At 40.8% G+C, this 144,179-nt stretch overlaps 3 protein-coding genes across 3 annotated transcripts; 2 read left to right on the forward strand and 1 right to left on the reverse strand.

Moving 5' to 3' along the window:
- Positions 1-9,146: 9,146 nt before the first annotated feature.
- RAG1 (recombination activating 1) lies at positions 9,147-12,278 on the forward strand. The gene has a single exon (XM_047072365.1). The coding sequence runs from the start codon at positions 9,147-9,149 to the stop codon at positions 12,276-12,278; it is 3,132 nt and encodes a 1,043-aa protein (XP_046928321.1).
- An 11,195-nt stretch (positions 12,279-23,473) lies between these two features.
- On the reverse strand, positions 23,474-25,057 carry RAG2 (recombination activating 2). The gene has a single exon (XM_047070189.1). It carries the CDS (start codon positions 25,055-25,057, stop codon positions 23,474-23,476), a length of 1,584 nt encoding a protein of 527 aa, XP_046926145.1.
- Positions 25,058-25,461: 404 nt separating this feature from the next.
- On the forward strand, positions 25,462-91,977 carry IFTAP (intraflagellar transport associated protein). Its single transcript, XM_047072329.1, has 7 exons — positions 25,462-25,551; positions 43,188-43,343; positions 69,043-69,116; positions 70,653-70,724; positions 72,116-72,179; positions 83,076-83,215; positions 91,743-91,977. Exons 2-7 carry the CDS (start codon positions 43,211-43,213, stop codon positions 91,905-91,907), a joined length of 648 nt encoding a protein of 215 aa, XP_046928285.1. The 5' UTR covers positions 25,462-25,551; positions 43,188-43,210; the 3' UTR covers positions 91,908-91,977.
- The last annotated feature ends 52,202 nt before the right edge of the window (positions 91,978-144,179 follow it).

The following is a 144,179-nucleotide window of genomic DNA, read 5'->3' on the forward strand; positions in this document are numbered from 1 at the left end:
TATAGAAATTGTGGGGGGTCCACACAGAGATAGAGGGGAAGGTGGGGGGGGGAGGATGGAAGTTGGGATAAAGGGAGGGGAGAAGAGAACCAAACTATGACTCCTGAAAACCAGTTCACGGATTCGACTTCAGGAGACTTTTTTCTGATAGACTTTTTTTGCCCACACGATGGCACTAGCCGTTTAGAAACAGCCTCGCTAACATCAGCGAGCCCGCTGCGGCACTCCTGAATTTGTGGAGAAGGAGCAGCAGCTGACGTTTAGAGCAATTAATAACACATTAGAAAATTTACTAACAGGGATAATCCACATTGAGTTAATTAGAAAGCAATTTCAAGACTGGGGAAGTGGGGGAGGAGTGAGCGTGTAGAGATGCTGCCTGTCTGCTACCAGAGCCGTGGCAAGTTTGCATTATCACGGAAGGCTCTAATCTAGCAGTGACCTATTAAGGTCCTGCTTCTTTGCCAACTCAAGTTCCTTTCCAGGCTAAGGGGAGCCAGATGGCATGGGAGTGGGAGAGGCAGGGATGCTCCCTTTCCAGTGAAGTGGAAAGAATCTTGTCCCGGGAGCCTCGAGAGCTGGTTTGCAATGCTTTTTCTGCGACTGATTCCCTCCTGTGACATTGAGCAGGACACTGCCCTTCGGGGACTGTTTCTCACCTATAGGATGTGTTCGTTGGGTCAGATAACCTCTGAGTTCCCTTTCAGCTCTGGCATTTGAGTTGGCGATGTTAGGAGGCAAGAGTTTTGTGAGCTGGAGATATATAGATACAAGCTTATATATGTAATCACGATGTCAGTAAATAGCATCTGCTGGATTATGATAAGAGCACAAAATGCCGCGTTCACATACTCAGACCACAGCTGCAGGAGGAGATTTTGATTGATATCAGCCACTAGAGCTCACGGCTGCCTGGGAAGAAATTGAATTTGAAAAGTTCTCTTAAAAGGGCCTGCAGGAAGCCAAGGGGAGTAAGTGTAGGCAACTTGCTAAGGAGGGTTGGGGGCTCAGATGGAGAGGCCAGGGAAAGGAGTGACGGCCTGGGAGGTGCACGTGGCCAGAGGGAGCCAGGCCAGAGCAGGGCCTGTCGACACTTCCAGGATTAACCATAGCTAATCACTCAGCTGGGAGTGCTGTGCTCAAGGCTGGAAACTGGCATCCAGTCGTCCAAACGCCACTTTGCCCTTTTCATTCTTTTCCTCTTGCTAAATTTGGCCGAGATCTGTCAGCAGTGTTTTATTTTTAATTTGCTTGGAACAACGTAGTATCCTAGGCAGCTCTGACTTTGCTGATTTATGACGGAAGTCCAAGTTTGCTCCAGGTGGGGTATGTCACGTGGAAAAGATCTGGAGCAAGAAGAGTGGGTAGAATTTTAGTGGCCAGAAAAAGGGACAAGAATTCATGGCTGAGCTCGTTTCTCCTGATGATCCGATGGAGGTCTTAATTCTCGGCAGAGGACCAGGTGACCGTGACGTATTTTCAACATGGATGGGAGAAAGGCCCCAGGGGTCATGGGGAAGAACAAGGAAATACTGGAAATCCTGCCCTTGAAGAATCCGATATATATAAATCCAGACTTTTATTTAAAAAAAATTAGAAGAGTATATCTTCATATGCACCCAATATTATATTTTGCCTCATTTAAAATTCATTATAGTACTGTTACTTATTCGTAAATCTTATGTGGTTTTTTCTAGTTTAAAGGTAACATAACTGATAAGATTAGACAATACAAAACTCTATGGTGAATATGGTAAAAGAAAAAAAAAAAAGATAAAGCTCTCTGATGGCTAACTGGTCTGACTTTCATGCCCCTGTCCCCTATGGCCTGCTGCATATTCTTTGATGAGTCTCTGTGAACACCTAACTTCCCTAAGAAAAATTGGAAAGGATTCCATGTATGAATTTTGAGCTTAGATGAACTTTCCAACTCTGGTTTGGGCTTGAAGCGTGACCAACTGACCCTGTTTGCCTCAGACTTTCAGGTCTAAACTCAGGAAAGTTCCAGGCAAGTGGGATGGTTGGTCACTTCAGTTTCACTTAACTTCTAAGTGAGTCTTGAGAACTGAAGCCCGATCCTTGGAAGCTGGGACTCGCTGCTTTGTTCTAATTCTGTGAGATATTTCCCGTTCGCTTCAAGGCGAAGCAAGAACGTCTGGCTCTCTCTCCTTGAGACATGAGTCCATGAAGACAAGGGTTTGGGAGCACAGGAGGATGGATGGGAAAAGCATCTTCTCCCTTATCAGTTATGTTGTGCCTCCTCTCTTCCTGACCCAACTGAATAAAGAGGACTTCAAAGCCGTAAAGCCCACACACCCTGGAGGCCCTACTTCCTGCTGAGTTGAACAGTTGAACGTGGACATGGAACGTCTCAGCTCCCACCTGCCCAGTCTCACAGTGTCATATGAATCTCAGGCGATGAGTCCATCCCCTTGGGCACAAACACACTGAAGTGCCTAGAAGCCACAGGCCATCCCTCCCAATAATATTACAATGGCTTCTGCTCTGTCTTTAGCTTAGTGAGCAGAAGCTGTGTCCCCAGGACTGTTGTGCAGTTAGATAGACCCAAGTGCAAAATAGTGGGGATATAAGAGGAGTGTCTTAGGCGGACAGCATAGCACAGAAAAATCTGCGCACCTGCCTCTCTGACAGTTTTTGCTAAGAATCAGATGAAAACAGGGGCACCTGGGTGGCTCAGTCAGTTAAGTGTCCGACTTTGGCTCAGGTCATGATCTTGCCATTCTGGAGTTCGAGCCCTGCGTCCGGCTCTGTACTGACAGCTCAGAGCCCGGATCCTGTTTCAGATTCTTTGTCTCCCTCTCTCTCTGCCCCTCTCCCAGTCGCACTCACTCTCTCTCCCTCTCTCTCTCTCAAAAATAAACAAACATTAAAAAAAAAACACGAATCAAATGAAAACAAGACAATCCCTCACATGTTAGCTGGACAGAGGGGGTACTTTGGGAATAAAGCTGGCCTAAGAACTATGAATGGTATTTGAAACAGATGGTGCCAGGTATTCTCCTCACACTATTACAAAGCACCTTTCAATAGTCTTTCACAGTGGAGTGGAGTGGAGTGGAGTGGTTAAGGGGCCCACGTTCACTAGTTAGGGCTGTGTGATCTTGCACAAGTTCTCCATTGCTCTAAACTTCTGTTGCTTCTCTTTAGAGATAACAATGTCAAATGTATGAGATTGTTGGGACAGTTAAATAATAGGTAAAGCACTTACAAACCTGGCCTACTGCTTGGGGTGAAAATGACCCATCCTATTTGTAGATGAGGGGATTATGGCTCCCAAAGTTTAAGTAACGTATCAAAGACCTGAGGCAAGATTCAGATCTAGGTCTGTTGACTTCAAAACACTGATAGTCAAGTTTAAACTCAGTGTTGGTGCTAGGAGCACAATGTTCTCTGACTGAGAATTGACCAGGTACGAGGCTTATGGGATGGTTTGGATACTGTTTTAAAATAACAACGAGAAATTTTCACCAAGCTAGTATTTGATGAGTATCTACGGAGGGCAGACACTGTCCCAAGTATTTTCCTGTCCTAACTTTCACTGTATAACCTCACTGACTCTGAGGTATATGCTATTAGTATTGGATGAGATAACTGAGGCACAGAGCCCTAGAATCTTGGTAGAAGCCAGAGCTTATGTTGACAAGTTCATTTCCAACCCAAACAGTCTTGGGGAGTGAACTGGCAGCTCTGGCAATGTTCCAGCACACACCCGTGACACCTGGGTCCCCCAGCTAAGCTTCCTGAAGGGCCAGGTGCCAGCTGGAGCTGGGGGCTCCTGGCCTGTGATTGGCCGCCATCATGTGTGGTTAGCTGTCCCTGGTGGGGGAGGCTGGGAAGGACAGTGGAGGCTGATAAATAATGCAGCAGTCTGTTCTGAGGGACGAGAAGGCAAAGAGGAGGAGGAGAACACACTTTGCCTTCTCTTTGGCATCAAGTGATATCAGACGAATTACAGACATCCCAACAATTTGGCCAGGCAGCCTGCTGAGCAAGGTAACACTCATGATTTTCATGCCTTGAGCCACAACATTTATTACACTTTTTTATGTTTCTAATCAGAAGGACTTAGGCTTTTCTTCCTTGCAGGGATTGAGGGGAGGGATCAAGGGAAGCTGACAACAATTTGATTTTTCTTTCTAACGTATAAAAATTGGAAAGGAGTAAGAAGCCGAGTTTAGGAAGACACTATAGGTTCATAGAGAAGGCACAGATATCCAAATTACTGGAAATGAATATTGTGGGCAGAGAAAGGCTTAAAGGAGCGCTTCCTGAATGAATGAGTAAATAAATCAGCAGAAGGAAAGCTGTGACTCTTGGAAAGGAATACTGTGCTTGTCTAGGCATGATCATCAGCAAACGGAGTCCAGGGTGGGAGGAAATGTGTAGTTTCCCAGGTATTTCCAGGTATTGCCAGGAATTTCCTGAACTAGATTGGATGAAGTAGCAGTCCAGTTTTTCTCAAAGTGTGACCCATGGACTCCTCATAGCAGGATCACCGAAATGCTTAACAAATGCATTTTCTGGACTCCATCCCAGATAAACTGAATCAGAATCTCTGGAACCTGAAGATCTGCATAAAATTTTAAAAGCAAGCTCCCCAGTGATTCTAATACCCAATAATTTTGGGAATTGCCACTGTAGAGACCCTACATAGAGGTTATGTTCTTGAACCAGGATTCCTGACCAGGGGGTTATGACAGTGCCCTTCTCTTTCTAAAGTGGTTCAAGCAAGCAGTTGCCTGGAAGAAGGGCAAGAATCTTAGGGTCATGTTGTGGATGCCTAAGACTTATAAAAAGGCTGTGGACGTTGTCAACTTTTTGATGATGGTGTTTGGCAAAAAGCAGGAAATAGTATTTGTGGAGTGAACGAACGGATGAATGAGTGGGGTGGGTGTGACAATGAGGGGTCACACTTGGGCACGCAGTGGTCACTTGGACATTGTGTAGAGACTAAGTTGAAGATGGGAAGAGGGGAGACTGTGAGTCAAGTGCTAGGATGTAGGTGTGTGCAGGGTAGGGGTTGGGCGGGGAGTCGGGGGCGGGGCTGCTGCTGTGACCCAGCCTCCTGAAGTCGCTAATCACACACTCACCAAACCTTAGCTTCTGCCCTGGTTTGTCAAAATGAATCTGTGCCCTGTGTTGACAAAGCCCCCACAGCTGTGATGGCAGGTGATGGCAACACTGAGGTGGGAACGGGGCCGGGCCACCGACAGTCACTTTGCCTTTTAGATTCTAAGGTTGGTCTGCCACTGAGACCTTTTTTTAGAAGAGAGATCAAGCGTTTGCAAGATTCCTGAGTGTCAAACAATGACTACACGATAACTCGTTCATCATGCTAACTTCATGCTGTCTATAGGTCCATATTTTAGTTCCCTTTCTATATGTTTACCAGGAAAAAAAAAAAAAAGGAAAGGATGCTGGTCAGATTTGAGGCTTAGCCAGGTCTTAAAATTCGGTGAGGAGAGGGGAGAATTTAGGAAGAAATTAAAATGACTATGGGTACATATAAATCTAGTCATTAAAACATTTTTCCCTAAAGTGAACTGATCACAAAATTAAAAAAATAATACACGTCTGTTGTGAAAAACTAAAATGGTGTAAGAATGAATAAAATGGAAAATTAAAGATACCTTCTCGCTAGTGTCATTCCATTTTTAGAGTAGATGTTGTTAAGATTTTAGTGCATATCCTCCCAGAATGTTTGCACTTCCAAGTCTGAGCAAATGTGCCTACATGGAATCTTACTATACTTGTTCTTGTTGTCCGTTCTCTGCTTTGTTGTGTGGGTATCCTTCTGTATCGTTGAGGCATATAGAAATCACACATATGCACTAATGCATATGGAAATGTTAGACGTCTGTGTTGTTTTCCATTGTATATCTGGACCATAGTTTACTTAATAATGCCCTAGCGGTGATTATTTATGCTGCTGCCTCTTTTCTAAGGTAACATTTTTTTTAAATTTTTTTTTTCAACGTTTATTTATTTTTGGGACAGAGAGAGACAGAGCATGAACGGGGGAGGGGCAGAGAGAGAGGGAGACACAGAATCGGAAACAGGCTCCAGGCTCTGAGCCATGAGCCCAGAGCCCGACGCGGGGCTCGAACTCACGGACCGCGAGATCGTGACCTGGCTGAAGTCGGACGCTTAACCGACTGCGCCACCCAGGCGCCCCGGTAACATTTTTTTTTAAAACAAATCTCTTTCTGTCGCTCTGTCTTTCTCCATGTAATACTCACTGTGGGAATAACCTGTGGAATGTTTATTCCCACACAAGGAATAGCCTGTGGGAATATATCTATAGAATAACTTCCTGAAAGCAAATTTATTGCACCAAAGATCAAATATATTTAAACTTTTTTTTCTTTTGAGAGAGAGAGGATACAAGTGAGCGAGGGGCAGAGAGATAAGGGGGGGGGAGCGTGGCTCATCCAGGGCTTACGCTCACCCTAAATTGGGCTCGTGCTCACCCGATGTGGGACTCGAACTCACAGACTGTGAGGTGGTGACCTGAGCTGAAGTCAAATGCTTAACAACTGAGTCACCCAGGAGCCCACTATATTAAACTTTTAAAAAACATTGCTAAATTGTCCACTAGGGGTATTATACCAATTTATACTTCTCCAAAGAATGTATGAAGATATTTGCATTTCCCCACACCTTCATTAATGCTGAGTAATGATAGTTTTAATCTTTGCTAACCATATAGATTAAAAAAAATACCTCATTAGGTCTAGTTATTAAAAGTTCTATCTTCTTGTAAAAGTAATAAATGTTTATTTCAGAAAAAGTAGAGATCATAGGCATGCATGAAAAATATGAAACATTTACAGCTCCCACAGATCGCCACGATTAGCATCTTGATGTATATTCCCTGAAAACAAAAAGCATAACACATCCCTTCCATCCTCGTCTTGCTTTTTGTTTGGATAAAGTTTTAGCAGTTGAGTTGAAAGACAAAATAGCAAATACATTTGATTCGAATGTCAATGGCTAATAATTGGTTGGGATAGTACTCTTTCTCTGGGAGTATTTAAAGGAATTTATTTAGGCAGATCACATTTCCAGCCAGTGGGTGTCAGGGGAGGAGTGGGCAGGGAGGGGAGATAGTTCTAAGGATCGTTCCAACAAGCCTTGTGGTTGACTTACTCATTGTGGAAGCTCATTATTTAGCTCCAGAGATGGTGATGCGGTTGTTTTTTTTTTTTAATTTTTTTTAATGTTTTTATTTATTTTTGAGACAGAGAGAGAGAGAGAGAGAGAGCATGAGCAGGGGAGGGGCAGAGAGAGAGGGAGACACAGAATCTAAAGCAGGCTCCAGGCTCTGAGCTGTCAGCACAGAGCCTGATACGGGGCTCAAACTCACGGACTGTGAGATCATGACCTGAGCCGAAGTCAGATGCTTAACTGACTGAGCCACCCAGACAACAAGCATGTTAGAGAAAGACTGGGTAGGAAAAGGCTAATGGAATGAAAAGGCATTTGGGAAAGAGTTCCAGCCAATGGGACAGGGGAGACCTGGAAGGCCTTCACACCTGACATAGGACAGAATTTAGAAACATAACTGAACCATAAGCAATGTTGAGGTGTTTGTTGGGCTGCAGTTGAGATACGTCTGAGGTTAATGAGACTTTTGAGATGGTTGAAATTGTACAGATCTCACACAGTCCTGCAATTTCACAGGATTTCCTTTTTGATCATGTTTTCATGAAAAACATCAATCTCCGAAGCCTAGTGCATGCCAGATGGAATAAACTTCAGTAGTTTAAAGGGATGACTCAAGAAGAAACTTTGTTAGCGGCAGTTAGGATTAGCACTTGTCCCTCCTTCCCCACAGATCCCACCCCAGCTCTTTCCTCTGAGGATTAGTCTCCATGACCACATGATTATATAAAAATATCATCAATTTTGTTAGCTAATTAACTGAGAAGTCGGGGGGGAATGTGTTGCTTGATATAATTGATGGGTCAAGAGTGTTAAGCTAGGCAAATTTGGGAGAGAGATGATAGGTTGAAATATAGTTGCTATTTTCCCAGTGATGTGTACCAAGGAATTTTGAGAATAGTAGGCTGTTTGGATCTGGAGAGGACTCAAATGACATTTTCAGATTTTTATCTACAGCATGATTGGTGTCTACACTGACACCAATCGGTAGGGTTTCCTGGCATATGCAATTGCTAATATTTTTTCATCAGAAGAAAAATCTTATTCCCACCTCTTCTTATTACAAACTATAAAGCTAATGTCCATTGTCCAGTAATTACTTCCAGGATGGCCTATGTGATTTTTATCTGAAACTACTTGAATTTTTCATCTTAAAAGCCCTTTGGAATGTTTGTACGTGCACCCTATGGTTTGTTGCAGGTTTAAAGTTCTGTGGTTTTTTGTTTCTAATAGAGACACAGCCCTTATAATTTACAGCAGTGTTCACTAATTAAAATTGTAAGCATAATTACTATCCATGATACTTATTATTAGCTAGCATTCATAACGCTTCAAAATTCACTTCATTCTTTCAAGTAGTGAGTAATTAGTTTCTTTGGGTTTGTAGCTTTATCATCCCTTTATGGCCTGTTTAGAAGAAATAAACAACCAACCTCCTGGGAGACTGCTTTAAAAAGCTGGAAATATATCGTCCAGCTAGTGCAATGAGGCTAATACAATGCAGAAAATATGGCTTTTCTGTGGTTTCACTATCCAGTTTTTCCTTGTATTTCTTCAGCAAATAACTATTCAACCCTAATACTAGGAATTGCACTAGGAAGTGTACTAGGAATGTTGGAGAGACAGAAATGAATTACTCAGAGATTCTGTCCTCAAAGACCTTAAGGTTTTGGTGGAAAGAAGTAAGAGTGTACATATCTATGTAACACAGACCATGTGGTGCACGGTGGTGTAAACGACCACGTGCACTGTCAAGGCAGGGAATGACTGTCCTCTGCTGTGTGCTCAGCACCTAACATAGTGTATTAAAATGGGAGGTTGGAGAAGTAACTTTTTGCATCAGTGAATGAATGAACAATTGAATGTATTCATTCCTATCTCTTGCAAGATGCATCAGTGGGATATTGAATTTTTTGTCTTAATCTGACTTATTTCCATTGTTCTCAGGTAACTCAGCCATCATGGCTGTCTCTTTGCCACCCGCCCTGGGACTCAGTTCCGCCCCAGATGAAATTCAGCACCCGCATATGAAATTTTCAGAATGGAAATTTAAGCTCTTCAGGGTGAGATCTTTTGAAAAGGCACCTGAAGAAGCTCAAATAGAAAAGAAAATTTCCTCCGAGGGGAAACCCTCTCTGGAGCAATCTCCAGCAATCCTGGATGAGGCTGATGGTCAGAAGCCAGCCCTGAGTCAACCGGCATTAAAAGCTCACCCTACGTTTTCAAAGAAATCCCATGATGATGGGAAAGCAGGAGACAAAGCAATCCACCAAGCCAACCTTCGCCATCTCTGCCGTATCTGTGGGAATTCTTTTAAAACTCATGGGCACAATAGGAGCTATCCAGTCCATGGGCCAGTGGATGGTAAAACCCAAGTCCTTTTACGAAAGAAGGAAAAGAGAGCCACTTCCTGGCCAGACCTCATTGCCAAGGTTTTCCGGATTGATGTGAAAGCAGACGTTGACTCGATCCACCCCACTGAATTCTGCCACAGCTGCTGGAACATCATGTACAGGAAGTTTAGCAGTGCCCCGTGTGAAGTCAACTTCCCAAGGAATGCACCCATGGAGTGGCATCCCCACACGCCATCCTGTGACATCTGCCGCGCTGCCCGCCGGGGACTCAAAAGGAAGAGCCATCAGCCAAACGTGCAGCTCAGCAAAAAACTCAAAACCGTGGTTGACCGAGCGAGAAGAGCCCGTCGGCACAAGAAAAGAGCTCGGGCAAGGATCAGCAGCAAGGAAGTGATGAAGAAGATCTCCAAGTGCAGTGACATTCATCTTAGTACCAAGCTTCTTGCGGTGGACTTCCCGGCACACTTTGTGAAATCTATCTCCTGCCAGATTTGTGAACACATCCTGGCTGACCCCGTGGAGACCAGCTGTAAGCACGTATTTTGCAGGATTTGCATTCTCAGGTGCCTCAAAGTCATGGGCAGCTATTGTCCCTGTTGCCAATATCCCTGCTTCCCTACCGACCTGGAGAGTCCAGTGAAGTCCTTTGTGAGCATCTTGAACTCCCTGATGGTGAGATGTCCAGCAAAAGAGTGCAATGAAGAGGTCAGCTTGGAAAAATATAACCATCATGTCTCAAGCCACAAGGAGTCAAAAGAGACTTTTGTGCATATTAATAAAGGGGGTCGGCCCCGCCAGCATCTCCTGTCTTTGACGCGAAGGGCTCAGAAGCATCGCCTGAGGGAGCTCAAGCTGCAAGTGAAGGCTTTCGCCGACAAGGAAGAAGGTGGAGATGTGAAGTCTGTGTGTCTGACCTTGTTCCTGCTGGCACTGAGGGCGAGGAATGAGCACAGACAAGCCGACGAGCTGGAGGCCATCATGCAGGGACGGGGCTCTGGCCTGCAGCCAGCTGTGTGCTTGGCCATCCGTGTCAACACCTTCCTCAGCTGCAGTCAGTACCACAAGATGTACAGGACTGTGAAAGCCATCACGGGGAGGCAGATTTTTCAGCCTTTGCACGCCCTTCGGAATGCTGAGAAGGTCCTCCTGCCAGGCTACTACCCCTTTGAGTGGCAGCCACCTCTGAAGAACGTGTCTTCCAGCACTGACGTCGGCATTATTGATGGCCTGTCTGGACTGTCCTCCTCTGTGGACGATTACCCGGTGGACACCATTGCCAAGCGGTTCCGCTACGACTCGGCTTTGGTGTCTGCTTTGATGGACATGGAAGAAGATATCCTGGAAGGCATGAGAGCCCAAGACCTGGATGACTACCTGAATGGCCCCTTCACCGTCGTGGTGAAGGAGTCTTGTGACGGCATGGGAGATGTGAGTGAGAAGCATGGGAGTGGGCCAGCAGTTCCAGAAAAGGCGGTTCGCTTTTCGTTCACAGTCATGAAGATTACCGTAGCACACGGCTCAGAAAACGTGAAGGTATTTGAGGAGGTCAAACCTAACTCTGAACTGTGTTGCAAGCCCTTGTGCCTCATGCTGGCAGACGAGTCTGACCACGAGACGCTGACGGCCATCTTGAGCCCTCTCATTGCCGAGAGGGAGGCCATGAAGGCCAGCAACTTAGTGCTGGAGATGGGAGGCATCCTTCGGACTTTCAAGTTCATCTTCAGGGGCACTGGGTACGATGAGAAGCTTGTCCGGGAAGTTGAAGGCCTCGAGGCTTCTGGCTCAGTCTACATTTGTACCCTTTGTGATGCCACCCGCCTGGAGGCCTCTCAAAATCTTGTCTTCCACTCCATAACCAGAAGCCACTCTGAGAACCTGGAGCGCTACGAAGTCTGGCGTTCCAACCCGTACCACGAGTCTGTGGAAGAACTGCGGGATCGCGTGAAAGGAGTCTCATCGAAACCTTTCATTGAGACCGTCCCTTCCATAGATGCACTCCACTGTGACATTGGCAATGCGGCTGAGTTCTACAAGATTTTCCAGCTAGAGATAGGGGAGGTGTACAAGAATCCCAATGCCTCCAAAGAGGAAAGGAAAAGGTGGCAGGCTACGCTGGACAAGCATCTCCGGAAGAAGATGAACCTGAAGCCAATCATGAGGATGAATGGCAACTTTGCCAGGAGGCTCATGACCAAAGAAACAGTTGAAGCAGTCTGTGAATTAATCCCCTCCGAGGAAAGGCATGAAGCTCTCAGGGAGCTGATGGACCTTTACCTGAAGATGAAACCCGTGTGGCGATCGACATGTCCTGCTAAAGAGTGCCCAGAATCCCTCTGCCAGTATAGTTTCAATTCACAGCGTTTTGCTGAGCTCCTCTCTACCAAGTTCAAGTATAGATATGAGGGCAAAATCACCAATTACTTTCACAAAACCTTGGCACATGTGCCTGAAATTATTGAGAGAGACGGCTCCATTGGGGCATGGGCAAGCGAGGGAAATGAATCTGGCAACAAACTGTTCAGGCGCTTCCGAAAAATGAATGCCAGACAGTCCAAGTGCTATGAGATGGAAGATGTCTTGAAACATCACTGGTTGTATACCTCCAAATATCTGCAGAAGTTTATGAACGCTCATAACGCGTATAGAAACTCTGGGTTTACCTTAAACTCGCAGTCAGGCGTGGGGGACCCAATAGGCCTAGAGGACTCTCTGGAAACTCAAGATTCGATGGATTTTTAAGCAGGGCAGCCGCCTTTGTGTTGGTTTTGCAAATAAGTTTTCTTCTGGGTTGCACTGAGACCTTCTCCTGGCACCCTTCACTTCTGTGTGTGGGGCTTCACCACCCGAGCAGTGGTAGATCGGAGAGGCCAGAGGTGCCGAATCCATGTCAGCAATGGATAACTGATGAGCTGAGTGCTTGAGCCATTTAGGGAGTTCAGGAAAGCAACAGGAGAAATCAGTTATTTGGAAGCTCAATAACTCAGAACAGGAGTAACTGCAGGGGCCCAGAGATGAACAAAGATGTGCGTGTGTGACTGAGTGCTGTGGAAAATCAAAGCTAAGGTTGTCAAAGAAATAGCCAGGGAAGTCAGGAAAGGGATTTGTCTTGTGGTTTGCATTCCCCACCCCCTCAATTTATTATTCTTTGTATTGCGATATAAGTGTTTTTTTTAACTACCATTTCTGTAGAATTCTTTATTTTATAAATTTCACAGATCTTGGCTTATTCCACAGGATTCAAAAATCTTTAAAAGCTTTTCAGATTTCTCTGATAATAACATCTTACACTTGTATGGCATGGTGACCTTTACAAAGTGCTCAGTGCATTTTCTCATTTGGTATCTTTATGCAGAAATACCCTACATCCAGAAAAATTTTGGAAAATCAGCCTTCTTCTGAGTCTCAATGATGTCGATGTCGAGTGACCTTAAGGGGCTTAGGGGGTCATCTGCCACCATGAATTTTTCAATAATAAAGTTGAAAGAATAAAACTGTTAGCTACAGTTAGTCATGAAATCTTCTGATAATACATTTTTCTTATCTATCAGTAGCCAAATATGATTTTTATTTTTACTTTTTAATTTCAATTAGAGTCTCCAATGTTTTCCTATATAATCTTGAAGACTTTTAAAATCTGGGTTTACTTACTGTATAAAAACAGATTTAATGTTTTACTGAAAAATTTCTGCCAGATTTTCTCCATGTGAAACCGGGGTCAATTTTACTAAATCCAGATTTCATGGAGTCTTTCCCTCTGCAATGTGTTACTCTTTCTATTAAGACCAGTTTACTTTTTTATCATTTACTTTTGTTTTTATTTTTTGAGAGACAGCACAAACAGTGGAGCGGCAGAGAGAGAGAGAGAGAGAGAGAGAGAGAGAGACCCAAGCAAGCTTCACGCCCAGTGCAGAGCCTGACATGAGGCTTGATCTTGCCACTGGGAGATCATAACCGGAGCCAAAATCAAGAGTTGGATGCTTAACTGACTGAGCCACCCAGATACCCCAAGATCAGTTTACTTTTAGTGTATTCAGATTTTCATAGCAGGATACCTTTGTACTTTTCACACCTGCTCTGTTTAGATGAATCCTGCTCGTAGTGAAGAGGAAGAGTTAACATTTGTAGAGTGGGTTTTTTGAGTTTTTTTGTGGGTTTTTTTTTTGGCCACTTTTGAATATTTTCACATTCATTTTGCCTCATTTTTCCTCACAACAACCCTGTGTGGATGGATATTGTTATTATTCCCATTTGATGGAGGGTTAAACGATCTGCCTGAAGTTACTGTGATAGTAAATATCTGATCTGGAATTTGAACTCAGGCATTTTGTTTCCAAATTCCATGTTCCTTCCACCACAAAAATTAACCACCATCTTTTTTTTCTTTTTATAAGGCGGTATCATTATTTGTTTAGGATCCAGAACTAATCGCACTACAGTTTATAATTCTTAGGAGCAGAGATGAGTGGGTTTTACAAGTCATTATTGTGCTTTGAGCTCTTTGATAGAAGGGAATGCTAATGCCCCCAAGAGGCCCCCAAATCTCTGGTGGCTCCGGTTATTTGGAAACTATTGTCTTCATCCTTAGGAATTTGAGAATTGCCAATTGCTGGCAATTTAGAGCAGGCATGGGATTTTATATGCTAGTGAGTCATAATGATATGTTAGTGTTAATTAGGTTTTTTCCCTTTCTTTGATTTTATTGGCCATAATTGCCACTCTTCATACACAGTATATCAAAGAGCTGTGTAATTTAGTTGTCAAACGTGTGTCAGTGACATTATCCTAAATGACGTGCATTTAGTGCTTTTGCAGGGTTTGAGCCCTGAATTTTCCACTAAAAAATACAACAGTCTTCCTTGCTTTTTATATATAGCATATATATAAATTGCAAAGATATTCGTAATTTAGTTGTCAAAAATATATACAGATTTTAATTGTTTTTGTTTTTCTGGAGAATGTTGAGTTTTGTATTTTGTAAACTAATGGGCTTCTGAGCCACCCCTACCCTTCATCCCATTTAATCCTTACAGCATGTCTCTGCGCTAATAAACAGCTAAATTTATGTAATCATTCATTTCCTGAGGCATGCTGGTGCTGGTTATTTGCAGATTTTTCCCCCCATTTCCACTGTTACTTGATTGGTGGCACTGTAAATACTTTCTGATATTAAATTCTCCTTTCTAGCATTGCAGGATCTATTTTGAATGCATGTGACTAACAGCATGATTTGTAGCACAACCTTCCCAATAATCTCTTAATCAGATCACATTTTGATAAACCCCAGGAACATCTGGCCGCAGGAGTTTCAATATGTAGAAATGCTGCCTCTGGTTGTTTGAGCCCTCAGTGTTGAGACTGCAATATCGAAGACCTGGTTTTATACTGGAGTTTTGTTTTTGACAATGCCCATTGTAAATGCACGCACATTCTCCAGGGAAATTCACCACACTGAACAGAGCATTTTGTTTTGTTTTTTTTTTTGGTTTTTTTTTGTTTTTTTTTTTTTTGGAGTGTAGACTGGGACTTCAGAAGTGCAATGCATTTTTCTCCAGTGAAACCTGATTCTACAAGTTTTCCTGCCAACCCACGGAGGCGCACTGCAGGGACCAGTGGTAATGGCTGATGAAAACTGATGAGTGGTTAGGGTGAGGTCAAAAAGTGCTCTGGGATTAATAAACACGCACTGAGAAGCAAGAGCAGGAGAAAAGATGTGTTTTCCTTCCAGGTGAGCTGGAGTTTAGTTTTGCCTCAATTTGTTTTCACAATATAGAGACGAAGATAAAGATTTTGTTGGTTGAGTATGTAGGTCTCGCATTACATCAAACAGAATTCAAATTCCGGGGACTAGTAGGGTTTGTAAGCCAGTGGTGTTTGAGAGGAACAAATCACCATTTGGATGCAAATGATTTTTCACTGCAGATGTGTATGTGTCTTCAGTCGTTGACTGGGAGATGGTCTGTTCTTTCGTTGTTAAGAAGTAAGGGTGTTTTAAGTAAGTTTACTTTCATTGTTTTAAGTAAGGGTGGATATTTTATTCTATTTCATTTTTTCTCTTTAACTATAGTAATCTACATAAATATACCTCAGAAATCATTTTTGGTAAGATTTTTGTATGAATGGCACTTCACTTTATTTTCTTGACAAATAATCATAAAGTCTGCTTAATGGCTTCCAAGAGCTTTCCTTTTTGTGTTTTAGGGAAAGTTCAGGTGCCAGGATGCAATGGAATTTTATCTGATGCAGCTTACCTGTGTTTCCCTATCAAATGTTTTCAAATTAAACAAACTATGTATTGCAATACTTACTTTTGGATTTTAATATTTTTACTCCTTATTAATATGAATATTGTTTTTGTGAACAATTTTATGTTTAAGTATTTGAAATAAAGTTTAAAATTTGAAAACAGTGTATTGTGATTTATATTCAAATAATAATATTGAGGGTGACATTTGAAACAATGAAGTAACACATTTTTTCTTGAGGAAAATACAAAATAAATTTGGTGAACTTTAGAATAAAGGGCAACAGAGTAGTGATAACAAGTATGATTTATCCTAATATAGGCTGAGACCATTTGTTTCTAGATATTTGAAGTGAATAGTAAGCCTTTTGAAAATATAGAATTTGAAAATCAGTGGTTTTTGACTCTTTTTGAGAATCAAATAAAATATGGGCCTGTTTCTCAGAAAATTCACATTTTCATACCCTGAAAACTTTGGTCAGAGTGGTCGACTTGTCCAGAGCCACACGGGTAATGGCAGGAATGAGCTAGACCCCGCGTTCTTTTGTCCAGTGTTTTTTCTAATGGTGATATTGATGGTGATGATGATGATGATGATGATGATGATACAAACATCAACAACGTCTGCCACTTAGCAAACAGGGTGTGGTAAGCAATGGCACATGGTTTTCTCATTGGATTCTTTCAGAGCGAGTACTGTTACCTCCACGTTGCACATGAGGTCACTGAAGCTTAGCTCAGCCAGAAAAGGGCAGGCCTGCAGCTCCACAAGTTCCCCTCCACCTCTGTCCAGCTTACCTGTACACTACTCAGTCATCTCTTCATCATCCATGGATTTTCAAGCATCTCAGCACATCTTTGCTAGAGACCTCTGAGCTCCCTTCTGCTTAGAACAGAGATTCAGCCTGTCTGCTTCTGTGCAACCGTACCAGCTTTTTAAAAAAATATTTTTAAGGGTATTTATTTATTTTAGAGAGAAAGGGAGAATGAGTGGGGGAGGGGCACAGAGAGAGAGAAAGAATCCCAAGCAGGTTCTACACTGTCAGCATAGAGCCCAGTGCAGGGCTCAGCCCCACGAACCATGAGATCATGACCTGAGCTGAAATCAAGAGTTGGACCATTAGCCAACTGATTCACCCAGGTGCCCTGTACCAGTTTTTAAAATATTGAAATCTGTTTGTACTTGTAGGCAAACAGCCTGTGTCCCCAAGGCCCCAGTACCCTTCCAACTCTGGCAGCCCTGTCTCATCCTCAAGGAACCCAGATCCAGCAAGTAACGGGTTAATACTAGCACATCAGGGGGCCTTAACAACTGCCTCAGCGCCATTTTCTTCCATTGATTTTTTAAAACTCTGCTATCCTTGCTTTGCTTTGTTTTTCCAGTTTTGTTGAAATATAATTGACAAACAAAATTGTATATCAAGTGTACAACATAATAGTTTAATACACATTGCAAAATATTTACCATAATCAAACTAATTAATGCATCTATCATTTCACATTGTTACCTTTTATTTTGGCGTGGTGAGGGTGCTTAAGATCTATTCTCAGAAATTTCAAGTGTACAATATGGTATCATTAACTGCCGTCACCATGCTGTTCACTAGATCTTCAGGACTTACTCATCACAAAATTAAAAGTTTGTACCTTCTGACCAAGTATTTGAATATTACTCTTGCCTTTGAGAATGAAGCATCTCCTTACCCCTTAAGGCCCGGCTAAGTTCTGTATTGTTCCTGATACCCTTTCTAACTACTTCAGCCTATATTTTAAAGAAATATGTACAGGATACCTTCTATGCACATGCAGTGTGTGCCTGGCACTGGAGATACAGTGATGAACAGCGCAGTTTTTGCTCACAAAAAGCTAGGTGGAAGCAGACATGAAGACAAGAGTAAGCCTAATAAATGCATCACCGCACACTCTAGTAGATGCTATGAAGAAAAAGCACTAAGTTCAGTTTGAGTATAGTAAGACAATGGAATTTAAATTGGGGGGTCACAAAAAGCAACTAGGAAGAAGGAACCTTTAAGGAGAGATGGGTAGAATGGGTGATGTGGGGGCAAGTGTGGAGGGTTAGACCAAGAGCAGACTTCACCCGTGGGAAGATTCTGAGGTGGAGAGCAGTTGGTAGAGTCTAGGAACAGAAGAAAGGTCTCTCTGACAGGAGCAGATAGAGTGAATGTGAGGAAGGGGTTGTGTGTATTTGGAGAATCAGGCAGAAGCCTTATTATGCAGGACATGGCGGGTGGGGTAAAGACTTGACTACTACCCCGGTGCAAATGGAAACCTTTGAAGAGTTTTAGGCGGGCAATGGATGCCATCCAAGCCACGCCAGGAGTGGGGCATGACTGAAATGTTTTCAGAAGGTATACATGGGAGGGGATTCATCCAAGATTAAGAAGGGTCACGCATAAATATTTCAATGACGGAGTAGCGATTTCAAACATTTTTTTATGTCAATTATACATGACCTGCTGATTCATATGTCTCACTACCTCACACAACTGTGTCTAACCCTAGGCAGGAGGATGTGAGGGAGGTTCTGCAGCAGCAACATCTTCTCATGAATTTAGCGTTTCTTTCCATGACAGTTTTCCTTCTTTCTTGTGGAAAGTTCTTTTCTCCTTGGCTTCTCTATGATTGTTTTTCCTCTCTTCATGGTGACAATGTATCTCCGCCTTCACAAAATACACAGTGAGTTACTTGTAGGGCAAGTATGTGCATTTAAATTTATTTATTTATTTGAGACACAGAGAGAGAGAGAGAGAGAGAGAGCACGAGGAGGGGAAGGGCAGAGCGAGAGGGAGAGAGAATCCTAAGCAGGCTCCACACTGTCAGTGCAGAGCACTATGTGGGGCTTGAACCCATGAACCGTGAGATCATGACCTGAGTCGAAGCCAGACACTTAACCGACTGAGCCACCCCGATGCCCCCAAAGTTTGAAGCTTCTAATCAAGGCTTGCTCTCTTAGGTGACCAGCCCCCATGCTGAAGTCATCCAGGGCTGTCTCAATAGAACAAAAGACTCTCCTAGCACCCTTATCACTCAAGAAATGCCAGGAGTTTTAGGAGTTCTATGCCAGAACCAGGGACAAAGACCAAATATCTTCCTATGACACCACATTCATATTTTTTAATGGTTAAAAATTGATGATTTGGTCATCTTTAATATGTACACCCACACCCCTCCTCTTTTGGTTATCACCATACATTTTGGATGGCACTTCGAGCAGTCTTTTCCACATTTTAGAGTTGTCTTGGACACAACATCTCTTCAGCTAAGGCCAATACAACAAAGGAGACTTAGAGATATTTTAGTCCAATTTTTAAATTTTACCACTATATTCCAGGTTAAAAAAAAGAAAACTGTTATTGCAAGGATAGCTTGCACTATACAATTTCAAATTTGTCACCAACTGCTTCCAGTATACGATTTCAATTTCTGTAACTCTCCTGTCCTGCCCCTTGCCCCGTTCTACAGTAGGACAATAAGTTCCCTAAAGATGGGGCTCTTCTTTTGTTCTTTTTCAGGTCCCATAATATTTATTGTGGATCTTGGATTTTATTTTCTTTTTTGTTTTTTAATTTGAGAGAGAAAGTGCATTTGAGTGGGGAGAGCGGAAGAGAGAGAGAGAGAGAGAGAGAGAGAAAGAGAAAATCCCAAGCTGGTTCCACACCGAGCATGGAGCCTGATGCATGGCTTGATCCCACAACCCTGGGACCATGACCTGAGCCAAAATCAAAAGTCAGACATTCAACCAACCGAGTCACCCAGGGACTGCCAAGGATGTTGGATTTTCAATAAACACTTACTGATGGGTCCCCTGAAATAGCCTATTAATAGAGGAATTAAGCCAGAGATTCAAGGGATCTTTACCCTTAAGCTATACATACTCACAAGCCTTTTTTTCCCCATGTTTATTTATTTTTGAGTAAGAGAGCATGCATGGGGGAGGGGCAGAGAGAGAGGGACAGAGGATCCAAAGCCACCTCTGCACTGACAGCAGCAAGCTTCATCTAGGGCTCGAACTCATGAACTGTGAGATCATGACTTGAGCCCAAGTCAGACACTCAAGCAACTGAGCCACCGAGGAGCCCCATATCTGCCAGCCTTTTTAAAGGGGTGTTGTTGATAACTTTTCTTTCCTATTCTAAAAATAATAATTTAAATGAATATACATTTACTGGATTGATATCTAGAGACAGAATGAGGTATTGGTTCTCTTAGTAATAAACGTGCTGTATTAGATGTTTCTTGACAGAACTAGGTTTGGGAAAATGTAATATCATTTATGGCAAATTCCAAGTCAAAAGGCAATGTTCTATGGTAGAGTAGAATTTGGTGGTGTATAAATCATTTGGAATTCTTGTGACTGTGGGTTAGAATGGCTGCCTATTCAAGCTAAGTTTACCAAGAAATGCCCAAGAGTGGTACAGAAATAGACAAGTCCTAGGTGGTCTCACAGAGAGAACTGTGATCATGCTGAGAGAGGAAGGGCAAAATGATCTCCTCCATCATATGAGCCCAGTAGGGACCCAGGAAGCAGCTGAGAGAAAGCTAGATATAATGATGTCTGGTGGTTAAGGCTGAGATACAACTCAGGAGTCATCATGAAGCTGATAACCTTGGCCCTGTGGGGGTGTGGGTATTGTAGCAGAAGCCAGTGACAAGGGATGGCCACCCTTAAGGACCAAATGCTTCAACCCTACTCATTCCCACTTCTGGAAACCCAGTATTATGTTTCTCCCTGGAACCTGGATAAAAAGCTGGGTAAAGAGGGTAGACCCTAAATTTATTGAAATTTAATTTCCAACACACAGTAAAGGGGATGCATAATACAATGTGAGTTATAGAAAAATACAGATGGTTTTGTCTCTTGTACTGCTGAGTATATAAGCAGAGATTTGTAAGTGCTATGGCCATCAAGGAGGTAATGGGGTTCAGAACAGCCTTCCTGAGGGAGAAGGTATCTGAACTGAGATGTAGAGTGGATAGGAATGGGCCAGATAGCCTAGGATATTAGCAGGAGTTATAAAGCACCAGAGGAAAGGCATGCCCAGCAGAAGGGATGGGTTACTCAAAAGCTCAGTTTAGCATTTTTGGAGATTGAATACAAAATGCAAAGAGTAGTGAAACAGGAGGGGGAGGGGACAGGGCAAACAGTATGAATGCAGTTGTATGTGACTTTATTTTACCGATGGAAACCTCAGGGAGCCGGCCCCTTGCTTTAGGGTCATGCCATTCCATACTCCCTTTGTTTACTATGTTTTAACCAGACTGACCTTTCAGTTCCTCAAACGTGATAAGCTTCATCTCACCCCAAGGACTTCAGACTAACTATTCCTTTTCCTTATGCTTCCTCTCTTTCTAAGACATTCAGCCCCTTAAAATGGTCACCCTGGAAAGCCAAATGCTTATTTATTGATATTATTCTATGTAAGCAGTTTCCAGACTTATCTTTAGGACATATTTATGAGCCATATCAGAAAGACCATTTGTACTCAGACTTTCTTTTTTCTTTTTCTTTTTAACCTAAAGTGGTAATACTGAGAGTTATACCCTACTAGGGCTTTGGATGACATTTGTTTCCAGAGATGTTTCCTACTCCATCTCTAATGGTGGAAGAGGGACAGTTGTTAAGTGTCTTCAAAGGAATGAACCATAGGACCCGAAGGTGACTGAAGTGTGAGTTCTAGTAAATGTTTTAAGCAAAGGCAGTATATCATTAGAATAAGTGAATCCTCTTCTAATGTGGTCCATTTGAATGTTTGCATGTGCTTACTTCATCATCTTTAATGTTAGCTGCTGAGTTCACTTAGGACTTAAAAAGACATAATTCTACTAAAAAATATGGTAGTAAAACCAAAGTACTTGCTTTTGTGACACATACTCATATAACACACACACACACACACACACACACACATACACACACACACACACACTCTAAAAGTAGCTATGCTGTTGGCATCTGAGTTTAACTATAGAACCCAGTGAGTTCAGAATTAAATCATTTAGATTATCATTGACTAAAAAATAAATATGGTAATAATTCTTCAGCTACTCAGTCACTATAGATGAGTTAAGGGAATGTATCTACCTCTTGAAGAAATAACCCTTTTGAACCCTGTAAAGGATATTTCAGTTCTAACTTATGACACTTCCTATGAACAACAGAAAAAAGAAATCAAAGTAGAGTGATCCTGAGAAAATTAAATAGTATAATTTTGTCCTTAATTGGGTAACTATGCATATTAATAATGAGAAATCAATATAAACAAAAGACATTTTAATGCTTTATTGGTTTTACATAGATGACAAAAACAACAAAAAATCAAAGCAAAGGTATAGCAAATGGTTCAAAAGGAGTATTCATTAAGCAACATTACTGAAACAAACAACAGGATTTAATTCATCCAAGTTAGTTTTAGTAGCTAAGACATGGAACTGGTAGCAGATGACCTTGTATTCCAAGGATTTATCTCCTGTATGGTCATGTGCCCCCTAAATCTGGCAATAGAACTTCACACACTGTGGACTTTCAATGAATACTGATGAATAGGAAGCTGTGGCTTAAGCTCTTAGGATAAAGTAAGATGCTTTTCTAGAAAAATACTCCAAAAGGAAAGACATTTATTTCTAAGGTCATCTAATTATCAGTTGATGTCTTAAAGCCTCAAAGTGAACAGTCTTTTTTAACTCTCTTTCTAGAAAGTATCTAATTGAACCATAGCAAGTTCATTGATTTTGCAATTTTCATTGGCATCCAACTCCACATGTAAACTAGACACATATACACACAAATTTATTTTTCCCCACTTAAAATCTTATACCTATTAACTTTAGAAAATTCTTTAACTTCTTTTATTTGGGGGAAATAATACTATTGTTCTTTATGAGATTTTAACTGGTGGTCTTTTCTTAGCGTGCTCTGACTCATTCCCTTTTCCCAGACTGCTAAGTAGCAGTGGACTTCAGTTTTCATTAAATCTCTCAAAGAATTGGTTCAAGAAATTGGCCTTGGTCCATCGTCTGTGCACCAGACAGGGCAGAGAGGGGGAATCTTCTGAAGAAAGTCATGCAGGTAACTTGATAAAATATAACAAACTTGATGTAGAGTCCTTTTCTCCTCCTTCATGTCAATGGAGACTATGTTACAGCTTAAATAAGCTTTATGGAACTTTTTCTGTTCATAGACATAATCAAGAGACCAGTTTAGAGTTAGAGACATATAAAGAGTACTAGCATGGGATACAGGTGATCTTGGTTTTAATTTTTGGCCAACCACCAAATTATTATATTGTGCAAAATAATTCATTTAATTCCTTTGGGTGTTAGTTTCTTTACTGGCTTAATTTTGTCTTAACTACTCTATAGCTTATTTGTTATGAAAAATTATATGAGGCATATAAACATATCTTGATTATTACTACCGTCTTTGTATTGAAGATTGCTTGAATGAAAAAATTCAGGTCAGAAATTCTCATTTAAGATACCTTTGACTAAAATTTTTTCAAGCATTTAGCATTGTATTATGAGCACTTTCCCCTGGCACTTGATTCATAAGACTAAAAGAAAACACGGACATTTTCAATAAACAAAAATAGAAATATAATTTTCATCATCATTATGATTCTTTAAAACAAGTTTAAAAATTTGATGCACTTGAATTTGGAAGACATTTGTGAAACTAATCAAACAGCCTTCTAAGAAAAGATTTCTTGGCAGGAGTAAAAATTTTCCCAGAACCTTTTTTGTGGAGGGATTTCAGTGGAGGCTTTTTTAAGGGTAGGACTCTTTTGGGGGTTTGTAGTGCTCTTGCTATCTTCACATGCTCATTGCAGTAATACTTGTTGCTTCCTTCCGATAGATGGATGAGTGTGCGTTCTGCCAGATCCATGCACTGGGCATGGACCCAGTGCCCATCTCCATGAGAGCAGTAGATCATGGCAGGTTTGTTGAGCTCAGTTGAATAAAATGGTACCCAAGTGTTGATATCCACATCACAAGTAGCGCAGCATGTAATCCAGTAGCCTGTCTCAGACTCATCTTCTTCATCGTCTTCGTTATAGGTGTCAAATTCATCATCGCCATCAAAACTATTTGCTTCTGCACTGAAACAAAATTCTTCTGAGTCTTCAAAGGGAGTGGAGTCCCCTGGGTCTTCTGTTGATGTCTGACTATTTGTGAGTGTTTTCTGATCTTCATTCACATCATCTTCAGCACATTTCAACATATAAAAATAGAATGCCTCTGAAGAAGCCTGTTTATTGTCTCCTGGTATGCCAAGGAAAACATTTCCATTTCCCATGTTGCTCCCAAACCAGATCTTGCTGTGCTTAATATCTGGGGTCCAATCTGGGGTCTCCATCTCACGAATTTCTATCTTGTTGTCCACAAAAGAGACAATGTTGCAGACCATTCTCTTTTGATTTTCAAGCTGATAGCCACCAACAATAACAAATTCATCACTGTTTGTTTGAGTCAGGATTGCACTGGAGACAGAGATTCCTCCTGGCAATACTGTGCAATTCACAGCTGGGCTACCCAGTGGGAGATCAACCTTTATGCTGTATAGGTTGGCAGGGCGGATGTTATTGGCAAGTGAGTGTCCTCCTAAAATATAAATGGTATCATTTCTGGCAATGGAGACATGAAAAGATAACCCATCCTGAAGTTCTGGCAGAATGTATGACGTAGAGCACCCAAATTCAAAATCTACCAGGAAAACATGGGGCAGACAGTCAGCTACACTATTCCATTTTTCTGTGATTCTTTGGGCAGAAGGCATGTATGACCGTCCTCCAAAGAGAACACCCATACTTCTCCCTCTACTATACACCACATCAATGGAATGACCATATCTGGCTTCAGGAACATCTCCTACCAAGTCTTTCTCCGTGCAGCAAAAAGTAACTTTTTTGTTGTTCTTGCCAACAACAGACATGACATAAATCTTATCTGAAAGCTCATTATTTGGTGTTTTCCCTCCATGGATGATATATTGATGCTTTTCAGACTCTAAGCTGCCTCTGAAGATGCAAGTGGCTGGGTAACGAAGAGGAGGAAGGTAGCAGGAATCCTTAGAGAAAACTGCAGGCTTCAGTTTGAGATGGTTATGCTTTACATCAAAGTGGAAAACTCCAGTGGGGCAGGATCTCTTGGGCCAGCCTTTTTGGCCAAAGAAGAAAACTTGCCCATCAAAATTCATCAGTGAGAAGCCTGGTTGTATTAAGGCTGTATTATTACTGACTGTTATCATCTGTAGTGACATATTTTCTGATAGTGGATGGATCTTTTATCTGAAAGAATTACACACACAAAATTACTGTATCTCTTCATATAAATCATTATGTTTGCATCACCTTACATGTAAAACGCTTATTTAAAAAAAGTTCTTCCACAAGCTTGTAGAGGGACTGAATTAGCAAAATCCAGGCAGCTAGGTAAGTAATAAAGAGCCACAGAACCTTCCTTCCTAATAGGATCCAAGCAGTTGGGACATGTTTTCGACATGGACCATCCTCCCTTAGATTTCTGGGAATTGTAGTCCTATTCCCCCCCCCCCCCCCCCCCCCCTTCACAGATTCACCGCTTGTCGGCCGAAAGAACTACATTTCCCAGGAATCCGTTCTCTATGGGATGCGTGGTTGGAGACCGTTTCTGTTGCTCCAGGAGAAGCGACTCCTGGGATGCCCCTCTGAATAAAGACGCTCAAAGTGCGGAGTGACTAGAAGGGAGCCAAGGCGGAAAACTAGGGAACGGGAGGTGAGCGCGGCTGACGCAGACCCAACATCCGGGTTACGGGAAGGCTGCAGCACCAGGAGGGGCGTCAGGCCGACTGCTGCCGAGTGTTCCCGGTGCCTCTCCGGGGACTCTTAAACAAGTGACCCTGTAGGAAGCACAGTTGTTTCTGGCCCTAGTGGGGTTGCCTGGAAACCGCAGCCTAGAAGGAAGCCCCGGATGAGGCGTCCTAGCGGACTCCTGCCTGGATGCTTTCGAGGACTCGAGTCAGTTACACCCCTGAACGTCCTTAGGTTGCTGGGTCGGGGTGGGAGTGTGGGGGACCTGAGGTCACAGAAGCTGTGACTGTTTTACGGAAGCCAAAGACCAGGCTTTGAATACCTGGAGCGCGGGGGAGAAATTACCTGATAATGATTTCGTAGTGGAAACACTAATTAGATTTCAGCGAGTGTCTTGTCAAAAGCCCCTGGTTTTTCCTCAATTGCTCTTGCTCCTGCATTTAGGGTTCTTTCAGGGAAGCAAAGAAGGTTCCTAAATACCCCCCTGCCTCCATTCTCTCTTCCTCTTACCTCTAGGAAAATACAGTTAGTGGCCGTTATTTCAGATCGCTCTTTCCTGCACAAAACATTTGACATAAGTCTTTAGAAACGCTGTCGTAAGCAGGTACTAAGCAAAGAGGTGCCAGAATTATTCAGGATTTAATATTAGTCATAATATTTTTTAAAAATCTATTTATTAGATGAACTCAGCTGGATACATTTTTATTTTATTATTATCACTTACCTTAGGGAGATGCCAGGAGCCTTAATGAGAAATATACTCTGTTTGCAGAGTGAGGTCCTAGGCACCAAAGGTTAAAGGAATCAAAAGGGTACAGATTCCCGCCTGTTCAGAGTAAATTATTACTATGCTTCAAAAACAGGATGAAACAGTGTCTCTGAATATGGCTCTCAGTAGAGTATGGACTCTGAAGGCCGTTGGCTATAATCAAATCCTTTGTCTGTTGCCTATTAACTATATGAACTTGGGCAAGTAATTTAACATCGCTCTGTCTCAGTTTCCTCATCTGTAAAATGAGATAATTTACCTACCTCCTTGGTTGATGTAAATTATCATTAGTAAATTACTGCATGTAAATTATTTACAGTAGGGCTTTGCACACTGTGTTAGTTATAATTATGCTTGAACTTATCAAAAGTAGGGTTGTTAGTACACAATTACCTACAAGTCATGGCAGATGATACTTAATGTTGGAGATGGTTAAAAGGAATTTAGGATCTGGGATCTGGTCAGTGGGTATAGATTGATGAATTTTTTAGACTAATAAGAATTGGATAAGCATACACAATGGAGGTGCGGGTGGTGAGTTCAATTTAAATAACAGGAAATCATTCAGTCATTCTTCTGTTACCCTTTCTCTAACCTCTCCTTAAAAATGCAGACTTTGGGGGTGCCTGGGTGACTCAGTTGGCTAAGTGTCCGACTTCTGCTCAGGTCATGATCTCACGGTTTGTGGGTTCGAGCCCTGCATTGGGCTCTGTGCTGACAGCTTGGAGCCTGGAGCCTGCTTTGGATTCTGTGTCTCCCTCTCTCTGCCCCTCCCTTGCTCATGCCCTGTCTCTCTCTATCTCTCAAACATAAATAAATGTTAAAACATTTAAAAAAAATGCAGACTTTGCAGCCTGAGTCCAAATCTTGGTCAAGTTATTTTTTTCTCTGTTCTTTCTTTTCTGTAAAATGGGAATAGTATTCGTATGTATTCATTGGGTTGTTTTGAAGGATAAATGGGATAACACGTGTAAATCACATAGCACAGTGCCTGGCACATAATAAGCATTTGATAAATGTTGGTCGATACTATAGTTTTTATTTTGCCTGCAAAGATTCCTTGGCCCATTTAGAATCTATGTGTTCAGTGTAGTGAGATTTTGGTAAGGCTTTTTGCCTTGAAGCACTTCTGTAGATCAGATGTAATTAACCACTAAATGTGCTCTTCTATTTAGTTTTAGTTTACTTGGGAGATTCCTCAAGGTGTGATATTTTAAGAATCACATCTTGTGGGTTATGAAACCAAGTGAGGACATGGTGAATAAGAAGGGTTATTGTTGAAGTCATGAAAGCAAGCCCGCCTCTTCTTCATGATGGTTTGTAGGTTCAGCAACTTGCCCTGCTTATGAAATCACATGGGTGTCTTTTTTATTCATGGCCCATCCAAGTATGCATGAGAGAAGGCCTGGTGCAACTAAGAACATGCTCGCCATAGGGATTAAAAGGAAGTATCGTTCCCTCAATTCAGTAAATGAAAACTGTAAGTGACTCAGCGTGATACATGTTTGTCAGACAGTTGTCCGCTTCTGGGTAGGGGGAGCACTGAAGCCAAAGCCAGTTTGTTTTAAGTATCTCTGAAGACTGTTATTGGGATAAAAAGCAAGCTCTACGGGGGTCATGGAGTCCATATCCCAAGGGGTGAACATATACCAAGAACACTAGCTTTTAAACAGCAGACATTAAAAAAAAAATTAATGTTTGTTTTTTTTTTTTCAACTTTTTTTTTTGTTTTTGTTTTTGTTTTTATTTATTTTGGGGACAGAGAGAGACAGAGCATGAACGGGGGAGAGGCAGAGAAAGAGGGAGACACAGAATCGGAAACAGGCTCCAGGCTCCGAGCCATCAGCCCAGAGCCCGACGCGGGCTCGAACTCACGGACCGCGAGATCGTGACCTGGCTGATGTCGGACGCTTAACCGACTGCGCCACCCAGGCGCCCCGATGTTTATTTATTTTTGAGAGAGACAGAGACAGAATGTGAGTGGGTTAGGGGCAGAGAGAGAGGGAGACACAGAATTGGAAGCAGGCTCCAGGCTCCGAGCTGTCAGCACAGAGCCCAGTGCGGGTCTTGGACCCACGAATCCTGAGATCATGACCTGAGCTGAAGTCGGATGCTCAACCGCTCAACCAACTGAGCCACCCAGGTGCCCCAACAGCAGGCTTTTTTAAAAATAAGGTCTCATTGTGGCCTTTTGGCTTCATTTTAAGGTTGTCTTAGGGAATTTGGCTTCTCATAAGTGAAAACATGACTACTACAGATGAAACGGATACATTTTCTTAGCCAAGACATAAGGAATACTACCCATTTTTTTACAGCTTAGTTTGGTTCCCTAAAGATTTCTGACCTGTTCTCCTTTTGATGCCCTGCTCTTGATGCACCTCATAATTTCAGGGCCCTAAAAAACAGCAGAGGTTTATTACTGTTAAGGTGAATTTCCTCCTCTTGTAATGCAGTTCAAGTATCTGTGTATTTAATGTTTAGATTACCCATTTAAAACCATGACCAGATGGCACACTTATTTAAAGAATAAACAGGAACACTGAAAGTGTTTTCACATTAATTTGCCATATTTTTTTAGTTTTTGAAATTTGCTTTATTCACTTAAATATGCCCTCACTGGAGTGGACTATTGTATATTTTCCATAGTTTTAACATGACTATATTAGTCACATCTTGGTTTTTAAGAGTTTTTAAAAGGTAATACTAGAACTAAAATAATCTACTTTCTTTAAATAGTCTAGATAAAAAAGGAAGATTTGGAAAAAAAAAAGATACTGTTCTTCAACTGAAGGAAGTTTCAAAGTCCATGCATTAAAGATTCTTTTTAAAAGACAGAAATAGAGGACCAATAAATTTATACAATTTTCCCAACCCCATGCTAACATTCCTCAGCAGGGAGGTTTTCATTTATTCACTGTGAAGCTAGGGCACAGTTGAAAATCAAAAGAGGACTAATGGTGTGAGGTCTGGGTTTGTAGTTTCCTGTGTCTGAACTGACTCTTTTTTTCCTTCCAAAGAAAGGTACTGTACTCAGAGGCATTAAATCTTACTGATCAGTGTTGCCCGTGTTTTCTTGATTGCTCCGAAAGAGTAGGTAACCTCATGTAACCACAGTCATTTCGGGCATGAATTAACACTATCTTGCACAGCTAATTGGGTCTGAGATATACGTTATTTGCTTTTTTTTGCTGGCACTGAAGTCAGGATTAGGTCTTTTTTTTTTTTTCCTGACACTTATGCCAGAGAAGCATTTATGTACTAAGATGAACACATGGGCTCTGATGCCACAGGAATTGAATCCTTGCAGCAGCCTGACAGCAGAAAGCCCCATAGTTTCCAAATTTTACAGCATCCCTTCCCCATCTGGACACCCAATGCATCTGTAACTCACCCGCTGCTAAAGCGGGGCATCGTCTTTCCCTTCAAGCTGACAAACCTAGGTGCCCGTCTTTTAGCTTTGATAGAAATGAAGGTATCGGACCTACCTGAAGGCCAGAGAGGCTGCTCACCCCTCTCTGAATCTTTGCCGCTAAACCAGGTATTAAATGTCAGCACTTGGGGAAGATTCATTGACTGCCCACTCTGACCGTGGCAAGAGGAAGGCTCACAGTAAAGAGAATGTGTATATGTGCCTGCAGATGTTCCAGTGAACGCTGATCTAACGGGAGTAACTGACTGTGACCTTTTTTTTTTTTTTCTTTTCTTTAGATGGTCGAGGGAGATACCCACCGGGGTACATGCTCAAGATTTAACTATTTCCTTACTGGCAAACAATGGAAACACAGTCAGCTATTTGTAAAGACCAAAACAAAACAAAACCTGGCTGAAACCTGACTTATATTTTTATTAAAAACATTTTAGAAAAATATAGAAGAAAATGAATATAATTGCTATGATTTATTTTATTTTTTTATTTTTTTTTTATAATTGCTATGATTTAAATAACACTATTAAGAATCAAATGATAAATTATTTCCTAAAGCAGAGACCACTGATACCAATGTCAGTTATTTTGATCTGAATTGCTCTTCAACAGTCTCGTTTTCTTTAGTGCAAAGCTCAGAAGTCATTCTAATTATTGGAGGCCTACTGCCAACTTCATATCATATATCAGGAGCTGCTGTGTAATATTACCCAGCAGAATGATTAAGTAAATGGGCTTTGGAGTCAAACTGACCTGGTTTTCTTTACCAGCTCTGCCATTTTCCACTGGAGTCATCCTAACCTCTAAGCCTCTGATTGTCTGTGTCTATAGTGGGAATAATAGAAATAGTCACCCCAAAAGATAGTTGCAAAAAGATTAAATAAGATAATGTCTTTATTTTTTTTTAATTACAATTTTAAAAAAAATGTTTATTATTTTGAGAGAGAGACAGACAGACAGATAGACAGAGTGCCAGCAGGGGAGGGGTAGAGAGATACAGAACTCGAAGCAGGTCCCAGGCTCTGAGCTGTCAGCACAGAGCCTGATGGGGAGCTCAAACTTGCAGACTGCGAGATTGTGACCTGAGCCAAAGTCAGATACTTAGCCGACTGAGCCACCCAGGTGCCCCTCAGTATCTTTAAAGTGCTCAGTGCCCAGTAGCAACAAATGAGCGTTCCTATAGCTGCACATCCTCACCAGCATTTGGTGTTGTCAGTGTTCTGGATTCTGGTCATTCTAATAGCTGTGTAGTAGGATTTCATTGTTGTTTTAGTTTGTATTTCCCAGATCACATATGATGTGGAGCATCTCTTCAGGTTTTTTGTTTGTTTGTTTGTTTTTGTCATCTGTATGTCTTTGTCAGGTATCTCTGAGCTTTTTTTTTTTTAGCCAGGTTGTTTGTTTTCTTATTGTTGACTTTAAGAGTTCTTTGTATATTTTGGATAACAGTCCTTTGTCAGATGTGTTTCTGGCAAATATCTTCTCCCAGTCTGTGGCTTTTCTTTCTATTCTCTTGTCAGTGTCTTTAGCATAGCAGAAGTTTTTAACTTTAATAAGTTATTATCAATTATTTCTTTCCTAGATTGTACCTTTGGTATTATATCTAAAAAGTGGTTGCCAGACCCATGAGCTATGAACTTTATGGTTTTGCATTTTTTTTGTTTAGGTCTGTGATCCATTTGAGTTAATTCTTGTGAAGGGTGTAAGGTCTGTGGCTAGATTAATTTTTCACATGTGGAGATGCAGTTCTAGAATCTTTGTTGAAAAGACTGTGTGTATGTCTACTCTATTGCCTTTGTTTCTTTGTTAAAGATCAGTTGATTGTGTTTATGTGGGTCTATTTCAGTGCTCTCGGCTCTGTTTGATTGATCTGTTTGTTTCACCAATACCACACTGTCTTGATTACTATAGCTGACTTAATTTTAAAGCAACTCATTAAAAACAGTTCCATCAGGAGAAATATATACCACTCATTAGCTTATTGCCTAATCATAAAATTTTTTATTTGTGCTCTATTACAATGTTTATCCAAATGTATATACATTTTACCTGATTATAAGAATGCATTTAAATTTTATTTTCTCTTTTTAATATAACATTATTTCATATACACTATGAAATGTATATTTTATTTCCACCTTTATGATTTTTAATAACTTTCTAAAATTCCATTCAGTAAATGTAAGATAATTTTTCTGACTAACCACCCTTGTTGGTTATTTAATCAGTTTCTGTGTGGCTTAGATGATAGAATGCATGATCAGAAGTAGACAGATCTGGATTTGAGTCTCAGTTTTGCCACTTACTAGCTAAATTCTCCTTTTGAGCTTCAGTTTCCTTGTCTCTAAAACAGGAATGATCCCTGCCTTGTTGTAAGAATTAATGGATACAAAGTGTCTGATATAAAAGAGTGTACTAGTAAATCTTGTCTGATGATGTTGACGATGCTATAAATATATTTGTACAAGTGACTGAGTTTTTGCAAAATTTTAGTATATATATGTTCAGGGTTGATTTTTTTAAAAAACTAATGAGTAGCTCAGTTGTTTGGCTGATTTTCATCATTTGAAGTGTTGGTCCATCCTTTAAAAAGGCATCATCATCTCTTCTAGTTACTTCCATGATGATTTTTTTCTTTGTCTGCAAAAGAGTATTGGATTATTTCCCTAATCTGTTTATGGTGTTATATGATGATTATAGTACTTGAAATTCCAGCATCAATGACAGCTCTCATAAAGTTGATGTATTGGGTATCTCCACAGTAAATACAAAATAAGAAATGCAACATAGAAACCATGGGTAGGTTTAGGCAAATATTTTAGCCTTTCTGTGTTACTAACATCAGAAAACAGACAGTTTGTTGCTGAATGGGTTAGTTGTTTTCTGAAGCAGCTGGAATTAGCAATACATTTGGAAATGGATTTTAAAACCTTTAGCCTTTGCCACACCATTAGGAGAGCATTAGATTTGCAGTGATCTCAGTCAAGATCCCAATCTACTGAAGTGCTCAGCATAGAAACTAAATGTGAAATAGTAAACTGTATTTATTGTGCATCCACTATGTATAGGGGCATGTGGAGAATTAGAAAAATTATCACAGACACAAATCTTGTCTTTAAGAGACATACATAGTAATAGGACGAAGCAACTTTACATCCTTCCTTACACTTACCCTTAGAAGGTCTTAAAAGTTCACCAGGAAATTGTAATTATAGGTTACTCAGCCCATTCTTAAACCCCTTTGGCACAATCAAATTCAAACTTCTGCTGAGGGGCACCTGCATGGCTCAGTCGGTTAAGCATCTGATTTTGGCTCAGGTCATGATCTCCCGGTTTGTGGGTTCGAGCCCTGCATCGGGTTCTGTGCTGACAGCTCAGAGCCTATAAAGCCTGCTTCGGATTCTGTGTCTCCCTCTCTCTCTGCCCCTCCCCCACTCACTCTCTGTCTCAAAAATAAACATTTTTTAAAAATTTAAAACAAAACTGCTGAAATATATTAATTTCTCCTACCTTAATCCAAAACACAGTGGATAATTAAAGAATGAGAGTCAGTACAATTACAGGATAAAATAATTTTTCTTTCACAGTGGGGAGATAAAAGTAAGAGGATATACTGACATAGTAATTGAACAATTAGGAAGCATAATTGGAGAAAAATAGAATGCCAGAGATGGAGGACAGCTTCAAGTCCAGTGCCTTTATTTTCACATTCAAACTACTTTAAGGTCAGAGAAGTTAAATAACAGAACAAGGGTAGCAGAGTTGCAGGGGTGTGCATCCATGGTGGGTTGAGGGGAGGCAGGGGAGGGGCACTCTTCTGTGAACTCATGATTGGTTTTCAAGAAGTACAGAGTGCCTCTCAAGCATTTCCATCCCCATTTTGCAAATGGAGAAAAAATTACATTGCTGCTCAACGAATTAATAAGTTTGAGTCAAGGACGACTTTTCATAGCATTCGGATAGGAATAGACAATTTTTACTTTTTAAATAAGTGGCTGATGTTTAAGGAGATAATATAAACAGCCTAGGAAAAGGAGATAGTTGACTTGTTGAGTGAATCCCGTAATGGGAGCCACAGTGGAAACTGGCAGAGAGGAGAAAAGAGGCAGGAAAAGGAAGTCTATGGAAGGAAGCAAACTACAGTTAGTATGATGGATTGTCAAAAGAAGGACGTGACAAGTGACCTGTCACTTTTTATTTAGGACAATTAATTAAATATGGCCACCTGACTGGAATGACTGGTATTTTCCTCTTCATTGTTCTGTGATTTAAGGTGGACTCTGCTGTAAAATAAAATGGAGAAAAATTGCAGAGGTGATTTACAATGTTGTACTAAAAAAAAAAAAATTCACTTCAAAATTTTATTTTTAGAGAAGGAGGGATTTTGTGTTTCTTAGTTACTGTCTTTGGATATAGAAACCACATTTGTGTATGTGTGTTACGTTGTGTACATTGAGGCAAAATTGCAATTAAAATGCTGAGATTAATTGGAAGCTGGGGAAGTACTGTACTCCCTGTTAAAGCTCATTTATTATTCCACAGTCATAGTCATAGGAATTTAGAATAAAAAATAGTTGGGAAATGCATCTTTAAAATCTTATTTCTTTCAAGAAATGTCAAATGAAAAGGTCGATTTTATTTGCAAGATCTGGCATTTTGAAGCACTTAGAAATGAATTTCTGCAAGCAGAGTTGGTTTAGTTGGGTTTGTCTACACCTGCTTCTAACTGGCTGTGTGGATTTTGCTTTAAAGCAGGGTTTCTGGTATTGTAACAGTACTGTGCACTGTGCAGGTGGCTTACAGGCTCAGGACGCTGGAGAGAAGGGGATAGCTTTAATTAAGAGTGGATACCTTTGTGCTACAATTATTATGCAATACAGGTAACATAAGCATTAATGGGGCATTGCATCCCCTGTGAAGGTGGGATTACAACTGAGCTAAAAAAAATTCTCTTATGATTGAAATATTATTGCATGGTTTTAGAGCTATAAAGTTGACTCAGAAACTCTACTGCCTCTACTGGATTCACAGCTTTATCAGGCACCTTGAAAAAATGTTCGATGAAAGACTTGTCACCATTCATAACACACTGATGTAGTTGATCACATTTCTGAAGATAGGAGATCAGTTTTGAAAGTGGTTGAAGGACATGTGTGGCACAGTTTTCTTGATAAATGGACTAGCCTAGAGTTAATGTACTTGTTGGAGTTTTACTAGGGGGTGAAGATAGGGTATTTACTTGTGATTACCCATAATGAAATTTTTCAACAAAGCAAATAATCAAAAGTGGTAGTGAAAAAGTAGTCTTTCTGATTTCCCAAACAGTGGATTTTCTGAAATTTGTCTTATGGGTATATCCTTCAGATTCCATATCCACTGGTAATCTGCTTTTTAAAAAAATTATAGGAAACGAGTGGGGGGAGGAAGTTTGAATGCTTAACTGTGTGCATTTTTCTTTGCTTAATGGAATTAATAACTGTGTAATTGAAAACAGTCTAATACTCAGTTGACCTGCCTCAGTGAGTCAATGCAGACATTTCTGGATTGACTTAAACAGCTTGAAGGAAGAGTAAATTTTGGGGACATAAAATTGATTTTATACAATCTGCTGATGAACAGTAAGGCTTAATGAATGATAGCCTCAAGAAACCTCATTACAGTAGCTTGGATGGATGAGTAGGAAAGGGAAGCAAATTTTTCAACAGGAAAGTTTCTGCTTAAACATGTAATTTTATAGATTAGTGTTATTCCCATTCCCCCAGAGCTTTCTGCAGGGGAAAAACAATCAACATGCATAATTTTATTTTCTTGAATCTTTTCTTTTACCTTACTTGCCTTAGCCTTCTTCTCTTGCTCCCCTTTTCCCCTTTTAAACTTTTAACTTTGAAATAATTACAGATCACGGAACGGATTCATGTGAGGTTGCAAAAAAATGTATAGGGAGGGAGATTTTGCGCACTCTTGTTGCAGCCTTTTGCAATGTTAACATCTTGTGTATCTGTGTACATTATAAAAGTCAGGAAATTGATATTGGTACAATCCATAGAACATATCCCGGTTTTACCAGTTACATATGCACAATTTGTGTCTGTAGCTCAGCTGTCTGACATGTGTAGCCACATGTCAAGATACGACAGTCAAGATACCCAGCTCTATCACCACTGCCAGACTAATGTTACCCCACTTATATCCACAACACAAAATTGGTGTTCTCACAATTTTTCTGATGATTTGTCTCACCCATTCTGATGAGTGTGTAGGGGTATCTCATTGTGGCTTTAATTTACATTCCTTTAATGGCTAATGATATTAACATCTTTTCATTAGATTATTTACAATTTATATATCCTCTTTGGCGAAATGTCTGTGCATGTCTTTAGTTTTTTTTTTTTTTTAATTGGACTTTTCTTTAATGTTGGGTTTTGAGAGTTCTTTATATGTTCTGTGTGCTAGTCCTGTGTTGGATGTGTAATTTATAAATGTTTTCTCCCAGCCTGTGATTCTTTTTTATCTTCTTTTTTTAAATTTTTTTTTTTCAACGTTTATTTATTTTTGGGACAGAGAGAGACAGAGCATGAACGGGGGAGGGGCAGAGACAGAGGGAGACACAGAATCGGAAGCAGGCTCCAGGCTCTGAGCCATCAGCCCAGAGCCCGACGCGGGGCTCGAACTCACGGACCGCGAGATCGTGACCTGGCTGAAGTCGGACGCTTAACCGACTGCGCCACCCAGGCGCCCCTTCTTTTTTATCTTCTTAACAGGATCTTTCCCAGGGCAAAGTTTTGAATTTTGATGAGGTTTAACTTATCACGTTTTCTTCTTTTTTTTATTTCAAGTTTTTATTTAAATTCTTTTTTTTTTTATTTTTAATTAATTAATTAATTATTTATTTATTTATTTTGAGACAGAGAGAAACAGCGTTAGCCGGGGAGGGGCAGAGAGATAGGGAGACACAGAAGCAGGCTCCAGGCTCTGAGCTGTCAGCACAGAGCCCGATGCGGGGCTCGAACTCACAAACCGTGAGATCATGACCTGAGCCGAGGTCGGACGCTCAACCGACTGAGCCACCCAGGCACCCTGTTAAATTCTACTTAACATATATTGTAAAATTGGTTTCAGGTGTAGAATTTAGTGATTCATCACTTATATATAACACCCAGTGCTCAGCACAAGTGACCTCCTTAATACCCATTACCCATTTAGCCCATCCCCCACCCACCTTCCTCCATCAACCTTCAGTTTGTTCTCTACAGTTAAAAGTCTCTTATGGATTGCTTCTCTCTTTTTTTCCCTCCTTCCCCTATGTTCACCTGTATACATCACCTGTATACACACACACACACACACACACACACACACATACACACATACATATACACCACATCTTTATTTGTTCCTTAGTCAATGGACATTTGGGCCCTTTCCATAATTTGACTATTGTTGATACTGCTGCTATAAACGTTGAGGTGCATGTGCCCCTTTGGATCTGTATTTTTGTATCCTTTGGGTAAATACCTAGTAGTGCAGTTGCTGGTTATAGGGTATATCACTTTTTCTTCTTAGAGACATGCTTTTGGTGTCAGTTCTAAGAACTCTTTGCCTAGTCCTATGTCCTAAAGATTGTCTATATATTTTTTTCCTGCTTCTTTTATAAAATCCACTGTTTTGTCTTGATATGTTTTTATTGTTCTTACTATTACAGCCTTCATTAAAAAATACTTTCACTCCATTCCATATTGCTCTAATTTAAAAATAATCACCAAAAATACAAAAAATAAAAATAATCACCATACATATGGATCATCAGAGTCATTCTTGTTACAAAAATGGAGTCCTGTATAGAGTGCATAGATTATAATCCTCTTTAGGAAAGGAACTAGATCTGTTTCTCTTAAGGCACCTCTTGTATCTGTGTTCATGGTGAGCATGTACTTAGCTTGCATGTTTTATTAGATGCAGCTTTTAGTATGGGTGTCTCTTTTTTCTCTTTTCCTCATGGTGAGATTTTTGTCAAGGAAAAAATAAGCTGCGAAATTCCTATTACTAAGACCTTTGCATGGATGACAATACAACTTCTCTCTTCTGAAGCTCTGTAGTCGGCAGTAATCCCCAAGCTTTTTTCACCTCCCTCTAAGTGCTGCCCTTAAAGCTCAATGCAGAAGTGTGCCTAGGGAAGTCTTTATATAGACATGTAGATGCTTATGCCATCAACATTTTGGTGATAATGAAGAATTCCGTGCCTTTAAGTATTAGGAAAGTCTCATTGGGAGAAGCTTATAACTTGATGTGCAGTGTATTCTTTGATGCTAGAATTGTATGTTTTTATCTCATTCTGATAAAACACAGCAGAGGAGTTACTGTGCACACACGTATACACATATGCTTTGCCTTGCTTTGCCTCAAGGTTTTTGTATGTTGTTGAGGTACAGGATGTAGTTGGGGGCATGGTTATAACAATCCTGATGAGATTGCTGCCTTTTCCTTAATTTCCTGCTGCCTTCATGTTTGCCTTGAAATTCATAGTCATAAGCATGTTGTCATTACTGTTTTGATATGCAAACCATAGTACTGCTCCTCATCAGTAGTCCTTACTTGACAAAAACCCTACCTAAAGTTTCTTTGCCAGATTTATTCATTTAGTCTCTGTCATTGGACTAGACCTCCAGGTTTCTCTCAACCCTGAGAATCTGTGACAATTTCAATCACTGGATTTCTTTCTCTCTTTAATGTGATCTAAAAGACGTAAAAAATATTAGAGGATGCAAAATAGGTGTAGTTCAGTCAAGGCAGAAGAAATCAGTTCATACCAGGTCTCTTCTATCATCTAAATAAGTCAGTACACTTGCAATGTAATTTTGGTCTTTTTGAAATTTGCCCATTTTCCAAAAAATAAAAGAAGACCCATCCTGTGAAGTACCAAGGTTGATAGTTTCATCTCTGTAGGCAAGGTGAATTCTTTTGATAATATTCCATCTTACCATTCGGCACAGCAGGAGATTCTTGTTGAGCAGAACTATGAACATTTGAGAAAGTGGATTTTGACAGCCTCTGCACAACTCTTTAAAAATGTGTTGTTATTTATTATTTTAAAATATCAGCAGTAAACCTCACAGTTTAAAAAAGACAACCCCATTTTTGTCAACGTACAATTCTTTATGCTGTTAAAAGCAGGTTATACACTTTGAGGGGAGACCAGCTCATGGTGACTTGTTTCCGAAGACTTACACTCTTGCCTCTGAAGGTTGCAATTTGTTTAGGTAGGTTGCATTAGGCAGAGGTCTGCAGATAAACATCAAAGATGTGTTAAGTCAATGGTGATAATTCCACATGCCATGTTTCATAATTATGCTTTTCAGAGACCACAGAGCACTAATTGGCTTGGGTGGTTGTTAGTTTCATTATTTGGTAGTAGAAAACAGGACCCCAGGAAGGTTCTGTGATTTTCTCTCCATCTCTCAGTGACTGGATAGGAAGAGAACCAAGCCTGTGGTCTTCCTGTGAAATTTAGTAGTCCAAGCAGAGCAAAATATCCTCCCTGTGTTTCCCTCTGGAGGCTGTGATTGTGAAAGTGTTGTGTGTGATTTTCCAGTCAATATTTCTACACATTTACTTATCATCACAAAAGTTCTGGGTCTTTCATGTGGAGCTCTAAGCCTTAAAATATAAAATCCATGCCAAAATAAAGGATCCTATTATAGGCAAGTCGCTCTCGCTCTCGCTCTCTCTCCCCCTTTTTCCTTTTTAGAAATAATACTTCACGATAAAAACAAATAAACGTGAATGGCAACTGAAAAAGCATTGCTTCCTTCTAGAAAACCACTAGGATTTGCATAAACCACTTGACTGTCTGGTAAATGATTACCTGCTCCGTCAGTCCCTGGGGACTTTTAACATTAGGCTATTTGCATTTTTAGAGATAAGGAAAGTTCTAAATTTGAAGGTGGGTATTTGTTACACTCTTCAGATGATGACAGTTTACAAAACTCTTTATAAAGTCAGTAAAAACATTACCTCTTCTGTATTGGGATAACCACATGAATTAAATTAAAGGCCTTGAAGGAGTTTGAATGTGTCCTGTGCATAGCCTGTTAATTATGTCCTTTTGGTAAAACTGAAATGTGTTAAGGCTAAAATCTCAGAATATTACCACTTTGAGAATTGGAAAGGAAGTTTAAAAGATTTTCTATTGTTACTCTTAAAGCATCCACAAGGAGACATTTACAGCAATGTAAAACAGCCTGGCCGTCTCTGTTCGGTATTTATCGGCTGAAATAGATTTGAGGAAGAGATTGATGTCATACGGAGCTGGAATTTCACTGGGGTTCCATTCTGGAAAAGCAGATTGACGTTAACATTCTTGTAACTAAGTCCATGTCCTACTGACAGTGAAATAATAGCCACCTTTGAATTTATTATTTTTTATCTGGCAACTGCAAGCATAGTTTATTAAACTTCGAATTGCTGAAGCCTGGCAGTGTTACGGGTGAATTTGCATAAACTCTAACTGATACTTTTTCCTGTATTTAATTTTCAGGTTACAAATAGTTTGAAACAGTTTCTTTCATTTTGAGTTCATATATAGTTACATTAAAATTTTTCCTTTTCGGGGCGCCTGGGTGGCGCAGTCGGTTAAGCGTCCGACTTCAGCCAGGTCACGATCTCGCGGTCCGTGAGTTCGAGCCCCGCGTCGGGCTCTGGGCTGATGGCTCAGAGCCTGGAGCCTGCTTCCGATTCTGTGTCTCCCTCTGTCTCTGCCCCTCCCCCGTTCATGCTCTGTCTCTCCCTGTCCCAAAAATAAATAAACGTTGAAAAAAAAATAAAAAAAAATTTTTTTTCCTTTTATTTTTATTTTATTTTTTGTGGTTTTCAGACTTCGATAGCACCATATTTTGTCTAGGGTTGTAAAGCATGCGGTCTTATCTTGATTTATCTTGAGGTGACATCAATGCCTTCAAAGTCAGAGGGGGCCACACACAGTCAAGGCAGGTCTTTGTGGAGGCAATGGACGGAATACCAAGGCTGATCCATTATCATCATGATCATCATGGCTAACATTGTTTGAGGGTTCATTTATATCCATTTAATTCTCACTGCAATCCTGTGGAGTATGTGAAACTTAACAATTCCTTATTTAAAACCCTTAGGGTCAGATGTGTTTCAGAATTTAGAGTTTTTTGGAGTTCAGAAAGGTAATCAGGGGTAATACCATGTGTTACACAAAATCTTCAGTGGGGTCCGGGAAAACACCTCAAAAGCATCCCCCTTAGAATTTCTTCAGGGAAACGTCTGAGTGGTCACACTGAGTAGAATTAATAAAAACCATAGATACTTTCATGTTAATTCAGATCAGGTCTTGCCACCAAATGAGGTTGGCCATCATCTTATGAAAACATTTCTGTGTCTTTCTGAACTTCTGGTAGATACCAAATAAATTTAATAACATAACAAAATTTTGTGCTTGTTTTGGAAAACTAGAAGAAGCTTGGTGCTTTCTCTCCCTCCTGTACACTATCAGAGAACACCCTCCTTTTTATTATCCCCCACGAATTATACTTCTTAGGCAGTAATTACTCTTCTGCTTTCTGTAGATAGTAAATTTCTCAAAGCTATGATATTTCATACCGAATGAATGGAATTTAACAAGGTGAAATATCACAAGGAAAAACAAAGTTAGACTGCAAGGATTGAGGCATTGTGTCCTAGCCGACAGGCGTTTAGCAGTATGTTAAGTAACTGACAATGTGAAGAGGCCACCAGCAATGTGAACACACTTCAGCGTATAGTAGGAGTGCAGTATTCAGAACGTGGGAGTTAGTCAGACCTCACTGGATCCAGAGCATATCGGGAGTCTTGTCTTCATTTCTGGTTGGCATACTTTAAAGGGATGCAGGCAGTGTGAAATCCCTTCCGGGTAGACTGCTCAGGAGAGCGGAACCGCTTGAAGCTGTGTCGTGTTAAGGCACAGGTGAAATAATTGGGCAAGTTTAGTTGAGTTTTGCCAGTTTCTAGCAGTATTTGACTACGCTACCTGCTCAAATGAGTAATGTTAGCTTCATATTGATGGGTGCCAGCTGTATGCCATGTCCTAAGCTATTTAACACTTGGGATACAAAGAAGGAAAGACATGGGCCCTGCCTGTCACAGGCTTCATGTCTAATGGGACACAGAAATCTATACAACTATTTCCAATACAGTATGTTAAGTGTAACCATAGACACAGGATGAGGCCGCACAGAGAAATTGTGATTAGCTCTCTGTGGTGATGGGGTTGGAAGGCTAAAGCCTCCGGAGAGAAACTGAATTCTTTTTTTTTTTTTTTTTTTCGTCGAGAGAGAGTGGGGGTGGGGGAGAGGGAGAGAAACTTTTTTGTAATTTTAAATGTTTATTTTGAGACGGAGAGAGGGAGAGTGTACACGTGCAAGTGGGGGAGGGGCAGAGAGAGAGAGGGAGGGAGAAAATCCCAAGCAGACTCTGAGCTGTCAGCATAGAGCCTGACATGGGGCTTGAACTCACTAACCATGAGATCATGATGACCTGAGCCGAAATCAAGAGTCAGACAAGTGTCTGACTGAACCACTCAGGTGTCCTGAAAGAGACAGACAGACAGACAGTGACAGAGAGAATCTTCAGCAGTCTCCACACTCAGCATGGGGCTTGACGCAGGGCTCAATCCCACGACCCCGGGATCCTGACCTGAGCTGAAATCAAGAGTTGGATACTCAACTGACTGAGCCACCCAGGCACCCTGAGAAACTGAATTCTGAGCTTGGTTTTGAAAAAAAAAAAATTGAGTGAGATAAAATTGAGAAAGGACAGCATAGGCTTGTTCAAATATTTGGAAGGATGTTATTTATAAGAAGGATTGAAATTGTGCAATATGATCCCCAGGGGCTCAGGGCCCCGTTGGGGAAATGTGCAGGGAGAGAGATTTTGAAGGAGTCTTTGATAGTGCGGTCCAAAGGCTTCTTTGGAATGTTCGGAGTTCCCAGTCCTTGGATGTGTTAAAGCACAGACGAGTCAGTTGTTTGGTGGCAACAGTACAGTAGCACGTGGTGGGGGCAGGGGTATCACACAATGGCTAGAGGTGAAGCACAGTGAAGTGCTTAAGGGCATGGGTTCTAGATCTGACTCCTGCAACTGGTCCTTCTAACTACTGGCTCTGTGACCTGAGCTAGGATTTTTCGGAAGTTAACAATCGAAGGGCTCAGAACTGCACCCGGTACACAGTAAGTGCTAAATAAGTAGCTAATGAATATTAGCTGTTATTGTTGTCGTTGGATGGGTGGTTGACATACCCTTTGAAGTACCTCTCACGTTGAAAGACTGAATTTCTGCAAATTTCTACAACATTTTCAAGAGAGGCTGGTACCCCAACTCTCTCTAGCTCATGCTTTTCTTTGTCCCATAGATAAAGTGGCCTCGTGAATAGGAATGCCTGCCCGAATATCAGAATTGGAGATCATGGATGAAGATCGATTAACCGAAGAAGTCTTGGATAAGTTTGTTAATTGTCATGAACAAACATATGAAGAATTTCTGAGCACTTTTACTCATCTTTCAAAAGGTAAAATGGGGAAGTCAACTCTCTAGAGCAGTAGAGATAAAGAATTTTATTATAATTTTATGTCTTTGCTGTTTTTTCAAAAAGACTATTTAATAAGCATTCATTCATTCCTTTCCTTTGATCAGCTAATGCATATCAGGGATTTGAGACTGATGCATGCAAATTCCAACATTTTTCTACAACCAAGAGTTGTATTATGGAGTCAGAGCCATCGAATTTGAGAACTAAAAGGGACCCGAGAAATCATTTCGTATAATTCATTTGCTTTTGAAGAGATATAAGCATAAAGAGTAGAGGTTTTTAAAAGCGTGTTTAAAATGTTTAAGAAATATAGCGTAATATAGGCTATGGAGTTACACTGTATCCCTTTGGGTCCTGGCATTGCCACTTTCTAGGTATGTGACCTTGGGAGAGGCGGTTGAGTAAGGGGGGTGGGTAATAATGGTGCCTTAAAGGTTTATGAAGGTTAATTGAGAGACTCCAAGTAAAACCCTGAGCAGAGTGGCTAACACAAGAAATACTCAATGCTAGGCATTGTTGGTTGTTGTCACTGGGATGATAATGATGCTATGGTCACTGGAGAATGGAAACACCCCTCCAGACTGGAAGTGATAAACCGAAGCCTAAAGTCCAAGCCCATGTTGTGTATTTCATTACGTGTCTTGCTCACCTCATACAGTGGTGTTGTGTTTTTTTCGATTGAGTCAACCTTTAAAAGTTGGGAAATGTTACATAGAAAATCTTTATTTATGGTCTTCTTCTCTGATCAAGAGGGAAGACCTGTTACCTCTGATTTCCCTGATGGCAAGATCAGCTAGAGCTGGGGAGCCCTTGCCCTGTGAACGCCCTGTTTGTCATACCCTCTGGCATTCGCACGTTGTGAAGAAGTGTGTATGCATTGCCTGCTTCATTCACCAAAGTGGCTCCTGTAGGCATTTGAGTTTGTAGTCTTTGTTCTGGGTTCTGCCTCAGATGAGGCAGAGCCTGCCATTGGCTCAGTCTCAACTTTGGTCCTTTCTGGGTCCCTGATCCACATTTGTGAGACAATTGGTTCTCCCCCTTGCTGCACATCGGACTCACCTGAGGGGTTTTTTAGAGCATGGTGATACCAGGGCCCACTCTAAATCTTAGCTGGGGCCCAGGAATTGGTATTTTGTAAAAATTCCCCTGGTGATTCCAATGTGTACCTGATTGAGAATAGGGAGTTTCATAATCTCCGGGGTGATCACACTTTCAAGATACTTCATGATTTTAAGTCATGATTCATGTGCCCTTAACAAATGTAAAAGAGGGGTATTTATAATGAAGAAAAGGAAAAGTGATTCTAACTGGTTACTTTGTGCAAGATAGTTGGAATATTGATATTTGTTTTGTTTACGCTTGAAAACTGTGGGCGATGTGTTTATTTACACTTAATGGAGAAATTAGGAAATATCTTGTTTACTTTGAGGCTGTGAACGATCTGTTTTGACATGATATGTCGATCAAATTAATCTTGCTTAAGGCCAAATCATCTTTTGGTCTATAAACTTGGGTTTGGGAAGATGTTTGCTTTCTCAGAGCCTAATGATTTAGTTCCATCCTTTCTGTACCTAACAAAGCAGTAGGAATGGTTGGGGTGGGGTGTGGAAACAAGGGCAAAACTAGCAGAATTAATATATTTTGTATGACAATTGCATTTTGTGTGTGTTTTTTTTGTTTTTTTTGGAAAGAGTGTGTATGCAAGTGGGGGTGGAGTGAGGTGGGGGGAGAAGTCTGGAGGGAGAGAGAATCTTAAACAGGCTCCATGCTCAGTTAGAGCCCAATGAGGGGCTCGATCCCACAACGGTGAGATCATGACCTGAGCCAAAATCAAGAGTCGAATACTTAACTGACTGAGCCACCCAGGCACCCCACCAATGGCATTTTGATAATCCAAATTATTTTGGAAGTTGCAAAGCTGACTTTATTTTCATACTCTGGAAAAGTAAGAACTTCTTGCAAGGACTTGAATGTTTTAAAGGAGTTATGATGTTTTTTGTTTTGGGGGTAAGGGGCATATTGTGTTTTCAGATTTCTGTAAGATCATTGCATGCTGAGAAAGAAATTGTTGCAGATGTGGTGACTTCATTCTGAGTTCAGTTTTGTGCCCCAAATTGAGCTGAAATAAATGATGATGCAAGTTACATTAACTGCATCTCCAAGCACACTCTTTTTTTTTTCCCTTTCAAAATATCCCTAGGCACCAGTTCACATTATAAACTAATGACCTGAAAAAATTCCTCTTAAAGCACAAAGAATTGTGAGTGCAAAAATGTGTCTTAAATCAGTAAGCATCCTTCCCCTCCTCACCCCCGAAACATTTAAGTACCTTCTGAAAAACCAAATAGTACTCAGGGACAGGCCTAGGAGTCCGCAGAATTGATCGAACTGAATGCGGTTAGTTTTGTTTTAAGGAAGAGATGAAAGCTGTTTGTTCAAAGTTTTCCCGTTCTTTCCAGCCCTTCATTTGTCTTGGTGTGCTCGCTTGTTTTGCTGGTGTGTAGAATCTTCTTTCTGTGAAAGTGGTAATCACCACACAGGCTCATGTACATTTCTTGAGTAAGTTTGGTTTCTCAAGTCTATTACAATTTCCTCTGATTGACTGTTCTATTTATTTTTATAATAGTTATATGCCAGAATGCTTATAAGATTCATTTTCTTTCCAAGACTGTTAAAAGGGTCAGTAATCCTATTAAAAATATTTCCCTGGAAAAAGATTAAACTATAGCCTGATTGAAAGAAATTCACATCACTGTTTCAGACTGTTGGAAAATCATTGGAAACTGTGAATATTGTAGCAAAAGTCTCACTCCAATACATTGATGTTGATCCTATTTTGCAAGGGTTTTGTTTTGTTTTTTAAAGCAACTCTGTTTTTTTTTTAACTATGGTACATACTTGACAATAAATACAATGTTCTATCAAAATGTTTATAGAGACACATTAATTATGTGTTTCAAACAGACAGTTGTAATTGAATTCTCAATAGTATCATCAGTTCAAGAGAGTAAGACAAAATTGTGAGATTTGTATTAGAAAATCAGTGTGCAGACTTTGGTTTCATTCATTATTGTTGAGATGTTTATTATATTGTTGATATTATTGAGGGTAAAGATAAGAGGCTAAGTTTCAATCCTTGGCATCTCAATTTCTTTGTGAATGTAATTCTTTTATCCATATAAAGGAAAAAAGCGCCTTTTCCTTCTTGTCTGTCATATTTCTATCATTTGCTTAGGTTAGGAAAACATAGATGTGAAAACTTATATTTGATTTTCTGCTAATGCATTTATTCATTTATTCATTCATTAATTCTGTACCTCCTAATGGTCTAGGTATTGTTTTAGGTGCTAAGGATCCCAAAATAAATTAAGATATACTTTGTGTTTTCAAGCATACATAGTCCAGGATGAGAGATACATAAGTAAACAAAAAAATTACACTATTGTATGATAAATACCATAATAGAGAAAAGCAGGAAGTTCCGTGAGAGCTCACAGGAAGGCCATCCAGCCCCTGCCTGGGTGGGGAGGGCAGTAAAATCTACTCATTGGAGACAATGTCCACGGTGAGCCTGCGGTAACCACTGAACCAGTGGTTCAGTGCAGGAGGTTTTGACAGATAAGAGCCAAATTGAACGATGTTAAAAATGCCTCCATTGTTGGTTGTCCTTTGGATCATATTTCCCTTTGTGTTGGTACTAATATATATATTTTTTTAAATAATAGGTTTTTAAGGTAGAGATGTAGCCTTATCTTAATGAGGGTGAGATTTGTTTCTAATTTCCTTCCACACCAAGATCAACCACCACACGAGCTGATAGGGGAGGCATTTGCTCCCTTTTTTTTTTAATTTTATTTTTTTTTTAATTTACATCCAAATTAGTTAGCATATAGTGCAACAATGATTTCAGCAGTAGATTCCTTAATGCCCCTTACCCATTTAGCCCATCCCCCCTCCCATACCCCCTCCAGTAACCCTCTGTTTGTTCTCCATATTTATGAGTCTCTTCTGTTTTGTCCCCTTCGCCGTTTTTATATTATTTTTGTTTCCCTTCCCTTATGTTCATCTGTTTTGTCTCTTAAAGTCCTTGTTTGAGTGAAGTCATATGATATTTGTCTTTCTCTGACTAATTTCACTTAGCATAATACCTTCCAGTTCCATCCACGTAGTTGCAAATGGCAAGATTTCATTCTTTTTGATTGCCGAGTAATACTCCATTGTATATACATACCGCATCTTCTTTATCCATTCATCCATCGATGGACATTTGGGCTCCTTCCATACTTTGGCTATTGTTGATAGTGCTGTTATAAACATTGGGGTGCATGTGTCCCTTCGAAACAGCACACCTGTATCCCTTGGATAAATACCTAGTAGTGCAATTGCTGGGTCGTAGGGTGGTTCTATTTTTAGTTTTTTGAGGAACCTCCATACTGTTTTCCAGAGTGGCTGCACCAGCTTGTTTCCCACCAACAATGCAAAAGAGATCCTCTTTCTCTGCATCCTCGCCAACATCTGTTGTTATCCGAGTTGTTAATGTTAGCCATTCTGACAGGTGTGAAGTGGTATCTCATTGTGGTGTTGATTTGTATTTCCCTGATGATGAGTGATGTTGAGCATTTTTTCATGTGTCTGTTAGCCATCTGGATGTCTTCTTTGCAGAAGTGTCTATTCATATCTTTTGCTCATTTCTTCACTGGATTATTTGTTTTTTGTATGTTGACTTTGATAAGCTCTTTATAGATTTTGGATACTAACCCTTTATCTGATATGTCATTTGCAAATATCTTCTCCCATTCTGTCGGTTGCCTTTTAGTTTTGCTGCTTGTTTCCTTTGCTGTGCAGAAGCTTTTTATTTTGATGAGGTCCCAGTAGTTCATTTTTGCTTTTGTTTCCCTTGCCTCTGGAGACATGTTGAGTAAGAAGTTGCTGTGGCCAAGATCAGAGAGGTTTTTGCCTGCTTTCTCCTCGAGGATTTTGATGGCTTCCTGTTTTACTTTTAGGTCTTTCATCCATTTTGAGTTTATTTCTGTGTATGGTGTAAGAAAGTGGTCCAGGTTCATTGTTTTGCATGTCGCTGTCCAGTTTTCCCAGCACCACGTGCTGAAGAGACTGTCTTTATTCCATTGGATATTCTTTCCTGCTTTGTCAAAGATTGGTTGGCCATATGTTTGTGGGTCCATTTCTGGGTTCTCTATTCTGTTCCGTTGATCTGAGCATCTGTTTTTGTGCACTCTCATTTTTTAAAGTTAGTTACTACTCATATTGCGGTCACACAGAAATTATATATGTAGGAAGCCAGCGACTTAGAAATTGACATTCAGTCTTTTCAACTCCATTTTGTTACATATGGTAGTAACTTTGGTGGGGGGAGGGTTATAGTGGTTACATCCAGTTCTCAATCTCTCTCTATCATACACATACCCCGTCATTGTTCTGGTTTTGTTCTTCAGGCTGCATGATTAGTTTTCATTAAAATTATGTACTTTACCAACTGTTTAACTTAAAATAGTTTGGAAGTTGAAATGAATACACTGTGATTTTATTAAAACAATTTTTTTAACATTATTTATTTTTTGAGAGACAGAGACAGAGCGTGAGTGGGGGAGGGGCAGAGAGAGAGGGAGTCAAAGAATCTGAAGCAGGCTCCAGACTCTGAGCTGTCAGCACAGACCCTGATGTGGGGCTCGAACTCATGAACCGCAAGATCATGACCTTAGTCGAAGTTGGACACTTAACTGACTAGCCACCCAGGCACCCCTATAGTGTGATTTTATGATTAACTCTTAAATAAGTCTTTGGTTTTCATTCTCTCCTTTCAATCTTAAAACACATAGGATCCAGTTCCCAAGTGATTTTACCAGTTTTTATGATTACCATATAACAGCTTTCTATTCACTGCTATATTTATCTAGTTTAGCTTGTTTTCTTATGTCTAGATCAAAGATTTTATTTCTGATTTTGATGTGTAATTTCGTTTCTAGTTTTCCTTATGCTACTCTCATTTTACTAATAATACTTTGTGCTTTCAGCATTTTATTATTCTTTCAATATATCTTTGAAAAAACGCCCATCAACTCAACTGCCCTTCTCCCTTCATACTTGTTAATATTTGATTTCCATTCCCCCTGAGGTAGAACATTCAGTACAAATGGCCATCCATGTGGCTTTATAAGCTGGTGGTGTTCTGGCCTTTGTTCCAAACTCTTAAGAGTTTCAAAACCTCTGAATAGGTTTCAAGTTTTCTTAGATTTTAGTAATCTTATATAATCATAAGAGAGCTTATTCTATATTTTTCACTTTATTCACATTTAGTTCTTTAAGGAGCTGTGCCAGTGCTCTGTCACCATTACAAATTTCAGGAATGTACAGTTACCATAAGATTTGTGATCATTCGGCCTGCAGTGTCCAGCACGAGAAACACATATGGTGGTTGAGCACTTGAAACGTGGCTAGTGCTGCCTACTTGAGTTTTAAATTTCACTTAATTTTAATTAGTTTAAGTTTAAATAAAAATGCTCATATTCAGCTCAGTTACTGGAAAACTTTTAAATATGTTTAGGACAACTTGGGTATGTGAATTAATTTTTTCAAATGTAAATTTTATGAAATATTGAGGAGTCCCCTTCTGTGGTTTCAATTACCTGTGGTCAACGAGGATCTGCAAGAAGATGGTCCTCCTTCTGAATTATCGTTAGAAGGTCATAGTAGCCTAATACTACATCATAGTGCCTGCCTCATTCACATCATTCCATCTCATCAGATAGGCATTTTATTGTCTCATCATCACAAGAAGAAGTGAATATGGTATAGTAAGATATTTTAAAGAGAGAGTGACCGACAATTCACACTTTTATTATAGTTACTGTTGTAATTATTCTACTTTATTATTATTGTTGTTAATCTCTTACTGTACCTAATTTATAAATCAAAGTTTGCCATAGGTATGTATGTACTGGAAAAAACAGTTTATATAGGGTTTGGTACTGATTGGGGTTTCAGGCATCCATTGGGGGTCTTGGAACAAATTCTTCATGGAAAAGCGGGGAACTACTATAAACACAGATCAAGTATTTCTGATGAAAAATTTTCACCTGGGGGCACCTGGGTGGCTCAGTCAGTTGAGTGTCCGACTTTGGCTCAGGTCATGATCTCTCGGTTTGTGAGTTCGAGGCCCACATCGGGCTCTGTGCTGACAGGTTAGAGCCTGGAGCGTGCTTCAGATTCTGTGTCTCCCTCTCTCTCTGCCCCTCCCCTGCTCATGCTCTGTCTGTCTCTGTCTCTCAAAACTAAGTAAACATTAAAAAATTTTTTAAAAAGTTAAAAAAAATTTTTCTTCATCTGAATTGAGATAAGGTATAAATGCAAAATATGCAAGGTTTTTGAAGAATTTGTATAAAAATAGAATATAAAATATCTCAGTAATATTTTCATTTTAACTGCATTTAAAATGACAATATTTTAGAAAATTGACTTAAATAAGATATGTTATTAAAATTAACTTCACTTTCTAAAACTTTAAAAAATGTGGTTGCTTGAAAATTTAAAACCACGTATGTGGCTTACATTATATTTCTACTGAGCATCACTGCTCTAGATCAGTAGTTCTCAAACTTGGCTAAATATCAGAAAAACTTTTATAATGTCAAACTTGTATAAGAATAAAGATTTCCAGGACCACCTGGGTCACTCAGTCAGTTAAGTATCCGACTCTTCATTTTGGCTCAGGTCATGATCTCACAGATCAAGCTCCACGTCGGGCTCTGTGCTGACAGCCCAGAGCCTGCTTGGGATTCTCTCCATCTCTCTCTGCCCCTACTCCACTCACACACTCTCTCTCACAAAATAAATAAATAAATAAATAAATAAATAAATAAATAAATAAGCTTAGAAAAAAAAAAAGAATAAAGATTTCCAGATGCTTTCTGGGCTTATTAAATTAGAGGCTCTATAGTGAAGGGTCCAGGAATTTTTACATTCCTAACCCTAACCCTAACCCTAACCCTAACCTCTGGTTTAGACTACAATTCTGATAATGCAGTCCCTTAAAAGGCAGGACTATCTAAATATCTTTTTTAAGGTATTTAGATTTTTTAAACAATACTTATTTAAGTAATCTTTATAGCCAACGTGGGACTCGAATTCACGATCCCAAGATCTAGAGTCACATGCTCTTATGACTGAGCCAGCCAGGCACCCCCTTGTTTCTGTTTAAGCTATAATGTTAGAAGAGACATTCCAGTGCTCTTAATTTTAGCTTAATTCACTGATGTATTCACTAAGCATTTGTCTTGAGTAACTTTAATTGTGACAATGATGCAAAGAAAAGCCATTACTTACCCTTTTTATAGCTCAGATAACTGAAAGCCATTGTAAATTAACACCTTGCCTGAGGACCAGTTAGGGGTTCAGACTCCAGACATCTGACCCTCCTCTGTATCGCTATACTCCCACAGAAACATCTGGGAAGGTGAGATTGTAGGAAAACTAGTCTAATATTATTATTGATAAGCAGCTAGCATTTAGTAGGCACTAGATATTGTGCTAAGCACTTTACCTGGGTCATCTCATTTCTTACAATAGCCTAGTGAATTTTTTCTTATGTTTTGATTTTTACGATTGCCAACTTTTAAACAGGTGAGGACATGAAGGCTTAAGGTTAATAAACACCTTACTATTGTGGACTGAACTGTGTCCCGCCAAAATTTATACAATGAAAACTGAACCACCAACGTGAGTGTATTTAGAGATAGGGTCTATAACGAGGAGATTGAGGCTAAGGGTGGAGTCCTAACCCAATATGATGTGTGTCCTTATGAGAGAGACACCTCATGGATGTGCACACACAGAGAAAGGCCCCAGGAGGACTCAGCAAGAAGGTGGCCATCTGCAAGCCAAGGAGAGAGGCTCAGGAGAAACTGAACCTTGCTAACACCTTGATCTTGGACTTCTAGTCTCCTGAATTGTGAGAAAATATATTTGCGTTGTTTAAGCCACCCAGTCTGTGATATTTTGTTATGGCATCCCTAACAGACTTTCCAAGGTTATGTAGCTAGTTATTGGTGGAATTAGATTATGGACCGAGTCAGTGTAGCTCCAAAGCCCATAATCAACCACTTTGCTTTTTCTGTCTTCCTCGTAGCATCGGGCAGTTCTTCTCAAGATCTGGGAGTCACTGGCATGCAGATACTGTGGACCACGGGAATAGTTGCACTTCCTCAAAAGATAATTATTTCAATGTTCTTTAGAGTGTAAGCTTCATGAAGGCTGGATTTTGTTCACCGATGTTATTCTAGTGCCTGAAGCAATGCCTGGCAATATAGAATAAATAGATGCTTAATAATATTTGTTGAAGGTCACCTGGGTGGTGGCTCAATCAGTTAAGTGTCTGACTCTTGATCTCAGCTCAGGTCTTGATCTTAGGGTATGAGTTCAAACCTTGCCTTGGGCTCTGCACTGGGTGTGAAGCCTACTTGAAAACAAATATTTGTTGAATAGATGAAAAAAAAAATGTAGAATGCCAAACAGGAGGGCCTCTGAGATCCAAAGAACATCCACATTTAATGGACGGGTACAAGAAGAAGAAGAAGCCCATGAAGAAGACCCTGTCAGATGCCCCCTGTTTGGATTCAGTATACTAGCTAACTGGGAGCCATAGTAGAATTCACACACACGTAGACACACACACATACACAGGGAGAGAGACAGAAACAGAGACAGAGAGACAGACATTGCAAGTGATTTTGAAAGGCAGAAGCAAAGAAGGAGAGAAACAGTTGGAGTCAGGGAGACCAGCAAGGACCCTGAGCAGAAATACGTCCTTGGAGGTACGGAGGAGGGCAGTGGAGGGGGATACGGGAAGCGGGGAAGCCTATAATGAGACCCTGACAGCACCTGGCACAAGGTGAGTGCCAGAGGAATAGGGAGAGGCGTCAAAGATGAGTCACAAGTGTCTTGCCTGGAGAGGCTAAGGCCCACGGAGGCCGAGTGACTGGTTTGAAGGCACACAAGTCTCATTTCAGGAGGCTTTTGTTTCTTTCCTTTGGGCGTCTGCTCTGTCAAGAGCCTAGAATCTTGGGCTGGGATTTGCTTTACGCTTCCGGACTGATAAGTTTTGAGCTGTCAGTTCAGCCAAAGGAATATCACTACTCATACTTGACAACTTCTAAAAACTGTAATTAAAGAGGAAAGTGGTGACAGCGCGTAAAACAACACGTTTCCAAAGTTGACACATCATTTTGGTCCCCAAAGCTGTTTTGAATTTGAACGCTAGAAATGCATCTTTCAACTTCCATAGGGTTCCAAAGAGTCTCTTCCCAGTCTGAAGAATGAATTTAAAATCTGCGATAGAAAAATACCACAGAGAAAAATAGAGAAAGCAGCTGGCACTCTTACCCACTTCAGAGCAGGAAAGGAATTTCAGCGGAGCATGAAAACAGCTTTCTCTCATGAAAGAAAACACAACAACAAAAAATAATCCCTGCTGTGTAGGCTTTTGCAGTTGTTTCCTGTCGAGTATTAGACAGAGACCGGCGGGCTTAACATTGTTTTGATACCCCTGCAACCCGCAGACAGCGGAGGAAGTTGGAAACGAACCGCCCAGCTTCATGCTTCCAGGTGGCACGTTCGCCACATTTTCTGCGCTGTTGTTATCAGTCACTTAATTCCCTACTGAATATTGAGTGGTGTTTTTAGTTCACAGGCCATTTGCAGTGTCTTTCTGTTTCTCCTTTTTTTCTGTTAGCCACGTGAGAAAAAAAAAAGGCAGCTTGGGAGGCGCTTTTGCGTGAAGTGCACGATGGAAAACAGCACAGCAAATAGCAGTAAACTTGCCTTGACCTAAGACATAGGCCACTGGGATGTTAACCTCAAGAGGAAGTTGTAGGAAGCATAGTATGAGGACTTGCTAATAAAAGCCACTAGGCAATTAAAAATCCCTGCTAATTAGTCTGGCATCCCCAGGGAGAGAATAAGGAAGCGGTGTTATTTTTGAAGATTTCTATTGATTTTTTGTTTGTTTGCTTTTTGGTATTGCTGAAAGAATTTTTTTAAAAAGTTCATGATTTTATATTGACTTATATTAGTTTTATATCAGTAGTTATATGTATGTGACCTCTTTATCAAAACATAGTACCGAGCAGGGGGAAGGGGGACACCCGGGTAGCTAAATCGGTTAGGCGTGTGACTCTTGATCTCAGCTCAGGTCTTGGATCTCAGGGTCATGAGTTCCAGCCCCGCATTGGGGTCCATGCTGGGCATCAACAAAACAAAAGAGAAAAACATAGTACCAAGCATCACATAGAACCCTCAAGGAGGAAGAAAGTGTTGAATAAAGGGAACTCATTTGTAGCAGAGCCCCATGGAAGAAACAGCACCAGCAGCATTAACCTATTCTTTCTCTTTGAGGGAACATCTGCAAACTGTAATTAAGCAATTTTCATTTTTTTCTCTATTTCTTTTGTCATCACTAAATCACTACATTTAGGGAGCAAATTGACAAATTAGATAACACAAAATGGCTGGTTCAGTGGTGGAAGGAAATCTCCCCTCCCTCAAATTATGATGCATTTTGAACTGATTAAGCCATTTTGTTTTAGATACATTAGCGTAAATCTTCAGCTGTGGTTGTTACAATTCATTTTCTACACATGAATATTTGGTCCATAGATAATCATTTGTTTTCTGTGTCTGCTATAAACTCAGGTGCAATTGGGTAAGGAAAGAAAATGTATTGGAGTATTTACAATGTTTTGAATTATAATCATTAAACTTATTTTTGGCAATGTTGTTAACACATAGTATTTTGTTGCAATAAATTTCTAGTGTGTTTTCTCAGTGAAGTAAGATATTATGAGCTTTTAAATTGGGTTTGTGTGTAAATAAAGGATCATTTTCTTTGATTCTCCTTATATGTTTTTAGTGTATGTATTTTGTGTGTGTATATAAATGAGAGAGGTGAATTTTCTTCAGCAAACGGAATCTTGAACTTTTACAAACTAAAGCAGAAAATTGCTAGTGGCCAAATAAACTTTTAAGATGGTCACAGTCAGCCTTTAAGTGGCTGATTAAAACAGTATTAAGTGAGTGCGCAGTTGTTTTGTATGTGTTTGTCTTTAACTTGAGACGTTATTTTTACTTATCGTTGTTAAATGTATTATTATACTTGAAGAGAAAGAGTAAATTACTTAACTTGAAACCGAGTTGGTTTTAAGACTGTGTCCTTTGATTCAGTTGAACGGGCCCGTATTCAAATGTGAGTGGTTTTCAAATCTGGAATCTTTCAGCTGTAGAACAATAATATTTTCTTTGAAATGGTCAGCTAAACCCAACGGGATACAAACAGGAAACTTTATGGTAACCAAACTCATATCTTCTTTGTATGAAAATCAAACCACAGTCTGTCTAGTTTGAGATTGTTAGTGTCTTTTTTCTCCTCTACTTGGATTGCCTCCAGATGAGATGGATTTATGTGACACCACTTAGCTCAGTGTTCTTGGAGCCCATTGTTTTTTTAGCACAGAGAAGAATCATTGTACCATTTTTGTGAGTTTTCTGGATTTAACCTGCCTTTGCATTAGCTATTACAGCGTACGGGTTGCTGATTAGAAAAAAGGGATTGTGAATCAAGTACCCTATTTCCTGCCTCTTCTCTATAAATTATACTTTGTGTGACTTGCAGCCCATCATCTAATTTCAGGGTATAAGGCTTAGTCCCCAATTAAAGTGTCAATGCAGTTCTTGCAAATGTTGAGATCATTTCAGTATTGACTGTATTCCTGCTATGTTTAGGCATTGAGCTAAAATCTGGGAATAGAAGATGAATGAGACACAGTCCCTATTCTGATATATCGTTCTTCCTTATTTCTGTGTGCCCTGTGCTCCACACGCTCTAGATGTGTGAAGGCACATTAGCAGTCACAGGCTGCATGGTTAGGGGCTGATTGGTAAGGTAATACTAACTATTCTTTACATAGTGCTGATAAAACACTACCCAGAATATTGCGCTTGGTCTGGGGGACTCAGTTTTAGATTGAATAAACACTCTATCTGAGTTTTAAAAAGAGCAATTAGAATGATTAGAACAGTGGATTCTTCAGAATTTTTCTCCTTTTTTTTCTTTCAAGCTTTTAAAATTTAATTTTATTTTTTATGAAAGATGCCCTGAATTACCCTGAAAAATGAGGGAATGTGAGAGACATGTATAATTTAAGTGTATTCTTGCATTGCCCTAATGCTGTATGCCAATGAATGGGTCTTGGATTATTACAGATTTGTGCAGAAGATGTTATTCCACCTCATAAAGTTTGAAAACTCCTAAAAAGCATTTATTTGTAAAAGAGATGGAAAAAAATTACTTTCTCTAAGTTTCTCCAACCTGTGTGAATAAAAGAGGTTGTTCTTAAGTTGATACATCGTTGTGCAGGTAGGCAGAAGGGCATGATCTCAGGGTGAAGGAAAGTTTTTTCGGTCGATGGGATTTTGTTTTATGAAGAGTTGGGTATACTGCCCTTGTATTTCTCATTTTGTTGCAGGCAGGGCCAGTGTATGGAAAGGATTCTATTCCAGCTTAGGATTCAGAAGACCTGGTCTAGGCATTTATTACTTCTTTGACACTACAGGCCTACCACTTAATCTCTCTGAATTGGTAAATCAGGGATAATTCTGCCTTCTCAGTGTGTCTCATATGGTTGTGATATGAATCAGCTGAAATATACATGAAGGTACTTGGTAGGTTTTAAAGATGTACACCAGTGTAGTTTTATTTATGGGGCCTATTTAGGATTTCAAAGAGAAACATCAAGGTTAAATATTAAAGAAATCTTGAATCTACAATACAGAAAAAAGAAAATATTGTTTACAGTGTTAGTGGTCCACATCCCATTCCTTGATGGAGTCACAACCAATTCTGTATAGTATATATTGTGTAGAGTCTATGTACAGTGTCTATTGTGTAGTGTAAGACTATACAATTCAGGGAATAATCCTACACTGGCCTCTGGTGGATAGAATAAATAGTATGTTTACACATAACCTTCAGGCAAAGGTATTTATCTCCTTTGACAAAGATATCAGATACTACATCTTTATGTGATTTTTTTTTAATTTTTATTTTGAGAGACAGAGACTGAGTGTGAACAGGGGAGGGGCAGAGAGAGAGGGAGACACAGAATCCAAAGCAGGCTCCAGGCTCTGAGCAGTTGGCACAAAGCCCGACACTGGGCTCGGACTCAGGGGCCACGAGATCATGACCTGAGCTGAAGTCGGACGCTCAACTGACTGAGCCATCCAGGTGCCCCTTTAATTGAAGTATAATTGACACACAATGTTACATGAGCTTCAGGTAGACAACATAGTGATTCAACAAGTGTGCATTATCGTGTGCTCACCACAAGTGTAGCTACCATCTGTCACCATACAACACGATTAAAATTCCTTTGACTATGTTCCTTGTGCTGTACCTTCCATCCATGTGACTTATTCATTCTATAACTAGAAGCCTGTACCACCCTCTGTTTTTAATTCTCAATTTTTACATCCTACTCCCAAGGAATCTTTACTTGGGAGTCTTAAGTATCACCTGGGAGATGCTTATTAAAATGCAGATTCTTGGGGAATCACTCCCCAAATTTTGGTTCAGCAGTGCTAGTGCACAGACTTTTGGATCAGCTTTCAGAAATATGCCCTATATGAGATCAGGGAGAGATATAGGAAGATGTGTTCATTCCATAAAATTCTCTGCTTTTGTATATTGTGTTTTCCTGGGGATAATAAGATCCACAGCTTTCATGAATCTGTACGGTTATTTCACTTTAACCATTTTTTTTTTTGTGCTTAATGTTACCCTATTTATATTATTTAAAAGGAACTTGGACAGTAAAAAGTGTGATGGGTTACAGGAGCAATTTTACTGTGATCTTGCTAATTGTTAGGACATACTCACTCACAGGATTTTAGGGTGGGCTTTGGTTTGGCATACGTTCTGTCCCAGGTCTGAGGGATTATAGAGCATGTGCACACAGGGTTACTCTAGCACAGGGAAATCTCCTGGATATTTGTGTTGCCAGAAGAACTGTGTTCCCTATGAGCATTTTTCCATTCGAAGTGTGCAGGCAAGAGTCTTGGGAGACCACAGGGATATAGAGGCATCTTTCGTGTACTTTAAGGAGATGCTCCTCCAATAATTTTGGTGCTTTTGGTACATTTTTTGCTGTGTATTTTACACATGAAGGTACTTTTAAAGACTCACTCAGGTATAAAATTTTATGATTAGGTAACTATGATTTAAAAGAGGGACATCAAAATTGAATATTAAAAGAATCTTGGACCTATAATATAAAAAATGTAATTGTGAAATATTATGTATGTATATGTATTTTTTTCTTCAGTATTTCCAGGAAGGGCTTAAAAATATTTTTTAATGTTTATTTATTTTTGAGAGAGAGAGAGAGAGAGACAGAGTGTGAGCAGGGGAGGGGCAGAGAGAGAGGGAGACACAGAATCTGAAGCAGGCTCCAGGCTCTGAGCTGTCAGCACAGAGCCCAGCATGGTGCTCAAACTCATGAACCATGAGATCATGACCTGAGCTGAAGTCAGATGCCCAACCGATTGAGTCAGTCAGATGCTCCTTCAGGAAGGACTTTTTAAGAAGGAAGGAAATCTATATAGGTATCCTCCCTAGAAGAAGAGACTTGGTTAGGTAAAATGCTTTTCGCCTATAAATAGGTTTATTTTTTTGTTCATGGTAGGAAAGTTAGAAAATACGGAGGTATGAACACACACATACTCTCTCTCTCTCTCTCTCTCTCTCACACACACACACACACACACACATACAAGAAAATAGAAAACATATCCTTTCTATAGCAATAACATTTTTAGCTGCTCCACAGTCACTCAGAATAAAAATGACGTCTCATTCTCCCTGCAGCTGGGTATAGCTGTTTGACTAAGTTTGTGCCATTAAAAAGTGAGGGGAACTGATACGTGTAACTTCTGGGTGATACCCTTAAGACACGTGCCCAAGTCTCTTCTAATCCTTTCCCCCTGTCTGGAAATAGGCAATCGTGGAGCATCCTTAGACACAGAGGTGGAAGCCATGTGCTGAGGATGGCAGGGCATCCTGCCAGCCCAGCTCCCTGGACCATCTCATGGAACAGGGCCTGCCCACTTGTCTAAACTGTTACATAACAAAGAAATAAAATTATGGGGCTCGAACTCACAAACTGTGAGATCATGACCTGAGCTAAAGTCAGACACTTAACTGACTGAGCCACCCAGGCTCCCCTATGAATACCTAAATTATAGTAAGGGCTCAACTTACTATATATATATATATATATATATATATATATATATATATACACACACACACACACATATATATGTATATATATGTGTTATATATTTTTTCATTCATTTATATATTCAAATTTATTATGATTATTTTATAAAAGTGATACCATACTATACATACTTTTGTAACTTGCTTTTTCACATAATAAACTTCCCAATTAATAAATATTATTTAACAGAATTTTTAAAGACTGCATAGTATTCAATTGTGTGCCCTAATTTACTTAACCATTCTCTTTTTTGTTGGACACGTAGTTATTTCCAATTTTTGGCTATTAAAAACGATGCTACATTGCACATCCTCATTCATTCAGTAAATGTTTATTGAACATCTGTGTGCCAAGTACTGCTCACATAACTGACCAAAAGAGACAAAGGTCATTACTTTCAGGGAATTTGCATCCTAGAAGGGAGAGAGAGCAATGAATGGTAAACATAATGAGTAAGAAAAATATTTGTGTTAGAAGATAGTAACTGCTCTGGTAAAGAAAAAAATATACAGAGCAAGAGGTGGGATCATGAGTGCCGGTAGGGGGTAGAGGGTTGCATTTTTATGTAGAGTGATCTGGTTAGGCCTCCTTGGGAAAGTGAAATGTGAATGAAGTTTGGTAGGAAGCGATGGAGTAAAGCCTATGCATTCTTGAAGAAAAGGCATTTGAGCCCAAGGGAACAACCAGTGTGGAGGCCTGGGGACAACAGCGCCCCTGCCTGGTTGAAGAGCAATGAAGAGGTCACTGTGGCCAGAATGGCATGAGCAAAGTTGAGCAAGGGAGCTGAGACCACAGGGTATGGAGGTGGTGGGGCACGGACAGCCTTGTTGGCCCTAATAATGCCTCGCTCCTTATTTATCTTTTTGGTAGCTCCAGCTTTGCACCCTTCTTTTTTATTTTATTTTTTAAATTTTTTTACGTTTGTTTATTTTTGAGACAGAGAGAGACAGAGCATGAACGGGGGAGGGGCAGAGAGAGAGGGAGACACAGAATCGGAAGCAGGCTCCAGGCTCCGAGCCATCAGCCCAGAGCCCGACGCGGGGCTTGAACCCACGGACCGGGAGATCTTGACCTGAGCTGAAGTGGATGCTCAACCGACTGAGCCACCCAGGCGCCCCAGCTTTGCACCCTTCTTATTCATGGCCTCTGGATAAATTTTTACACATGGAAATGCTGGTTCAAAGACATGCAAAAATTTAAGGCCTTGATTAAGTAAAAATTTTCAAGGGAATGGATTAGATATTTTCTTGTGGATAAATTCTTAGACATGGAAATGCTGGCTGAAAGATATGCAAAATGTTATGTCTTTGAGTGAGTAGAAGTTTTGTTTTGTTTTTTTTTAATGTTTATTTATTATTGAGAGACAGAGACAGAGTGTGAGCAGGGGAGGGGCAGAGAGAGAAGGACACAGAATCTGAATGAAGCAGGCTCCAGGCTCCGAGCTGTCAGCACAGAGCCCGACACGGAGCTTGAACTTACAACTCACAAACCATGAGATCGTGACCTGAGTCGAAGTCTGATGCTTAACGGACTGAGCCACCCAGGCTCCCCGAGTGAGTAGAAGTTTTAAGAGAATAATTATATGTGTCTCACAGGCAGAGGCCAAGTCTTAATAACTTTCTTATCTCCTCCTCCAGTCTTTCAGCTTAGCACTCAGTGAACTCACTGGTTGAAGGGTTGAGTATCAATCTACATTCAGTCTTAAATGTTACATGTCCTTTGGACTGGAGAATGAATGTTTTCCCTTTTAAGAACTGTAAGTACTTTCCTGACAGAGAGGTTCCTGCTTTCTTTAGGCTTACATTTTAGTGGGAAGAGATAGGCCATGAAGACTTAAGAAAGGTAATTTGAGATGATTTCAGATACATTTGAAGAAAATGGGAACATATACTAGAGTGGCCTCATGCTAAGTCTAGACCATGTGAGGAGATAAGATGATCAGAGTTTTAGCTCCAATGACTACTGCATTCCTTCCATTGTCTGGGTGTGGAGGGAAGTTGAAACTATAGTTGTCTTCTGTTTTGGTTTCATCATGTTGTGGCACTGCATGGAACTGGGTTAGCAATGGCGTTCCTGGGATCAAACTCAACATCAGAATCAAGGGGGAGCAAAATGTGGAAACTACCCAAATGTCCATTCACTGGTGAATGGAAAAAACAAAATGTGATCTATCCATACAATAGATAAAAAGAAGCAAAGTGCTAATACATGCTGAACCTCAAAGATGTTATGCTGAGTAAAGAAGTCAGGCACAAAGACCACATATTGTTTGATTACATTTATGTTGTCTAGAAAAGGCAAATCCATAGCTATAAAAAAGTAGATTAGTGGGGCACCTGGGTGGCGCAGTCGGTTAAGCGTCCGACTTCAGCCAGGTCACGATCTCGCGGTCCGTGAGTTCGAGCCCCGCGTCGGGCTCTGGGCTGATGGCTCAGAGCCTGGAGCCTGCTTCCGATTCTGTGTCTCCCTCTCTCTCTGCCCCTCCCCCGTTCATGCTCTGTCTCTCTCTGTCCCAAAAATAAATAAACGTTGAAAAAAAAATTGTTTAAAAAAAAAAAAGTAGATTAGTGGTTGCCTGCCGTTGGAAGTAGGAACAGAGGGGGACTCCAGATGAGCACCAGAGACCTTTTTGGGGTGATGGAAAAGACGTAAAATTTAATTGTGGTGATGGTTGCACAACCCTGTGTTTACTAAAAATCATTGAATTATATATTTAAAATAAGGAATTTTGTAAATTATACCTCAATAAAGCTATGGAGAGGTGGAGCTACTATTCATGGGTACTTAGATCCTTACTGTGAGTTCTTCACTGGATGACTATATGACCTTGTGACTCTGGATTTGGCTCGAGAAGAGGAGCATCCCATTTGTCTGTAAATATTTCCGATTAAGAAAATGAGTTGTTTGTGCACAGACTTGAAAGTTCTAAGTAGATAAACTTGTGATACAAAAAGAAAGGAACTTTTGGATGCAGCAAGATCCTGCCTTGTGTAGGCAATGTCAGCAGCAACTGTCACCCTGTTATGGACTCTGGGAGGTAAGGGAGGCTGTGCTCACGCATGAGGTATCTGCTACTAAGGCAGGCCACCTCCCTTCTGTGGCCTTGGCTAAATCAGTTGGGAAGGTGAGCTTATCTTATGGGATGATATGTGTAGCCTTTTTGCACCAAAGTGTAATCCATTTCACAGGTTGCAAGCATGCCGTATTATCTACTTCCATCATCACAGAGCTTGTTAAGAAAAAAGAAGTTACTTAGGGTGTACCAAATTAAATTAAAAGAATAGTACAGGTTGCAGTGGAGAGATAAGGTGAATATTTGGAGATATCTAGAGGGAGGAAATATAACCACCTGGAGATAGTGTCTTCATTTCTGTTTTGGAGACAAAAAATAAAAATAAATAAATAAAACAAAAGAACTCCCTTTGTGAGCTCTTTTTTTCCTTTCTGAAATCCTTTGCTGAGGGTCCCTTTAGCTCTTACCTGGATTACTTCCTGTACTTTCTACTTTTCGCTCCAGTGTCTGATCTCCTCTGCTCCATTCTCTCCATCATCAGCACAGCTCTGATTGTGACTCCCAAGGGCCTAGGTTAAACTACAGAGTTTTTGTTTGGCCCTCCGAGTATCACCCCTTCCACCTGTCACTGAAGGTGTGCTCCCACCTTCCTGGAATACTCTGTGATTCTTCCTCAGGCCCCCTGTTTTCCCACCTTGGGAGCTCTGCTCATGCAGTTTTCCCTTTTTGTGGGATAACCTCAGCAGCGCTCCGCTGTTGAAATTGTAGCTGTAGTCTTCCAAAGCCCAGCTCAGATGCTCCACGCCTGTGTGAAGCCTTTTGTGATTCTTCCAAACCTGTTGTGATTTCGCCATTCTCTTACTTTGTACTCCCTTACATCGTCCGCCGTAGTTGTGTTCTGTTTTGGTCGTTGACATATCCAGCTTAACTTCTCTGGAGACTCTGTAAGCGTGGGGACGGGGGTCTTGCCCATTTTTGTCACCTTGCATATAGCCGATGCCCACAATATAACTTTCAGATCGAATGGATTGCACGGCTCAGCTGCCACTCGGATTTTCTTCCTGTAAATCACCTTTTGGCTACTTTACACTCCCTTCACAGTTTTCTCTCTGTAAGTACCTAATGCTGGACATTTCAAAAATTTCAACTTATTCCTGTTGTGTCCTGCATCTTGGTCTTTTGACACATGTTTTTCCAGGCCAGGGTTGTACATTTGTGTCTTGGCAGCTTGAGAGCTGACTGTGAATAATGAGTCAATTATCATCCAGCCTCAGGGAAAGCACAATTATTCCTGACTGGCCTGGCTGAGGTAATCCTCTCCTCCCTGTGCCCTTTCAAATGAAGAACATAAAGCAGTTGGAATTCAGAGCACTGCAAACGGAATTTAGACAAAACCTTTGTCTGCTGAATTTAGCTTCTTTGGATTTATTCTGATTTATGATTGATTGGTTTTTAAATTGCTTATTTAATCCTAACGACTATCGCTCCCGGGGAGGCCGGATACGAAGGAGCATGTGACCAAGAAGCAGTGGAGTGAAGTAGTTTGGCTGGACAAATCAAGACCAAATATTATTGTCCAGAGAAACATTGCTCTAGGCTAGGAATATAAAGTGAAAATCACCCCCTGACTTTCAAAGTACCCAACCTTGTTATAAGCATGATTGCTTATCCCCTATTCTTTTTGCAGAAGGCTTTTTGCAACTGCCCAGTGTTGCACAGAATTTCCCCCCATGTATTTTTCTTTCCTTCCAGCAACATAGCCAATATCTCTTCGTGACTGAGCACACGCTCTTGATTTATATTGCCGTTGATCGTGGGGCAGAAGGACAGACTCTCGAGGTTGCCGTCAGGAATCAATGGGTCATGAATTCTGATGTCGGTTGTGTTGATCTGTGAAAACTCTCCCACGAGCGTGGTGATGCTGTTCTCAGCACATGGGGTCTAGTCTAGTCTGGCTTTTGTATGGGCAGAATTTGAATTTTTAAAAAGCTTTTTTACAAAATTGAGTTCTCTGAAAGCGATCACTTTCATCTGGAAGATACATAACCAATATGTGGTTAATGTTTAACTTATCAAGGCATCTGTGGTTTCCACCTTTTCAAAGAGTGAAATCTTTTTCCTTGGCCTGAAATTAGACATGGTAGGTATAGTTGGTGGTCTTGTAAAGGACATCTGTTAGAAGCTTATCTGTTTGGTACCAAAAGAAAATTGAAATTCCATTGCTGCAGAATAATGAAACCTTAAAAAACCTTTAGGAAAAAACAAACAAACAGACAAACAAACGAAAAAACCCTTTGTTTCATCCATATTGAAGTTTTGACCCAGAAACACCGCAAGAAACTGTCTTTCAGGTCTCAATAACCTACTTGCATTCTGAAATATTGCTGCTAGATTTCTAAAGTGTATTATATCTGATACTTATTTCTTTTTTTTAAATTTTTTTTTCAACGTTTTATTTATTTTTGGGACAGAGAGAGACAGAGCATGAACGGGGGAGGGGCAGAGAGAGAGGGACACACAGAATCGGAAACAGGCTCCAGGCTCTGAGCCATCAGCCCAGAGCCTGACGCGGGGCTTGAACTCACGGACCGCGAGATCGTGACCTGGCTGAAGTCCGATGCTTAACCGACTGCGCCACCCAGGCGCCCCACTGATACTTATTTCAAAGCAAGAAACATTACGGGTGAGATGAAAGGGGTAAAAGGACCCCGATGGAGCACAGAAGCAGATGAGACGGGCGCTTGGGTGGCACGTTTGGATTGCCACCAGGATAACTCTAGGAAGCAGCAGCTGGCTCTCTGATCAGGCTTTAGGCCACTTTGGATTCTGGGCTGTGCCAACATCTGCCAATTTGACATTATCATATCGAAAAAGAACTTTTTTTCCTATCTTACTCTGCCAAGAGATATATTATTTGCTGTTTTTTTCAAAAAATGATAAAAGCTTTCATAAGAAGCATTCTGGGTCTTTGGAGTGATAGAATATACATTCTTATGAAACTACTTTCAAGGTTCAGGAAGGAGGCTTAAAACTGTAGGTTCCGTCAGAGAGAGAACAAGTTCTTTTCTGAATCTTCTGGTATTTTTTCTTTCTTTTTCTTTTCCCTTTTCCCTTTTCTTTTTCTTTTTCTTTTTTTCTTTTCTTTTTCTTTTCTTTCTCTTTTCTTTTCTTTTTTTATTCTTAAGTTTATTTATTTATTTTAAAAGGAGGGGGGCTCAGAGAGAGAGGAAGATAGAGAATCCCAAGCAGGCTTGGTGCTGTCAGCACAGAGCCCAACGCAGGGCTCGAACCGACAAACCATGAGATTAAGAGATGATGTTTAAATGACTGAGCCACCAGGCATTCCTCTTCTGGTATTGTTTTTAGTGAAAGCTTTATGTTTACAAAAGGAAGTTTTAAAAGAATGAAGAAGATGTTTTGTTAGATCTGAGATCCCTGCAATAGCTCAACATCAGCATCAGACGATGGGACTTTGTTATGTATTGCTCATTATTTTGAAGGAGTCTCATTTGGTTATCTGTCAAATAACCTGAGCGTTTCATTGGAAATGGCAGAGGAGTGCATTGAGTGATTATGGGAACAATCAGAACTTGTCCTTACAGAGCATCTGTTCTTCTCAGACATCACTGCTTCTCAGGTATTTAAGTCAATAGACTATTACATCAGTGTGCTGGGACGTAGTATGTTCTTAGTAAATACTAGCTTTAGGTTGTGCTGGATTTAAAGGAAAAGCAGGGAGAAGAGAAACTATTCCACCTCCTATTAGGACAGGGCACTGAAGGGGGTGCCTGGGTGGCTTAGCTGGTTAGGCGTCCGACTTCGGCTCAGCTCATGATCTCATAGTTCGTGGGTTTGAGCCCATGTCAGGCTCTGTGCTGACAGCTCAGAGCCTGGATCCTGCTTCAGAGTCTGTGTCTCCCTCTCTCTCTGCCCCTTCCCCACTTGCACTCTGTCTCTCTGTCTCTCTCTCTCTCTCAAAAATAAGTAAACATTAAAAAAATAAAAACAAAAACAGTGCGCTTAGGAATGACCGGTAGCCACAGGAAGTCTTCTTGTCTCTAACTTTGATGAAGTTTGAGGAGCCCTTCCGTTCCTCAGGTGAATCCTCCTGTCTCTAGGCATTTCTGTTCAGATCTTGCTCTACCCTGCTACCTTTGCTTATCTTTCCCCCAGGACCGATTTAGGACAGCTCTGGTTGTAAAAGGGGAAGAAATCGGGGAGGTAAGTCCTAAGACCATCACTTCCTCACCTATCTGATCTTTTCTAGTGCTGGTTGCTTACTCCAGCAGTATTATTGGCAACATTCCCATTACCTTACTCACTCAGCACTCCACCCCCTGACCCCCACTCCTCCATGCCAGCTGCCAAGGCTAGTGCTTCCCATCAGAATTTCTGCCTTCCCAGTGGAAGCTACTTAGGAGTCGTGGATGCTGGTGTAGGAGTAAGGAGAGAGAACTGACCTCAGCTTGTGTTATTTATTAATACAGACTTTTTAAGGAAAAAATGATGCATTCAGTATTTGCATTTTCCCTCTCTTGTTTATTGAGTGTTAATAACGTATTACAGACTAGGTTACCTTACCTCTGTGCCCCAACAGTATTCCAGCGTTAATGTCCTGTAGATACCCCTGCAAGTCTTAATTCTGCCAATGATGGGGTAGACGGAAGCCAACAAAGGACTCTGACTGAACTTGCACTAGGCTGTAAACAACAAGAATCTCACTGCTTTTGATGCCATGCAAGTCACAGCTCCAGAGAAACAAACATGGCCACTCTGCTGGGTTAGGCTGTCTCCTACCGCTTTGGTTAGATACACGCCTAGGAAGCACACAGATCAAAGTTCTCCTGGCTCTACGACTACCATTGGTTCTTCTTGTGCTGTTGTAAACTTTTCTTTGTCTGCTTTCTGGGATTTTTTTTTTTTTCTGTTTCATTCTTCTGTACTCTAAACACCCTTTCCCTTCATTTGCTATATCACTCTAAGTGGCATAGCACTGTGATTGGGAGTGTGGATTCTGAGTCAAAAGGCCTGGGTTCAAATCCCCACTCTGTGATTTGCCAGCTGTGTGACTTTGAACGGGTTACTTGATCTCTCTAGTAGGTCTTGGTTTCCTTGTCTGTAAAATGGGGATAACAGATAGTACCTACCTCTAGGGTTTCTGTGTGCCTTAAATGAGATGCATGAGGCCCTCGTACAAGAGGATTTGACACTCAATCCATGTTAACCCTCATTATTAGTTCCTATATTGAAAATAATTTTATGGCTTAAACCCCTATCCCAGTGTAATTTTGACCAGATATTTACCTCTAGCTATGATACAGCCTATGCCTATGCTGCCTCTGGGATGTTTCCCTCACTATTTCTACTGGCACCTCAAATGAGCATGATCAAAGCTTAATTCATTACCTCTCATCCAAATTTATCCCCCACATTTCTGTTGATGGCATCATGTTATCATAATCTTTTCAGTCTCTTAATTTAGGATTACTCTTAGACCCTTTCCTTATCCTAAGAAGATAATCACAAATGTGAACAGATTTAGCACAAAGATACTATAATTATAAATAGTCAAGAATGGTCAAACATTGCTCTTTAGAATTACATACGTGGACGCACAGATAAAATATGAGAAAAATAGCCATTGGGAGAAAATTTTGTTACAGCTTTTCTGTTTTGTAAGATTAGGAGTGATTTTCTAATTTTAATTTTTTTCTCTTGCAAATTTTCCAAAATCATCCATACATTGTTTCCACATAAGGAAAACCTAACCTCAATTTTAGAAAAAAAAAAAAAGAGAAATATAATATCTAAGAGTTTTGCAAATACTGTACTTTACTGACCTTGTAATGGTGGCTGAGAACAGTGTTGGATATATAGTAAGCACTTAATAAGTATTTATTGAAAAGTGAATGAAATAGTGTTATCTTTCTATGCATTTTTAGAAATAATTTTATAAGTTTTTTTTTTAAATAAAAGTTTATTTATTTCTTTTTGAGTGGGGGAAAGGCAGAGAGAGAGGGAGAGAGACAGAATCCCAAGCAGGCTCCATGTTCAGCATGGAGCTCAATGTGGGGCTCGATCCCATGACTGTGAGATCATGACTGGAGCTGAAATCAAGAGTCAGGTGCTCAACCAACTGAGCCACCCAGGCACCCCAGAAATAATTTTGTAAAGTTAAGAGTGCTCAATCCCTCAAGCATTCAGCTTGTAGATTTCTTTGAAAAACATTTTTTTTTTTTGGTTGTTGTTTGGAAGAAAGATTCTCAATAAATGTAAAATTAACTAGACTCCGTGTGGTGGATGTTTTATAATATCATTTCAGAGGATAACGTGACCAAAAGAGGAGCATTTGGAACTGATTCTTCAGAAAACGTATTTCCTTCAGAAGAGGAACAGGTAATACCCCACATTTATAGAAACAGGAAAAAAAAACATTTTTTATGAATTAGAAGAAGAGAGAAAGAGAGTGTAAGAACATAAGAAACATTGGACAGTACTGGATCAGTAACTCAGACTCTTAATTCTAGGCATGGCATTGGGATGCTTCATTGAAAATCATTACATTTCATGATTTCAGCAGCCAAAGTTTATGATGGTAACATAGTTATCCCCCAATTTTTAAGTTCCCTTAAGGAACTGCCATCTAAAAATTCTTATCATTGTTTACATATTTTAGCTTGTCCTCTACTTGGAAAAAAAAAAAGAGTTCCTTTTTATAATTATCTGTGTAAAATAGGAATTTCTTTTACCTGCTCTGGATTCATCTTTTTTTTATTGATTTTTTTTTTTTTTAATGTCTAGTTTTGAGAGAGAGAGAGACAGACAGACAGATGGCAAGCAGGGGCGGGCAGAGAGAGAGAGGGAGACACAGAATCCAAAGCAGGCTCCAGGCTCTGAGCTGTCAGCATAGATCCTGAAGCGGGGCTTGAACTCACAAACCACGAGATCGTGACTTGAGCTGAAGTTGGACGCTTAACCAACTGAGCCACCTAGGTGCCCTTGGGTTCATCTCTTAAAGTGAAATGTATTATCCTGGTTTTTCCAAGATTTGGTCAATAAATATTGGATGCTCTCTTCCCAATTTTAAAGACTTGATAGACTATATTCATATTCTCCTTGGCTATGGTTCTTAACTATCAAGGAATCCTAGTGGAAGCTAGTGTACTTTTTACACCATTTGAGTTTCTACTTTCTAGTTCATGTCTTCCTTGTGGTATTGTGGACAAAAGTGTAACTATCAAGGAATCCTAGTGGAAGCTAGTGTACTTTTTACACCATTTGAGTTTCTACTTTCTAGTTCATGTCTTCCTTGTGGTATTGTGGACAAAAGTGTACATGAGATTTCTACAAGGGAACAAAGGTCTCTGTGTTATTAAAGTGTTTATACATAGCAGAGTCCTACAATTCTTTAATTCCAGAACTTGCTCCCAATGAGATGGTTATGGGACCTAACCATTTTTTTTCCCCTGTAAAGGATTCACTTTCTACTGGCAATCACTGGCAATTGGTATATTTTCTATTGAGTCTTTAACCAGCACGTGAGAGGCAAAGAATTGTCCAATGATATTGTTTCCTAATAACTTGAAAATGTTGTACTAGCATTCTCTGGTTTGTCCTTCAGAGGTTCAATGGGATGGAATGGGAGGTGGGGTAATGAGGTGGGGAGTGTTCCTACTTTACACATGAGAAAACTGAGGTTAAGTAATTTACTCTAGGTTATACTGTGGATGAGTGTAGAAGCAGAAGTAGAAGTCAGACCTCCTGAAAACTATTCCCTGACCACTACTATGACTTAGTGGATCTGGTCCATCATGCATAGCTAATTAACAAAAACTGGAAGGGGAGTTTTATTGCCCAAGGGGCTACAATGTCAGCTCCTTTATTTTTGGTTGTTTCATTTTCCCATCAATGTGTCCTCACTGTTTTTTTCAGATAGTGATAGATGAAGGCCAAAAAGTTGGCAGTACCTTTCAAGGTGATCTGAATCGGGCAGGAAAGGTGAAGGTAAGGCTTGATTCAATTTTCTTCCGTGGTTAAAAAAAACAAAACAAAACAAAACAAAAAAACAAAAAACAACCACAAAGAAAAAGAAAAAGTCAAAACGAAACAAAACAAAAAACCCCCACAGGACTCGTTTGCTATCTCTCATACAAAATTGGATAATTCAGCACATTTTACTGGTGTTTAAATATCTTTGAAGTATGGTTGGTTGGTGGGGTTCCAGATCTTTTCCCCTGGAAGCTTAGCAAATGGAAGGGGTGCTTCAGTAGAGAAACATGACTCTAGTCACCCTGAACATACACCATTATTAAGAGAAATGGCAGTCTAACAGTTTTAGTACTGAAACCATCATGGTGAAGATAAATTCTTGCTGTCACTTGGATGCCAGGAAATAACTACAGTTATGTACTTACAAGCAATGGAAGCTTCCATTTTTAATTCATATGCCAGAGCCACGGTCTGGGAAGTAGAGCTGGGGGAAGAAAAACCCAGGCTGTGTTTTGAATTCCATTTACGAGATCTGAATTTCTAACTTTATGATATTTCATTATGAGCATGTTTTAGGTCACGAGCATTTCGACATTGTGCCTTTACTCTACTAGGTCTCCTTTATGCCGGTGGTGAAATCATTTTCTTATTTACACTCTGGTATTCACCTGAGATGAATTAGTTCGTGTCTGAAATGTTACCGTTTTGTTAATCTAAAATGTCTCATTGTCAGCTTGCTGTGGAGAGCAGGATTCCACGAGGACTAGTCTTTCATTGAAATGCTGCTATTGTGTCTGTAAAGGTCATTTGCTCTGCTTTTTACCTTTGAAGTAATTTTCAGTTTTATTTGTTCGAAAGAGAGAACACTTGATTTTTGGCCCTGCTCACCTCTCTTGTGATTTACCTGGGGCAGGATGATTTTATTTCCAATGAACCTTTCTCTTCTGCTTTCTTTAGTTTCTTCTCTCTGACTCTAGAGTGAAAAGCCCATTATGGTAATAGCCAGACCCAACACCATCATTTGGTTGAGAAGCAAAAGCAATAAAACAAAAACAAAAAACCAGAGTCACTGTTTTGGACTGTCTTGGTAGTAGTATATATCCTGGGAGGGAATCTGGGAACAAAGTCCCTTTTCAAAAACTCCTCAGACCATCCTTTCCCTTTCAGTATAGAGATCTTACTATCCTGCCTATAAAACCCAGGCTAACTTCCAAATTTACTGCTTCTTTCAGATGTCTTTGGGAAAGCACAGTGAACACAAAGACAGTTAGTTGAGACTCAGAAGTTAATGAGAAAAGTGGATTCAGTTGCTTACTTTGAATGCTGTGGAAGGGGGTTCATTGATTCTTAATTGTATTTTTTCAGTAGGTCTCATATACATAACAATGATGTTAATCCTTTTTTAGGTGGACAATTTCCTAGATTTACAAGATTTGGACATAGAAGAGACTCAGCCCCAAATGAGCAAGGGTATGCTTTCTGTTTCCTCTCTCTACTGCTTGACCTCTTTCCAGAAACTACAAATAAGACTTTAGACAGGTTTTTCTTTTCTTTTTTTTCTTTTTTTTGGCAATCCCTACCTGCACTTACCCTGACGTAGGGAAAACTACAGTCCTGCAATTTCTTTTTCAATAACAAAGATTTCAGCTGAAAGGTCAAAGCCTGTTGAAGGTTGTAAACTCTTTGGTAAAATGAAATAAAGATGCCCCTACCTGCCCCCACCCCATATGGTTGAGTTTCAGATAATTTTAAGCCACTTGAGTCAAACCCTTATTTCTTAGAAGTACCGTGTAAATTGAATTATTTTTGAGTGATACCTAAAGTATCAATTGATCATAGAAATCATAAAAATAGCGGAATTCATCGTAAAATAAAAACATAAAATCAAAATCTTCACTTTTATAAGTATTTATTAAATATATAAACCAAACATTTACGACTAAAGATATATTGTAAATGTTTCTTTCAGGGCGTTTTCCCATTTGGGCTGGGCTGGGAGAGGCTTAATGCTAGTCCATTGATGTTTATGTAGATGAGGCCTTTTTCCTTTCCTGCTTAACATTACTGTGTAAACATAGGTGTCCTTTGTTGCTCAAAAAACCTTCGAAATACATTCAAAATTGGAGTCGTTTGGTTTGGAAATTCCTGTTCCTAATTTAATATGCAAGAATATCTTAAAAAGTTAATGTTGAATGTTAGGGAAGGGGCAGTTTCTCTGGGGGTTTGGTTGCTGGTGTTGAATTGTTGTTTACAGTCTTTAGGTAATTATAAACATGGATGACAGTGATTATTGTTGGGGAGGGTGATTAATTTATAATCACCTACACATTACAGTGTGGGTGTTGTTAGTTCCGGGGATGGTGACTCTGTGTAAACTGGTTGTATGAAAGTCCCTGCTCTGGCTTCTCTGGTTGCCCAAAATTGAGAGGCTTTGGTAATTGGGAATAATGAACATTTTTATTCTGCTCTGAAACATCATACTACTCCACGGAAGGGAGTGTTTCTCATGCACTCTGTTAACCAGTAGACTTTACAGATTTTTTTCCTTACTTACTTGGTTCAAGTGAGATCAGAGATCTAAAGGAATCATGCTCCAGAGAGAGGTTCTTTTAACTTTAATACCCCAGGCAGCTCTGAATGTCTCTATATAAGCAGCTTAAGGGGTCCGATTGGATCATAAGGGGTAACTAAGGACTTATCAGGAAGCCAAGTTTGTAGAGAAAACACACTGTTTGGGGGAAGAAGAGATGTTAAAAACGCAGATTCCTGGGTCCTATTCCCAAGACAGAGTCTAATTCAGAAGGTCTTTGGTGATAGCTAGTGCTCTACATTTTTAATCATTATCCCAGGGGATTCTGATTCAGTTGTCTGTGGATGACACTTGGGGACAAATGGTTCTAGTTCGCATGTACTACATTTGCAATATAAACTTAATATTCTAGGAAGGCACAAAAGTAGACAGGTTGTGCATTTTTTCCATGCCTCAGATGTCTTGCTTCCTGCCATTAACAAGAATGTATGTATACTGGCATAAACCCACTTAGTCCACACATCTGATTTTGGTGATAGCAGTCTTTCAGATTAGCCTTTTTACCTTTCCCATTATTTTTACATTGTTTTCTTTAAACATTTCTTCAAGTTGTGTTTTTTTCTTTTTATTACCAGAGCTATTTCTTTAAAGAAAATAGCATATAAACATCTCCCTGGTATAGCAGATTTTTCCAGAAATCAGATAACAGGCAGTATTGCATTTGTGTATAAAAGGTTGCTGAGGCTAAACCAGGTCTCAGTGGACTTGAAGGAACTAGTCCCCCCGTCCCATGTGGAAAGCAATGTGCAAAGGCCAGACAGAACAGCAACCCAGGCTTCGGTGATCGATTCCAATTTCTGAAAAGACCACCAGGACTTCACAATTTTCATAATGCACAATCTGGGTCATTTGAAAGGAAAAAAAAAAAGTTAGTTTGTGCCAAGGTGAATTTTCATTTGGACCTAATTTGTATTACACTTCAGGAATGTGAGCAGAAGGCAGATATTTATATCAGATGGGAAATGTGACATTTGAAATAGGCAAGTTGCTTGTATAATCTTGGCAGCCGAGAGGTTTACTGATTAGATTCTGTTGTTATTGTTTAAGCAACAGATTTGCCCAGGGCAACAAGGAAGAGTTGCGTATTGTTTTTCTACCATTGATTTTATTTGCTCACCTTATTTACTTTCATAAATATTCTCCAAGATTCAGGAGCATGATTCTTTCCCGGGATTTGGCCTATCATTTTGGCTGCTTGGGAGGAGACGGTGTTTCCGAGGAGCCAACTCGGCGCAGCGGTCTCGAGCTGTTGTCTGAGGGACACATTGGCCACCAAGTTTGGTGCCCAGTGTGTCTTTGACATCAAATTAACCCCTTTTGCCTCCTTTGAATTTGAGATAGGTGGTTAGCCTGATGGTTACTGTCATACCCGACTCTTATCCAGAAAAATCGTTATTTGGCACAGGTGTTAGTTATTGTGCTGAAGCCTTAAAGCAGGAAGAATCTTTTGGTCTTCTTTCTTTATTTTTTCCCCTCATTTGGTCCAGCCTGTGTTCTGGCTGAGTGCAAGTCGACTGAAGAGAGTCTTTCGAGGTTTTATTCTCAGCATGATGCCGTCTTACACAGGTCTCTTGACCGGTGGGTGTGCTTATGCCGTGGTTATGTTGGGTGAAAAAGGGCAAGTGATTCTTGCTCAAGCATTGGCAGCCTTATCTGATTTTCATTTTCAAGCTCTCTGGTACTCCCAATTCTAAGGAAGGCAGTAGTCACCTCTTGAGGCGCGTGTGTGTCTCAGTCAGTTAACTCTTGATTTCGTATAACTCTTGATTTCGTACAACTCTTGATTTCGGCTCAGGTCATGATCTCACGGTTCATGGGATCCAGCCCTGCCTTGGGCTCTGTGCTGTCAGTGCGGAGCCTGGTTGGGATTCTCTCTCCTCTCTGCCCCTCCCTGCTCATGCTCTCTCTCTCTCTCTCTCTTTAAAAGTAAATAAACATAAAAAAAAATTCTTTCCTTCTCTGCAACTTCAAGCAGCTTGTGCAGTCTGTGAATGGCCTGGGACTCATTCCACAGACATATAACAACTATGACTGGAGCCTGGAATATAATGAAGAATAAGCAGATCCAGGTCTGTCCTCATGTAATTCATTAACCAGATGTTAACCAGATAATCACAAATGTAGGATTATAAGTTGTTTTAGATCTCATGGGAACATATGGTGGGGTAACTTAAATTTGTCTGTGGGATCAGAGAAAGCTCTTCCAGAGCCTGAGATCTAAAGGATTTGTACCTGTAACTAGATGAGAGGGGTGGGGGTCAGGATGAGGGGAGGGTGGAAGAGTATAGGAACAGCATAAGGAACAGCATGTGTAAAGGTCCTGAGCTCAGAAAGACATATTTCAGCCAACTTATAGCTTAGGCATTTTGTTTCTTTTATACTTAGGACTGTTAATAATCATTCTTTTATTGTTAGAAGACTACTAAAAACACTGAGAGAGAAAAATCCTTGCTTCAAAATGTCTCTCTATCCCTGTTCCTCAGTTTTGTTTTTGATTTTTCCTGTTCTTCCGATTTTTATATGTGCAAACTTACCTACCTATGAAGGCCCAGCTTGAAAGCCACATCAGCCACAGGGGCAAATCTGCCACCCGATCCTCATGATTGTATGAAGAAACTTCCACTCCATTCCTGAGAAGAGAACAGAATTGGGAAGACATTTCTGCCCTTTCAACATCCTCTACCTTTTTCTCTCCAAGGGAAATGTAAGGCTGTATCTACTTAGAGAGATTGGGAAAACAAACTGTGTATATATGGTTCAGTCCCTTTGTTTCTTCTTTTGGGTTCATGATCTTTGGAAGATGTATGTCTTCTTGTCTGGGTCTTTGCCATCTTTCTTATAATAGACACAGTAATTTGATGGGGCCCATGCCTATCTTATCCAGTGGTTTTCAGCCTTAGAGACACAATGGAATCACTTTAAAAAAAAAAAGATACTTGGATCCTACCTTTGCAGATTCCTTTTCAGTGGTTTGGTGCATGTCCATTTTAAAGCTTCTCAGTGATTCTCCTGTGCAGTTGAGGCTGACAATTGAGATCCTCCTGTGCATCTCTAGACCTCTGGAGGCACTGCTCTCTGAGGTCCTACTTGAAGGGCTCTAGGGATGTGAAGCCATTCTTATACTTGGATAGATATGTGTCTGCTGTGTGGACTTTCTGTCAGGTGGAATAGCCTAACGTCTAGACTTGTAGGGAAGCTTGATACATAAGAAGCCCACTTTGTGACTACAGGACAAACGCTATTTTCAAATTCAGCTCTATTGGTTGTAAAGCTCCTATTTTAATCCCCATCTTTTGACTTCTGTATGTATTTCTCTTTTGTTTCTGTACTTAAAGATAGAGGGATATGACCTATTATAACTGTCAAATCCCAACCCCACACAGTGAAATGAGTCTTCCTTCATTGTCCCCACCTTGTCCTTGGATGGGCAGTAATCTTCCTCCTTTTGCACTTCCATTTTATTTATTCTGCATTTTTTTCTCAAAGCAAGTGTTAATGTGTCTCTTGAAAGCAGCGTATGGTTTATATGTATGCATCTACATACATACTATAATTTTGAATTTTAATTGGAAGTGTTTAGTTCATTTATACTTAATGTAGTAACTGATATATTTGGCTTTAAATCTAGTATCTTACTATTTTACTTTCTATTTGTCCTGCCAGTCTTATGCATTTTTCCCCTCTCATTTCTGGCCTATTTTGGATTAATCAACTATTATTGTATTATTTCATTGCCCACTATTTTTGCTGGGTTGAAAATTCTAGGGTTGTAATTATTTTCTTTCATTATTTTACAGATGATATTCTATTCTTTTCTGGTGTTAATTGTTGAAACTGTTGAAATCCAGATGTCAATCTTACTGTTGTTCCTTTGAAGATTATGTTTTTCCCCTCATCTAGCTGCTTTTATATTTCTTTCTTTTGTTTTTCAGTAATTTCACTACGACTTGGCATTGTTTTATTTGAATGTATTTTGCTTGGGGTTTGTAGAGATTTTTGTTAAGTACTGGGAAATTCTCAGCTCTTGTCTCTTCAGATATTACTTATGCCTTGAACTTTCCACCGTGTCCCATATATCTGTCTTTTATGGGTTTTTTTCCTGCATTTTCCATCCTTTTTAATTTCCTTTCTTGCTTCAGTTAGAATATTTTCAACTATCTATATTCTAGGTCACTAATTCTTTTTCAAATTGTGTCTATCTTCTGTTAAAGCCATCAATATTTCAGTTATTTTAGGTTAAAAAAAATTTTTTTTAAGTTTATTTGTTTTGGGGGAGGGACGGAGAGAGGGGGAGAGAGAGAAAGTCCCAAGCAGTCTCCACACCATCAGCACAGAGCCTGATGCAGGGCTCAAACTCATGAACCATGAGATCATGACCTGAGCCAAAACCAAGAGTCAGAGGCTTAACCAACAGAGCCACCCAGGTGCCCCTCAGTTATTTTAGCTTTTAAAAGAGATCTGGAATATCTGTTCTTATAGATTTCAGTTTTGTACTGAAATTCTCCATTTTTGTAATGTATTTGGGGGGAACATAATCAATTGTTTTAAAGTTCGTGTCTTATAAATGCCAATACCTGGAATCTCCTGTGGGTCTGTTTATTTTATTCATTTTCCCTTTTGATCTGGTATCTTTGTATACCTGGTAATTTTTGTTTGAATGCTGAATATTGTATATAAAATATTATGTAGGGTCTGGATGATGTTATCTTTTTCTAGCATAGCTCTTCTTCAACATCTTGCTAGCAATTAGAGTAGTAATAGATTACCTTAATCCAATCTAGGGATAGGATGATATAGGATTGGGTTTAAGGCCTTGTGGGGGCTGCTTTACTTCCAGTGCTTGCTTATTCCTAGGGTGTATCCCTACAAATAAATCACAGCCCCTCCTGCTTGGAGGCCCTAAACTCTAATTTTATCTTCATTGCACTGTAACTCTGTTGGTAAATTCTGCTAAGCTTCTCAGCATCTTAGCCTCTCTCTCCTTTGCTTTTTGGCTTCTCAGCTTCTGCTTGCAAATCAGTAAATGCCATCAGTTGAAAAGCATTTTGGACTCTTGGACTCATTTCTCAGTATGTTCCATCTCTCTAGGATCTTGGCACCTCAAGTCCCAGGCTGCCCTGGTAGCTTGCCAATGCCTTTAAGTAGTTGATTTTTTTGTAACTTATCCAGCTTTTCCAGTGTTATTGGTGGGAGAGTTGGACAGACATTCGTTAGACCAGCAGACCCCTAGGGATGTGGTCTGGGAACTCCTAGGGAAATCCCAAGGTCTGAAGGGCAAATGTGTTGATGTTTGCATGGATGTAGCAAAAGCAGTGTGGGTAAAGATTCTGGTAGCTTATTGAAAGTCAAGGTAGTGGCACAAAACTATACTAGTAGTCATTGTAATCTTCACTGCCATGGATTTGTAGTTTAAATAAATGCTAGTTTCCATTGACAATGTTTTTGATGAAGTGGTAAAAATGATTAGTTTTGCTAAATCTTGATCCTTGACTACACCTTTTTTAGTGTTTTGTGTGCTGAAATAGCAAGTATGCAAAAAGCACTTCTGCATTCTGAAATACAGTCGTTGTCTCATGGAAAAATGCTTGTGTGATTGAGTGTATGCTGAACTAGTTTTTCTCTTTCTTTCATGGAACAACATTTTTACTTCAAAGAATGACAGACAAACTATAGTTCTCAAAAATGAATGAAGTGAGCCTTCAAGAAAAACAACTGGTAGTGTTCATGGCCAATGATAAAATTGACAATGGATCCAGTGAAAATTCATTTTTGGAAAACTTGTAGCTAGTACTGTGAGCTTGACAGCTTCCCAATATCTAAAGGCTTTTCTGATAAAGTTTGTAATGCTAACTAATGTGATTTTTATACTGTATAATGAAATGTGTCAACATTTGGAAGATCTACATAAACAGTGAACCAATATTTTCCAAATGACCAATTTATGATGTTATAAAATTATGCATAGGAGAAAGATCCATTCAGTGTGTAAGATAGACCAATGAATTTTAATGTAACAGTATGAAAAATTCACTGAAATAGTTTCAGATTGCACACTGAAACTATTTTTAAAAACGTTATCATTTGTCACGATCTGGTATAGCATCAAAGAAGAATATCCACAATTATATAAAAAGGCTATTAAAGTACTCCTCTCTTTTCCAACTACATATCTGCATGAGACTAGATTTTCTTCATTTACTTCAACAGAAAGAGTGTATTCCAAAATTGAATGCAGAAGCGAATATAAAAAACGTAGTTTTTTTTTTCTCTTAAGACAGACATTTACAAATTTTGAAATTGTAAAACAATGCTTTCTTTCCCACTATTTTCCTTATTTTTGGAAAAGAGATTTTTCATAAAAATATTTATTTTACTATGTAATAGTATTATTGTTACTAATTCAATAAGTATGTATAAATTTGTCAGTTTTAATTTCTAATATGGTGAATGTTGATAAGATCTAACCCACATAAACAAAACAGCTCTTTGGGGTCTTCAAAAATGTTTAAGAACAAGAACCAGTGAGATGGACTATCATAGCCGAAAACTATGTGCTGAAAGCAGTTCTTACTGAAAGCAGTTCTTATCTATATTCTCTTTGATCTGGGGGTTGCCCAAATTTTCAGAAAATTTTGGCCATTTCTACATGGCAACAAAGGAACAAATTGGTTAATTCTTATGAATATGCCAGGCAGGGGAGCCTGGGTGGCTCAGTCAGTTAAGCGTCCAACTTTCTCTCCAAAAACAAATAAATAAACTTAAAAAATATATATATGCCAGGCAGATTGAAAATTATCTAAATGATCAGATGTCAGGTAAATTGCTTAATTTTTAAAAAAAATTTTAAGTTTATTTATTTATTTTGAGAGAGAGATAGAGAGAGAGTGAGCATGAGCGGGGCAGGGGCAGAGAGAGAGGGAGAGAATTTTGTCAGTGTAGAGCCTAACGTGGGGCTTGAACCCATGAACTGTGAGATCATGACCTGAGCTGAAATCAAGAGTCAGATGCTTAACTGAGCCACTTAGGTGTCCCTAGATTGCTTACTTTTTAATGTTGTACTAGACTATGTGATTATAGTTTTTGAATTGTGATTATTGGCTTAATATGGAAGGACACATGGCATCAACACACAGTTTGTACATGTTGAAATTCTTATCATTTAGTTGAGAAAGAAGATATTGGAATGTTTTCAACCTGTCTTGCCCTATGACATCGAGATTTGCTTTTGAGAGATGCCTTGATTCTACAATGCACGTGAGCCAAGATGGTGGTATTTAGTGAAGATGAAAACAAGGCCTTTGGTTGTTTCAGAAACAACCATTAATAAGATCGGATTAAGTTTCACGAAGCATTTCAGTTTTAGAGAGTGAGAACTTCAGAAATTCCATTTCCTCCCATCAATGAATACAATCATTTTCCCCCCAAGAGAATGTAACTTACCTATGATTTTAAAATGGCTGAAAGATAAGATAGCCTTCTTAAAATATGCCTTACCAGACTATTTCTGTATGTATTAGTTTCATTCTTCTATAAATCTGTCCTCTTTAGGGTTAAAGCTGTTCAATTTTGTCCTTAATTATTCTCGGATTGATTTTATGTATGAAAATCTTACCCCTCTAATAAAATTTATTTTTTGTGGGGAAGGATTATATACAGTTTACATCATCCACAGTGTCCTATTGGTAGACAGACTCTTGATATTTTCTGTTCAGTTTAAAAGTCGAGATGCAGGGAATTCATTTCCTATCTCAAGTATTTGTTGAGAATTTGCTATGTGTAAGGTGCTGTGTTAGGCATCAGTGAATATGCATTTGTGCATTTTCGGAGGAAACCGAACCTTATTGTTTTGAGAGAATTGTTTCCATGGCAGTAGAATCTTTATGAAAGAAACCATTTTTGTTGAAATCCTACTTTCTCTGCGAACATATTAGGAAGGCAAAGAGTTTCAGCATAGGAATTAGAGAGTTGTCTTCCTTGGCGCATAATATTGTCAATCAGATTTTAAATAGCTCCGAAAACAGAATTGATTTTGATTCACATTTGAACTGATGTTTGCGCTGGCAGCCAGTGGGTCTGGTAGTTACTGGTTTTCACATTAAGAGGCCTGAACCTTTCTCTGTTTGCCTTTGTTGTTGGCAGGCCCTGACCAGCCTTGTATCCATCGTAGGCAGTTCCACCGGGAGATCAATGCGGGGAGCTGGCTTTGAGCTCATAAATGGATATATTAGAAAGCCAATCTTTCCATCAACCTGATTGAGTTTAAAAATGCTTCTTCTCCGGGTATAAAATGTTTCAATGTAACCATGCTAATGTGCTATAGTAGTGACATTTCTTGGCTCTGAGTTTGGACGTATCATCTGATAGACTTAAATAATTTATGTAATGAAAATGCTTGCTTAGAAGAAGTTCACCATGTGACATAGCGGGCTAAGAGTCTGGGCTGTGCTGCCAGACTGTCCAGCTCTGACACTTTCTAGCTGTGGCACCTTGAATGAGGTTACTCTCAGTGCTTGAAGCCCATTGCCTGGAAAACAGGAAGTAATAGCACTGTTGGGAGGATTAGCTGAATTAATGCATATGAAATGTCACTTCATATAAGTGTTGGCTATTACTGTTGTTTTTATTTCTGCTAATTAATTAGGTCCTATTTTAAGGTTCCCGTAATTCATCATAGCAAAGCTACCTTCTTCACCATACCCCTACCCACACGCGTTCAGTTTCTAGGCTGTGTTCTGTTGCTGGAGTCCTAAGAACTTTGTAGTTACACGTTTTGTGAAGGTGATATCTGCAGTGGTGAGAGATGTATTTCAAATAAGTTTCGGTTTTTGAATATTAATACCTGCTTGATTGTCTCCCTATACGTGCTGCCATTGGCAACAGCCACGGCATGCCTGTTGTTAATTAATCACTTCCACTGAGAACTTAATTAGTGCCTTCATTAGGATCATCATGGAGTAGCAGGCAGCGTCATCCTGAGCCAGCTGCAAGTTATTGGCTAGCTCCAGCAGCCCTTCTGGTCCTATGAAAGCTTACGCTGACCAGGAGGCCTGGTGTGCTTCCCTTTTGTGTGTGTGTGTGTCCTCTTTAGAGAAAGTTGTGGAAGATCTGACCATGATGCATCCATGTTCTGTCACACATGCAAAAATAAGGCAACATACCCACTTACAACGTATAGATCAAAAAACCCAGATTGGTTATTGAATTCTTGTCATGGTGCTGAACAAGCTGGAAACAAGTTGTTGTTGTTTGCAATGTCGAAAATCAGACCATGAATCCTGTCTATGACAGAGTGTTCCATTTTTCTGCTGAAAGTCAAAACTCTTTCCTTCTGGCGTCATTGTTTTTTTTAATACACACAGAGTCTCAAATATTGCCAGAGTGTTATGGGATGAAATCAGCCCTCCCATTTCCTGTCTCTCCATCCCTTAGGAAAATACAGGGAAATGAGGCAAAGGTAGGCATCTTCTTGCCTTACTTTTCTGCAGAGATAGAGTCTGGGTTGGGGGTGAGAGGCATGAATAACTCACCCTATAAACGATACTTCTCCCAGAACTTTCGGATGGAATGTAACTTTGGGACAATAAGATAAAAATAAATGCACCAATGACTCCTATTTAATGGAAAACAGAATCCCTTGGGTCAGTCCCCAAATGAGCACAAGCATTGTGAAATGAATGACTTTACTTGAGCATTTCTGCTTCATTCTTTTGGCTATTGTAGGCTTCTAGGTAATTTAGGTCAATTGTGAACGTGGTGAAATATTTTGTATCTCACAGATTTGCTGCTGCTTCCAGGAGAAGTGGAGGAGGACGTCCACACACCTGTTCCACCTTACATTCCTTCCGTGGCCCAGCCCTTCACCCCTGAGGTCGAGCTGGTGCCCACTGGGAGAGGGGCACACAAAGAAATGGAAGAGGTACCCCACGGGGAGTTCAATCGGTTTTGAAATTGCCTTGAGTTTGTAACTCGTCCTTTCAGAGAAATGCTGCTATATCTATGTGCCTTTTAATTTTTCTTAGATTTGGAAAAATTTTAAATTCAAGTTGCTTAATTGCATCACTCTGAGTGCCATCTATTTCTAATGGGTGTATTTCTTTTTAAACATGGGGAGCAGAGTGCCTGGGTGGCTCAGTAGGTTGATCCTCCGACTTCAGCTCAGGTGGTGATCTAGAGGCTCGTGGGTTTGAGTCCTGCATTGGGCTGTGTGCTGACAGCTCAGAGCCTGGATCCTGCTTTGGATTCTATGTCTCCCTCTCTGTCCTTCCCCTGTTTGCATTCTGTCTGTCTCTCTCTTACAAATAAATAAACATTAGAAAAAATTTAAAAATTACTGAGAGCTATTATGTTTTTATGTGGAAACTATTTTTATTTCATGATGTGTGTCGTGCTGTAGGACAGTGTTACCTGGGGGAGGCGCTTATGCAATAGATTCTCTCTTTTTTGTTCTGGACTGGCCATTTTCTTTTTATTCTTGTTTCCAACGTCCTGTAAACATCTGGTGGTCATTAAGGTAAGGCCAAGCTGTTGTCACAGAGAATCCCAACAATAATGCAGTGGCTGAAAAGAGATAGAACTTTGCCTCTCATACAACAGCCTATGGAAAACCTTTAAAGTGAGCATTTGGCACTGTTCCCTGGGGCCATCAGGGGCCCAGTTTCCTTCTCTCTGGATCCCCACTATGCCTTAGGACATTGTCATATTCCCCTGGCCACCGTTAGTTACATGTTCCTATCGAGCACAGGGGGTGTTGGGAAGGGTCATCCAGTCATGTCCTTCACAATCAGGGAGAATGACGTCCCTGCCACATGTCTCTCCCACTTGTACATCTAGAAAGTCGTCTTTTGTCATCCTTTGCAACTCTTCTGTATATACGTTACAAACATGCACTAACCAAGGCTGCCGGTGATGTTGGGTAAGGACCTTTATCACCCTGTTTACTCCAGCATCAAAGAGTATCAGGTACAAGAAGCTGTGAGGGCTCTTTATTATTGCTTCCTAATAAAACCCCTAGGGATTGATTATTTGATCATTCAGTTACTACTAGTCTTGTCACCTGAAGATATTCTGTTATGGAAGCAGTCGTTCAGTCAAAGGTAGTCCACACATTTCAATTTTAAATTGCCTCTTTCTCATGGAACTTTAGTTTACTGACAGCACAAAAGTGTGTCTAGGATGCTTGCAGGCTTATATTAAACCCCCAAATTGGTACCAGATAAACTGGTAGGAACAGCCACTTTTCAATGTGCTTTTTGGATTACAGATTGCTTTCTCTGAGTAATAAGAAATAAAATTGCAATGTTATTTCTGGCAGGAATCAGTTTCTTTTAAAGACTTGTTCACACTCTTGACTTCAGTTGTGACCATACAAATGACTGGACCAGCCAGTGGTCACGGCACCTAGTGCCATAGAGGAATTGTTATAAAATTGTTTCAGTTGATAGGTTACAGAAACGGAATGATTCCTAGAATCTATCAAATAGCCAGTAAAAATGCAAGTTAAAACCTTGTACATGATTGTATCTTTAAAAGGAATATAGATTTCTTCCCAGAAAATGTGAACATTTTTTAAATGTTGGAATCAAAATGCTGTGAACAATTTCTGTGTTGGCAAACTTCTGAAACGTAGATGAAGAACTTTTGCTGTTTTTCAAATATCTGGAATATCTTGGTTGGGATTTTTATTTCTAACCACTATTTGTTAGAGAAACTTTTCAGAACTGTCTAGAATCATAATGCTGTATCAACTGTACCTTGGTTTAACAGTCTTAATCTTATTTTAAGGCACCTACTTCCAGAAAAGATCATAAGAATCATTTTCTAGCAAATATGTCTTGTAAGGACCTACCAAGGGACTACTGTGGGCCCGAGATGATAGCTGCTTTCTGTAACTTCAGTCTCAAAAGACGAAAGTGTAGCCTGGATGTCTTGACTTCCTCTTAGTTGCCGAAGAAGAGGCCACAAATTACCAGGTTTTACACATACGCATCTCCCCCTTCGAGTCAAACATTTTCCAAGAACCTTCTATATTCTATTTGTGAATACCTTCTTGCCTTAGTTATTCCGTTTTGATGAATTTTGGACAGCTTTATAGATGAAAAAAAAAATCCACATTAGGAAGATGAAAAATTGTGTATTGTTCCTCATAGAAGAAACTTTTGTAGTATTTCAACGGGAGATCTCCTGTTTTTCTAGTGCATAATGAGACTCTAAATTTTTTCACCTATAAAGACGGTTTATTTACTATATTACTTCGTAAGATAGCCTACAGCTAAATGCTGCTCTTATTGATTTGAGCATTAGTCCTGTTTTCTTTAATTTGCCTGTGTGGTAATCTGAATGAAAATGATTCCTCCTGTAACAGGGTCTCTCTTAGAATAAGTCACATGAGCAATTGTAAGGAAACTAGCTGTTTTCTAACAGTGTGCAAATTCTATTCCCTGAGAGGCTACAAAAAAGATTTCAATTAGATTTGAAATGAGACCCCTCAAATCCACATATTTCTCTCAGCTCCTTAGGCAAAAATAACAAGTTAATAACTTAATTCGCAGTTGTTTTCTTTTTAGTAGCAGGGGATTTGGTTTTCCATTGCACAAATTATTCTCTTTGAAATAAATCAGAATTTCAGTTTGTAATCCAAAAACCATGGAGTCTTACAGCTTAGAACCCTGAAATGAACCTAACCTGAAGGAAGAGAATTCCCAGTGTGTGCCACAGTAGCCAAGAGCTGAAATACATAAATAGAATTGCAACTTTTACTGTATTAGAAAAAAAATTTTTTTTAATGTTTATTTATTTTTGAGACAGAGAGAGACAGTATGAACAGGGGAGGGGCAGAGAGAGAGGGAGACACAGAACCCCAAAGCAGGCTCCAGGCTCCGAGCTGTCAGCACAGAGCCCGACGGGGGCTCGAACTCACAGACCGTGAGATCGTGACCTGAGCCGAAGTTGGACGCTTAACCGACTGAGCCACCCAGGCGCCCCCCTACTGTATTTTAAAAGCTGCCATTTAGAAGATCACAGTGATGTCTTCTGAATTGCAGTATACATCTGCTTTGAATTACGTATGTGACCCTCGTCCTGGAGAACTTTGAATTCACTGATGTGTGTCTTTGTAAGCTTACTTTCATTAAAAAGCAAAAAGGTAGAAACTAGTGCCGAGTTCAGGGCTACGCATACGGTAGACACGCAATAAGTGTTGAATGAACAAATAAATAAACAAAAAACCTCACTACCTACCGAGAGTGTTTTTTTCTGGTGTGGTAACATGGTAGGGCCCTTCTCTCTTTTCTTCTCTATTGGTTCATTCTCCTCAACATGTAAACGTGTTCAAGTCTCTCGCATCCTTAATGGAATGAAATGAAACAAAGGAAAAGAAAAACAGCCTTCTCTTTACCTCAGGCCCTCTTTGGCTATGGTCTGTTCTCCCGTTCTCACCTAGACTTGAGAAATTATTAGCCTAGCTGCTTCCTTTCCCGTCATGCCTCATTCAGTCTACCACAGAGTGTCCTTGCTCCAGCACCTGCTGGAGTGTATTCAGAATAAAGGTCCCAATTACTCTCTAACTGCCAGATCCCAATGGATACTTCCCAGCTTTATTTTAATCGACCTCTCTACTGGGCTTCTCACTCCACTGTGCTGGGCCCTTGTGGTCCTTCTGGTTCTCCCCTCACTGCTCTCCGCAGATGCTCTGTGCATTTGTTTGTTCTTTCCCCGCCTCCATTGGGGGTTTCCCTGCATCCATCCCCGATGAGTTGGTGTTGCTCAGGGTTCTGTGCCAAACCTCTTCCCACTTACATACTTGAATCCATTTATCTCTAGGCTACTACCTTCTATGCTTGTGTCTCCAAATGTGTATCTCCAGCCTCAGACCTTTTTCTGAGCTTCAGGTTTCTGTTTTCAGTTGCCTGTTGTTATCTCTATCTGGATTCCTTTAGGTGCCTTCAAATCAGCACGTTAGAAACAGCTTACCTTTCTTTACCTGCTTTCTCCTTGCGTTCATCCCCTCCTTCCCTTTCCGCATCCAGATCAGTCATCAAGTGCTGCCAGTTTTACTTTCTGATATTTTCACATCTCGCTCTCAGCTTCCTGTTCTCATTATCTCTTGCCTGGACTGCTTCAGCAGGCTCCTAACTGGCCTCCTTGACTCCAGATCTACCCTTTGTAATCTTCAAAGTAACCTATCTAGATATAACCTCCCAAGAGGGCCGGGCATCTTTCTGTTTTGTGCAGACCTATCTGTCCAGCACTGTCTCATTATAGGTGCTCAGTTAAAATTTGAATGCATGAAGGAATTTATCTGAAATGCATAGATGACCAAGTATCTACTTTGCTTCCAAAAAGTCCTTCAGTGACTTCATCATCTCTAGGATAAACAGCATATTCGACCATCATGATCTGGCACCACCTTTGTCTCTCGCTTCTCTCTACCTTAACATTAACACTTAACTACTTGCAGAGCCTCACATGTGAGACTTTGTATCTTATTTCCTTGGCCTGTTCCCTAGAACTCTCCTTATCTGCAAAGTTCTTCTTCCCTCAACCTTGTTAACTGATATGACGCTTTAAGATTCTGTTTAGATATCACCTCTGCCAGGAAGCCGTCTCTGATTCTTTCCCGTTGCCTTCCAGTCTGCGCTGGGTTAGGTATCCCTTCTCTGTTCCCAATACTCCCTAACTATGTGATTTGTACTTACTGTATTTTACTGTACTAACTTGTTCATATGTCTATCTCCTTTCTCTGTGCTTTCGTACAAGTCTTCATCTTTGTATCCTCAGCACCGAGCACGAAGCCTAGAATTTAATAGGAACATAGTGTTTGTGGAAAGAATGGAAAATATCTGAATGACTACGGGAGGCTCATCCTCTGACGTTTTTGAATCAGGGATATGCTGGCCACATTACAGTGATATCCCCAAATGGTTTAAAATGTCTGGAGTATCATCACATTTTGGCATTGCAAATATGAAATTATTCCATTCTTTTTTAAAACAATTATTGATATTCTTGGTTTCTTGCTTTTGTATTTCAGCATTTAACTGATTGCCTAGGGAATTAATCTAACAACAGCTACCATTAATAATTCAGCTTCCAGGTGAAGAAATTTATATTTTTAAGTATGCTTTTATAGCTTTAAGCGTATTATGAATGAATAATTCTTGCCTTGGCATCAAATTTATTGACTAGCTAAAAACTTTATTCTTTGTTCTTGTTTTGGCTAGTACCAAATGATTGATGAAAAGACTCATGCTCCATGACAGAAAAAAATTTGTGTATTAAAAAAAAAAAAACCTTAAAGGAAAATAAGATTTTCCCACTTAAGGATAAACTTCTACATCTCCAGTACTGTAATGTTGGATATTACGGCTGTAAGATATGTTGGGACCTTAGGGAATAGGGAGGTGATGGGTTAGACCATATGTAGAGCTAAGTTGGCTGTGGGAGTGAGCCCTTATCAGAGAGTCTAGATGTCCACCATGTGAACCTTACTCTGTCTGGGTTGCTAATACAAGGTGGGTCATGAGTGGGGTGATGAGTAGGGAGGCAAGTAGGATTTTTCAGAGAGTGGCAATACTCAGCTGAGGGTAAGGTAAGCTTCAGCACTTCCCCTCTGTGCTTCTCTAACCTTTTTTGCATTGCTCTGTTGGAGAGCATGGCACATGATGTTGAAATCATTCATTTACTTCTGTCTTCTCCCTGAAGTTAGGAAACTTTGTGGACACAGGTTTTGCTGTTTTCATCCTGTGTTCTCCATATCTAATACATATTACACATTCAATAAATGTTTATGGAGTGAGCAACTCAAGGGGAGTGGGGTGGGAACACGAGAGTTGTTTATGTGTTTTGTAGGGGGAATGTGAGGAGTGTGGTCCGGCATCACTGGGATTTTAGCACGGCAAAATGATTTGTCTTCTTTGAAACCGCATTCCAGCCTCGAGGGGAGGTGGGTGAAGACAAAGCAACCTTTAATCTAGTGAGAGTGGCCAGTAAGGTCTAGGTAGGTTTTAGAGACCAGAGTGGGGGTGGAGGTTTCAAATTCCCAGAGGTGTAGGCCCATATGGGTACTTGCAGCCTGAAACTTGGTGGACAAGTAGGTGCCAGGGCTTTAACCGGGCATGAAAGGGCGGCAAGAATCCCGTCAGACTGGATACATGGTAGAGATGGGGTTCCTCCTCGTCCTCTCCCAGGATCTTTTGGAATCAGCTCAGGACGCAATGTGGCCAGGCCTGCCAGCCCCAGTGCTCACTGCTGAGTAGAAGTAGAAATGACAGGGATGCTGATGTTCAGGAAATGAACATATTGTAGCATTGTTTGTTCATACGTTTCCTCATTTGAGATGTTCTTAACAATATTATCACTCTGTCGCTTTAACTTAACCTTAGAAACTGACCAAAATGGACAGATCCACTTACGCCGCAGACTCACGGGTTTCCTGTGTACAGCCACTCTCTTAAAGGCAGTCACGGTGTTACATGGAGCCTTGAATGTGTTTTTGATGATAAGCTCTGAGAATTGCTTAGCTTATTTAGAAAAATTCTTTTCTTCCAAAGAGCTATGTATGACTTGGCTTAGTGAAAAGCTCAAGGTTAATTCTTGCTGGTATTTTTGTTGAAAAGGTAAAGATTTAGCGAAAGCAGATTGCCCTGGATTCAAATCTTGCTTCTCTCCCTTACTAATTGTGTAGCCTTGGGCAAGTGGCTTAATCTTTCAGAGCTTCAGAAGATGGCTTATTTGAAGATTACTGCTAATGCCCACACCGTTCCTGGTACTGGGGCTGGCACGTGGTGGGAACTCACTCAGCAGCAGCTCCCATCATTACTTTTGTCAGGAGAGCACGCAGACACTTTGAAATGAGGAGGAAGTGAACAAGCCTCTGAAATTTGTTCTCTTGCTGGTTTTACTGAGAAAGGATGGTAGATGGCTATGTGATTGCTGTGAGCACCGCACCCCTAACCCCGAGACGCAGCTTGCCAAATAGATGGGGGATGGCCACTTTTCATGCTTTTTATTTCACCTTTAATAACAGCACATAGCTTCTCAGCTACGTGCTCTATTTTCAAGAACATTGCAAAATCCACTCAATGAGATAATTTTGAATGCAAGAATATTTAAAGCTGATTAAAGCTTCAGGGCATTTTTTTTCATTCTTCCATAAACCATGGTTTTCAATTATTTTAGTATCACCATACATATTACACCACAGAGGTGCTAGATAATTTCATTGTATCACACACCATTTGCTTTTGGAGAGTCTCTTTAAGGGGTGATACAATGTGATTTAAGGTATTCTCTTTTTGTTTATTGGAAAATATGCTTCTTTATCTACCTTCCTCTAGGAAGTCTTTAAAACTCACAGATTATGAATAAATAGGTGCAAAATTATTACATCGCTTTGCAGCTACTCTGACTTGTAGATAAATTATGCAAAAGTTTAAAAATTCTTAGTAGGAAATTGGGGCGCCTGGGTGGCTCAGTCGGTTAAGCGTCTGACTTTGGCTCAGGTCATGATCTCCCAATTTGTGAATTCGAGCCCCACATCGGGCTCTGTGCCGACAGCTCAGAGCCTGGAGTCTGCTTTGGATTCTGTGCCTCCCTCCCTCTCTCTCTCTCTCTTTCTCTCTCTCAAAAATAAATAAACATTAAAACAATTTTTAAAAATTCTTGGTAGGAAAAAGGGATCCTGGACTTTTAAAGGTGATACTAATCCCACGGTTATTGGCCCAAGAATTATAGGTAGTTTCTGAAGAAGTAAGTTTATTGAGTGTAGAGTATTTTTATCTTTGAAAATAGTTTTTTTGAGGGTTGCCTGGGTGGCTCAGTTGATTAAGCGTCTGGCTAGCCATTTTGGCTTGGGTCATGATCTCATAGTTTTGTGAGTTGGAGCCCTGTGTCAGGCTCTGCACTGACAGTGCGGAGGCTGCTTGGGATTCTTCCTCTGTCACTCTCTCTCTGCCCCTCCCCTGTTCATGCTGTCTCTTTCTCCGAAATAAATAAACTTAAAAATTACTTTACTGATACAAGGTTTTTTTGTTTTTGGTTTTTTTTTTTAGTAAATGGTGAAGGTGTATTTAAGGTTGATCAAAATCTTAAGGTGTATCTTCTCTAATGTAACTCTTAGTTTTTCCATATGCCTCTAGCCCTAACACTACAAGTGGTAAAAATGTAATGAATGTGTGCAAGAGAGACTTTCTGATTCTTGCCGTGGGTGGAATTAGTTAATGATATTCATTCAGATTCAGGATGGTACAAATGGGGCATATCAAGAGACTTAAATTAGGTCAAATTGAATAATTGAATGTATTCCTTTACTTAAAAACATCTTAATCAGCAGAGAGTGCTGAAGTCTGAAAAAAAGTTGAATTAAATATTAATAGGGAGTTTATGTTTTCAACTTTTTCTTTGTTTACAGTGATTGTAAGATTTTTCTCCTTTGTTACCTTTTACAGGTACTTGGAGATGAAGTTCAGCCCTTCTCACTTGATGAAGAATTTGATTATGATGCTGTGACGCTAACCCCCAAGTTCACGCCTGCCGAGAGAGAGGCGATCACGGAGCTATCCAAGCAACAGAGGCAGATCACCAACACAGGTTTAGAGGAACCCCACGCCTGATTTCACCAAGACACCTTTGTGTTAATGTTTACTGTGTTGTTATGCAAGCAGCATCGGAATAAAAGGTAGACCTACCAGAACTCCCTTTGTGGAAATTTACTTGTGCGTTGATCAATCAGGGTTTTTGTCTGTAGGGAGATGTAACTAAGAAGACCAAAGAGATCTCTGCACTTACAGGGTTCTCTTCTGTCATGTGTTGCTGACTCCCATGGCAGGTAGGGGGAGATGGAGGTGGCAGATGGGGGCAGGAAGTGACACCTACAGAGGGCTTCTTTTTTTTTTTTTTTTAACTAAAAATTTTTTTATTTGAGTATAGTTGACGCACAACGTTACATTAGTTTCAGGTGTACAGCATAGTGATTGGACAAGTTTGTACATGATGCTACGCTCACCACAAGTGTAGCTACCATTTGTCGCCATGCGATGCTGCTACACCGTCTGCCTTGACTGTATTCCCTATGCTGCGCCTTTTGTTGCTGTCACCGGAAGCCCGTATCTCCCGGTCTCCTTTGCCTGTTTTGCCCATCCCCTCAGCCCCCTCCCCTCCAGCAACCCGCTTTAGTTCCAGCCTGACCCGCCAGGGTACCCTCTGCTCAGAGAGCTCAGGGACCTCCTGGCCCACACCTGCCTCAGCTCCAGCCGCCCTGCCAGGGGACCACCTGTGCAGAGTGCCCCGGGACACCCTGGCCGTCCCATTTCAGCTTCAGCTGTCCTGCCAGGGTGCCCAGGGTGCACAGAACAGAAGGGTCCATTTTGATGAGAGCACAGCAACTAAGTAATATACCGGCTATTCCAAGATTGGAAACCACATCCCACCTCCTTGGGGGTGAAGCGTCAAAACACACTGTAGCACATAGACAGGAACCGGTGGGGTCGGGAGGTCCCTGGTCCCGGCCATGCAGACAGTCGTGTGAATGTGAGTGCCGAGAGGCTGGGCTTCTAGGATCGATCAGGAAAGGCTTTGCCAAGAAAGAAGGCATCTGAAAATTGATTATGTGTCATATGTTTATTTCTTGTCCTTTATTATTGCCGTTAAGCCGTGTGTGTGATGATGGTTACAAAGTACAAGGAATGATGTCTATCTATCTCCAGAAGCTTAACATATAATTTCAGAAGGCAAGACCTAGACAGAGAAGGTAACTGGAGAATGTGGAAACATATTATGAACTGCTAATTGTGAGGAATACGCATAAATGCGTAGGAAGGAGAAAAGAACAGTGAGGGCACAAAAAGGGGGAATAGCATGTCAAAGTAATTTTTACTATTAAAGGGATCAGTGACAAATCAAATGTACGAAGGCTTAATGAGTTTTCACGCAGGCTTGTGCTTGTGGGTGCCTCTTACATTCCTCATAGAGAATGTTCTTGATTTAATGTTGGGATAGAGTCAACTGACTCCCACTTCTCTTTATCTAGTCAACAAGCTTTCATAAAACACCATTTACATGCCAAACCTTAAGCTAGGCGCAGGGGACGATATAGTAAATTGGACACGGTCTGATTTAGTGGGGAAGACAGACCCACACACTAATTATAGCAGAGTTACACTGTCCAATATAATAGCCAAGAGCTGCACGTTGGGCTATGGGGCATTTGAAACATAGCTAGTATGACTGAGGGACTGATTTTTAAATGTTAATTTTACTTTAAATTAAAAAGTAGATGTAATGTACACCATGGGGCATGTAGTCAATAACATTGTATTAACTTTGTAAGGGGACAAATGGTAGGTAATTAGACTTACAGTGGTAACCATTTCACGGTGTATACAAATATCCAATCCTTATTTTGTACACTTGAAAGCAATATACTGTAGGCCAATGACAAAGGAAGAAAGGGCACAAGTCTTTTTTTGTTTTGTTTTTAATTTGAGAGAGAGAGTATATAAGCGGGGGGGGGGTTTGAGAGAGAGAGAGAGAGAGAGAGAGAGAAAGAATCTTAAGCAGACTCCATGCTCAGCAAGGAGCCTGATGGGGTCTCGATCTCATGACTGCAAGATTTTGACCTGAGCTGAAATCAAGAATTGGACGCTTAACCCTCTGAGCCACCCAGGAGCCCCACAAGTCTTTTTTTTTTTTTAAAGTTGCTACTTGATGCAGTTACTGTAATACTTTTGAGTAGGTTTGGAACAATGTGGGTGCATGACTGTACGTTTTCATCTGTAAGTTTTATGACAGGTAAATACAGATCAATTATTTTTTATGACAACTTAGTACCTAATTTAAAAATGCTATAGGGGCACCTGGGTGGCTCAGTTGGTTAAGCATCCAACTTCAGCTCAGGTCATGATCTTGTGGTCTGTGAGTTCAAGTCCCGCGTCGGGCTCTGTGCTGACAGCTCAGAGCCTGGAGCCTGTTTCAGAGTCTGTGTCTCCCTCTCTCTCTGATCCTCCCCGCGTTCATGCTCTGTCTCTCTCTGTCTCAAAAGTAAATAAATGTTAAAAACAATTTTTTTAAATGCTATAAATGTAAGACACACATTGGATTTTGAAGAATTAAAATGAAAAACTATAGACTATTGTATGCTTTATATTGATTACATGTGGAAGTGATAATATTTTGGATATACCAGGTTAAATAAAATGGATTATTAAAATGCATCAATTTCTTTTTACCTTTTTAATGAGGCTACTAGCACATTTAAATTTGCACACATGGCTTGCATATTTTTGACAGCACTGCAGGAGGGAGAAATCTGTGTTGTAGGAGCGGTGTGTACCAAAGGTTACCCGGGCAAAGCAAGTGGAGTTGTTTAATCATGGATGGAGAGCTGGGGAATCTTCACAGGGGAGGTGACATTTGAGCCTGCTCAGGACCATCAGTAGGAGTTTTTGGCTGGAGCCTCTTGGAATAGTTTGTATGGGAGATAAGAGCTCGAATCAAGGCGGTGGAGGTGGAGGGATTTGATTAGAGATTTTGAGGTAGGACAAGCAATAACAAGCAAGGATTATTGATTGATACAGTGTGGGAAAGGAAGAGCAACTGTGAGATGAAGACAAGATTTTAGCACACAATCTGTCTACACACTGACTTGAGGAGTCAACACATTGTGATATAATTGTTCACAAGACCAGAAACTCACTTGACTCAGAATATATATGCAGTATTTTGGTATTTTGAATAAAAAAAAAAGGCGTCACCATTTTTAAGACACCTCAATGTTATGGACTTAAATGTTTTGTAATAGAAAAAAACACTATCTTTCTACGTGTTTAAGAACTGCATTTTAGTGGAGTATTTCAGTAAGCAGCCAGGCTAAATGCAGGCGGACAGTACCACAGAGCATCTGTCTGGGTAGCCGGTGCACTAGGTTTCGGCTTTATTCCTTTTGGCAACTTTTGATTCCTGTATTACTTGGGGCAATTGTGTGTTACAGCAAAAGCGACCCTGGAAAATGGGTTCCTTAAAGCCTTTGCGTGAAATAGTTGCACTGTGACTCTTGCCCTAACTAGCAAATGCTCCTCCATGACTTTCGGCTCTAGGTATCCCTTGAATTGATGTAAATGGTTCATTTTACGTCGGCTGGCAAACCCCTAACCAAGCACCTTTAGAAGAAGCCTGCACTTGTATCGATGGATAATGTGCACCTCGATTAGGGAGTGGCATCAGAGGTAAGATTAATAAAGAGCAAAAGATAGAAGGGAACACCTGCATATATATGTGTGTGTGTGTGTGTGTGTGTGTGTATATATATATATATATATATATATATATATATGTCCGTGTGTGTGTGTATGTGTATATACCAAAATGGGAGGGAAGAACACGAACAGTTTAAAAGCGTCTTGAAATAACGCAGGAGTTGCAACACAAGCTGGCTTGAATAGAGACCATTTCGCCTCAAGCCTGCAGCGCCCGTCCTGCCTGCTCCGTGTGGTGGCCCGTGCGTTGAGCGATCCTACGCTTTCAGGTTCCACCTCAAGTGGATCAGCACAAGAAAGTGGATAAGATCTTTGGATCTGATACTGAATTCCCTTGATTCCTCCATCAAGGATTCTCTTTTCTTTTGCCATGAACGTGATGGAACTGTAGCCTCATTTCAAAAAGAAACAAGAAAAAGTTTCTTTAGTCAGAGAAAGACAAATATCATGACTTCACTCATATGAGGAGTTTAAGAGACAAAACAGATGAACATAAGGGAAGGGAAGCAAAAATAATATAAAAACAGGCAGGGGGACAAAGCATAAGAGACTCTTAAATACAGAGAACAAACTGAGGGTTTTTGGAGGGGTTGTGGAAGGGGGGATGGGCTAAACAGGTCAGGGGCATTAAGGAGGGCACTTGTTGAGATGAGCACGGGGTGTTATACATAGGGGATGAATCACTGGGTTCTACTCCTAAAATCATTTTTGCACTATCTGCTAACTAACTTGGATCTAAATTAAAAAATAAATGCGTAAATAAGCAAAATTTTTAAAATTTCAAAAATTTTTTAAAAAAGAAAATTTCCTTAGTGCTCAGCAACCGTATAGTTGAAATAAAATGTGAAAACAACAGTTGAAAAAAACTTCATTTGCTTGTTTCTTGGCAGTTGATGGTGAGTGAATACAATAGTATAGTCAGTCTTATTATGAATTTTCTAGAAAAATATTTCTCCATATGTGAAGAGAAATCCATACTCTTGACCATGGCCTACCCAGCCCTTAAATATTATGGCCCTTGCTTACCTCTCCAATCTTATCTTGAATTGTCTTCCTCATTTTTTGTTACGTTCCCATCAGTTCCTATTCTTTTTTATTCTTCTCTTTTTTTAAATGTTTATTTATTTTTGAGAGAGAGAGAGAAACAGAGTGTGAATGGGGGAGGGGTAAAAGGAGAGGGAGACACAGAATCGGAAGCAGGCTCCAGGCTCTGAGCTGTCAGCACAGACCATGATGTGGGACTCAAACTCATGAACTGCGAGATCATGACCTGAGCCGAAGTCAGATGCTTGACGGACTGGGCCACCCAGGTGCCCCTCATTCTTTATTTTTTAAACACACCACTTCCACTTATCTTTACTTTTGTTATTTTTTCTGCCTGGTCTTCCCTGGTCTTCATATGGCTGGATTCTATCACAATTCAGGTCTCCGGTGAAATGTATCTCCCCAAAATGTGTCTCTGACCACCTATCCAAAGCAATTTCTTTCTCACAACCTTCACCCTGTCACTACGCATCCCTACCCTACCTTGCCTCGTTTATTATCAGACGCTCCCATGAGAACATAAGCTACAAGAGGGCATGGGCTTACTCTGCCTTTTTATTGACAAAAAGGGCCCGGAGAAAAGTAGGGGTTCAATAAGTATTTACTGAATGAACCGAACCTGAAAGTGTAAGCTTATCAGTTTGAATAATCCGGAGATCCATTTCATCTAGTCAGTTTGGTTAGACATATATTGGGCACTTTTTGTATTCACCTTATCAACTTCTGTATAGGAATATGTAAGTTCTTACTTCCTAGACTCATGATAGTCTGATGGCCAATGCAAATGTGGAACACCTAACCTAATCGAATAGAATGGTTCCATGTTCCACATTGCCTTCTTTTCCTCACCATAGCCCCATGGAGAGTTGAGAGAATCTTGGAAGCTTCACCTACTTCTCAACTGCTCTTTTGAAATTTTGTTATGACTTCTTCCACTAAAGATCTCATTCTGGAGCCATTCATACAATCCTGGTATGACCAACAATCCGCATTAAAAGAGTGCATTGATGACTGAAGTCAAACTGAAAGGGAAAAGAACACAAGCCTCGAGGAGAGAGGTAGGAAGAAGAAAAGCTCCATTTTGGGAGCTGTCTGTAGAGCAGAATCCTTTATCCATTCATTCAAAAATGTTAATGCTCATGAGAGTCATCCGACTTCAGAAGTGGTCTTAAAGTCCAATTCCCCTGTTTTCTTTATATTTTTATTTTTTCTGAGAGCACAGAAGGTTTGAAACAGAGGAGGGACCTGGTCTGACTTCTATTTGGGGGGAGATGGGTGGGAAGGGGGCTGGGCTGGATTGTGCTGGGAAGAGGTGACCCTGGAGGGGGTGGTATGCATGGCTGGATTGTGAAGGAAATGTATGCAAGTTCGTTATCCTCAGCATTCTGAAAATGTATGATGATGTGTGTTGACATAAGACTGTTGTTGTCTTTTGATACTGGGCATTTCAGTAGCCTTTTAGTTTGGAAAACTATGTCCAGAGTTCTGAGAAATTGTCTTGAATTATTTTTTGATTATTCTCTTCCTTCAATTCTCTTCCTCTTTCCTTTCTTCCTAGAATGTCCACTTTTCAGATGTTGAATTTCTTTGATCTCTGATCCTTTCTCTCCTATTTTATATTCCCTTCTCTCCTATTTTCCTCTCTTTTTGCTCTATTTTTCTGAGATTGTGTTCAACTTTATCATCCACATTTTTTAAAAATAAGGGCTTTGGATGAGCACTGGGTGTTGTATGGAAACCAATTTGTCAATAAATTTCATATATATATATATATATAAAATAAATAAAAATAAAAATAAGGGCTTTAAAAATTTTTTTTAACGTTTATTCATTTTTGAGACACAGAGTGTGAGCAGAGGAGGGGCAGAGAGAGAGGGAGACACAGAATCTGAAAGAGGCTCCAGGCTCTGAGCCGTCAGAGCAAAGCCCGATGAGGGGCTCGAACTCAGGATCTGTGAGATCATGACCTGAACCAAAGTCAGACACTCAACCGACTGGAATCCCCCAGGTGCCCCAAATAAAAACGTTTTTAAAAGTTTATTTATTTATTTGAGAGAGAGAGAGAGGAAGAGAGAGAGAGAGAATCCCAAACAGGCCCCACACTGTCGGTGCAGAGCCAACACGGGGCTCAAACCCATGAGCCGTGACATCATGACCGGCACCGAAGTTGGACGCTTAACCAACTGAGCCACCCCGGCTCCCCTATCATCCATATTTTTTGTTGCAATATGTGTATTGTTTTCTTTTTGAATTTTATATTCCTTTTAAATCCATAAAACAGCAAAACCATTTCCGTGAACAACAAAGGACAAACAGCAAGAAAACACATCCTCCTCGGCCAAGTGCTGCAGCAGGACAAGACTGTCAGAACTGTGAAGGTGAAGACAGCATGTCTTGTCCTCAGTCGTGTTGAGAAAGGTGCGTGTTGATGGGAAAGCTCTTGTGTTTGCTCTGTTGAAATGACTGGGCAATAGGAAATGGAGTGAGATGTCGAGAGGTTAGTAGATATCCCTGCATGGGGTAGAAAGCCTCAGGTGTGCACGTGTGGAAGCTTGGATCCCTGTTCTGGGATCCTTGATGCTGACGGAGGGGACGGGTGCTTTAGGGTGGTGGATCTCCGGGTGCTTGCCGTTAGTATGTCCCAGGCATTCGTGCGGTAGGCGCCCCATCCTCTAAAGCAGCTCCTTTTTCTCTTCCTGATGCTCCTGTTTGTGGCACCACATTGGTTGCCAGAGTTTGGTGTTTTTGCCTCTGTGCTACCTTTTGATCCCATTCCCTCCCCTGTATCCCCCTTGCTGTTATTCAAGCCTTCATTTTTTACTTATCTTCTCCCAGAAGCCTCCTTACTTCCCAATTAGACTCTAAATGCCTCTGTTCTCTCAATTCTGGGTTGTTTTCCACGTTGCTGGCATACTAATCTTCATTGTCGCTTATCTTGTTTCGAAACTACCACAGCTGCTCATTGTCTACTTATTCCAGAACTCCTCAACCTAGCACTCAATGCCGTATACCCACGTACCCCCACGATACAGATGAAGCGGACTAGATGGGGCTGCCAGATGTTTCCTTCCATCTTCACACTTTCCTTCTTATGGTTCTTTCTTTCTGGATGGTCACCCTTCATTTCTGCCCAGTGAGTTTCTACTCTGCCTTTCAGATGTCCCCCAGTGGTCACCTCCTTCATGAAGACTTCCTCATTCTCCCACCCAGGTATAATTTCATCTTCCCCAGAACCTCGGTATTTGTCACTTGGTTAGTACTTGTCACATTCTGCCTTGTATTGTCTGTGTACACGTTTTCCTCCCGGGCCCAAGGGTAGGCACCAAATCTCATCCATTCTTGCATCTTGAGTAAGCACTGTCTCGTGAACATCATGGCTCTGGTCACTGGCATTACTTACTTAGAAAATCCAGGTCGAGTGCTATAAAAATGGACCAGTTAAGATCTATTCATTCAACTAATACTTATCTAGTGTCTGCTTTGTTTGTTAGAGTTTGCTATAGAAACAAATAATTAATGTTACAGTTTATTAACTCATTGAACTTACGGTAAAGAAACTAATGCAAAATATCTGTACAAGCTATGCCAGAATGTTGATGTACTGAGGTAACAATTAGAAAAAATAATTCCATCCAGTAAAAAAGTTGGAGGGGAAGAAAAAGCAACAATGTAATTCCAATGTAAGTAAGTTTTGCATGAACAGATATAGGAGGACATTTTAGTATCAAAATAATGGCAAGTCAGTAATCATGGTTATGTACATGATGTATAATTACAATTTTTCATGTCTATAAAAATGTGCATTCTTTCCAAAGAGTTTTGTCATTGCTGGTTCCACTTCAGATGGCAGTAGATTATCTTCATTTCGTGCACTTAGAATATTGACATCCCTGTTAAGATTAAAAAAGTAAATCCAATAACTCTCCAAATTGTGTTAATATTGGCAATATTCTCAGAAGAAATTAGCATCAATTTTAGTTTAGACTGAAAAGTATTTTCAGAGGACGGCTTATGTGCAAGTGGCGGTAATGACGCTTGAAGTAATTAGGGTGTTTAACAACCAGGCAGAAAAAAACCCCACTAATTATTCTCTTCTTCTTCCCCTCCAGCCCCACCCCCACAAGGATGGGGAAACCTGGAAAGGATTTCAATCATACACAGATTGGGGCATTTTTATTTTAAACCAGGATATCAGATGCCTTTGCAAAAATGATTTCCAAAGTCCTTGGGTTTAAGAAGGTTGGTGTCACGGACCTGCAGAGGACTTAGCTTTGGAAAATAAAGTCAACTGATCCCTGAAGAGGCTTTAGTTCTTACAGAATAGTTTATGCCTTTCTTAAATGATTTGGCTATAGGGTCATCCCATAATTGATGCATATTCATATGTATATGATATATATTTTATATGTACATGCATGAAAATGATTATTTTTCAGTGAATCCAACTTACTTCCACATGTCAATAAGTTCCGCAGATTAGTTCATTTGTCGTGCCTTTTTGTTTTGCTGAAATTGAGTTTGTTAACCTTTTTCGGGGAAAAACGAGCAGCATCGGTCTTTATTCAACTCTGTTCCTTTTTATTGTTTTGACCTGTGTCTTTGCCTATAGCATCTGTGTCTGCTTCCCCCAATCCATCAGTGTAAGCATAACATAGAGAGATGTGTGTTGCTTGTTGTTTTGTATTTAAACAGCTGAACACCTGTCTGCTCATGTGCAGGTGCACAGAACTCGGGAGAAGGGTTTTTAATTTAAGACAAACAAACAGAGGAATATATGCAACTTGCAGATGGGGTCTGGGGTGTTGGAATTGAGATGCTTCTGTGTTCAAAAACACTAAGGACATGTGACTTTCTTATATGTCGGTGACCATGTAAAATACTGGTCATTGTATCTCTGGAACATTTGTTCCCTTACATCATGGTTTCCATAGTTGTCAGCCTGAACAGGTCTATTATATCTTATTTAGTCATCGTCTTCAATTTACAAGGATCACAGAGAGTTTTACACAGATGGCACCCAAAGCGATCACTCATCATGCTGAAATTAAACTCTAATATGCTGTGTATCAAATAAATAACCAGTCCCACGCCATCACAATAGTTCAGAATGAGAAATGAAATACATTTTGCAAAAAGTGTGCTCACATGTTCATTTCCCCAAAATTGGACAGTTATCACATGTTACCCCATTTAGACAATAATCAAAACAGAAAGTGTTAAGAACATAGTATCACTTGGGTGTCTACCGAACGTCCAGCATCATCTTAGGCGAGATGTGGGAGAAGAAGAAAAGAATGAATATACACTTTGGAACATGACACAGTGGCAAATTTTGACCCAGGAAAGAGAAGTCGACGCAACACCCCAGGCAAGCCAGTGGTGAACCAGTGCCACGCTGGCTGGACTCCCTGCTGCAAATACTGACTTTTTGTAGCTAAGAGAAGTAAATCGACTTTCTTTATAACTTTCTAGAAGTTGAGCTCAGTGTTCTTTTGGGCAGAGATGGCTCCTCTAGATTATGTAGCATCAAAGGCAAATACCATGTGTGTGATGTATTGGGCAGGTATTGTGAGATTGTATTTTCTTAGCCTGTCCTGCTCCCCTGTGAGACGCTTCGCTGCACCACAGCTGGCACATGCTTATCCTGTGGTAGCGAAGGGTTGACATCAAAGGCAAAGAAACCCTTGAAATCCGTCCCTCTCTGCCCACAAGAGCAGCTTCTCTCTACCACAGCGATGAAAGCCCACGATAGCAGGGGCATTCCCACCGCTGCGCCCTCTCTTGTGGGCAGCTGACAGTTGACACAGGTGGGCGTAAGGTGCTGCCCGTCTTTTGAAGGTTGTCTGTTGAAGGGAATGCCACCTCTTTGGGATCGGTGCCCTGCTTTGGCACGTGGAGCTGCTTCTGAGAAGTGACCAGGTGGTGAATACCTGCCTGGCTTTTCAGAAAAGCACAGGTGGCTGTCAAAAGACCCAATATCCGTTCAAAGGCCGTCAGGCAAAGTGGTGAGTCTTTGACAAGTGGCTGTTGGAGGGGCCACCTTGATTCTTGCATTTTTCCGAGGTCAAATTCGATTGCTCAGCAGCTGGCTCATCTACCGCCTCCCCTGAGTAGATGGGAGAGAGGCCGGGTCTGTTCGACTTGGGGAGTACACGGCTAAAGTGCATTAGGAAGGAAGCAAATGTTAAATGAGTGTGCCGTTCACCAAGCAAACATCATTTCGTTTAAATTACACTGTGCTATTTTATCTTGACCCACAACCCAGTGGAGCTCATTGTAATACATTATCACATACAAGATAGTGGCTCATTAATAAAACCCTAGGAAGAAGTCAGGGGTAAACAATGAAAACTCCCACACATTAGCACCATAATGTACTACAATATTTTTCCTTCTTTTCATCAAAATCCTCCACGTAATTAAATCTCAAGTAAGTCAGCAAACAAATCCCTCAGCTTCCATTACTACACTTTTTTTTAAATAAGTGATTAGTTATTTTTCATGCTAAATAACAACTCAGACAATAAATATTTCTTGAGTGCTCATTATATGCAAGGCACCGGCACTCCGGACTTAAAGCAGGGAATAAGACAGAACGCATATTACCAACAGATGCTGGGATGGACATCCGTTTGGGTGAAGTGATGGAGAGCATTGAGGTGGGAAGGGCACACCTCATGAAGGAGGTTTCAGGTAAGCAGGGTGTGGAATGGCGAGACGGAGCCAGGCTCGCAGTGACCTGACGAAAGCCAGCTTCCCGGCTGAGCCAATAGTCAGGCTAAAACCCTAAAGTGGGAACAAACTTGGCGGCCAGAGGAGAATGAGGAAAGCCTGTGTGGCCGGAGTGCAATGAGGGAAAGCAGAGGTTGTGGGAGATGAAGTCAGACAGGTAGGGGAGATCCAGAGACAGTAGATCATGCTGGAGAGTTGGATTTTAATCTCAGTGCCATGGGAAGCCATTGGGTTGCTTGCTCAGTCTTTGATGGGCTTTGTAGTTCTGCTTGATGAGGTTGTATGAAGTGGGGAGAAGAGGCAGGGAGGCCAGCTGGTGTTGCAGGAATTTGGGTATGAGAAGGTGGCGGCAGGGGTGTTAATGGCGGAGGTGGAGCCAGGTGGATTCAGGACGTGTTTTGGAGGTAGAGCTGATGAGGGCTTCTTGAGGGGTTAGGTATGGACAGGGTGAGCCGACTCCTGAGTTCTTGCCTCACAGGTTTCTTTCTCAACCTCTGAGGGTTAAAGCCAAGATCAAGAAAAACGTGTGGCCAGGGGGTTGGGATTTGTCTAGAACTTGCAAGCGTAGCACTGCATGATGATACAGGAGGTTTCATTCTCGATTACACATCATCTTCTCCGGCTTGGATGTGCTATTTCTCAAGCCACATGCAATCTGCCCTGTTTTCAAGTTAAAACCTATGGATTATTTAATGATAGTCTCACTTTGAATTGGCCTAGCCTCATTCTGGATTCATTGCGGCATCTGAAAGAGGCTTCAAGCCAGCCGTCTAAATATCATTGGTGCCCACAGCTCCTAGCACACACATAGAAATTGCCTAATCGATGCCTGGAATTGGATTGGAAAGGGATTTGGGGCAATCCCGCTCGGTGTGGTCTGCCATCCTGCGTGGTTCTGTGAACTGTTTGTTCGGAGTGGTTTGCCACGGGTCCGTGGCAAGACAAACTTGGAAATGAAGAGTGAACATTTAGAAACTTTTATTGCCGTTTGAATGGCACAGCACTTTTATTGCTGTGACATCTAGGCAACACTTTTTTTTCCCCGTAATTTACTTTTATTCTATTTTATAAAATATCCGTCTGAGATGGATTGGAAGTTAAACAAACAAACAAACAAAACTGTGTTTTTACCCCAGATAGTTGAAGAAGCAGTGGCTGAGGCCAATAGACAGCGTCATTGTGTCTCCAGGCAAGAAAAGCATAGTGCAGGTGGCGACCTGACGTGACAGGTGGAAGGCATTGTGGGAAACAGAGCTGGTTCTTGCGTGTTCCAATTCCACGTGGGTTGTGGGGAGTCGAGGACTCTTGAGGTACGTGTTACCCCTGTGGGTACCCGAAAAGCGGAAACAAGAAATGACTGGGAATCCCAGAAGTCCAGATTACAGGGAAGCATGAAACTGAGCTTGAATAGGTGATTGAAAGCCCATGTGTGGACTGGACCTATTTTACCTACATCTCCTTCCAAGAAAGGTTCTATCAGCCGCTCCCAGTGGGTGATATGAAATTGGTTTTGCCATTTCAGAGAGACATAAAATTTGGAGTTAGAAGGCACCCGGAGACTGTTCACTTCCATTCTCTCCTTTTACAGATGGAGTAACAGATATCCTAAGAATATCTTTTGAGAGGAGAAAGGTCCGTAGGGTCCAGAAGCCCAGGATCAAGGACCCTTGCTGGTCTCTGTCACCACAAACTGGGCGGAGGCTGTGCGTGCTTTTTCACCGTCCTCATTTCTTAATGTTGTGATTCGATGAGCTTTCTTTACAAGTCCTCATCTCTGTGAAATTGGGGCGTGGGCACCCATTTTTAGCCTCTTGTTTTGACATAAGCCAAAGTTCGGTTCAGTCGTAAATTCGGGCCGGAAAAACACAATCGTGTGCCACAGCAGCCTTCCTCGGTTTGCACATCTGCGGTTGGAAGTGTTCGCAGAGAAAACTTCACGAGGTGCCTTTCACGAAGGGAGCAACACCGTCGATCTGCCTGTGCCTGCTCTTTCATCCACTTCCAGTAGGACTCGCCAAGCATTTCACTGCTTTCTTGAGGGTCTTCAGGGCTCAGTGGGTCAAGAGGATGAGTTTTGGGGTCAGGAAGAGCAGAGTTTGAGTTCGGCACATATTAGTTAGGTGATCGTGTGAATGATGTACCCGCGATGGGCTTAATTTTTCATCTTCAAGTGGGGGTAATATTATTTACTTCACAGGGCTGTTAGGGTTAAAAGGGAGGGAACGTGTAAGCACTTCGCACGGTGCCTAGCACAGAATAATTGCTCAATAGTGGGATGTTGTAGGCAGATTATCTGATAAGGGGAGGGGTACTGAATGCAGAGAGGATCAAGTGACAAGGTAAGCTGCCCACTCAAGTCCAGTGTGGGGACCACCTGTCGCTCTAATGTGACAACAGAGGCCAAATCTCCAGAGTTTACTAGGTGCTGAATGGGGGGAAGGGGACACACCCCAGACAGGAGCTGTCCATCCGACAATGCCTTCATCTGCTAGGTGGCTGTCCTCCTAAGCAGAACATTAGAGGTGGTGACATAATCCACCTGGGAGATCTGAGGGTGAGCCTGAGCTCCAGGCTGTGGATCTCCACCCCAGGGGCTCGTCTGGGGGAAGGAGGGAGATGGGCGAGCCTGTGAAAGGATAAGGGAGATGCGGGTTAGACATCTAGACAGAGGCCAGGCCCTTTGCTACCAAAGACGAAATCAGGTCTTCAAGGAGGACAGACGTCTACAACCAGGATTTGAATCCAGTGGGAGGCTCTTGGGTTTTTACCCCCTTGCCACAGAACACAACGTTCCAGCAAATGGACCTAGGTGAGCACATCAGGCTTCACTAGGGTGTGTGGATCTGAGCAATTTTCTCAGTGTCTCCATGTCTCACTTTTCCTACGGTGTAAATTGAGTTACTTCCTGCTTGGCTGAGTTGTTGTGGGGACTGGAGAAAATGCACATTGGGTGTCCAGCACAGCGTCTGGAGTGTCCTTGATAAAAATGGTAGCTCCTACTAGTGTGTCTTCTGGTTCCTAAGGGGTTCAAAGTCCCTAGGAGCTGAGTGGTCCAGGAAGGTAGCATGACAGTTCTTTCCAAGATCCGGTAAATGGGATGGTTGGCTTAGACCAGCACTTCCAAAGGTGGGTTCCTCAAGGCCTTGAGATACTCTATAATAAAAACTTCTATGGTCAAACGTTGACATTCAAACTGAATTTCAAATTGCGCATCAGAACATTAAAGACACTGTGAAGTCCTGCAGTAAAGAAAACTCTTTTTGTTGAATCTTGTGTGGGGCATTTCCCAAACCATGAGGTCTCTTTTTTCTTTTTCCTTCCTCCTTTCTTTCTTCTTCTCTCTGTTCCTACCTTTTCTCTTCATCTTTCTTTTTCTCCTCTTCCTCCCTCCCTCCTTCTTTCCTTTATTTTCTCCTTCCTTCCTTCTTTCTTATTTTCCCTCTTCCCTTCCCTGCCTCTCTCTCTCCTTCTCTCCCCTCCCAACTTCCCAGGACACCTCTACAATCTGGGGGAGCTTTGACTAAGACCTACTCTGAATGTCTGAATAACCCAACACAGTGACTCATCTAATGAAATTCCCGCAGTTCTCCATCATATTTAAATGAAAAAAAAAATTGCCTAGAGAATAGTGTTCAATCTTAATCTTTGTCCATATGTCAGCTTTCTCTTTTGTGGATGAACACAATTCTGATTGGACTTTGTGGATGAGCACGAATCTGATCGGGCTTTTTAGAGCAATGTTTCTCAAACTCTCTCGTTCATGCAAGCTCCCCAAAGAAACTGTCATAATACAGGTGCTGACCCAACAGATCTGTGGTGGAGCCAGAGATTATTCTACAAGCTCTCTGGTGATGCTTGTCACAAAAACAGACTCCCAGGCCTCACCCTAGATCTCTAGAGTCAAAATATCCATTTTCATGAGATCTCCAGGTGATTCATATGCACAGAAAAGTTTGAGAAGCATTGGTCCAGATCAGGGCTTCTCAAATCTTAGCTCTAGTGACATTTTGGGGCTGTCCTGCACATTGTAGGATATCTAGTGGCATCACTGGCTTATACCCACCAGATGCCAGTCGCACTCCCCTTCCAATGATGACAAGCGAAATTCCTCCAGAAATTGACAAGAGTGCTCTGTTGTTGTTGTTGTTGTTGTTGTTGTTGTTGTTGTTTTTTGGAAGGGCTTATGTGGCAAAATTAATCCCAGTTGAGAACTGGTGGTCTAGATCCATCAAACTGTCTCATATTTCTGTTTCTGGGGCATCTGGAGATAATTTGTTTCTTCTTCCTGTGAAGTGTCTTGTTTCTTAAAAAAAATTTTTTTAATTGAGGTATAATTGACATATATCATTAGTTTCAGGTGTACAACATAATGATTTGATATCTGTATGTATTGTGAAATGACACAATAAGTCTAGGCAACATACATCACCGATACAGAGAGAGTTACAGTTTTTTTTCTTGCGACTAAGATCTCGGCAACTTTCAAATACGCAACACAGTATTATTTAACTACAGTTGCCATGCTGTACGTGGCAGCCCCAGGACTTATTTATCTTAGGAAGTTTGTAACTTTTGACCCATTTGGAGATGAGATAACCAAATGATAATCTCCCTTAAAGCTGGGTTGCCTGGGTGACTCAGTCGGTTAAGCGCCCAACTTTGGCTCGGGTCATGATCTTGTAGTATGAGTTTGAGTCCCGTGTCAGGCTCTGTGCTGACAGCTTGGAGCCTGAAGCCTACTTTGGATTCTGTGTCTCCCTCTCTCTCTGCCCCTCCCCTGCTCACACTCTGTGTCTCTCTCTTTCTCAAAAAATAAACATTAACATATATATATTTTTAAATAATAGAGTTGCTCATCTGTAGTTCCCAAAGCTGCCTAACGTCAGAATCACCTGAGGAGGCTTGCAGATTCAGATTCACTAGAACTGGGGAGGAGTTTAGGAATCTGTATGTTTAAACAAATAAATGTAACAGTTTTAGACTTATGTAACACTTAATCTGTGTCAGGTGCTGTTGTAGAAGTTTTACATCCATTAACTCATTCAATCCTGGCCCCTATAAGGTAGGTACAGGTATGGCCTCTACTTTACAAAAAAGGAAATTAAGCCACAGAGTGGCTTCTTAAGATTTCAGAGCCAGTATTGGAAACTGATGGGGGCAGGGAGGTGTCTGTCCACAGAATCTGTTCCCACGTGCTGGGGACCCTGGAGATGGCTGGTATGGGGACTGCATAGCCCAGCTGACTTACCCTCTTGGTAGTTACCCATTTCAGCACTTGGAAAGATGGGACCACTATCATTTTCAAAGTTGTTCTTTACGCCAAGGTTACTGGTATCTTCACTTCATCTGGGCATAGTAACACAGTTTACCATTTAGGGCATTTTGATTGATTTCCCCCAGAAATCTGACAGAAGCAACAGACTTTTCCTGCCTTTCTTTTGCTGCCCCCTTTCCCCACTGCTTTTGTTCTATTAGACAAAAGCTTATATCTTGAGTTTCCAAATAAAACAGGGGAAATACAAACAATGGGTATATCCTAGTAACTCTTTATGAAAGAAGAAATAGTTATTTAAAAAGATCTAGAGTTTAAATGATTAACAGTGTGACTGACACAGTCTGTTATGGATAACCTTTATTTATTTTCACCTCACCTGGGGCAGAATGATGGTATTGAAGCTGTGATTAATCACAGTGGTGAGAGTCACATGAAAACAAGATTAATTTTTAAAAGGCCTTAATGTCAAGTCCTTCACCCAAGTCCCAACATCCAGGAACACAAGTTTCTAGGACTATGTCCTGGAGTTATTTCTAGAACTAAAGTTGTTAAAAAAAAGTTAGAGCTTGCATAAATTAGCATTTAGCATATTTCAGTATTATAAGTTCTTTAACACATTTAGTCTCTCCGACAATCCTATTGGTTGGTGCTATAATTACTAGCGGCTTACAGATGAGACGATTGAGGCACAGAGGGGTTGTGTAACTTGCCCAAAGTCACACAGCTGGCAAGTGGCAGAGCTGGGATTCTAACTGGGTTGCTCTGGCTCCAGAGTCTGGGTTCTGAACTACTTTTACTAGATTTTGGTTAGGATTATGTCAACTCACTGTAGTGACGTTGGTAGCCCTGTGCTGACGACAGCTTACATTGTCATTCTCTTTGTCCTTCATTAATTAAAAAAATGGGGAACAAAGGAACATTAGTCAATACTATTCGTTTGATTGGCAATATATATCAAGACACAGATTCCGTGGAGGAAGGTAGAAGGCTATGATAAAAATGATCCTTAATTGTGAAGATATTGGGCAAACGTGCATGACGACTGCTCATGGGACCATAATGTTGCCCTTCCTGAAATAGTTCTGTGTCAGAGGGAGCTTAGCTGGAGTGACTCAGGAGTACATTTAAGGGGCTGTGGAAATGCTAGCATAGAGATTTGGGATCAGGGAGACGTTTTAGAATCGCCATTTGCAGTGGAGATGGCCGTGTCTACTGTCTAAATAAGGCTCTCAACAGAGGGTATCAGTACTCCTGATGGAACTGAGTATTTCAGGTGAACAGTTTTTTTGTTTGGGGGTTTTCACCCGAGAGAATCAGAGATGAGCAAACACGGCTAGCAGTTTCCCCCACCCCTTGCTACTCTCTCTAAAGCTAATGGTCTCTCCCCAACCTGAACTGTTAAAACACATAGCTCCAAGCTTTCCTGAAAGGACGTGTTTTCATCATTCTTTCTGCCCCTTTCAAAGCATGCAGAAGGCATTCTGACCCAGAGTTTCAGGACCCTTGGATTCAGCTGCTGCAGGCCTGTGACAGATGCACCAAGTGCCCCTGTGTCCCCCATAGCCTGGGAGCTCCTTTTTGGTGGAAAGGGTGAATCTCCTTTGAAGTATTTCAACTCTGCTGAGCTATTTTAGAAAACCCAGTCTTTCAGAGTCCTTATTTGAAACATTAAAAAAAGATGAAAATCAATTAACTTCACACATGAAAAAATTCTTCATAGGGTTAATCTTCCTTTACATAATTTCTTGATTATGTTTGGAAGGAAATTGCCTTGATTATACCTTGGATGGAAAGGAATGTCTTTTAATTAATTTGGAACATGCGATCGTGATGCTGATTTGTACCCCAGAATGATACATTGGGTTGGGAGCAATAAGTCTGTCTGATAAGGAGTGAGCTGCAGTTTTTATTTTATTTTTGGCTGAGTGGTGATCCAGAGTTCTGCTTTCTTAAAGGGAAAAAGCAAAGGATCTGTTTTCTTATTTGGAAGCCAGGCTGAGTTCTATTGGCTTTTGGTTGCAGGATCATTTGTGAGAACGTTTTGGCAACGCCTGCTTTCTTTCTTTAAAACAACAAATTACAGGGGTGCCTGGGTGGCTCAGTCAGTTAGGCGGCCGACTTCGGCTTAGGTCATGATCTTGCGGTCCGTGAGTTCGAGCCCCATGTCGGGCTCTGTGCTGACCGCTCAGAGCCTGGAGCCTGTTTCAGATTCTGTGTCTCCCTCTCTCTGACCCTCCCCTGTTCCTGCTCTGTCTCTCCCTGCCTAGAAAATAAATAAACATTAAAAAAAAATAAATAAATAAAACAAATTACTGGGGTTATAAACTGAGACACTGGCAACCACAAAGCTAAGAACTCTGATATCTTTGAATGACAGAGCTGGATGGGGCAATTATATGACAGTATCTAGTGGCTACTCTTTATTGAGGGCATTATCTCATTTGATTTTAACTCCCTTTCACTTGAGGAAATTCTGAAGCGAGATCAAATACCCTGACCATGTTCCCACTGTTAGCTAATGGTTAACCCTGGTTTTAAAACCAGATCTGTTTATTCCAAATCTACTGTCTTTTATTTTATTTTATTTTATTTTATTTTTTCAAGTTTTTATTTAAATTCCAGTTAATTGACATACAGTGTATTATTAGTTTCAGGTGTACAATATAGTAATTCAACACATCCATACAGCACCCAGTGCTCATCACGAGTGCCCTCCTTAATTCTCATTATGCATTTAACACATCTCCCCGCCCATTTCCCCTCTAGTAATCATCAGTTCTCTATCATTAAGAGTCTGTTGGTTTGCCTCTCTTTTTTTGTCCCTTATGGTCAAGGCTATGGTTAATTGTTCAGGCATTACAATGTTAGGAATCTGGGGGCTTCTTATGTGACTAGTGGTAGATACTAAATTGCTAAAATTAATCTCAGTTTAGGTGGGTATAAATAATAAAATATACCTTGTAAAGTCTATCTGATGTTTAGTCGAATAATGTATCCATGACTTTCAATGTAGGGACTCATTTACCAGATAGCCTATTGTTTCTTTTGCTGATAGCATGACTGTGTTTGAATTTAGGGTTGATAAAAGGTTTAATGGAATAGAAAGTATTATTGATCTTTATTATGAGGCCATTATTCATTGCTGTGGCATTCCTTAAATGTAGGTAAAGTATAAGAAGTATTTATCTCTAGGATTTTAGAATACATTGTTTAATTAAAAAAATAAACTGAATATTCCCAATGAGCAAATATCTGAGTATATTGCTGATAAAAATACAATAGATAATGTGATGAGGTAGAGTGCTGTCTTATACCAATGTCAAAGTGACCCATTTATTTACTTTTTGTATCCTGACTACTTGCAAATCACTGGATAATTCTTGCACCGTTCTGTTTTTTTTTTTTGTTTTTTGTTTTTCTCCCCCCTTAACAGAAGAGCCATAGTTTCAAAAGAAGATGTCCTCCATCTGAGAAAAACTTTATAGTTGGTGTGTGATTAAGCCAGATGTTTACTGTACTTTGGGACATATTGAGAAGATGTTTAAACATCTTCTAAAACCTGTAATTGATAGGGGTGCCTGGGCGGCTCAGTTGGTTAAATATCCAACTTCAGCTCAGGTCATGATTCCATGGTTTGTAGGTTTGAGCCCCACATCGGGCTCTGGGCTCACAGCTCAGAGCCTGGAGCCTGCTTTGGATTCTTTCTCCCTCTCTCTCTGCCTCTCCCCTGCTTGTGCTCTCTCCCTCTGTCTCTCAAAAATAAGAAAATAACAAAAAAAATTTTTTTAAGTTATTAAAACCTGTAATTGATTAATGTGGGTTACATAATCTTCATCTTTCTGATGGAGAAACCAAGGTCTATAATAGCTAATTGTGTTCAAGATTATCCAGAGTATTTCAGAATGATCCCTCCTTCCTGATATTTAATTCCTACTTGTTTGTTAATCCAAGACAACCAAATAGCATTCAGATATGTTTAGTTTTTATATTAATTCCATGACATAATATTAAAATATTTTTTAAATCACAGGCATGGTCAATATTTGATATAGAAAGTTTGGAGCATAAAAAAAAAGAAAAAGGAAAAACAAACCTCCTGGCAACTCAGAAAACCTCTCCACAAAGGTAGAGGAGAAAGAAAACAGTTTTTTGTTTTTTGTTTTTTTTTTTTTAATAAGTGTTAAACTAGAATGCATGGGCATCACAGGTAATCTGCCAAGAGATTACAAAGACAGAAAGAAATCTCACCCTTTAATATAGCCAAGCAGATACAACCCATTTTATACATGTTCTCAAGATAAAGGATAACTAGTCCTCAAGTTAGGGGACATGACAGCACTATTTGCTACACATAGTTCATCCCAAGTTCACCTGATAATTGGGATGGCCATCTGTGTTTGCGAGGTGACTTTACCCAAAGGAAGAGTAAGTTTCTAATATCTTTACGACAGGAGGTAGGTTTGTAATAGGAATCCAGGAAGTGAGGCTCCTATCCTTCCAGGAAGCTGAGAGGCAGCCTATCTTTCTTGATGATTACATTTCAGAGAAATGACTCCTTGGTCCTGGAGGAAACATTTCTAGATTGTAAAATTGGCAAGAGGCTTACTTAGCTTTTAAAAAGATTTACAAGGGCACCTGGGTGGCTCAGTCAGTTAAGCATCCTACTCTTAAACTCAGGTCATGATCCCATGCTTTGTGAATTCAAGCCCAGAGCCAAGCTCTGTGCTGAGTGTGGAACCTGCTTGTGACTCTCTCTCTCTCTCTCTCTCTCTCTCTCTCTCTCTTCCTCTTCCTCTCTCTTCTGTCTCTGTCCCTCCCCTGCTCTCTCAAAATAAATTTAAAAACAGCACACACAAAAAAAGATTTACGTACATTTCAAACAGGCAAAGAGCTTATAATGACTACTTTTTCAAGGTAAAATCTCAAAGAACAAGGCAGCAGGAGATGGTCTTTTTCCATTTTCTTTACCTCAAGGAGAATTAATTTTTTTCAATTTCTAATTCATATTGACCCTTATCACAAAAGCATCAGCGTCACCTAGGAAATTTAGTTAGAGATGCAAATTCTCAGATCCCAACCCAGACCTACTGAACCAGGAACTCTGGGGATGGACGCAGCAATCTGTTTTCATAAGTTCCTGATGTTCCCTGAAGCCCAAGCATCTTCACTGAGAAATGTTGACAGCAGGTCATAGGAAAAGGATGTGGGGATGGTGAAGGATTGTATTTTACTTGATTTAAGAGTTAGCTGCATTTGGCATTAGACAGTCACCTGTTTGGCTAGCATGTTACCCTTAGTTAATTGGCAAGAAATTAAGATATCTGATTTAAAGATACTAGGTAAGCTTCAGCCAAGATCACCAACTCTTAATGACTTGGGTAATGGAGGAGAGCAAAGCAAAAACATTATTAAAAAATACTAATAACCAATGTTTACATTCTTTTGTCTGTAGAGTGCATTCTCTGATTTGAAGAGTTGCCTGATTTTCCAGCAAATCACAAAATACTTAAATTAAGCAAAGCCATAAAAGCCAAACTCAAGAGAAATGAGACATCTGTGTAATTTTCTCACATACACCCCTTCTTAAATCCACCTGGCTCTCCCCTGGGTACCAAATCTATTCTTCACTAGTCTTCACAATGTTGGATGCAAAATAGAATCACCTGAAGATTATTTAAAACCAAAACAGCAGCAGAGGCTAGAAGGGGGGAGGGACAGGAAGTAAGCATGCTCCTCACTTCTCAGCAAGGACCAGAACCTCCATGGACCTTCAAGACAAAACATTCAGAGACATTGTTGGTGTTCTAGGCACAGGACGGAGGAGGGTTATTTGGAGTAGTTTGGAACTGTCTCATTTAATGAGTGTGTCCTGAGCAGTTTTTATACTTCAAATCTGACCCATTCCTGAAAGACAGCCCTAATACCTTGGCCCCGTTCATGTGGACCTCACCCTCACGACCACATCTAATCCTCATCACCTCCCAAATGTCCTACTTCCCAATACCAGGACATCGTGGGGGTAGGGACACGGACGTTCAGATCATTACAGGATCCGCTTGCTGGAGAAGGTCGTGAAGAAGAAGGTTAAAGAAAACCAGGAGATTCTGTGGTGACCTGAGTTTGGAGGTACAGAACCTTCTGTGGAAGTCCCTGATCAGTGACCTTCTCCTCCTCCTATCTGTCCATCTGTCCGTGTGAACCTGTTAGCAGACAGGAGTGTTCTGGTCATTTTTTTTCTTTTGGTGGAAATCTAAGTGATCCTCAAAAAAGTTATAGAAAATTCAGCATAAGATATTTTGACTTCCGAATGTTACTTTTCATGCTCTATTTGGCTTGTCACGTGTTGATGCTAATCTTAAAAAAGGCACAAAGGGGGAAAACACACACACGATCCAGAGTAACTCCTGGCAATATTTCGTTCTGTCCTTTTAAGGTTTCTATCCATGAGAGTTGACTTAAAAAAATCGACCTCTACCATTCTCCTAGGGGGTCTTTCTGGAATTAAAGCAGCCAGGTTAAAAAAATCACTTGATATAAAACTTAACTTTTAGTGGACTGTATTTCACATATAGAAGACTGCACAGGAATGAGACATTTTGCATAATATTTAATTAGTGGCTGTTTGCTTGGTAAATCCTTATGTGACCCGTGAAGCAATCACAATAATTGTGGGCACAAATTGCATATGCAAAATTGAGCCCCAGTGGGTGTCCTCATCCCCTATGCTTATACCCCAGGGAATTACTGGTTCCTGACAATAGGGTTGTCTGCAGAAAGTTGCTGGTTTTCTCTTTGCTTCAGTGCTTTGCTTTGAAGCAGCTGAGAGATTAAAAAAAATAAAGAACTTCACAATAGCAGAAAAGGAGGGGAAATCAGGGGTCGGGAGAGTGCCTTTTGAACTGCCAGTTAGAGCTTTTATTGACTTCAACTCATTCAGAGGAGTGAGGTCTTACCTTTCATTATTATTCAAGAGGCTTTCTTACTATCAGAGGGTAGTTTCCTTGGGGTTGTGGCCATGTCCCCTGTTTCTTCTGTACCCCCTGTAGTACTTTTTCTAGCGTTGGGGAAGTGGCTCAGGAACGACCTGGAGAATTTAACTGAAGACCTGGGGTAGTATCACACGGTGATATTTTGATATTTTTGTCTTAACTGAATTTTGCATTTTTCTGTGCATAATCTTCCCCCCGGATTACCAAGGCCTCTTCCTACCTCTTAGAGTGCTTACTGGAGGCATGCAAAGGGAAAAAGTTAATATTCCAGGTTTGGTATTTAAAGTTATGTTTTTTGATTCTGCAGTAAGATAAGGCCTTTGTCAAGAGAGGACAAGGTTTTCAGAGCCCCTGTTACTGCCCACCCCCGCCACGTGAAGAGAAGTCCCCAGTGGATTAATACACAGAGATTTCCATGTGCAGAGTCTCCTCCCCGTGCCTAGGACAGGTAGGGCAAAGACTTGATGTCCGGAAGGAGGACAAATTTGCAGAGCCAGGGAACGTGTGTGTAACACCTGCAGTGAGTTGGGGATTCTGGGTGTGGATGTGTTTCACAGGCTGCCTTTGCTGTAACCTGTGGGCGTCTTCATTAGAGGACGCTGCTCAGCACATCCTGGGTAGGTGGCGGAGGGGCTGGCTTTTCTCAACCAGCCTGAATTCTCAAGTGACTAAAAAAGGGGCCTAAGAGTTCCTCATGCCCTCAGGGAGAGCCACTGAGTAGGCCCTGAATTGCAGAGCCTGACTGGGGAGCTTGGCAGAAAGGGGTTGCTCCAGTGAGTAGGGGAGCTACTGTTGCTGAGGATGGCCGGTCAGGGATCCCTGGCCACGCCTCAGAGGTTGTCCACTGTGCCGCAGGAACTGAGGTCAGGCTAGTCTACAGATGTCATGTGAGGCCAGCCATAGCCTTCAGGGGCACCAGCAGAATGTCCAGGGCACAGGGTCATCATGCTGCTCTGGTCTGCAGTTCAGGGGTCAGCCCAGCCTGAACCCTCTGCAGCAGAGGCCAAATGACCACCTAAAGGAGCCCAGCCATCTCCCTTCTGTCCCTGTCAGGTCACATAAGCCACATTGGTCTTCCCATCCTCCAAGGTGCCATCTTAGGAAGCAAAGCAGGTCAGACTCAGAAACACTGAGCATTAACCAAGCCATCCAAGCAGAGATGTGATACCAACAAAACCCGAATTAGTAGGCTGGACAAACATTTCATTGTTCCCTCCTGCCATCAACGGGGTAGGAGGGGCCTGTGAGGGAAACCAGATCAATTACAGAGGAATAAAAAGGCTATTTGTTTTTGTACATCTGAGTATAGTGTAAGTGAATATTGATCCTGCTACAGTGTGTTTTATGTTTGCTAAAATTCTGTAGGAATGAATATTTCCCAGCTTTCTCTGTAAGCTCCCAAGTTAGATCTCTGTTTATAAAGGCGTCAGCAGGAGGCAGTGCCTCCCAAGGTGGAGGTTACGTGGGACAAAAGCTTCCTGGCTGCTTCCGAGGGTCTGGGAGCCTGGGACAGCTGGCATGAGTGGACAAAGCTTCTGGCAAGCAGATTCCAGCAAAGAAATATGCTTATTCTCCTAGAGGGATCCCCTACCCTGCCTTCTCCCAGTCAGCCCAAATGTCTCAATTTGCATTCAATGCTAACTCATCTCCAGGGATAAGGATAAAAACCACTTTGAATTTAACTTTTTAAACTAGGAAACAATAAAGCGGTCAGCTTCTAAGGGAGTGAAAGAGATTCTCTGTCTCCCATTGCAAATAATGCATTTTTTCCAGATACTGGAGGGTGTGTGTATGTGTGTGACAGTTGCATAAAAAAGCCAAGTGTTTTGAGAATTAGAAACAGCATGGACTGTAGGACCTAGCCAGACCCTGGCATGCAATGAGGTTATTAATAATATGGAGATAACTGTAAAAATATGGGGTGACCAGAATTTTCTTGGGTGGATATTCAGTCAGCCTTCAGTCTTTAAGTTCACACCAGCTGCAAGGTGAGGCTGTGTGAGAGAGTGCTATCAAGTGATTCTGGTCATCAGAAGGGTGCTGGTTGAAGTGTGGAAGGGAGCTACCATTTATTATCCCGGGCCAAGAACTTGTGCATATTTTCATGCAATATCACATTTAATCCTCTTAATATCATGAAGTAGAGATTTAAGTACTGATTCTATTCATAAGAAAACAGGCTTCAGTGGTTTAAATGACCTGCCCAGATCCCCTGCTGATGGGTGGGAAGGTTTGAATTCAAATCTAAATCTGAATTAAAAGACTCTTTTGCTATCCTACACTGCCTCCTCTTGGGAGAGATGAGAAAATCTCCCAGAGGGATCTAACCGTCGTCTTCCGTACTTCTCCTTTGTAGAACAGATCTCATCTATACTTTTTTTTTTTTTTTTTTTTATAATTAAATGTCTGTCTTTCCTTCTGGATGGTGAGCGATGTGAGACCTGGGGCCATGTCTGTTTCGCTTACTAGAACACACAACACGTGCTTGGCATGTAGTCCGTGCCCAAGTTTCATTGGCGGACTGTAAGTAATCATGTGATATTGGAGCCCTGAAGGTACACTAATGCAAATTTTGGGGATTGTTCTTTGTGGATAAATAAGTTTCCTGATCTATGCCTTTGATTAATTTAACAAAGTAATTCTTTTTCTCCTAAGGTTATAGGTGGCTGGTTGGATTCTTTGATATTTATACTAACTCAAAAGTCCCACAAGATTGATAAAGAGGTAAGAAATGTCAAGGAACAGGCAGGTCATCTGCTGGAGGGATCGCTGTGAAAGTTTTATGAGTTTTCCTGCCTTTTCTCTCCCCCCCCCCCCCCCCCAACCTCTGGCTCCTTGTCCTCCTCTTTTCCTTCTTACAGATCAGGGTGAGATTTGTCTCCTAATGATTGGGCATGGACTTTGTGATCAGAATGGTTGTGGGGCTTATGATTTGAGGTCGGGAAAGGGGAGCCTTAAATAACCAGCCGTGGAGATTCAGAAATGGCTTGGAGGTCCATTAAGCTGATAGCTACTAACCAGAAAGCAACAGGGTAGGGAGAGAGCAGACTATACTGAACAAGAGGTGAAAACGAGTTCCTAAGGGTAAGCTGATTACCCAGTATTGTTGCCCTGACGAATGTCTTGTGTCCATATGGAAATAAGTCTAGTCACTCCTTGCCCAGGTGATTTCTGAGCTGAACGCGCAAAGGTTAAGCACGTAGGGAGGGCTGGGAAAGCAGTGCGTCTCTTTTAGTGGGGGTGGATATTATTTCCGCCTAAGCCATTTTTAGCTGGGGACCACATGGTGGCAATGTTGCATCATTCCTTGGGAAACCTTACCCCACAGCCTGACTCCAGGTAAATTCAATTGCTAAGCAATAAATTGGGAGATGCAGGACGGTGTTGGTTTAACCAGTGAACATTATACTTGTATTTGGTACCAATGATTGTGTTTTCCATGACAAAATATAGCATACTCCAGGAAAAGTAATGCATTTTCACCCCTTGTTAGAACACTCGTGTAATTCAAGCCAATAACAAATGCAGACAACAGTCTGAATTCCAGTCTTATAGGCTCCGTTTTCCCCAAGATCAAACTAATTAGTTTTGTTCTATCCAGTCAACACCTGTTTGAGAAGAACATTTAGTGTCATAAAACAAACCACCCACCAAGAAATAAGGAGACTGTGAAAGGCCCACATACCAACATCATGTTGCCAAGCTCAGCTCTTAAACAAAGCCTTACAACCTACCCTGGTGGTTCTCTTGGAGAAAACTCTATTTTCTAACATAAACTTCTCCATAAAAAAAAAAGTGTGGAGTTGTGAAATGTTTCTAAGCAAATGATTTTGTTGGGAATCTTTTCCCTCCTCGCTAAGAAGCAATCTCTCAGGACGTGTTTGGGGCTGAGTTCTTTGAGCAAGTCTTGAGTCCTCTGATTTCTGAATGTGTTTGGCGGGGGGGAAGGGACTAAAATGAAATTATGCGGCATGATCAAATGCCACAAGGTTTGGAATCCTGCAAAGATTGAGGGACTTAGAGAGAATGCTGAATACTTTTTGATGGTTCCGAAGGTAAGGTTACAGGTGTTGGAATTGTTCTAGTAAAGGATGAAGTATAAATAAGTTTCTTTTATGGAGGGGGGTGAAGAGAAAGTATGCGGCTAGATCAGCGGTTCTCAAATCAACCTCGTGGACTTGTTAAAACAGTACTGGACCCTATTCCCCCAGAGTTTCTGATTCAGTTGGCCTGAGGAATTGCCATTCTAACAAATTCCCAGGTGGAGTGAATGCTGTTGGTCTCTTGGAGAACCTGTACTCAAGACCTGTTTTTCTTAATACATGGGCAGCTGGGTGAGTCTCATTTAGATGCTCTGCATGTTATGTCGAGAAACATGGACTCCATGAAATTAACAGCTTACTGTAGGATATAAAGATGTGAGTTCAAATACAGGATCTATAATTCGGGAGCTGCGTGAATGAGGGCAGTAAATCAACTTCCTGGAACTTCCATCTGTCATCTGCAAAACAAGGTTTTACTCAGATATCAGGATTTGAATCCTGGATCTGCTAATTACTCTGTGGTCTTGTACAAATTACTTAACTACTGAGTCTGCTTCCTCATGGATTAAAAAGGGAGGTCTTTATTCAGAGTTATTTCGGAAATAAAACATTTAATGTTCAGGATTTACTGCTCCTTCCTTCCCTTCTATTTTTCCTTCCTCAGTTTTGTGTACCTGAAAGCTCTTTATGACCTATAAAACCTCATAGACACATTAGTTAATATTTTACAGAGAAATGGCTTTAGGAGAAGCCTTTCTGGGTTCCTTAGATGGTCAGTTTTCATGGCCCAGACTAGTTCAGAAAAATTTGCTATTTTCTTTCCTTAATCTCATATTTGTTTGACTGAAATCACTGGGCAAGCCAGAAGTTTGCATAACATAGTTTGGGTTGCAGGAGGAAGCTCTGATAATTCCTGGATTCTTCTCCAGCTTGGGTTGGCCAGCTCTGCTTCTGTCCTTCAGCTCCCATTTTTAAAAATATGAATGAAGACTCAAGAATTAGATGACTAAGTGCAGCATGGTTTAGAGAATGGGGGTTGGCTGGGTGAGGAGATCTTTCCAGATCCCTTTTCCGGGTTCCAGGATAGGCTGGGGCCCAAGCAGAATGTACTGACTGGTTTCTGCCTCTGGCTGTTTCTCCTAGGTATCAACATGACCTGTTATAAAGTGAAAAAATAGTTGGTCATAGGAACGTTGATTTGAAGATGTTAAGACCTCATTCTGTTTCTGCCTGTACTAGAAGTATAATCCTTGAGTTAGTCATTTCCCCTCACCAGGCCTCAGTTTCCCCATTAATGAACTGAGGGGTTTGTGTGAGATCAGGCTTCTTAAGCAGCAGTCTATAGATGGGTTTAGTGGACCACCCCAAACTCCAAATCTTGTGGTTGTGCAATTTAGTGGAGAGAGGGCCCATAGCTTTTATCAGATTCTTAAAGGAGTCTGTGGCACTGAAAAAGTTCAAGCTTTGGTGTTATTGAAAATCATGAAGTCTGGGGCGCCTGGGTGGCGCAGTCGGTTAAGCGTCCGACTTCAGCCAGGTCACGATCTCGCGGTCCGTGAGTTCGAGCCCCGCGTCGGGCTCTGGGCTGATGGCTCGGAGCCTGGAGCCTGTTTCCGATTCTGTGTCTCCCTCTCTCTCTGCCCCTCCCCCGTTCATGCTCTGTCTCTCTCTGTCCCAAAAATAAATAAACGTTGAAAAAAAAAAATTAAAAAAAAAAAAAAAAAAAGAAAATCATGAAGTCTAGTCTTGTATCTCTGCCTGTGCTGCTAAATAACCATTTTGAATGGGCTTTTAATCACACAATTAAAAGGGATGAACTAGCTCTTTGGTATTGTATAGATACTGCCTATGAGTCCTACCGTTAAAGGAAATTAGCCTTTTAAACAACAGTGCAAGAATGGAAAAAGATCAATGGCAAAGGAAAGGATAGAGTCATAGAAAGTCTCCTTGGTAAAATACAGCAGCAGCTTTGTAAATGTACCACTGTCCATGGACTATAGAAACTGGGCTTTATCAGTATACTTAGAATTGATCAGATTCAAAGCAGTAAATACTCACTAGTCAATTCACATGAGATTAGTGGACAAACTAGAAGGCCAATGTGACTGTTTACAACAAGAGAGGACCCCTTGTGTGTGCCTGGGTGGCCCTTGTTCTAGGCATCGAGCTATATTATTAATCAGTAGATGATTGAATAAAGATTCAAAGCAAAAGGATGAAGATTCCTTTTCAAGGAACATTTATTTGGAGTCAAATTGAGGTCCCAATGTGCCAACATCATTGATTATGTTTCAGAAAAACCCTGGTAGATTTTTTGCTTCCTTCTAGTCAGGGATAAGTTTATTTGGTTTGTCTGTCAGTGGCCACCCTTGTTTCCAAGTTCTTTGGGGGGAAAATTCCCTTTGCTCCCAAGTACTGCCTTAAGCTGATTATTTAAAAAAATTTTTTTAATGTTTATTTATTTTTAAGACAGAGAGAGGCAGAGTGAGAGAGGTAGAGGGGCAGAGAGAGAGAGTGGGAGACACAGAATCTGAAGCAGGGTCCAAGTTCTGAGCTGTCAGCACAGAGCCTGACACGGGGCTCAAACCCATGAACTGTGAAATCATGACCTGAGATGAAGTCAGACGCTTAACCAACTGAGCTGCCCAGGTGCCCTGCTGATTATTTTTGTTATTGAAAATATTCTTAAGGATCATCATATGCAAACCCAGTTATGTTGATGAGATATAAGGTATGCTTTTGTATTAACAACACCCTTTGGATTATTGACCTGTGTTGGAAGAAACTTGAGTGTCTAACCTTATGTAACACAATGGTAAATATCATTATTCTTGAGTTTCCATTAACTATTTCAATGAAACTGGGGCATTTGTTCAAATACCTTTTTATCAGTTACTCTTACAATAAGAGCCTATAGCCATAAGAAGTGTCTTATCTTGTTCCTGGTATCCTCTGTGTTTCCAAAGAGCCTGACTGCTTGGTCCTCTACAACTTGTCAGATGAGCGAATCTCTTACCAGCTGGGGATGATCATATTTATCCTATGCATTCCATACAGGCATATGAGATCATCAGGACTCAGTGCAGAACCTTGCCCACCTGAGCAGGCATTTTGTAAATTAAATCAGCAGTTGTCATAGAGTTCTAAATATTCTGCCTTCCAGAGAGAGATGCAGGGCACATTGTAAGTGTATCTCACAAACCTCATGTAAAAAAAGCATGCCCTTATCCAAACTAGTCAAGACATTTTCACTGTTCAAGACGATCTCACAAGTTTTCTCCTGGAGTACCTATGCTGTGATTTGACTTACAAGAAATTATTTACCCAGAGCTTGTCAGAAACATATATACTGTAGAAAGTGAAATACTGAGCTGGAATCATAATGCTGATGCAATATTAGAGGCAGAAGATTTTAGTAACACAATCCTGCAGAATAGGATGCGAGCTACAGTTAGATACCTCAACCTCTTTTTTCCATATATTGGTCTACATGCAATTTTATCAAGGCCAAGCAGGAAGTACATACATGAAACGAGTGAGGCTTGCTCTCTCGGACCCTCATTCCTCTTTAGCCTTGCTTTTGATGTGTGATGATGGAGCTGCCCCAACTATTCAGGTCACCACCTCCACGTATTCTTTCCAGTGCCCTAGAAAAATGGCTAAATTTATTCAAATCTATCTAAGGCGTAAATGATTGACCATGGCTTGATATGTGCTTTACCTATATGGTATTTGCATTTTAACAGAAAAAAAAAAACCCTAAAGGAATACATTTCTGGTTCTAGAATTTCATACCATAGCAAAATGGTAGGTTAAATTTGGGGGAGCTGTAGTGAGGCAAACAGCACATCGCATTAAATCAGACTTCGTGCCATATTTCTAGACCTGAATTCTCTGTACTCATTATTAACTGTGCAATTGATATTAATAACATAATGGTTACCGCCACTCCTTTAAGATCAAGCATGCATTAACCTGTGGGGTTGTTTTATAGTAATTAAGTGATAAAACCTTTCTGAGGTTGGTGTGTGTGTATCGAAAGCTTTTGTAGTTGATTAGCAAGGAAGGAAGATGAAGGGTTTAATCAACCACCAGAATTGGTATGTTCAAGTTTATACCAGCACATTTCCTATTCTCTATTAAAGGAAGGCAGGCAGAAAGGTATGCGGGAAGGGAGGAAGGGAGGCAGACTTGCATCCACTGACATGCAGCACACATACTTTTTGTCATTTTATCACAGGTTGGAGAAGATCCGTCCTTATGTTTCTCAACCCCACTGCCAGACTATGTGTAAGCTAAAGAGCCTGGGTTCAGCTGAGGAGGGAGTGATGCTGATGAGGAGGCCAAAATCAGAATTTTCTTCAAGGGTAGAGCCAGTTGGCTTCGTCCCTAGGCTGATACTGCTGAGGGCTCTCAGTCAGCCATTCTGTAATCATTGGGCCCAGGGTAACAAGGATGAGGAAATATGGTCATCTCCATGAAATCCATCTTGATGTTGGGAAACATACAAAAGTGAAATCTGTTGGTAGGATTGTAGTGATGTAATCTTTGTATGTAAAGAATAGCACCTTCCTTCTCCCTCATTCATTCATTCATCAAAGGTTCCTTACAGCTCATATTTTCCTCTGGGCTTGGTGCTGAGAGAAGTGCAAAGATTGATAAAACATGATTCCTGACCTCAAATAGCTTACAGTAAAGTCAGAGAGGAAACTCCATACTGTTTCCCATAATGGATGTACCAATTACATTTCCACTAATGCAGTACCTGGGTTCCCTTTCTTCCCACATCCTGGTCAACACTTGTTATCTTTGGTTGTTTTGCATAACAGGCATTCTAACTGGTGTGAGGTGGTAGCTCATTGTGGCTTTGATTTGCATCTTCCCCATGGTTAGTGATGTTAAATATCTTTTCATGTACCTGTTGGCCATTTTTATGTCTTCCTTGAAGAAAGATCTATTCAGGACCTCTGCTGATTTTTTTTAGATGGGCTTTTTTTTTTTTTTTTTTGCTTTGTTTTTTTTTTGCTATTGAGTTGTAAGAATTCTTCATACTTTTTATATGTCAGTCATTTCAATAGAGTGGTTTTTTTTAAAGGTGGGAGAAAGTCTAGAAAACTAATATATAGAACACTTTGTCATATATATTGTATTAAGTGAATAGAGAGGAGGATATAATTGATTATTTCTGGGAGGACCCATAGAAGGCTTTTAGAGGACATGTCTGCTTACAGCAATGGGTAAGAGTTAGCAAGGTGGAGGAATGGGAAGTTTGAATATTCCTGTTGGAAGAAACATACAATACAGAGAATGGGAATGGTTCCTGATTTTCTGTGGCTACAGTGTAGGGTAGTGGGTAAGTGGAATGGTAGCAGATGAGACTGAAAATGTAAGTAGGGGCTAGAGGTGAGTTTCTGGGCCATGCCAAGAATTTTAGAATACACCTGTTAGGATTCTCTAAATATTTGTTATCTGGAAAAATGTTTAATTTGTGATTAAATATTTAGAAAGAGCCTATGTCAGCACTGTGGGCAGTAGGTTGGATAAAGTATTGACTGTGTGACCAAGTAGGAAGGCTGATGTCATGGTCCAGTGAGAGATGAAGGGGTCTAAATTCAGTTGCAGTGAGTATGGAGGGCAGTGACAGCTTTAGGAGATTGGCATCTCACTACTCCTTAGTATAATTGACATACTCCATTGGCTATCAATGTATGAATGCTATTGGAGTAAAAGTAGAAAACTCTAAAAAAAAAAAAAAAGAAACAGAAGATAGTGAAGGTTTTTTTTGTTTGTTTTTTTCTCAGAGAAAATGGAACAGCCTCTCAGGTAAGCACTCTCAGAGAGTGCTGCTACCTTGGAGTGAGTTCTGGGTAGGTGTTGATGGGGAAGTTTGCAGGAAGCTCCCAGATGCTTGGGTGCTGGGGAGGATGCAAAATTTAAAAAAGGAGGCAGGAGAGAAGAGCAGAGTGGAGATGAATCCCTGTGTTTTGTCAGAGACCAACCCTATTAAGCCCTTCAAGCAGGATTTCATATTGTAACAGTAGTGGTAATGATAGCAGTAAATTACATAACTCTAAGCATTTTGGGTATAGTAGCTCATTTAATGATCACAACAACTCTGTAAGGAAAGGGAAGCTCAGAGAGGTCAATGACACCTAAGGCAGGGCTAATAAGCAGGAGAGCTGGGCTTTGCACCCAGACAGCCTTGCCCACAATCCATGTGCTCATGGCTGAGCTGTCTCCCAAACCATTGGTAAGAGAGGACCTCCGCTCTAAACCCTGGGTTATGTCTGTTTCTTTATCTCAACGATTCCAAAGGGAGCCATTCCAATTCTATATTTAGGTTAGAATGGAGAAAGACAGGGAAGGATATTATCCTTCCGTCTGTGAATTCCAGGTGATAGCCAATTAAGGAAGAGGACATAATCCCACGCTCTGGGATGCCTAACAGGCTGGCTGGCCCTTTGGGGGACCAACTGACCACATTTGAAAGAATGTTGTCTTTTTAGATCTAAGAGTGATGTTATTAAACCTGGGTCATTCCCTGTCAGCCCGCTTCTGGAAATGGTGGGCAGCTGAAGCCAAGATAACAAAGAAGATTAGAGGCAACTGAGACCTAACCAAGTCACAGACCTGGAAGATGAAAAGGTGAGTCTTGTTTGAAATTGCATCTCCTGGGTCCACTTCGATGCCTGCGCTTTCAGACAGAATTGTGGCACACACGCTTTTCTTTATTTTTAAAAGGTAAAACATTGATTGTTCCGGAGACAAGAAACTCACCTTAGCTGTGAACTAATGCCCTGGTGGAATGTGGGGATCAGTCTCTCCACGGCTTTCTAACCCCTGGGCAATGTTTTATAGCAATTACCTGTACAACCAGTTGCTATAGTTACCTATTGTCTACACTTCAAGAGGAGAAATATCTAGCTAGGCTAGTTAGCAGGAGACAAATATGCACTGGGGTGTGACAAAAAAGAGTGGGACATGCAGAAAAATATCCTTACCCACACAGGGACAAGTGTTAGAGCATCTACCCTATTCATAGGCCCATGATCATGCATCTCTATCCCCCCTCCCCTTTTCCTGTAGGAAGCACCCCAGAACAGCCATGTTTGAAGCAGATGACCACATCACCTGGTTGTATTGGACCATGGTGAACACCTGACCCAAGCTGGCGCAATCAGATACTCTCCTCTGGAGATTGGGGCTGAAGTTTTCTTAGCCGATCTGTCTGCATAAATGGTAAAACCTGTCCTGTGTACACTTGGAAGCCTAGGGACCATTTTCTATCCTGTGGAATGAGAAGGAAAAGGAGGCATGTGGATAAAGAAGAAGACTGTTGGCAGGAGGAGTAGAAAGGGAGAAGATTTTGGGTGTTTTTCAGTTCCTGGTTCCTCTCCCTTTTTGAGTCATGATTATTTTCTTGCCTTTGAGTTTTTTTCTTTCTTTTGCTTCTGCGGCTGCTGCTTTGCACTTACTGGCAGGAATTGGTTTCTACTGTCACTAAACACTTATAATCTGTTCTAACATAGGTTATCCTCAAGATCACCATTATGGGTTGAATTCCCCAATTCATATGTTGAATGAAGTCCTAATACTCAGTATCCCCATGTGACAGTATTTGGAGATAGGGTCTTTAAAGAGAATTAGGTTAAAATGAAATCATTTGGGTGGGTGCTACTTAATATGTCCTTGTAGGTAGAAGATATTAGGACCCAGATGTACACAGAGGGAAGACCATGTGAAGACATGGGAAGAAGGCAGCCATCTATGAGCCAAAGAGAAAAACCCTCAGGAGAAACTAAATCTTCTGATATTTTGGTCTTGAACTTCTAGCCCCCAGAATTGTGAGAAAATAAACTTTTGTTGTTTAAGACACTCAATTTGTGATACTGTAGTATGGCAGCCCTAGCGAACTACTACAACTACAATCCAAGATATGAGACTATAATTCCCGCTCCCTCTTCCTCCCACAAAGACAACTCAATACTTGGCTAACTGCTGCTTCTTTTCTTAATGGTGATCCTTAAAGACAGCAGCAAAAAGCTCTTTTGCTTTGGCTAAAAAGTAAGCCAATAACTGGCACTCAAGGACCCTGAAGGAGCACAGCTCTAGAGAAATACATCTTCTTAATGCTCTTGTTTGGCTTAAATTAAAAGTGTTCAGCTTCACGTCTTCCTGAAGAGAGGTGCCTGCTAAGCTTTAATTTTACATGGGAAAATGATTATTTTTTTTACTAATTGGAACGAAGGGGAACTCTTTCTTCAATTTATTTAAACTCAGGTGAAGACAAAGTGAGTTGCTTTGCAGGAAGTACAAGGGCCTTGCAGATTCTTGCCATTGTACTTGAGTTCTGAGGTCAGTGTATGAAAAGGCTTTTCCACCAATCATGATCACATTAGAGAATTATGCAGAGGAAAGTGTCCAGGTCTTGCTTTTCATCAAGACCAGGTGTTTAGGGAAGTGCTGTAGAGATTTCAAAAAAAAAAAAAAGTTTCAAGGAGAGGTAAAGGCCAAGAGTGAATAGAAAAAGAAAAAGATGTTGACTTACCTGGACTACAGTGGCGTTTCAAAGGTCACTGGATAGAGACAGTCTGTAAAAGAAATGGGAATACATGGTTTGTAGACTCAGGGAACACAATATGCGCTAATAGAAACAGACACCAAAAGAATTCTGGCATTTGTGTGTGTGTGCCCCAAGGCAATTTCTCTTGAAGAAAGGAGAGGAGAGGGGCTTTGGGGACATTTTGTGATGTCTTCATGGTTCTGCACAGCAGCATTGGTTACTGCTAGAATAGACATGGCAGGTAAGTTTCAACTCCTGCAGCTCTGAATACTTTGGAACATGATCTCCCTTGGAGGATTGTGTTGAGATAGGTTCTGAGGATGCATTCAGACTCAGTGAAAGGATATCAGTTAGGGATGATTAATGCATTAATACATAAATGCTGTACATGGCCACCCCTGAGATAAAAATTACAAACTGGTGGCCCATGGGACAATTGGAAGCTGTGAGAGATTTCGTTTGGCCCAGATGGTCTTCTAAAAAAAAAAAATAGCAGTGAAACATGTAAAAATAGAGATTTAATTAAAAAAACACCTCACATTTTTAGCTTCTCTTAAAAAATTGTAAATTCCAGTAATACTAATTATTTCCACATAACAGGATAGAGTTGGGTAGTGGTTCAGTTCAAGCCTGACCCCTGTGGACTTTGGAGTGTGTCATCCAGGATAGGCAAGTGTGGTAGAGGCAGACAGTTATTTGGCAGAGTGTGTGAGGACTTGATCATGTTCACAGCATTTCCAAAGTAAGTATTTTTTTTAATTTTAATATTTGTTTGTTTTTGAGAGAGAGAGACAGAGCTTAAGAGGAGGAGGGGCAGAGAGAGAGAGGGAGAGCCAGGCTCCAGGCTCTGAGCTGTCAACACAGAGCCTGATGTGGGGCTTGAACTCACGAGCCGTGAGATCATGACCTGAGCCGAAGTCAGACACTTCACTGACTGAGCCACCAGGCACCCCTCCAAAATAAGTTTTGAGTGCAGTCTTTTCTGGAGGAGTTGGCAGCCTGAAGTTCTACAGGAATGAAATCCTCCTTGGTCTACTTATGTACATATGCTACTTCTGGGCATCATCTTTTGTAGTTGAAAAAGGAGACATTTGGGAGCACCTGCATGGCTCAGTTGGTTAAGGGTCTGACTCCGCTCGGTTCATGATCTCACAGTTTGTGAGATAGCTGTGCCAATAACACGGACCGCGCTTGGGCTTCTCTCTCTCCCCTCCCTCTGCCCCTCCTCTGCTCATGCGCATGCTCTCTCTCTCTCTCTCAAAATAAATAAACATTTCAAAAAAGGAAAAATGAGACTTTCATCAAACTACTAGTTTATCTTTTTCTTAAAAAAATGGAATTAATGGTATCGACTAAACCGCTCCTTTGAGCTCTAAAGTCACATGTCCACCTATCCACTTGCCATCCTCATTGTGTCAGAGACACTGCAAATATAAGTCTCCAAAATGAAGCTTATGTCCTACCTCATTTCAGTCCTTTCTGATGTCTATCTCAAGGAATAAGTCCTCTCTGCATTCAGCTATGAAGATCGAAACCTCTTGCTCATCACCTGCTGCCTCTTTACCCATTACTGATCATTGTGAAGCCCCGGTAATTTTGCTCTTAAATATCTGTTGACTCTGCCCCCTTCTCTTTGGCTCTGCTGCCCAGAGTCCTCATCTCCACTCACTTTTTGCCATAACAGTGACCAGGACCTCCTAACTGGTCTCTCACATGTCCTTTTGCTCCACTCCAAACGTTTTTTCACACGTCAGCCACCCACAGCCATCTTTACAAATCCCAGAATTGATCATGTCTCCTCCCTGCTCCAAATAGTTTACTGGCTTCCTGTTGCTGTCGAGAAATAACTCCTTTGCACGCACTCGCTTTCTCACAAAGGCTTGGCGTTTGCTTTTTATGTGCCTTGTGTAGCTTCCTCTCTTCCTTAGCAAACTGATCTTCACGGGAAAGCAAATCATTCCAGTCCTCAGGCCAAAGCATGACTGGGGATACATTTATGTGAGGGATAAAGAATAGAGACAAATGGGGGAGCCTGGGTGGTTTAGTCGGTTGACCATCTGACTGTTGGTTTTGGCTCAGGTCATGATCCCAGGGTCATGAGATCGAGCCCCACGGTTGGGCTTTGCCCTGAGCATGGAGCCTGCTTAAGACTCTCTTTCTCTTTCCCCTCTCCCTCTGCCCCTCTCCCTCTCTCTCTCTCTCTCTCTCTCAAATAAATAGTAAAAAAAAAAAAATAGAGACAAATAATTCTTCTTTTCTTGGGGTGATACTTGATTTTTAATTTCTTCTTTCAGGATTTGCTGTGACTGCAGCAGTTAGTTCTGGACTTTTCCTGCCACTGAAATGTTCATCTTCCCATAAAACTGATAAAGAATAACTATTTTACATGACTGAACTGAATAATGATAAGTCGGCACAGGGCCAATTTGAGAGTCAGACTTCTAGTTCTTCTGAAAGCAAATTTGGTTTGGGAACATAGCTCTATATGTACTCTTGTCTTCAGAGGACTAGCCTCCTCTAAGTTGACATTTTTTTTTGTCCTAGGAGGTCAGATCCTGAATTTTGAGTAGCCATACCACATTGATTACTTGAAGTGGATAATAGTCTATGGAGTTGCTCTGCCCAATATGATAGTCACTCCCTATATGTGACTATTTACATTTATTAAAAATAAATGAAGTTAAAAATCTCATTCCTGGGCACCTGGGTGGTTCAGTTGGTTAAGTGTATGACTTCAGCTCAGGTCATGACCTCATGGTTCATGGGTTCAAGCCCCATGTCAGGGTCTGTATTGACAACTTGGAGTCTGGAGTCTGCTTCAGATTCTATGTCTCCCTCCCCTCCCCCCCCACCCTGCTGCTTGTGCTCTGTTTCTCTCTCTCAAAATAATGAATAAATATTTTAAAAAATTAAAAAAAGAGATCTTTAAAAAAATCTCATTTCTTAGTTGCAGTAGCATTATGCACATGTGACGAGTGGCTGTCATACTGGACAGTGAAGATAAAGAACATACTGCAGAAAGTTCTATTGGACAGCATGCCATAGAGCTGCTGTCCAGAAAGGGATCTTCACTTGACATATATGATATGTCTGAAGGAACAAGTTTTTCTTTTGATTAGAAGTAATTAATCTGTTAGTTTAAGTGACAATTGTTGTTAATTTGCTTTCTGTAAAACCATAAGGAAGGAAAATGAATCCACCTGGTCTGGAGGGGAGGAAATAAGTGAAATAGCAAAACATGGAAGGCTGTTGAATTTGGAACGAGAGCCCACTCTGGAGGTTCTAGGGGGATGAAGTGAGGAAGGCTGGGTTTGGGAGGGTTTCTCTGTGTCATGCTGGCTCCTATTGGACACAGACAAGATTATCACATGATCTATGTGTCCACAGGAGAACCCAATCTAGGGTACTTTCCACTTTTCCATAGGATTGGGCTAATTGTTAGGGAAGAAACTGAGCAGTCCCCATACTGGGAACAGGACGATTAAATGCCGGTGATGTGACACCCTTCCAAAAATTCCTATCTCTGTCATGGCACCTCCATTCATTTTCTGACGTACCCTTTACTTCTAAGTTGCCTTCATATCTATACTCTTACTTTCTTTCTACTTCCCCTCCTTGCTTCGTTTACCTTATGAAGCTGTGAAAAAGTGGATAATTCTATTTTGGTGCTTGGTGTGGGCAGGTGATTAGAGTACATTACAGTTCAAGTGAATGATTGCTATTGTCTTCCTAACTAATAGTAATGGGAATAGGAACAGCCAATGTGTATTAAGGATTTACTATGTACCAGGATTTGTACTGAGGGCTACATATGGTTGATGTCTTTTAGTACTTAAGAAATTCTTTGAGGTGGTTTCCATAGTGGGTAAGAGTACAGGTCCCCATCCTGGCCTTACCAATTGTTAGCTGTGCTTCAGTTTCCTAATTAAAGGAAGTTCCTAGTATTTCCTTCATTTATTATAGGATGAAGTGAATTTTATGGAAGTCACTTAGAATTGTGTTTGCATATAAGAAACACAATGAGACATCTCACTCTCCTTAGAGTGAGTCATCTCACACTTCTTAGAGTGCCTGTTATCAAAAAGACAAAAGATAAGTGTTGGTGAGGAGACGGAGTAAGGAAGCCCTTAAACACTGTTGGTGGGAATGTAGATTGGTACAGCCAGTATGGAAAACAGAATGGAAGTTCCTCAAAAAAATTGAAACAGAGCTTACTGTATGACCCAGAAATCCCACTTCTGGGGAAATGTCCAAAAGAGTTAAAATCAGGATCTTGAAGAGATACTTGCACTGCAGCATTATTCACAGTAGCACAGACGTGGGAACAATCAAGGTGTCCATTGATGGATGAGTGGATAAAGGAGATGTGGTGTATATACAATGAAATATGATTTAGCTTTAGCAAAGAAGGAAAGCCACCATTTGTGACAATGTGGATGAGCCTGGGGGACATTATGCAAAGTGAAATAAGCCAGACACAGAAAGGCAAATACTGCCTGATCTCACCTATATGTGTAATCTAAAAGTCACTCATGTAATATTGTGTTTCAACTATTATTCAGTTAAAAAAATTATAAATTAAGAAACAGTTCTTTGACAAAAATGGCCAAACTCATAGAAGCAGAGAGTAGACTGATGATTGTCTGGGGTTGGGGGTAGGGAGAAAAGGGGACATGTCAGCCAAAGGGCACAAAGTTTCAGTTATACAAGATAAGTAAGTTCTGGAGATCTAATGAACCACATGGTAACCAGAGTCAACAATACTGTATTGTATACTTGAAATTTGCTAAGTGGTTAGACCTTAAGTATTCTCTCTCTCCACACACACACACACACACACACACACACACACACACAAATGATAACCATGTGAGGGGATGGATATGGTAATTAGCTTTACTGTGGTGATTATTTCACAATGTATATGTACATCAAAACATCAGGTTGTACATCTTAATTATATACAATTTTTATTTGTCATAAAACAAAACTTCCTTGAAGAAACAATAACAATAATTATTCTCACTGTCACTATCTCTATTTTTATTGGTGAGAAAATGTGGCTTGAAGGAGACTTAAGGAGGTTAAGTAGTGTTCTCAAGGCCAAATATTTAGTAGGAGGAGGTGCTGGGGCTGGATTTTGTCATTTTGATACCAAAGTCCAAATGACTCCTTGCTACTGAATATGACTATTATCCAATATGTTGACTATTATGTCAATATGTTATCAAGTAAGATAATGCATATGTAAGTGGTTTAAAAAATATTTAGTCAAGATGAGATTATCATAGTCATCTTCAACCAAAAGGATTATGTGCTAACATTTTCTCAGATTTATAACATCAGCTATTTTTTTTAAATAAGTAAATTCACTTTCTTCAGCTACTTAAAAAGGGATATTATCATGTCTGTGACTTTGAGCAGAGGTCCTGGAGGGTTTCCAATTTGTACTAAAATAACACATTTGGGGAGTCATTCTGAAGAGCAGGAATCCAGCCTTTACAGAAGTGAAGATACCAATTAGGATTTCAGAATACTAAAGAATCCTGGATACTGGTTGGCAATTATTCTTCACAAAGATTTGTTGATGCTGATGTGTCAGAAACTGTATTAGGCACCAGGAGTATAATAATACATTAGACATGGTTTCTACCTTTGAGAGGCACAAAATTTAACAGAGAAGAGGCTCCCTAAGCATTGATGGATGAGTAGGAGTTTTCTGAGGAGAGTAGAAAAGGCATTTTAAATGGGAAAGGAGAAAAAAAAACACAGGACCCTAAAAGAGTATTTCTTGATTAAATGATTGTTTGGAATGGCTAGAGCTTAGGACATACAAGGGAAAGTTTCTGGAAATGAACTTGGGCAGGAGAGCTGCTGAGAATTATGCTAAGAAATTTGGTAGGTATTAGACAAAAGATAACGTGATTAGACTTTTGAGAATGGTAACTTGGCACCTGTATGGGAGGGAAGGTGGAGAAGAGGGTGAGCCTTGAGTCAGAGAGGATAGTCAATGGAAGATTTTGGATAGTTCAAGTGAAAGTGACAAGGGTGCAGATGTTGAGGGAGAGTATGGATTCAGGAGACATTTCAGAGAGAAAAATGAGCAGGACTTGCTGACCAGAAACAAAGAGCTAGGGAAGAGGAAGAATTAAAATTCATTTACCTGGTGCTTACTCTGTGTGAGCACCAATGTAAGCACTAGAGATCCAAAACACAAGTAGGGAAGGTGTTTAAGTAGCTGGAAGGAGAGGCAAAGATAATAATAAACATATACAGTACAGTGCCACGTATGCAATGATATGGGCATTGAAATTGTACACAAGAGGCTGCCAAGAATGATTCGTAAGTTTTTTAGCTCCAGTGACTTGGTGAATGTTGATGTGTCCTTGAATAAGAGAGGAAAAATGGAAGAGGAGTAGGTGTCTGGAGGTCTTTAATGCATTGGTTTTGATGTTCATGAGGTGGTTGGAACTTAAGATTTTCCAGCAATAGTTACAGTCTAGCCCATCCTGGATTTGCAAGAGTTACAGAAAAAGAAAAAAAAAACCTACTGGCAAAGCGCTTTTCCTTTTAAATGTTTTTGTTATGAATATAAGGAGAGAGAGAGGGAGAGAGAGACAAAAAAGAGGAAGAGACAGACTATTAATTGCCTCTTTACCTCCCACAGTCCTGGCTCGGGTTTAAAAAATTCATCCTGCATTAATTAAGGGTTCTGTCTATTCACCCTGAAAACTTCTGGTTCAATTATTTAAAAATATTAAAAATAGCACTGAAGGCGAAATTTGCTTTTATGTTGCAGGCGAGAGGATGATATCCTAAGAGGGCCTCATAATCAGTGTTGTCTTCTAAAGGCCAGATGACCTATATCTTTACAGTGATCTTACCTAATATGGATTCTATAGTAATTGATGGGTAGGTGGAGATTTATGCAAAACATTCCATAGTTTGTAAAGATTAAAGAAAGAGTCAAGTGTAAATACATTAACTTAACCAACTATCTGGAAAGCAAGTTTAACAAACGGTAGAGATGAGTATAATATCAAAACTAACTTAGAGACTGTTCTAAACTCTGTATTCTTCTTTTTTTTTAAATAGAAAGTTTCTTCTATGGAGCTCAAAGAATTTGGCCAATGCTGCCCCAGGTTCAATACTCACCTGGAACCTCTAATATGCTAGTTCACTAAAGAACAATTATTACCCTGATGTTAGGAACCAAGGATGATGTATGATTGTAGTCTTTCCTTGCAAGAGTGGAGAGAAGTTTTATGCATCACTGTGTTCAGGAAGAAAGAGGACAACTTGGAAACCAACGTTAACGAATCCAGGACCTCACTCTATGTGAGCATAGAGAAGTCATCTGAGAGCAGCTGTTTTCACAGAAGGGTAGTTTTCAACCTTTTCGATTTCACTGACCTACTGAGTCCTGGGGTTTGTGGGACAAGCAACTTTTTATTTTGCCAATATGGAAACTTATCATCTACTATCACCCTAATTCACGAAAGGAGGTTTTAACACCAAGTGTAGGAAGGACATTGCCGCAGGGATTGCCGCGCAGTCCACAGAAGCCGGACTACATTTCCCAGCTGCCCTGCAGGTAGACCACGGCGTGAGGCGGAAGTGAGGTTCAGCACTTGCTGTCCTGGCCCGGAAACCCCCCGCCGTCCTCCGCACGTGTCGGGCAGGTGCTGAGCGTCCCACAGAGGCCCCGAAGCCCTAGTAGTGGCTGAGTCTCAGGGTGGTGGGAGCCTGTGTGCCCAAGAGGCCACTGCCAACGCAGAACATCCTCCCTGGACTCCAAGCGAGCAAGCGAGCAAGCGCGGAGCTGAACCTCAGCCTCTAAGGAGGGGACATTGGCCGGCGGTGCGCACATCTCTGGGAGCTTGATGAAGCTCATTCTGGGAAACAGGAAAAAAACTGGAGACCGGAACCAGCTGCTTCCAGAATCAACTGCCGCCTCCAGGTAAGGAATTGGTGCTCAAATGACATCGACAGGTATAGATAGCAAAAAACCAAAACAACCCACCAAAACACAAACAAAAAACCAAAACAAATCTAGGAGAGAGCTTGTCCCTTATCCCTCCTCCAGTCTTGTAATCACCTTTGGCCCTTCCTACTGGCAAAACCTCCAGGAAACAGATGTAAAAAGGAGAATGTGGTTTGCTGAATTCCAGCCACGGCATCCTAAAGCTGAGTACGGAAAGGCGGGTTTTAAGAAGAAAGACAATAGTTTAATTGCCAGCAGAGTAGGAAATATATTTTTATTGTATTAAGTCACCAAGATATTTGGTATTTGTTACAATAACTAGTCAAAACAAATCCCCAAACTTAACTTAGATTGAATAAATGTAATTTCATGAAAACCCATTATACTTCACTTTTCCCCCCTTTATTTTGCTAAGGATTTAGTGAAAATTCACCTCCTGGCACTGTTCATGGGGAGGTGTGTGAAAACCAATGGTGCAGAGAATTCCACCCTTTCTTCTAAGTATTTGTTTGTGTATTCAGACATTTATAGACTCCTGTGTTTACTGTGTGGGTGTGGGAAAGGAAGGAAGAATTTTGGTTGGGGCTGGGAAAAACAGGGAGAATGGAAAATGAAATGATGGTTTAGTACCTGTTTCCTTTGAACTCCTTGGACTGGCTTTGAATTCCTCTGATTAGTGGAGTATGAATGAAAACTGACTTGTCTGTTGTGGGGAGTTAGGTGGAGGGTCTGTGGTCAGCAGCTGGCAGAACTGTTCAAGAGAAACTTTGGATCCAGGAAGAGCTGCTTTGGGGTCCAAAGTGTGGCATAGAGATGGGGAAGAGTTTATATTCTGGTAACTTCTTCATGGGCGTTAGCAATGCTCTGACCCCCTAAGAATTGAGGGTTTTGAGTATTTCCCAAGAAGTCACATGAGCTGGCCTCTCTGGCATAAGCTCTGCACCTTCTCCCTCTCTTCCACTGCTCCAACTGTACTAGTCTCCTAACTGTTTCTGGGACAGGCCTGTTCCTACCTCAGGACCTTTGCACTTGCAATTCTCTTTCCTGGGGTGGTCTGGCCTCAGATTCTACCAGTCCATTCCTCACTTCCTTTATGTCTCTGTTCAAATGTCATTTTATTAGCAAGTTCTCTGTATAACCTACCCACCCACACTCGTCCTGGACTCTAGTTGCCATCTGACGTATTATATATTTCTTGATTTAAGGACTGCATCTCCCCATTAAAATACAGGTGCTGTGAGAACAGGGTGGGGTTTTTTGTTCATTTGTTTGTTTTTTGTTTTTTCTTTGTCTGTTTTGTTCACTTCTATATCCCTGGTACCTAGAACAGTTCCTGGCCTATAATGAGCCCTTAATAAACATTAGTTGAATTAATATGTTTGCTGTTGCTGAAGGCACCCCTGATGTGGACACTCTGCTTATTCCCATGAACTTTGTAAAATATACTTCGTATTTTGTTAGTCCTTTGTTTAGAACTCCTCAGGTGGTTTCTTTTTGCTTTCAAAATAAATTTCACATTTCTTTACATGACCTGAAAGGCCTTCTAAGGTGATCCCTGCTAATATCTTGAGTCCCACCTTTGGCCATTCAATTCTTTCTACTCTATTCTTCTTGCATATTGAAGCAGGTGCAGTGCCCAGTGAAGCCATGGTCTTTCTCACCCTCTGAGTTTTGCACATGCCCACTTCTCCTTTGAAGATACTTTCTGTTCCTTTCATCCTTTAGGATTTAGCTTTAGATATCATTTCTTCTGAGAAGATTTCCTACCCTCAAGGCTGGGTTAGTCCATTGTTGCATGATATTCACCTGCATCATAGTACATATCATGGTGTAATTTGTTAGCCTAATTTATTATAATTTAGGAAAAGACTGTCTTAGGCAGCTTGGGCTACCATAATAGATGACTGGGTGGTTCAAACCACAGAAATTTATTTTGCACAGTTCTGCAGGCTGGAAGTGTGAGATCAGGGTGCCCTCCTGGCTGAGTTCTGGTGAGAGCTGTCTTACTGGCTCGCAGTTGGCTGCCTACCCTCTGTGCACTTACATGGCCTTTCCTAGCTGCGTGTGCCTGGAGAGACAGAGAAGAGACATATCTTCCTCTTATAAGGCCACCAATCTTACTGGATTAGGATGTCACCCTATGACCTTATTTAGCCTTAGGAATATTAACCTTAAACCTTAGGAAGTTTAACCTTTAACCTCCTAAAAGCCTTGTCTCCAAATACAGTCACATTGGAGGTTAGAGCTTCAACATACAGACTTTGTTGGGGTGGGGGGGGCGCCGTTCTGTTCATAACAAAGATCCTACTTTGAATTCTGTTAGTAAAATGTCAAACATTTATTGGATAGGGATTAATATAAATATTTCTGGCAAAGGCCAGTGAGGATGAAATGGGGAAGAAAGATGAAACTGAATTATCAGGAACCCAGGGGAGAAAGAGGAGAATCTGGGCATATGTGCCCGCTGGAATGCTGGAGTCCTATGGGACTCTCCACCAAGGCCGCACTGAGTGAGGTTAAGGCTCCTTATCCTCACTGTGTGAAGGCTGTAGCCATCTTTGGCACGTTTCAGGCAGTGTTTGGTAATGGGAAGACCAGTATAGATCAGTGATATTCCAGGATGCCATCAATTAAAAATGAACAGATGAACAAGACCAGTACTGGAGATCTGCAAGGAGGCATAAGGTCCAACCCTCAGAGGCTTGAACCGGGTGGGGATCAGGACTGTGTAACCAACCTTATACTAAAGGGTTTGGTGGGGAAACAGGGAATCTGGGTGTTTTGTACCAAACATTTTGTTCCAAAGGTACTTGGTTTGGTAATGGGGCATAGGGGAGCTCAGCTGGGAGGGGCCCAGGGGTATTTCGGGGTTCTGAGGGCACTCCTGGGAATTTGGCAGTGTGGGAATCTCAAGGGGCTCCGAAGGAGTGTAGCAGCTATGACTAGATCCTGGATCCCCAGATTGGAAACCTTAGTTAATGTCTCATGATGATTCCCGTAGTCCCAAGAGCCATCTTCTCACAGTCATGGCCTGCTGGAGTTTCAGAGTAACCTCAAACATACAAAGAAAAAGCCATTTCATAATAACTGGCAATTTCATTATCAGAATGTCAAGAGCCTTCAGGGGAGAGAGCAGTGTAATGTTTTGAGCTTTGGACCCAGGTTTATAGCAATCACAAAAGTATCTTCTCCCCAGGAGAAACCTTTCTACCGTGATAGGAGGGAAGAGTTTTGAGATGAAAACGTACTATAACCAAAGCAAATAGTTCCTCCAGATTCCTACTGCCTCAAGCCTTCTGTAGTCAAGGCCTGTATCAGGTTTCTGCATATCCAAATTGTCTAACTTTTAGATACATAGGGGAACACGGAGGATTGTCAGGATGTCTTAACAGAGCTGTCTTTCCTAACAAAAGGAATCAAGCATTTATCTGCAGATTTGTAGGGAAATGAAATAATTCTGCCTTCTAACTACCAAATCCCAAGCAGTGGAAGAGATATGGATGATTTCAAGATTGTTCCAAAATCATTTTATGGTTTAAATTGTTCCTTCTCACTTTACGGTTTCTGCCATTCTGATTTACTCTTCAGGCCTCACACCCAAGGTGCCTGTAAATCGTGACCAGCTTTCATTATTCTTCAGGATGTGGGACAGTACAGAGGTTAGGAGTCTCAGGTTATTGACACTGGGGCATCAGCTTGTTAAGCCTTAACTTTCTTGCCTGGAGAATGAGTTTAATAAGAGTCTGTCTCTTATAAGATTGTTAATAAAACGCTGCATGTAGATGGCCACATAGTAAGCATCCAATAAATGGGAGCTCTTCTCACATTTACATTTCCCCTACTGGAGCTTATACTCCATGAGGACAGGAGATGCTCTTAATTATCTCCAGGTCTTCACACAGTCAGTAGCACATGACCAGTGGCCAGTGGTAGTTTGGTGCATAAGGAAATAAATTATTGCAGCTATCTGAACCACATCAGGCCACACCTGTCCCTTAGCTCCGTGAAAAGGTGGAGATTCGGGGGCCTCTCATCAATGACAATAATATGCCTTATAAAATATCTTATAAGTTGTGAAAATGCAACCTAAAATTTTAGTACCAACATAATATTTCTTTGCATGTACTACTAGTCTGTGTGCACTGAAATGCTGTTTTCAATGATCTCAAACATTTTTAGTCTGAGCAATAATATAATTGTTTTATGTTTCTTTTTTTAATGTTTATCTGTTTTGAGAGAGAGAGAGAGAGAGAGAGAGCTAGCAGGGGAGAGGGGCAGAGACAGGGAGAGAGAGAATCCCAAGCAGGTTCCTTGCTCAGCGTGGAGCTTGATGTGGGGCTTGATCCCATGACTGTGAGATCATAACTTGAGCCAAAATCAAGAGTTGGATGCTTAACCCAATAATAATTGTTTTAAGTTGTAGGTGCTCAAGAGCCACCGGGCATCCTTGTTAAAATGCAGAATCCTGGGCCTCATTACTGCGATTTTGAATCATAGGTCTAAAGGAGAGCCCAGGAAAATAGAAATTTTTGAAAATACAAATTAAAAGAAATTTTTTTAATGTTTATTTATTTCTGAGACAGAGAGAGAGCATGAGTGGGGGAGGGGAAGAGAGAGAGGGGGCACACAGAATCCAAAGCAGGCTCCAGGCTCTGAGCTGTCAGCACAGAGCCCGAAGCGGGGCTTGAACTCACAGTCCGTGAGATCATGACCTGAGCCAAAGCCGGATGCTCAACCGACTGAGCCACCCAGGCACCCCCAAAATACAAATTTTTAAAAAGCTCTTCAGGTATTTCTGATGACATTTTGAATTTTCAAAAATATTAGTTGGTTCATTACCTTACAGACTGAATTGTACTTGGGAAAAGTCATCTCCTGTAGATCAGTTGGGCCACTAAAAGTGTTGTGGGAACAGGGCTTGACCATAGTAATTGGAGCTCACACAGTGTTGGAGGAGCTAAGGAAGTGAGTGTTGAAATGGGGGTTGGAGAGCCAGATAAACAGTCATGAGACATAGAGACAGATGAGCAGGTCCCAGCTTGCAGTAAATCACACAACCTGTGTGTGTTGGCTACTGCTGTGGACCTGTTTAGACTTGTTGAAGATGTTCCCTTGCTACTCAGAAAACAACTCAGATACCTTGCCATGGTTGACAAGGCCTTCCTGATCTGTCCCTGCCCTCTTGCCACTCTAATCTTTAGCTCTGGTGCCTGGCACCTGGCTCAGTCAGTTAAGTGTCTGATTCTTGATTTTGGCTCAGGTTGTGATCTCATGGTTCATGAGATCAAGCTGTCATGCTGACAGCACAGAACCTGCTTGGGATTCTCTCTCCCCCTCTCTTTCTGCTCCTCTCTTCTTTCACGTGCTTTCACTCTCTCTCTCTCTCTCTTGCTCTTTCTCAAAATAAATAAATAAACTTTAAAAAATAATAATGATGCATTATTATCCAATAATGGATTGGAGAGGGTTATAAGAGCAAATGAAGGGAGACCAGTTGGGAAGCCATGCAATGGCTTGGCTGGAGGTGGAGAGAAGGGGGAAGTGTTGAGAAATAGCCAGAGGTAGAAGAAGTAAGACTCAAGTTCACACTCCAAGATGTGTCAGTTGCATGACCTTGAGCAAATCAAACTCCCTGAGCTTCCAATTCTTCACTTGTGAAAACGTCTCAATATAAATTCTCTAATTCACACTGGTAGTAAAAGAATCTCATGAAAAAATATTTTAAAAAGCACCTTGTCAAACTCTGTGTTGCAAACTCACGTGAAGAGGCATGACTGTTACGATTGCATTTTTTCCCCAATGGCCTGATGGGTTCTCAGAAACACAGTCACTGGTTTTCACCGCGTCTCCTAGGTTTCTAGGGTAGTGAGTATGTGAGCGCAATCCCTCTGGTCTCTGAGACTGGCACCATGATGTCATGAGCCATTCTACCTCTTGAAGCTCCTTGCTAGGGTCATGAGAAGCCCCTTTCCGTTTAGAGCAACAGTTCTCAAATTTGAACACATATCAGAAGCTCCTGGAAGGCTTGTTGATCTAGACTTGGAAGATAATATATATCATAAATCCAACATTAAAGCACAGACCACAGTAGACACCAAAATCTCAGACAATGCCTCTCTGCAAAATCAAATCCATTCTTTTTTTTCATGTGTGAGGGCTCGAGGCAAGTGCCTCTTTAGGCCTTAGGTCTTAACAGTCCTTGCTCTCTTGATGAACTCCATGGAAAGTGCTGATTTTGAACCTTACATAAAACTGCTAGCTGTGTGGGGCCCACTGGTCTCCTGAGGGCCAGTACTGTAATTTGCTACAGTTGTCAGCCTCCAAAGGCTCTACGGGTCATTATCGCAGGCTGCTTACTCAGCCTTTCCTCAACCCATGCTTCCATGGAAGGAATGCTGCCTAGTTCTGCCACCTAACCTGCCTCCCCAGCAGCCCTGCCCTCTCTCTTCTCACTAATTATATTTCCCTGTCTAGTGTTACTTTTTTGCGTTACTGGGTCCAAAGATCCCTCAAACCTTTATCGCTCCAACTGTCGTTCATTTTACCCTGCAGAAAAGCAGCATAATAGGGAGAGATTCAGGGTGCAGACCTTGAGGTTAGCCTCCCTGAGTGCGAAGTCTGCCTCTGCCTCCCTCTGCCTGTTACACTACAACCTTGTAGTCTCCAGGCTTCTATTTCCTCAGCTACAAAGTGAGGGAAATGGCAGTGCTTGCTTCAAGGGTCAGTGTGAGGATAAAAGAGAGCATTCATGGGAAATGCACAGAATAGTGCCTGGCATGTAGCAAGCGTTCATTAAGTGTTGCTGACGTTTATATTCATAGCAGGTACCTTGCGGTAGGGTAATAGCCTACCCGTTTATGGGTCTGTTCATTAGATTCTGAATTCCTTGAGGACAGATAGGGTCTTAAGCACTGTTACCTGCCTCATGCCCTGTGCAATGTGTGACACGTATTAGATGCTCAACTGCTTCTTGAATGAGTGTCACAAAAACAACTGGAAGACTGTGTTCTATCAATGGTAGGTCAATCATGTCTTCATAAGAGAAAGGCAGCAAATGCTGGATAGCATACTCTCCATCATTCTAAGAGTCAAAATGACAGAAAGTTGGTCGGGAGGATAAGTGTAACACAACTGTATTCCTATGTGCACTTGTTGTATATGTTTTATTACTGTGTGCTTAAGGTCCTGGAACATGTAAAGCAGTAATGACCAGGTTCCTGAAGAAGTTGGGGTGTAGGGATCTTGAACCTGAAACACCTTGACCATTCATGAAGAAGCTGCATAAATGAATGGAGAACCATTTGTTTTTGCATAGGACTCGCTTTGTTTAAGAAAGTGGCATAGAGAGAATCATATAGTAATTCAATAAGACAGACTGAAGAGAGGGAACAGAGTCCTAAGGAAAATGTAGGTTAAAAGCAAGATGGAGCTGGGAGTGAGGTTTGTCCCTGAAATGCTTGCCGTCCAGTCCTATGCATTTTTCAGAGGTGGATCACACATTTGAAACAGAGTTTTCTATCGGTTTTTGTGTGAAAACCATAAAACAACCAATTACATGAGTCGTAACATTGGAATAATAATGCTAACAGCTAGCATCTATCAAGTGCTTACTCGGCACCAGCTTTGACTCCAAGTGCTTTGCATGTATTAATTCTTAGTCCTTGCACTGATCCTAGGAGGTAGGAGTGGGCCAAGGTCATGCAGCTGGTACACAGTTTTGAAACCAAGTATGTTGGCTTCATGCTTTTAAAGTATACCAGTTGTTTTAAACATGAACAACTAGATCTCATATAAAAAGATATGGAGGAAGCTTTGGATGACATTTTTTCTTTTGGTTCTTGAATTTTCCTGGGGATCGTATCTGAGAAGTATAGGAGACCCTCCAATCAGAAAAGGCAGTTGAATGTATGCTCACCTAAGGCAGTTCTCAAAGTTGACTGCACATTAGTAGCACTGAGCACCTTGTTAGAAATGCAAATTCTTGCTTCTTTTTCCAGGCTGAC

Source organism: Lynx rufus, unplaced genomic scaffold, assembly GCF_022079265.1.
Source record: "Lynx rufus isolate CCGP_SWC_20201006 ecotype Redwood Valley unplaced genomic scaffold, mLynRuf1.p SCAF_9, whole genome shotgun sequence".
Classification (NCBI taxonomy): domain Eukaryota; kingdom Metazoa; phylum Chordata; class Mammalia; order Carnivora; family Felidae; genus Lynx; species Lynx rufus.

What these genes read in the sequence shown, in the direction of transcription:
- RAG2 (XM_047070189.1), bottom strand. Translation starts at nt 25,057, where the DNA reads ATGTCACTACAGATGATAACAGTCAGTAATAATACAGCCTTAATACAA.
- RAG1 (XM_047072365.1), top strand. Translation starts at nt 9,147, where the DNA reads ATGGCTGTCTCTTTGCCACCCGCCCTGGGACTCAGTTCCGCCCCAGAT.
- IFTAP (XM_047072329.1), top strand. Translation starts at nt 43,211, where the DNA reads ATGCCTGCCCGAATATCAGAATTGGAGATCATGGATGAAGATCGATTA. An exon ending in TTTTACTCATCTTTCAAAAG is followed by an intron (nt 43,344 to 69,042) that starts GTAAAATGGGGA and finishes ATATCATTTCAG; the next exon opens with AGGATAACGTGACCAAAAGA. An exon ending in TCAGCCCCAAATGAGCAAGG is followed by an intron (nt 72,180 to 83,075) that starts GTATGCTTTCTG and finishes TGTATCTCACAG; the next exon opens with ATTTGCTGCTGCTTCCAGGA.